The 144,179-nt window shown below is 45.7% G+C and overlaps 4 protein-coding genes and 1 long non-coding RNA gene across 10 annotated transcripts in view; 1 reads left to right on the forward strand and 4 right to left on the reverse strand.

Moving 5' to 3' along the window:
- The window catches only part of LOC149340465 (centrosomal protein of 152 kDa-like), a 38,179-nt gene extending 22,561 nt beyond the window's left edge, over positions 1–15,618 (reverse strand). The window contains exons 1-12 of one of the 2 annotated variants that reach the window (XM_089549237.1): positions 15,090–15,618; positions 13,893–14,005; positions 12,700–12,779; positions 11,986–12,052; positions 10,055–10,289; positions 9,553–9,690; positions 5,963–6,102; positions 4,987–5,187; positions 3,688–3,835; positions 2,895–2,986; positions 2,704–2,780; positions 1,650–1,830 (exon numbers count right to left, since the gene is read on the reverse strand). In XM_089549237.1, coding sequence (XP_089405363.1) covers positions 1,650–1,830; positions 2,704–2,780; positions 2,895–2,986; positions 3,688–3,835; positions 4,987–5,187; positions 5,963–6,102; positions 9,553–9,690; positions 10,055–10,289; positions 11,986–12,052; positions 12,700–12,779; positions 13,893–14,005; positions 15,090–15,390 — 1,773 coding nt within the window. In that variant the 5' untranslated portion in view covers positions 15,391–15,618. The remainder of the gene's footprint in view (positions 1–1,649; positions 1,831–2,703; positions 2,781–2,894; positions 2,987–3,687; positions 3,836–4,986; positions 5,188–5,962; positions 6,103–9,552; positions 9,691–10,054; positions 10,290–11,985; positions 12,053–12,699; positions 12,780–13,892; positions 14,006–15,089) is intronic. The other variant, XM_089549238.1, reaches the window with a different exon arrangement.
- Positions 15,619–20,492: 4,874 nt separating this feature from the next.
- On the reverse strand, positions 20,493–60,395 carry Grp170 (hypoxia up-regulated Grp170 co-chaperone protein). The gene is made up of 21 exons (XM_089549241.1): positions 60,252–60,395; positions 59,883–59,979; positions 59,250–59,314; positions 58,501–58,532; positions 58,339–58,417; positions 55,196–55,427; positions 53,846–53,974; positions 52,046–52,223; positions 51,002–51,188; positions 50,407–50,541; positions 47,777–47,995; positions 45,652–45,836; positions 41,613–41,754; positions 37,877–37,999; positions 33,432–33,524; positions 32,031–32,179; positions 31,194–31,404; positions 30,707–30,919; positions 29,075–29,255; positions 25,228–25,314; positions 20,493–21,814 (listed from the first exon to the last, which is right to left on the reverse strand). Exons 2-21 carry the CDS (start codon positions 59,956–59,958, stop codon positions 21,705–21,707), a joined length of 2,826 nt encoding a protein of 941 aa, XP_089405367.1. The 5' UTR covers positions 59,959–59,979; positions 60,252–60,395; the 3' UTR covers positions 20,493–21,704.
- A 49-nt stretch (positions 60,396–60,444) lies between these two features.
- LOC149340467 (uncharacterized) lies at positions 60,445–86,367 on the forward strand. 3 transcript variants are annotated; one of them, XM_089549244.1, is made up of 3 exons: positions 60,445–60,579; positions 81,014–81,263; positions 85,096–86,367. In XM_089549244.1, the coding sequence occupies exons 2-3, from the start codon at positions 81,032–81,034 to the stop codon at positions 85,182–85,184; spliced, it is 321 nt and encodes a 106-aa protein (XP_089405370.1). In that variant the 5' UTR covers positions 60,445–60,579; positions 81,014–81,031; the 3' UTR covers positions 85,185–86,367. The 3 variants fall into 3 exon arrangements, with proteins under 3 accessions (XP_089405370.1, XP_089405369.1, XP_089405368.1); XM_089549243.1 differs by lacking the exon at positions 60,445–60,579 and adding an exon at positions 69,529–69,737 and having other exon boundaries at positions 81,019–81,263; XM_089549242.1 differs by lacking the exon at positions 60,445–60,579 and adding an exon at positions 69,534–69,737.
- On the reverse strand, positions 75,904–76,839 carry LOC149340468 (uncharacterized). The gene is made up of 2 exons (XR_016283867.1): positions 76,630–76,839; positions 75,904–76,050 (listed from the first exon to the last, which is right to left on the reverse strand). It is a non-coding gene; the product is annotated as an uncharacterized LOC149340468 (long non-coding RNA).
- Positions 86,368–91,013: 4,646 nt separating the features above from the next.
- LOC149340469 (protein lifeguard 1-like) lies at positions 91,014–101,593 on the reverse strand. 3 transcript variants are annotated; one of them, XR_016283612.1, is made up of 13 exons: positions 100,914–101,113; positions 98,181–98,266; positions 95,413–95,491; positions 95,075–95,128; positions 94,896–94,986; positions 93,817–93,854; positions 93,364–93,409; positions 92,989–93,030; positions 92,792–92,881; positions 92,652–92,699; positions 92,035–92,197; positions 91,853–91,926; positions 91,030–91,152 (listed from the first exon to the last, which is right to left on the reverse strand). XR_016283612.1 is itself a non-coding variant. In XM_089549246.1 (12 exons), exons 2-11 carry the CDS (start codon positions 98,263–98,265, stop codon positions 92,042–92,044), a joined length of 729 nt encoding a protein of 242 aa, XP_089405372.1. In that variant the 5' UTR covers position 98,266; positions 101,439–101,593; the 3' UTR covers positions 91,014–91,152; positions 92,035–92,041. The 3 variants fall into 3 exon arrangements, 2 of the variants coding, with proteins under 2 accessions (XP_089405372.1, XP_089405371.1); XM_089549246.1 differs by lacking the exons at positions 91,853–91,926; positions 100,914–101,113 and adding an exon at positions 101,439–101,593 and having other exon boundaries at positions 91,014–91,152; XM_089549245.1 differs by lacking the exon at positions 91,853–91,926 and having other exon boundaries at positions 91,014–91,152; positions 100,914–101,101.
- Between the last annotated feature and the right edge of the window lie 42,586 nt (positions 101,594–144,179).

The following is a 144,179-nucleotide window of genomic DNA, read 5'->3' on the forward strand; positions in this document are numbered from 1 at the left end:
AAGCTGGAAACTCACCTTCCCGGCGGGAAGAAACAGTGTCGGCAGCGACTTCGGTCGAAGCTTCAGCTGCTTGACATTCATGCCTGACTATCGAACGAGCGCTGGGTTATAGTAGTAAGCGTCAGGTGCGAAGTGTCGACCGCAAACGCGGAGTCTTAGGCGTGCGTGCGACGCTGGCAGTCCGATGCGCTCCATCCAGGCTGCTCGCTCACGCACGTCTCTAGGAGTAACATGCCTCAGTTCAACACCTCGCCAGTCACTGGGTTTGCAGCCGACGACACAGCAAGGCGTATTCATCTTGGGCGGTCGAAAAAGGCACTGCTAGTGGCTCCCGAACTCGCGACAGAAAGAGGCGGCAGAGGTAAATTAAAACCATATGCGCGAAGGCAATGCCCTCGCTCGCGCTTGCCCCAGGGGGTCGCGCGGCAGCTCGAGCAGACGATTTTCACCGCTACCGGAAGTGTGCCCGTGACGTCGAAGCTGCGGCGGCTCTAGCGAATGACAGCGTGTGGTGGCCTGCCGACGTCATGGGACTAGTGACGTCTATCTTCCCGGTTTTGGTTTCAGAATTGCTCCCTACGAAGACACCAAGCGGCCCGCGAATTTTGAAAAACACGGTTTTTAAAAATTAATAATAAATTGCCGGCTGAGTTCCGAAGACTCATACTTGGTGTGAATGCTTCTGAGCATCACTTCTAACATTTGCAAGCGGCTTTTAATTCTTTTCATGGTCCCTTTAAGTGCCTCGGTGCAAAAATATTGTTCAGTAAAATATAATTTTCAATGCATGGATACATCGTCTAATGAGTAAAGAGTGCAATAATCAGACCAGTTTTTCCATTCTGGCCTTATTAATAATTTTACAGTACTTGAAATAGCAACATTCAAGGTGTGAGCAAAGCAAAATTATGCATTTCTGACGTGTGATTAAACAATTGCGGTTTAAGTATTACAAACATTGTGCCTTCAGCTTCCCCTAGCAAACAAAATGGCGTCTCTATCTGTCCTAGATGCCAAGATACTAAGCCACGTGTGCAAAATTTTTATGCCGTAAAATAATCTGCTCCTCCGCAAATTCAGACCACAGAGTAACCTAAATTAAATATTCAGGTCAAATAACGATTTCCAGAAGAAAAAAACAGAGTTGTATATTCCAAAAATGTAATTTCTAGAAAATTGATTTTTTTTTTCATTTCTTTGGTTCCTAAGACCAGTGTCCCCTCTTAGGGGAGTAATTGCTCATGACCATCTACCTGATCACAGCCATATGGCTACAGAGAAATGCTACGTTTTCTTTGGAACTTCACAGTTGAAGTAAACCTTGTCCCCTAACCACGACGAACTTTTCTTACACAGTGTAGTTTGAGAGAAAGCCCAATTGCTTTGCTCTGTAGCTGTATGGCTGCACTCAGGTGGATGCCTCATCACTCCCTCGATTGAATTCCATTCCACCCAGGTAGTCTCCCCTAAATACATGAGACTTGCATAATGTCACATGTGCAGTTTCCTTCGAAATGTCACAAAAGCAAGTGACTGACACAACACGGCACCCATGTGCAAGCAACCTAACTTTTTGCCTGCAGAGGAACTACTATGCAATCAAAGTAAGTAACATAGCGTCAGGGCAAAAGCAACAAAAAGAAACGCACCTCTGTCATCTCTAGCTTTCTCCTGAGCTCGTCAATCTCCTGATCAGCGAACGACAGCCCGTCCCTGGCCCTGAGCACCTCCGACCGCAGGTGTCCCACTTCCCGGCAACAGAGGCGCACCTTCCACATGGCATCCTCCGAGACCAACTTGCTGGATGGCCTTGCTGCTAGGCTGTCATCACTGCGAAAACACAAACACACAAAAGAAAAGCATCAAGACACTGGATACTCAGACAGAAGTAATCAGAGATGAGCAAGGCCTCATGTTATTAAGCGACATCAAGGTCAAGCCACCAAAAAGCCCTATTCTGTGCATGTAAGCTAGCACAACAAAAGTGGTGTCATATCTAAGTCAAGTTACTTCGTTATCAAAGCAAGCAGCAAGCAGCCCCCCTGCAACACTTGGTTATAACTAAGTAAACAATACTAATTCATCTAAAGTTCATCTCAGCATCTCTACCACGGTACCAGTGTTTAGTACTGATGAAGTCTAGTCAGGGTGCTGAAGCCACAATATGAACCAGTGCAGCAGTTTCTAGCAATAAGCACTCCAATGATGTAGACACACTGATTTTTTTTTTGGGGGGGGGGGGGTTTGAGGAAAGGAAATGGCGCAGCAGCAGTATCTGTCTCCAATATCTTGGTGGACATCTGAACCGCACTGTAAGGAAAGAGAGGAAGGTGGGAATGAAAGTAAAAAGAGAGAAAGAGAGGTCTCCAGAATAATTTCACTCGCCTGGGGATCTTTAACATGCACTGACATCGCACAGGGGCGTCTTTTGTGTTCCGCCTTCATCGAAACATGGCCACCGCGGTCATTCGAACCCGGGTATTCTGGCTCAGTAGACGCGCTGATGTCACCGTATTTAAATTTTTGCAGTGAAACGACTGTGCCCTACTCTATGCACCAAACCGAAATTCTGGCACCGAAAATTGCATAAAAAAAGATAATCTTACAGGTACTCACCATAACAACATATGACTTACTGTACAAAGTGCTAGAATCACACCGCTCGTTGAGCAAATTTAATTTTTGAAGTAAATCAACCCCCACCTTTTGGACAGTTCTGGGTTGCAGTGTGCCAGGTTAGTCTTGGGAAGAAGCAGCTGATGGAGGTCATCGACTCCTTCCTGAAACAATCATGCAATGTTTTGTTTGTCTGTTTTTTTGTTTGTTTGTTTTTGCCTCTGAAAGCTATGCTTAACAGGAAACAGCAGGGAACACAATCAAAGGTAGATGCTGACCTCAAGTCGCTTTAACTTCTGCCGTTCCCTGCACCGTTCTTCTTGAAGCAGCTGGAATTGCTCCAAAAGCTGTCTCGAGTCCTGCGGTGTGGCTGAAAGTAATGCCATTTATAAATGCTCAGGCCCAAGAAACATGTTTTGGCCTTTGATGAAAATGAACCATGTGGAATAAGATTTTAACTTTGCTTCATTCTCCTAAATGTCTTCTAATTTTTTCACTCCCAAGCTCATTCTGCCATTTCGAAGAATGCAAAGACAGAGCAAAGACTGTACCATACCACATTAAAATAATAATGCACTAAATAACAGTACAATAAAATATTCCTAGCTGCACAGGCCAACGTTTTCCCCAATAACAGCTTCTCCACATTTTTTTTTTCTTTTCTTGTCTGACATAATGAGATAGAAGTGAAATCAACATTGCCTACCAAATAGCAGCACCAGAAAGAAAATATGTGCAGCTGTCTTTACCAAATACTACACCCCATTTTGCACATAGGCCAGAATAAATTTTGGCAGCCTGCATTGTAGCATAGGATATTTGCAGGCCAACTAAATTATTTTGTCATACTTCAAGAACACTGCTTTGTTTTAGCAAGACCAAGCAGGATAAGGTATTTTGGGCTGTACACAATCAAATGCTGCATGGAGCATGTAGCCGGCAAAGACCAGGTCCAAAGCCCCTTTGAGTGATGCCAGCACTAGGCATCAATCAAAGCTCGATCTAGAATAATACTCAGTGCTTGATACTGAGCAATACAAGTACTTGTTACTTCAGTATTTTCAGGCTTACTGTTTTCCAAGAACTGCTGGCATTGCCTCTGGCTACTGCTCAGGGACTGGGTGAGCTGATTGATGGTGTCGGCCTTCTCCAAAAGCCTTGCTTCAAACTGCCTTTCGCGCTCCTCAAAACGGGACTTGCACAACTGCAGCTCATCCCCCTGAAAGCACGAACAACGCATGAACCCAACACCAAAAACACATTACACTGAACATGGGTGCAGACAAAACTGAGAATATACAGGACAAAATGTCTGTGAATGAGCTGCTATCAAAGCATTTAAAATTGTAAACAGTTCAAGTACACAGACCTTACAGCACTGTGTCTGCACTCCTTTACTGCATCCTGCCCCTTGTGCAGTTTTTAGTTTTAGTGATACAGGAAGGAACTTAGCTCCCAGAAGTAGCTCAATAGAGTGGCAGGCATTTAGAACAGCTTGAAGTCAGTCTCATGCTGGCAGCACCTCTGGCCTGATAAAACTGTCCATAGGCAATGCTTCCATTCTTTGTAGTCTCAACCAATATTACAAGCCATTTGGTTAATACAAGCCTAGGGGTGTACGAATATTCAAAACTTTTCTAAAAGTGAATTGAACATTCTGTTATTTGAGCCACTGAACCAATCAAATAACACACATGGGTGTAGTTTTCTTTGATGACTACTTTGAAAACAGCTTACTCTGACACCATACAGCATGCTGCTCAATAGGTCTACACAGGCAAGAAAGTTCAGCGCTGCTATGGCCCCCTCATGTGGAAGCATTCAAAATGCTCATTGATGGCCTCCAAGAATGGGTGACATAGCAAGGTTCATATAGGTTTCGTTAACCCTGCGGCAATGTTGGACCTCCGGGGCCATGGCTTCAACTCAAGCCACCCTCATCAGCTAAGATGCTGTGCTCGTTCCTTTACTGTTGTCACTGAAGTTAATTTTCCTATGTATCACATTGTGGTCACAGAGTTGATACATATATTGATTGTTTGTTGTGTCCACCAAGTGGAGATGACCACTGCATCTTTTGCAGCTATATCTCCATGAGTATCAAGCGGCGTACCGCAGAGGCGCCATTAACACTTCGCTCTTTTCACTCGCAATGCCATAAGTCGAACTGAATGCTTGTACAGATATTTTACTCGTATATGATAAGGTTTAGAAAAAGTACTACTGGTACACCCCTACAGAAGCCATTTTCAAAATCGAAACACAAAACCCGAAAAGCCAGAACAAAAACTAAAGCTATGCAATATTACAGCATACAAAACAAGGCGTTTTTCTCTCCCACAACTTTGACAGAAGGGTCTGAATGGTCACCTTTGCAGCCAGGCTTTGGCTTAATTCATTGATCTTCTGCTGCATATTGTAAAGTTCCTCTTGATGCTTTTCCCTCTGCGCTTGCAACAAGTTCTCGTAGTCCCGCTTCATCAGTATGAGGCCATCTGAGCTGTTCAGCTCTGAAATCTGCTCCTGCAGCATCTTGATGGTAGCCTCGGCCACCTTCATCTTCTCCATGTGCTGCAGGTGAAGCACAGAAGGAAACAAGAGGGACAGACGAAAAATGTAGGACTAAATAAAGAAACTATTCTAAGAAACACTAGTGTGATCAATGCAAGGAATTTCAAGATTATGGCACAACCACTACACTCATAGGCATTCCCCACAAATACCAGGCGTGACTGAGTTGCTGCTCTAGTACACTAAAATTTTGTTTGTTTCTTTGCCATGAACTTTGTGTTGTCTTTGAGCCATGCAGTTGCACACATTCACAATGCAAAGACTGTAGTGCACAGTGTGCATAACACTGTATATATAGCTCATCTCCAGTAGCACGTGTGCAAAGAAAAAACAATGCTTGAAACCCACACTCTAATCCTGCATCTTATTAAAGGATCTAAAGTGATGGAGAGCCGAAGCAAATTGTTTGCATAATGCGAACGAACCCGGCATCCACAAGCACAGACCAAATTTCACAAGCTTGATTAATCTGCTATCTGTGAGAACACCACTGCTACATAACAGGTGTACAACCTGTTTTCCCATAAATACTTTGAAGTAAACGCAACACTGTCACCCTAAGCGTGATGTTATGTGTGAAGCTAACTTGCAGACTTCCTGACAAATGCACTTCGAGTGGGATGACCCCATGCTTCATTTTACGTGAAACAATCCAAATTCTGAAGGTCACTCCTACTGTCTTAAAAATTTACCCACCTGTTTATGGGAAACTCAAACCGAGAAGTAAGTGTGGAGTGATTGAACAGGCACCTGAAAGTTATCTTAACACACCAACCTCGTCTCTGCACTTAGTCTCGATTTCCAGCTGGCTTTGAAGTGTGGCAACCTTGACGGAGAGTTCAGCATTCTCAGTGGTCTTGTCCGCAAGGGCCTGACTTGCTTGATTGTATCTTTCCAAGTAAAGCTGCGCATTAGCTGCAAATAAGGATAAGAAAAAGTGTCTCACAATGCCAACCCACTTTCAGTAAGTGCTGTCAGTGTACCAGTCCTGATTTAAGCCCGACCACACAGAGGCAACCACCAAAGAACGCGCCAAAAATATATGTAAAAAAAAATTAAAGTTAGAAGTAAAATGACAGGTAAGTTTTCATTTTGTGAGATAATAGCTCTTACTTTTACACTGCCTTACAACGCTGTCAGCTGCCAGATTTTTGAAGCAGCAACGCAAAAATTCAGTCAATAAATAGTAGTCATGGACAAGGCAACCTGGAATGATGGAGCAATATCCAAAAATTACCAGTGGCTCTATGCAACTAAATACGAGAGCATGAACCAACAATGAGATAAATAATGGCATGAGAGTGCTGCTTGCATCTCAGTTCAACTGGAATGACCGTAAGGAAATAATGCCTGTGAAGACACATTTGCAAAACTGGATGACTGCAGCAAAATGCAATAAAAAAAATCATAAGAGGGTAACAAGTGTGCAACGCAAATGTTTTAGCATTAGCTGTGGTGTGACAGCAAAGAAAGAAACCAGGTGTCAGGCCGGGGAACACTGGTACCCGTCCTTGTCCGGCGGTGGGCTTCGAGCTGACCACATTCCGCAGCTGAGGCGGACGCCCAATGCCCTTAGGCCACACCCGTCGTCTTCCGCCCACCCTCCCTCCACTCACCTAAGTACAGAGAGGGATTCCCTCTCTCCACTATTCCACCTGCCAACCGAGGAAGGTGGCGGGTCGGAAGTGGCGCTGCGGATGCCAACTCCGACGATGACGACGGCACGGAACAAGGTAACGAAACCTAACACTCTAAAACTTTTGTCATAGTAGAAAGCCCTCAGTGACAGATCGCAGAAATGGTACAATAAACTGCAGCTAGAGTGCAACCTTCGGCTCGTCTAAAACGTGATTATGCTGCTCCGAAACCCTTGCCGGCATTCTCATGCCAGTGTATACCTAGATAACGTTTTACGCTTCCACAGCTACACATAACGCCACCAGTAGTTTTGTTCGCTGCTCTTTCATTTCAGGTTAGCTTGCCATTACTGTGCCATGGTCACATAAAAACACATAAAGATGTGGTGGTAAAAGCTATTATACAAAGAAATGGCACGGTAAGTCTCACTCTAGGTGGGCATCTAAACCACACTGTGAGGGATGGTGAAAAACGATAAGTGAAAAAGGGTAGAGGGAGAAAGAGATGTTTAATAAAGCTAGCAATATAAAGAAAATTGACACTGGCAACAAAATTTTACAATACGGCTGAATTTCCCAGTAGTGCCAACAAACACTTAAAAAAAAAAAGGCACCTGTTTAGTTTCGTGCATTTGCTCCAAAATTAAATGACTAATGGGTTCATGAATTGTACATAATAATCCCCACAGGCAGACAATTCCTGTATTTAAAGCGGGAGGCGGCTTTAAAATCACAAAACTTTCGAAAAAAAATCTAACTTTATAAAAGTTCGTATCATATATAAAAGATCTTTCCAGTTATATCCCGAAAGACTTTCACTGAAAACATCCCAGAAGTGACTTCAAAAAATGTTTTTTGTAACCATAGGTAGCGAAAAATTGGCTGAAATCTCCGTGAAAGTACCAGATTTCTCAAGTGTTTTTGGCTTGGCTGCCCTGCCAGCAGAAAACATAGCATGACAATGGCCTCATGCATTTTCATGCGATTTCCTGCATTGTGTTCCTTGATGAATTTTTTATGCCGTGACGTTCCTATATTTTTTAATTACTTTCTCGCTTTTTTTTGTTCTGTCCTTAATTGGCATGACAATAATGACTGCATTATGCAAGCATGGGTACAATGTTGAGTGGAAAAAAACTCAGGTTGAAAAAAATATTTGGGAATGACACTGCACGAACTATTTATTTGGCTAAATTTTAATAGCAACTCTAGGCTCCTACCATGTGTCATTGTCATGTCGAGCTTTCTGAAAATTTCGTATAACAATGAAGCAAACAAAAATTCATAATTTCAAAACTACTAAAAGTTCAAAGAGAGGAACAGGGCATGGGTTTTGAAGCAAAGATGGTTTAACAACATCCCAGCTGAAATCAAGAAGAAATTAACATCGACAGGACATGTAGTATAACATGCAGAGCAGATAAGCAACTGCCTGCAAGGGTAACAGACTGAATTCCAAGAGAAGGTGATTGGTTTATTACTATTATTTATTTCGCGGACTGCACGCTGTGCTTTAGCTATCTGCCTGCGTCTAACTTATTATGACGAGACTTTTGTTTTCTTTTCTTATGAGTTTTTTTTTAATGTTCTGTTTTTCGCTTATTTTTTTCTTCTTCTTCTTTGGAACATTTAGTTATTTTTCATTTATTTTGAATTGGAGTTAAGCCTGGCAAAGCATTGCTGGTCCAGGCATCCTCTCTCTTTCTTTTATGTTTTTTTACCTCTTTTTTGAGAGGACCAATAAAAGGGTAAAAGGGCTTAACGTCCCAAAGCGACTCGGGCTATGAGGGACGCCGTAGTGAAGGGCTCCGCAAATTTCGACCACCTGGGGCTCTTTAACGTACACTGACATCGCACGGCACACGGGCCTCTAGAATTTCGCCTTCATCGAAATTCAGCGGCCGGGATCGAACCCACGTCTTTCGGGTCAGCAGCCGAGCGCCGTAACCACTGAGCCTCCGTGGCAGGGCCCAAGAGAAGGCGAATACAGCAGATGGGGAGCTGAGATACAGGGTGTCTGCAGCCAGCACAGGAGAGGGTGAACTATAAATCAATGGGAGAGGCCTCTGTCCTGCAGTGGACATAACTGGGCTGTAGATGATGATGATTATGCTTGACACGCTAGCCTTCTGAAAAGTTTTTAAACTGGAATGTTGCTTGTGGCTTGTTAGCTTAAGTCTTGTGCTAGCCATTTCATTTTTAACTTGGCAGTCACCAAAAATAATGGAAAGCAAAATGATGTGAAAAACAATAGCCAATGCATCTTGAATTTCAATGTGACAATAGCGGGCAATAAAGCCTTATTGGTAATGGGAAAAAAATCTTTTAAAACAGCATCTAATTAGGATGCATAAATCACGCAAGAAATAACAAGCTTTTGCGAAGCTGCCACTACCATCTTTTCAAAATTTAGTCTGCAAGTGAATTCTGTTGTCAAAGACAAATCTTGAACATCGCATCTGTGAGTAAACTATTCTGGAACGAACAAGTCTTTTCAGTGCTGCCACTGCTGAAAAAGTTTTACAATCCAGCCTCTAAGACTGAATTGTTCCAGAACAGGTTTCTTTCAGGGTTGCCACTTAAGGCTTCTTTTCACGGACCACTTTTCCCATACCTCACAATTCAATGATTTAGATCATGTAGTAACTTCATCGTCTGGTTGCTCGCCAATCACAACATTTAAAAAAGTTAATGAAAAAAGCAAAAAGCGAAATGTGTCACAACATACCTTGCAGTGCTGCCATCTGGTCTTTCAATGAGCCAATCTCTACTCTGGAAGAATTACGCAGGCCTTCCATCTCCAATCGCAACCTTTCCACTTCCCTTGTTCGGGCTTTGTACATCACTTCAAGTTGAATGACATCATCTAGAAAAGACAAGCTTGGTAAGCTAGTGCTTAAACATAGCACTGCCTGAGCACAGCAAAATAAAACAAGCACTCATTGCTCCTGCTGTAAAGATTGTAAATTTAGCGTGAAATAAAGAAACTGCGATCACAACATGCAAACACCACACACTTAAAGTGTGTGGTAAGTTGGGTTACTGGCAAATACAACAGATTGTGTTCATGTCTTGCACTGCCAGAAGCCAAACTCTTGGCAATATTTGCATTAGCATGCATGCAGCATAAAGAGAGGACTCATCTTTGAATCCAATGTGTTTTGGTTGTTCAGTAATACCGCTTATTATTACTGTTACTGTTGATATTGCTAATATATATACACACTCACCACCCTGAGAAGGATGAAGGCTGTTCAGAGGTGCAGCAGGGTTTTGGTGGGTTCCATTGTTTCCACCGTTCATGTCATCACCTACACCTTGGCCACGAAGGACAGGACCTCTGAGTTCAAGGCCATTGGTGTAGCTTTCAGCATACACATCATGTTGGGGAACGCGAGCCCCGGGCACATTCTGCTGGGCCCTCGCAGCATATCGTGGCGTAGGAAAAGGCTGCCTCATGTGGTTCTGCAACAGCCGTCGCCACAAACAGTCATACTGGTGCTGATAGCTACAGAAGCAAAGAATAAAATTAACAACAGAGCCTACAGAATGTAAAAATTACTGCATGCGACTTAATGTAACTGCCTTAAGTACTGACCGCAACAGTACTTCACATCTTTGCTTTTGCTTGGCCATACGGCCTCTGCTAGGTATTTGTGACTTTTTTTACGCTAGTCCCTCCTGGCCAGTCACAATACTTACGTAAATAAACAATTTACGTTTTGTTACTAGCCCTTCTTCCACCTACTACATGGTTCTCTGACGAAGGTGATAATTCTCGTGCAAGCGGCTTAAAAATACAGGTTTGATAACACTATGGCCAACATTCTTAGCGACCAACCAAAGGAAGCTGGTAGCATGCAACAAAGGTGCCAAATAATTATTTATTGACTGAACTTATTGAGCAGATAGCGAAACCTTCAACTTTTATTGTATAAGTTGCCATATGCAGTTTACAGGAAATTAAAGAGTTTCTGTACTAAATATAAAACCCTTGAATTAATGGCTAGCCCTGACTCCAAATTTCAATGAAATTGAAATTTATTGAAATTCAGACAAAATACAATTGTCTAGGTGAAGAGGACTAAAGGTGACACATGAGGTCACCTGACTAGGCCCTAAACACCCTGCATTCATACAACGCAGTGTGAACATGAAAGGCATTTCAACAAAATTCTGTAAGAATATCGTAAGAGTGGAAAAAAACACGTCCAAAAAAAGAAAACATTACAAAAAAATTCTACAGGAATATCGTATGATTCCACATACAACTACACTTGAAAAACACACCCTTGCTACAAGTCAAAGTAACTGAATAAAGAGAATAACCACAAATGTGTTCCCTGGACAAAACAAAGAAAGATAATCGGAATGGAGAAGATCACCTGGAACACAGCAGTATATATAATGGCACCGCTGTTTCTACAAACATAGTCGGGTTTATAGGCTAGTCAAGAAAAAATTCTTCGCCTGCTTTCGGAAAGCATGCAGAGAAGAACAGTTTCCCATGATGCTCAAAAAATCAGGACGAAGGTTCAGCAGGTTAGGAATAGGATAATTGCACGACGAAAAGCTCAAGTTGACATTACACTACTGCTGCAAGTGCCAGACTCTTCACCAACTTAGACACACCCATCAAAGAATTTCCATCGCCACTTTAGTGAAGTGACGCAAAACCATACAAGAAGCCCTCCCTCCAGTTTTCAGACATTACAACATGGTTTATTAGAGCTCATCCAAATAACAGCAACTGCTTCATTAACTGTGCTTAATCATGGTAGTGACATATGCCAAATCAACTCTTCTTCAGCATACAGTATGAGAGAGGTACTCTACTTTGACAACTCTCATCTCAGTCACGTTTGTGTCTTAGGTCCATTGGGGGGCAGTATCTAAATTTGATCCCATCAGTGCTGTTTACATGGACACCGTGAATGTAGTGCTCACTTTCTCAAGCACACCTCAACTACTTTGGCTGCATTTTGGTTTTATAGAATCAAGAGGGTCTGGGCCATGGATAACTTTATGATCGGAGATCATTTGGTGAGCAGTCAGAGATCAAGAATGCCAAGACCATTTTTTATCCCTTCCTTCATCCTCTGCACTACATAAATATGGCAAACTGCAAACTCGAAAACTAAAAAAAAAAAAAAATACACACCTGTCCTTCAGCAATTGGTGTAGAAGTTGCACCACCATACCCAAGGAGTCCAGGAGGTTTGAAGTACCTGAAAACGCAACACTTCCAGTCGGTCTCAGTGATCACACAGACACTAAAGCCGACCTCAAGTTTTTTTGTTTTTTTCTAAGTGAACTTTTCTTCTTGCTTTCCTTCGTAATTCGCAGTTACGGATAACTTGTTTCATGGATAGTTCTGCTCAGAAACCAAGGTGTTTATGTTAATGAGGCATGACTGAGTGCGGAACAGTTTCTAACTGCCTACAGGATTCAGACAGTGAACCAGTATATAAGCAAGCAAACTGTTCACGCAAGCAGCTCTGCTGCCACAGGGAAGACTGCCTAAAGTCAGTCTTACTGCCTGCTCCTTTCATAACCTATGTCAATATCCTTCTTCGATCAGTTTAAAACATAACAGTCATGTTCAAGACCGAAAAAAAAAAAAATGAATGTTTAGCATTTCTCACTTCGGTATTCCCTCAAGCTTGCAGAGTAGGACTCTGAAATTCCAAGTAACAAAACGAAAATAATAAGTGTGAGTTAGAGTCCACATGTCTTCCGAACAGAAATGTTAAAAGGTAAGTTATCAGGCCCATCTATTTCAATTTTTGAATCTTTCTGGTAATCAAAGCTTTCACTTGCATTCATTTGAACCTTATTATTTTCACTGCCAGCGAAATAAAGAAAGAAGGCTCACTGGTCTGTAGAGAGGTCCTCGTCATCATCATCAGTGAGTCCCTCCAGGTCATCAAACCCATTGGCAACTGCTTGTTGTAACTACACAGAAAAGGAAATACATTCGTAACCATACACCACCTGTGCAGACTGTAGGAAGTAAAACTGCAGTAAGATGCCAAACCTGGCTCGCAGGTCTGTGGTATCTCAAATTGGCTGCATGCACTTGTACAGTCAAAGCAACAAAGTTAGCCTCATGACATATGACTCGCATGCCAGAAGGCGCTGCCGAATAAAATTTAAATCTAATAAGAAAATAAAAAGAGCAGAAAATCTCACAGTGAAGCATGTGTACAACATAATGCAAGCTTTCGCTACCCCTTCATTTCGAAACAGCTTTGAAGATTTGTTCAACTAATCTCTGTCACGTATTATTCATTAGCACAATAGCAGCATAGTTACCAGTTGCATTGGCCAAGGTATTTACTTTGCCTGCTAAATTTTAGAACAGGCCCATGTGTCCATTTTTATTTATTTTAAGGGCATCAATAAATTGGACTCTTAAAGTTTTTAACCTGTAACTGCCAAACATACAGCGCTACGACCAATCAGCAAAAGAAAAAGTACCTTATAGACATTTCTTTACCTACACAAGCGCATTTCGTGCAGACGGCTGCAAGAATTTAACAACTTTTACATTATCGCCAGCATTTTACACATGGCTCTGCTCACGGATAGAAACTAAAATAACACACACAAAAAAAAAAAATCAAGAATGCAGAGTAAGCTTTCACAGTACAAACCATTTAAAGAATGCACCGCGCAACAAATCAAAATGACAGCTGAAGGCATGGACACCACTTATCAATAAGAAAGCTGCGTGATCCTGTCATTGTGAACTGCAATCCTTACATGCCTATACGAGCTATTGTAGGTCTTTTGCACAAGTACAGAAATGCCACTGCTCTGTAAAACCTAGCAACAACCTCTTGGCAAGCCAAGTACATTTCATATGTTCCAAATCATGTATGGTTACAAAGACGGCCAGCAGCATGATGTGAACAGCACCTGCTGCTTCGTGGCCTCAGGGGAGTGAAAAATGCCAATGTTTATTTGAAAGGAACTGTTTGTGCAATTACAGCAGAATGTAGTAGATTAATGTGATCTAAAATGAATTATGGAGTGCTGTAACACTCTCTGAGATATAGCACACACCTCTTCAGCCTTTTTTCGCACTTCCGCTGAAGCTTCATCCTCTTCATCGTGATTGTGGGCAATGTCAAACTTCAAGTCTCCAGCAGCACCAAGCAAGCTCATGTCCGGCTCCACTGAAAATTATTAAAAGACGTGACTGGGGTGCTCAATAGAAGCCAAGTTACTTCGGCAGAATACAGTAAATTAGGAAAAATAAGATATTACATTATGACACACCACACAAAACTGATTCCCTCATGCAAATAAAAAATAATGCGCTTGAAAACACAACTTCGATGCTGACCAATACTAATACTTAACCGTCTGCTGGCTTATCTGTATCCAAATGCAAAGGTGAATTGCTGCTGTATTTACTGCTTGTGGATATGCAGTTTAACTATCGCGAGTATCTCGCTGCCTCTCATATCCGTTTCAGAGGATAGAAAAATATACCGGGATGAACGTATTCGGATACATCTCTGCACAGTGTGTTTTAAACTGCGCAGAAGCTTCAGTATCCGATTGCTTTCGCATTTCGCCTTCAGCAAAATGTGGCTGTCATGACCGGGAACCGAACCCGCGACCTGATGCTCGATAATAGAGGGCCGTACCTGCTTAGCCACCGCAGCGAGCGACCGAGATCTCGCGTACAATTCGACGCTAGTGACTGAACACAAGTTGGCTACTCGCGATCCCTATGCAGAAACTGCAACACATCAAAGTTCCATTGAAAGCCAGCTATATATATCACAGTTCGTATAAAAATTTCTGAATCTTCAAGGTATCACGCAATATACGTTGACAGACGCACAGTGTGAGCTGCGTAGATCGCTGCGAATGCAACGAGACAGGCTGTACACAACACGCAGTTCAACACGGCCATAAAATTCCCCCCAGCACTGTCTCTTCCCCGCACGGCAGCTTGAATCCCGTATGTTTGCGACTCTTTCTTTTGCATTCTAAACAAGTCTACAACGACCTCAACTGCGCCAATCGCAGCAAAAGCACTCCAAAAGCGCCCCGGAACAAAACAAAAAAAGCGACCAATCAATAGTTCAATCACACCTGTGCAGACGCTTACCGTGCAAGCGCCCATGTTTCGGAGAAATTCGTACCGCTCAGTGTGCTTTTCGGTTGGATTGTCACAACAGTATGCAAAGTAGTTCGTCGATTGTCGTTAGCATTCACACAACGTCTTCTAAGTGCAAACACACTTACCAAAACAACCGGTTACAACGTAATGCGCGCTTACTTGTGGCAGCCGGTGAACCCGATGCCGGGAAGAAAGCTTTTTAAAGTGCAGGTGTGCAGATTCGAAGAACTCCTGCCATCTGTAAGGAGCACAAACGGGGACAGCCTGGCGAGAGCAAAATGTAATCACATCGAGGAGCAAGCTGCGCGGCAACCGCGATTGCTCAGTAAACAAAAATCTGAACCAGACCGCTCGCACTCGTACACAAGAAGCACGCACAGCCGCGGGATCATCACCGCTTATGAGAGCGTTGCGTAAACGTCGCATTCTTAAACTTATTCATTAATTTTTAAGTTCACAACTTTTTAATCACAATTAAGCGTGAATTATGCGCTTCTGAGCTTTCAAAACGGTCCAAAGCCCTGAACGCACAGCGTTTGCACAAATCATGTTAATTTTCATCGATGTTATATTCACGGTATCAGAAGCGTGGCTGCATATTTTGACGTCGAAAAAGCGCGCGTCTTTTGGGACGTTTTGTTTTGCAGCTTTTGCAGCACCCATGGAGGAAGGAAACCATGGCAGCACCGAATTCATCGACACATCATCATCGTCAGCCTGACTACGCTTTAACTACGCCCTGTCCTTTGCAAGATGCGACCGCCGTATCCCCGCAAACTTCTTAAAGGGGCCCTAAAAGGGGCTCTAATAAAGTTGCCGCTTCGTGAATATTGTCCAGCAAGAATTTTTCTAATGCGCTTTGCAGAAGCCGATCTGCACTCAAAATTTGAATTCCAGCGTCTTCGCGTCTTTCCCTGTCCTCTCGTCACTTTCTGCACGCTAGAAGGTCGGCGCTCCTCCGCCGGCCCCACCTCCGGGAGGGGGCGAACCTTTAGTGCGAAGCGCCAGGCCTCGGGCATGGATACCGGGTTGTGTAATTGATGTGGAGGCGGGTCAGTAGGCGGCTACCCGCCCGTGTTTTGCTTAACCGCAAGTATCGATTGCTGAGACGAGCCTCGCGCAGCTCCCCAAAGGTGTTCGTCATCCCCAGGACGAGGAGACATGACAAAAAATGCCCATGATGGCCGTCGCCTCGCGCGAGCGGAAGCCATTTCCAAGCAATATGGTGCTCGACCAGGGGTATTTTACACGGACGCGGCCGGTCCACACCACGGGGGTTGGTACACGGCTGCCGTTGTCCATCAAAACAACCCAGTTCAGGGCCTCACCTTCCGTGCCCCCAACATTACATTCGCGGAGGAAGTTGATCGCACTTGCAGCTGCGGATCCAGCGTCCCGAGTCATTATCACCGACTCAAGGGAAGCTTGCCGCAATTTTGAACAGGGTCAAATTATAGATCGTGCCTTCCAATTTTACACAGATGTGAACACCGGGATTTCCCGACCCGGCGCACCATCATCTGGGCCCCAGCACATGCGGGGATAGAGGGAAATAAGGTAGCGGACACTACCGCCCGCGCGCTTAACCACCGGGCATCGCCTTCTCGCCGCCTGATCCGGCTACTGATTTTAATCCGGCTGTTACTTTTCGGGAGATCTCTCTCCTGCATCAAAACGCTCACGGCCGATATACCCACCCCCCTGTAAAGGCCTCAAGAAGGCAGAGGAGCGTTGGCTTCTTCGCCTCTACATCAACACGGTACTGTGCCCGGCAGTGCTCAAACATTTCAATTCGGCCTTTTCGGGCGAGTGTCCACACTGTGGGGAAGTGTTCGCGGACACATATCACATGGTGTGGTGTGGACATGCCCTGCCAATCCTGCTTTCCCACCCCAGTCAAAAAAAACCATTGGAACCAATTGGACATTCCAGTTGGAACTAAGTGGACATTCCCATTGCTTCCAATTGGATTTCCCAATTGGAACCATTTGGTTCCGGTTGTGTTTTTAGCCCCCGACCAATTGGTTCCAACTGGACTAGCCAATTGAACCCATTAGGCCATGCAGTTATTTCATCCAGAAAATATTCACAAAATATGTTTCGTTCATTGAGAAAGGTAGTTGAATGTTTGAATAATATGCTCTAGGATCTTGGATAAATATTTGTACAGCTTAACACATTGTAATATGCAAAAAGAAAACTGATTTATGAGGACTGCAGGGAGACACTCTGCCTAATGCCAATCAACATTTTTCTACAGAATTGAAATTAACATGCTTTTATGGAAATCAAAGCCAACAGACACACATGCATCACACACAAGCAACACTGCACATTCAGGCACTAGTAGCATACATTAGCTCAATATGTACATCAAGAGAACACACTTCTGCTCCAACTTATATACCCAATTTATTAGGCTCTCATGCTGGGGCCAGTGGCGCTTGCCCACTGAGCGCAGTTATTTAATTTAATTTCAGCTCTAGAGGTGGTGTAGGTGATGAGTACAATTTATTAGGCTAAGCTGCTGATAGCTCTTATTGTAAGTACCATATTAGTTCTACCTTTTAAGTCAAACATGCAAACATTCATTGGATAAATTGGGTGCAGTTGGGCGGACCAATTGGATGCAATGGGTAAGACCAATTGGGCTCACCAATTGGAAACCCAAATGGTCCAATTGGTTAGTCCATTTGGACCAACCAATTGGAACACCATTCCAATTGGAAACTAAACTCGTCCAATTGGTACCAATTGGAACCCATTGGAAATCCAATTGGTTCCAATGGTTTTTTTTACTGGGACCCCACCCCACCCCCACCCCACCCGAGAGGACTGGGAGGCTGCCCTGCTCGGCTGCTCAACTCTCCAGGACCAACGAGCCCTGGTGACAAGAGCCCGGGCCGCCGCGGAGGCCACAGGGGTCCCGGACTAGGGATCCCTCCTATTGATTGTGAGGGCCGGGCCCTTCAGGCACGGTCCAAGCAATATCTCTCTTGTATATAGTATAAATAAATGTTTTACACCACCACCACCCAGTACCTCCGGGAGCTGAGATTCCTGACCCGCCGGAGCTACGCGGCTTATTGGCCACGGCCATGGCAGCTGCCTGATGTCTGAAAGAATCTAACCAATAGCCACCTCTCAACTTTTATACGTAGTTGCGAGCGACGCGTAGGAGCCCAGCAAACCAAAAACCTCTCAGAGACATCTAGCTAGACGTTTCTGAAAGGTTTTTGGTTTGCTGGGAGGGTGCGAGCATGCAAAAGTCGCCGGGAAGGGATCGCCACCTTTCGCGCGTGATTGTGGGTCCTCGGCTACGTGTATAAGTGTATTATTTGCTCAGGTTTTCATGACAACACAGTGCAGTGATTGAGCGAGTTGATCTGCTCTCCTCAGAGTCGAATGGCATTCGAGACTTGGAATGGCATTTGGACTCTGTGGACTCCAGCAGTGCTACACGACACTTTCCAAACTCATTCGAAAGCCTCAGCTCGTTTTCAGTGTGCAGCAACGACGACAGCAACGGTCACTGCGGTCACACTAGTCTGACAATGACACTATCATGGTCAGCAGCAGCATGTGATTACAGTGAACTATCTAGTTCACTGTAATGTGGCTATAGTGAGAAGTTTTTTAGGGCCGACACCGACAAGTCCGATCAGTGGATGGTCAGCCTTCGTGCACATCCTCGGCTGAGTGAAAACATGCTGATGAGGCGACAGTGTGAATATATTTGCGCTTCTGCATTATCAAAATTGGAAATAAGTGAAACTAACATCTATATATTTCACATGCGCACACTTGAACACTCGCCAGCAATAAGTGCTCACTAAATTAATCTGTCCTTCCCGTCCGTGACAACTAGGCCTAGCGAGTCTGCAGGGTTCGGTCTGTGATTGCAGCGGTTGTGAAGAGCGAATTCGCTAGATTTAGTAAATGCAAACGTCCGAAGAGTGTAGTTTTGATAACAGTGACCTGAAATCAACTACTGCTTACATTGCAGGGCGCGCAAACAGGAAGTGCCGGTGGGAACCAGACTGCCGAGCAGAGCTTTACGGCAAGCAGCAGTCATCGCCGTTGCTAGCTTGTGGATAACAAGTTAGGCCGTTTCAGTTAACGCGAATGGTCGCCAAACATACTTCTGGAGAGAGTAGTTTAAAATAAAGTACTGGTCACGTCGGAGGGAGCCGAGACAATTACTGAGAAGCGCCGGTCCTATGCGATGTCAAAAACCCGGCTGTCAAATGTTCTCAGGCGAGCGATTGCATTGGCGCTTCGCACAGATTGTCGCACTGCGTAAACAAGAACGGGTACAACTGGTACAAAAGAGAAGAGATTATTTAATAGAACTAAAGCACAAATTGCTTTTATGTCATGAAAGCAAGCACTAGCTGTTCGTACGCAGCGATGTAAACAACAGTATTGAGTGCAGTCGTCCTCATCAGTGCACTCGTGGGGAAATTTCACGCTCAAGTGGTAAATGTTCATTGGTTTACTATTATCTTCAAGCACTCACTTAGACAGAACATGAGCTATTTGTTAAACAAACTGCAGAAAAAAGCAAGCAGCAGGTATCGAAACGAACAGCACAGAGCTGAAAGCAGTCGCGTGGCTGTGGGCGGGGAGAAGTGACGGCAGCGACTATTGATCGGTTCAGGCTGTGTTTGCATTTCAAAGGCATTCCAAAATCTGGAATACCTCCGCAGAGCTCCGTCGACTTGAATGTCATCTGAACCGAATGTCGTTGAAAAACTGTGCAGCAGCACAAGTTCGGCAATCGAGCCGAAAGACATTCGGTTGGAAGGCGTTCGAAACGCCCGTGTAGCAGGGGTGGAACTTTCTGTCGCCCCCTCCCACGCTCGCCTTCTCTTGGAATCCACTCCGTTACCTTTAACGGCAGTTATTTTGCCTTCGCAATACATGCCCTGCCCAAGCCCATTTCTTCCTCGATTTCGACCAGGATGTCATTAACACGGGTTTGTTCCCTCACCCGCTCTCGTACAGCTACACCTATCACTCTTCTTTCCATAGCTCGCTGCGTTGTCCTTAAGCTGAACCCTTTTCGTTAGCCTCCACGTTTCTGCCCCACAGGTACCATTAAGATACATCTGTTGTACAAGTTTCTCTTGAGGGATATTAGCAAGCTGCCATTCATGATCTGAGAGAACCTGTCATATGCACTCCACCCCATTCTTATTCCTAGAGTTATTTCCCTCTCATGATTTGGATCAGCGGCCACTACCCGCAAGCAGTTTTGTGCAGCCACGAATGTAGCGATTACATTGCTGTAATGGTAGTGTAATGAGTTTGGAGTGATGACCATTATATTGCATAGCTGTTACGGTAACCAGGAGCTAGCATATTTTTAGTCACTTCGAAAAAAAATATATATAACCTAACCTAATTATTACATGTCATAAAAGCAAAACCTTGCGTCACATATATCAGAGAAATGACAGCTTCACAAAAATGCAGTGAAGCATAAATTTCTTACAGCAAAAAGCGAAAAAAGAGAACACAACAAGTAGGGGTGACCACAAGACCACAACTTTTATTTGCAAATGGGACATTTATCTGGCAGTATGTACATGGTGTAGAGAACCAACATGCAAAAAATACACTGCAATAAGCACTCTGAATCTGGCCGTCATTCACTCGGAACAGTCTTACAGTCAACTTGCACACACTTGTGGGGGCCTGTGAAAGACCAGCACATGGCAACGTGCTGATGGAATTCCAGAAAGCTCTTTGTACATGCACTCGTGATAGGTAACACATCTCTAATATCTGCCACTATGCATTCTGCGTTTCACGTTATACAAGTGGCATGGTCAGATATCACACATCATGGCTGCCAAATTTAATAACCTGATCCTAACAAAGTTACTGTAAAGGAATTGGAACAGTAGCCACCAGCATGAGCACAAAAGTGGAAACGCTGAAGTGTGTGAGACGAGTTTTCAAGGACAGAACACCGGAATGAGGAAAAATGTGCATATAAAAATTAAACAAGAGCCATTTCAGTCACATTCCTAGAATGTTTGGCAAAGCCTGCCACGTGGACGAGTTTAGTGCATGTACAACATACAAAGACCTCAAAAACTTCAGATTACTCAAGCATCACTAATTATACATCATCAAATGATATACTAGTTCATCACCTTCTACTATATTACATACTTTTTATAAAACAGCGGCCACCGGCATATCAAGTTTTTCTGGAACCCTGCTGGCCAACTTCTTCTTGGGTCCCTGGCCCAGAGAACCATGGTGCTGCCTAACAATTCAACCAGCATGTTCCCTTACAGTTTGATTGATGCAGCCAATGAAGCGACTTCCAGCAAATTCAATGCTACACCTATTACAATGGACATCTTTTTGCTGGTGGCAACTGTCACTAACACCATCAACAACGCAAAAAAAAAACTTAACAGAGCTCCACATCCTCATAGCTGATGTTCTGACACACCAAACAAGAAGCACTTAAGAGCAAACAGGAACCAGGACGCAGACTGTTTCATGGAAACACTCTGCTAATGCACCCTTCTGTGTGTATATAGCCAGTCCTACACCCCATATTCATTAAATAAAAAGGATAGCTTGGGCCTTATATGTACAAAACAATGTGGCTCCTGCAAAGGGGAAAATAACACCCTTCCCAATAGTCTCTTCCAGACTGCTTTTTGTGCCCTGAACAGTGAGTGACAAGTCCATAAATAAGGAAATGCTGTGATCAATTAGAGTTCAGTGTGTTCGCCTTCCTCGGTTTGCTCAGGTGTTGGCTGCACAGGTTCCGCAGGCTCCACAGGCTCCATAATCGGCTCCAAGGGGATGGTACCTTCAGCTTCTGCAAAAGCAACAAACCAAAAATAAATTCACTGCCTATGCAACAAAAATAATCTTATCTATTGAAAACAGGAAGAATACTTCCATGAAACACAGAGCCCTTGCATAATCATTTATGTTAAATTGTAAACAATTAAATCATTTGCAATTAAGATATCGAATTATTCAACACAAGAAAAGGAACCATTTTTCTTACCAGGGCTAAAGAGGAAATGCAACAGTGTCACACACGCAGTGCACAAGCACTGCGCATTTGAGCAATGTGGACTGATGTCACAAATGGATCAAATTGGTTGGTGACTGTATTAAAAATGCTGGCACTGGCGCTCAGATTAAACTGGTTGATACCTTTATTATTCATTGCGGCGTTCATATTAGATATGTACACTGACAGTATGGCACTTGGAATGAATGCTGAACCGCACCGATTAAATTGGCTCATTCCATGACTATTTTAACTGGCACGTGATTTAAATTGAGTGGGAAAACCTGCAACTCGCCAATCGTTCATCAGGTTTATGTTCAATGAGTGGGAAAACCTGCAACTCGCCAATCGTTCATCAGGTTTATGTTCAGTAGTAAATTTACAAATTATATAGTGCATAAATACAGCTGACTGTATGTACACTGAACTTTATTAATGGTATGACGTAAAGAAGACGACACGTGAATATATTACCAAACGATGCTGTTTGGCAGAGCTATAGGACAAAAGACCCAGCTATGGAATTCAATTTTAAAAAAAAAAGCCTAATGGAGTTGCCCTCATAGCATTTTTCGGGTTAGAGCTGTAGCGAGTCCTGACACTCATGGAAGTACCGGGTATGCTCTTGACTCCTCTGGGTGGCACAGAACTAATCCTGTGACCTTTGATAGTTCTGTGCATTATATCAGGTGCCTCTTGCTAGGCCCCATGGTACAGCCTGCTGCATGACAGCGCTTCCAGAGGCCCCGTTACTGAAGCTACACCACATGCCAGCACTTCACAGGTGGCTCTTCAGAGCTTAAAGGTAATGGACAGCTTTCGTGGTGACAGTTTTGAAGATACGGAAGACTGGCTAGACCAGTCCAGCCAATTGTCAAGTTCACCCAATCCTCAAGTCCAACTGTTTCTCAAGTCCAACTGTTTCTGAAGTTCAACCAGTGGAGCAGAGGCTATAAGCTCCTGTACATGCACTATGCTCTTCAAGACAGTGCCTGAACGTGGTTTCAAAGCCACCAGGCCACCTTAACAATATACAGCAGTTTTTTGTGAAAGCCTCTGGACATATTCATGAACATCGTGAGACAGAACTGGGCAAAGTTCCGGCTTGAAATACATAATCAGAAGCCTAACTAAGGGCCACATTTGGTGAGATCACTTGCCCCTTCCAACATACATATCCCAATATGACCTAAACAAAGAAACAATGGTACAGTAAAGCCTCATTAATTCAGGAATTCCGACAATTCGGACCGCCACCGGAGTCCCACCAAATGCCCATGCAAGTCTATGAAGTCAGAAGCTTGTTTATTCGGACACTGCGGGGCTCACATCGGTTAATTAAGACGGGCCCCCAGAGGGGCGCCATGTCGAGTGAGATATGACATGTTCAAGAGACGATCGTCCACACATTCGTCCATAGGCCTGAACAGCATATTACATCATTACATTGTCTCCCACGCCCCTCAGATGTGCGTGCAAAGGCGGGTGTGTTGACAGTTGGCAGGTTCCCATCAATGGGCTGAAAGAGAGTCCAGCCGTGTAGTTTCGTTCCTGAAACTGCACCGCTAGCTCGCAGCAACAATGGCTAGCTGCAGTGCATATCAGCTAGTCAGCCAAGCCACACACCATTTGGTACGACAACTTTGTTGCTGACTTTTTTTTGCTTGTTTTTCAAAGTCTTCTTGCCGCTCTGGTGCCAATGCATGCTTCCCTTGCTTCCATCCTAGTCATATTTTCGTTCTTAGAGAGCGGCGAAACTCCGCGCTTGTTATCTGCTGTTCGCCGCCTGTGCAATGAGGCCTCCTCACCTGCAACTCCATATGTGAAGAAGCTCCAGTGCTATAGTTTCGGACACCGAAAGTAGCCGCAGGGACCCTTATAGCTATGGAGCAGTTCTGCTTCTGCCACCCCTGATAGCACGCGCAATTAAAACATTTGACGGAACTGCGAGAAATCGCTGTTGTCCAGCAGTTTTCGTGTTAAAATGAGATAACAATTGCCCAGGTTCCCATCAAATAAATATATTACTTTCACGCAAATGGTTTTTGGCAGTTTTGAGGGGCCATTCGATAATTCGACATTCAGATGATTCGGACGCTTTTTACACTCTCTTGAAGTCCGAATTAACGAGGTTTTCCTATATCTGATGTACAGCTTCAAAGAGAAGCTGTTCATTGGCCTGGTGCGCGGAAGTTAACTAATTCTTCGAGGACGTCACAGCAATCAAACAAGCTCTAAGGAAGCAGTGACGTCAGCAGTCAGTACGACCACCAGACCAGTAGTGCTCCAATGAATGTGGCAGTTGCCTCAACCAACAACAGCTCTTGCAAAGTAAGGTGGAGTCAGCAGAATTGATGCAGAAAGAAATCGAACACACTCTATCAACTCCCTGAACATTGGCACTGCGACTGCTGCAATGCCAAGACAGGCACACAGTGTCCCCAGCAAAATCTGCCAGGCAATGAGAGCTCCACGCACTCCATGTGTGGCACACTGCTAATCACCAATTGCTACTGGTGGCAATGGTTATTGGTGGTACTACAAATACATGCAAGCATCTCCATCCTCTGCTCCTCACTTTCATTTTCAAGGGCAGGCTAGCGTTAAGCAGGGCACGAGCTTGCTACACTGAATCAATTTCCTTTCTTAAGAATTCTTCTGGCCAGAACTTAGGAGTCACAACAATACCCTACGCAGTGAGGAAACTAACCCCTTTTTCTAACTTAATGTAATTTTTTTTGCACCAATCAGTGAGTCAATAAACTGTCCTTGCACCCTTTGTACACCGCAAAGGGGAGAACTCCATGTTTCTGCATAACCTCAGCCAGCTGGGTGCAGGCCCAAGTAGCCAATCAGCCAACAAGTTTCAAGTTCTTCACTAGAAACAAGTAGTAAACTATACAATAGGCATACCAGTTTTGCCAGTGTAGCCAGTAGAGTATGAAATGAGATGTGTATAGCTTAACCCATAACGAAAAAAACAACAAAAAAAACTGCATATCAGTACATCTATAATACCAGGCACATCTATGACCAGTACATATATGATATAGCAGACATCTGGGAGTTAAACTATTTAGTTGAAGGTGAATGGATAACACACTCTCTTCCCAAAGCTTTCCTCTAAAAGCTAGAGAGATGTTAAGCCCCCAACCCCTGCAAAAAGAATTTATGGTTGTGTTGCTGCAAGCAAACGATAAAAGACTGACCTGTTACTGGCGGTTCCACAGGTACAGGTCCTTCGGGTATGTCAACATCCGGCACAACCTCTTCATCTGCTGCCTCTTTACTGGTGTCTGGAAGAGACCAAGACAAAAGAAATCATTAAAATTCGTTATCAACAAAATCATGCGGAGAGATACATTACAGTTTCGCTTCAGAGAGCAGGCAGCACCTTTTTATACTTGTTTCACCCCTGAATAACTGAGCACTAGACTGGGGAACCCTTAATTTATGAAAACACTAACCAGTGGATTGCCAACAGCACCTTGATTCAAACCTTGTACTTCCTACATACAGAGTAGGTTTTCTCCCATTATGGAACTACTATTGTATCTAGAAAGGCCACCATGCATGACAGACTTCAGTATGTAAGGAGCAAGACATATCACTTGCACACTGATGAAAGAGTTTTGCCTGAGAAGCTGTGAGGTGGAGACACTAGGCAAGAGCGTTCGTAATAAACAGATGAATAACATTAAGTATAAAGATTCTCAGAGCAAACCCAATATGGTCTTCTCCGCTCCCTCATAAGGAGTGTGATGGTTGAAGTGTAGCTGGATTTAAAATATATGCATGACATATATCATTTCGATAGCCTGGTTAGTGATATTGAAGGGGCGGAGGCACCAAATTTTTCATTGCATATTCTTTCTTTGGAATGATGGGCAAGACATTAGTAAACATGGATCACAGCATAAAATTCACCCACGCCCAACAAATCATTCATGACCAAATTTCTTCTCCTGTGCAGTTTCAATTCCCGTTTCAGTAGGTGACAGGTTTCCGTGACGTCACAAGTAGGTTTGAGATCATGCGAGGCATGCAATAACTTCAATGCAGTCACAGCTTAACCATTTCAATTCGCTTAAACTCTTATGCCAGCCTGCCCCAGAAACAGGGACAGTAGCGAGTCGACAAACAGCCACTTACATTGCAGCCCTTGTATGTCTTGCATAATCTCAAACTACGAGGGAGAAGAAACTTATGGGGGGACACTGGTCTTAGACCTATTTTCCTTATTTTTAGTCCAATCCTAATGAAACTGTACCACCTTGCTCAGTCTTTTATACTGATTTCAACAATGAAATTACCTTTCTCATTAATTAGTCTGTTCCCAAGATAATTAATCTTACTTAGCCATTCATTAGTACCTCAGTGCAAAAAAAACTGCTCAATAAAAAATCATTTTTAATCCATGGCTACATAGTATGATGATTAAAGAGTGCAATAATCAAAAACCATTTTTCCATTTTACCCTCATTAGTAATTTTACAGCACTTGGAATATCAATCATCATGGCGTGAATTTAATGCATCGATAAACTTCACGAAATTATAGATTTTTGAAGTGCGATTGAACAAATCTGCTTCGGTTATTGCACACACTCTGCCTTCAGCTTCCCTTAGCAAAGAGTATGACATCTCTATCTGTCCTAGATGTTGAGATATCGACATACTAAGACAGCCAGATGTCCAAAATTTTTCATGCCATTAAATTATCTGCTCCTGCATAAATTCAGCTCACGCGATGATCTGAATTTAACATTGTGGTCAAAGTGCTTATTTTTTGAAACAAAAAATTGGTATAGTTGGAAAATAGTAGCTGGAGATTCCACAAATGTCACTTTTTGAAAACAGATTTTTTGGTCATTTTTTGGTCTCAAAGACCAGTGTCCCCCCTTAAGTTATTTACCTGGCATGAGAGAATTCAAAGTGGTGATGCATGTTCATTAATGCCTTCAGCATTATTTTAAAGAAAAAAACTTGACGAAAAATATGGAGAGAGAATGATTAGAATTCCCCTGCATGAGTTGGATGTGTCAGGGCTCAAGCAGCAGCCTTCAAGTAGTAGATTTTTTTCTGCTGTTCTGCTGAGTCCATCCCTCTGTCAGACAGATTTCTGTAGTACGCTTTTTTTTTTTTTAAGGGCTTTCTTGTGTTCACTAGAAAAACTGGCAGCATTCAAGCCCAATAACTTTTGCACACAAGGCACACGCCCTCCCACAGTCTGCAATAAGCAACCTTTAAAGCGCCCAAGTTGTAAAGAAAAGCAGCTGTCAGCGCCTCCATTCCAGCAGACCTTCAAACTCAATAAATGTAATTTTCCCACATTCTCATATAAAAGTCATCCTGCCTCGAAAAGACCTGTCACAATGTCAAGAAAAATGAATAATCTGTCATTCTGGGAATAGTGCAGTGCACAGTGCTACAAACACATACAGTAAAACACTCAAAACCGCGGGCATTGAAAATGTTCCATAGAGTTACACTATTTTTCTCCCCGTTAATATGTTCCCAGAAAACACCATTTCCCGGCCGCTAAGTTTAGCATTTCGATAAATTCTGTTCGTATAATACGTTTAGCAACCAACCGCACATGTACAAACATAAAGTGGGCCAAACATGAGGGGACGGGACATGATAAGCTGAAATGCAACAGCAATCACCCACCGTGGTGGCTTCTCTGCGTGCCTAAGTGCAAGGGGGTGAAGCACACACACACACAAAAAAAAATGCAACGGTGAGCTAACGTACCACAGTCGTTTCGACAGGGACACAACACCAAGCTAACGTACAACAGTCGTTTCGGCAGGGACACAACACCAAGAGGAGAAACATAGCGGTTTCTTCGCAGTGCCCAAGGTTACAAGGGGCGAAGCATTTCAGAACTACAGCGATGCACTTACATACAAGCGGGCCAGGTCTGGGAAACTCAGCATAAAAAACTAGAATGCTGTGACAGTAAGCAGACGCGGCAGCTTGTCTGCCATGCTTAGATGTGAGGGGTGAAGCATCCGAAAATGACGAAAAAGATTTTGCCTACTTCTGCCATTGCCGTTGACAGACCGAATGTGTTACGAAATTCATTTCGCACTAAGACAGCGCAAACGTGCACTGAATTACATGAGCACTAGAAAAGGAACTGTTCAGACCCTGTGCCAAGGAATGGTAATCAACATTTTTATAGAGTGAAACTGTCAATAAATGCCCTGGCACCTCATTCAACAGTTACATTTTCAAACTTGGGCGAATTGTACCCTAAGTTTTGCCGATAATTTTCTTCTCTGCAATATTATTTTTAACCGTATCAACTAGGTTTCACTGCACTGGCCACAAACATGAAAAGGGTTGAATGAGCACCTGAGTAACAAAAATTGGAGGGGACACTCAAGATCCGCCTTAAGGGCATGACGCGATATCGTTAATGGGTTAATGCCCATATAAGCAGTTATTCTCTACTTAAAAATCACAGATCCCTGGGAGTCCTCATGCCACTCCTGGCAAAGTCGTGAGGCGGTTAAGCGATGCGCCACTGCCCTGCGATGGCAGGTGCTGCCACCGCTGAGTATAGCGAGAGCCAGGTTGCTCTCGCTGAGCAACGTCTAGCAACCAATTATTAATTTAACTACCACCTGCCATGGTGGGCAGTTTGCTCAAGGTCACGTGACCTAGGTGGCCCACCTGCCTCCTACGTTGCTTCTACGAGGGTTTTTCTTGGATTTTGTGCTCACGGTCAGCGCCGCCGGACTCTCCGAGACATGCGCTCCTTAACGCCATAGCCTTAAAGAATCTCTTGAGAGAGTAATTCATCACAGGTGCCAATAGCAATGCAAAGAGAAAAAAAGCATGGTGGATAAAGGATCATCTCTGACAAATTTCCGTCCTTTTTTGTTTGACAGGATCTGACTGAGAGTCTAGCAGGGTATTTCCCAGGTCGTAGTCAACATGATGTACAGAGCGCATAAGCTAAATGTTTGAAACAGCAATCTTTACCACTCTTCAATTAGGTGAGCAGAGGCCAAAAGTTCACGGTCGCCAATAACTAATGCCTTACCAGGCGTTTCGGGCTTCTTGGTTGTGGGCTTTGGAGGTGGAGCACGCTGGGCCTTATTGAGTAGGTACTTGGTCTCGCGATCCAAGAGCTGGATCTTGTCAAAGATCATCCGTAGGGTTAACTTGGGTGTCTCGTGCAGCGGTGTCTGCTCTTGCAGTGCCACTTGCTCAGCTTGCCAATCCTGTGCACAGAAGAAAAGTCAGGCCAAACAGCACCCTACCACATGACACCATGCGAGAAAACATGCGCGCATTCTCTGCTGAGAACACTTTGTGCTTCAATACAGCAAGAGGCTCGGCCAAGTTCTTCGCATGCTATCATATGCAATTCGTGTTCGCGATCAACAACTCTGCAGCCTCCAGTGTCTTAAGCTTGAAGTATTTCAGAGGGAGCATTATTTCTCAAATTCTGAGTGGCAAAGTTAACCAAACTAAACCAAGCTTCACAGAAAACCTCAATTGATCAGCACTTCTCTGCACATAGTGCAGCAACATGTTCTGCCTGGTTTAGGGTCCAGCTACCAGGGGAATAGGGATAGGGACTAGATCTGCAATGTGGTTCAACTGTAAAGGAGCAGAAGCACTGGTGTGCTGCTCTAATAAATGTGCACTGATGACATCACATACAGCTTGCCTAAGTTCGTTCGCATAGCATTACACTACAAAGACTTCCGTACTTGCTGTCACCAACACAAAAGACCGGAGATTTTCCACCCACTAGTAAAGAGTCACAGGAGAGTGAAAAAGAGTGCAGAAAGCATGGATTTAATAAAGGTAAAAGGGTGGTGTGGCAACAACCAAACAAGAAATTTTAAGTCGGAAAACCATGCTAAACACTTTTTTTTTTTTGGCGAAACAAAAAGTCCAAGAAATACTATTTATGGTTCAAATGGTAACCCCCTCCACCTCCAAGAGAGGCCCATAAATCTGCATCGTGGTGGAGCAGCGCAAAGGACGGGACACAAGAAACAAGGAAAGACGTACACAGCGCCTGTGTACGTCTTTCCTTGTTTCTTGTGTCCCGTCCTTTGCGCTGCTCCACCACGATGCAACAGCACCAACTAGCCCAGCAGCGCCTGTGTACGTCTTTCCTTGTTTCTTGTGTCCCGTCCTTTGCGCTGCTCCACCACGATGCAACAGCACCAACTAGCCCAGCAACTTGCTCTTCTAAACTCCATAAATCTGCCCTTGGCAGAAGGTCAAGTCAAGTCACAGCAAAGCTGAAGCAAATACAGCAGATCAGTGAAAGACATCCAGTGTTCCAAAAAAAAAAAGAGTCTTACTTCTATCTTACTTTATCTTACTTCAGGCATTGTATAAAAACAATATTAACCTTGTTTAGTTACACAATTAAGTGCAGAATCCCAACTTCTGACTACATGAACTGATAGCAACGATATGGCTCCATGCTGACCATGGCACCTTGCGGACCACGGCTCACACTGACCACGGCTCACACTGACCACGGCTCACACTGACCACGGCTCACACTGACCACGGCTCACACTGACCACGGCTCACACTGACCACGGCTCACACTGACCACGGCTCACACTGACCACGGCTCACACTGACCACAGCTCACACTGACCACGGCTCACACTGACCACGGCTCACACTGACCACAGCTCACCTTGGTCTCATTGATGATCCTTGACAGTGTTTCTATCTCCACGGCTGTAAAGACCTGGTCCTGCAGGCCAGTGATGGCAGACAGGTAAACCTCGCTGGCATTCACCATGTTGTTCAGAGCAACCAGGGCACCTGGTCGCTCACGGTGTTCCTGCACTCGGTCAAACAGGTCCTTGACGAGCCTCGTCAGATTGGACAGCTTCTCCTTGAAGATCTAGAAAGAGCGAGACGTGCACACCATATTAACACAAACCCAGGAGTCCCATTATACCGAGCAAGACCCCCCGCTCTTTTATCTTTTGAAAAAGGTTAAGCATAGATGAAAAATATTAAACTTTCCAGCCCAATGCCCCCCCCCCAAAAAGAAAACCTACAGATCTCTCTGGCTTTCCACAACCAACACCTCACTTTATAACTGTTACAATGCCCTTGACAATGCATGCATGCACACCAACGATTAAGTTTCCACAGAGTAAATAGGTTCTTGCCTTGGTCTCTGCATTGTCCGACTCATATTCAAGCCAGTCAGAGCTCTCAGTCAGCACGGCGAGAATGTTCTGTCGATGTTCTTCGGTGGAGGCCTTCTCGTATTCTTCACTATACATCTTATCCTTGGTCTCATGCAGGAATGACTCCAAGGCATTCCTGGCATGATCCCTGGCAAGCTTCGCCCTGTCCTTGCTGTCCAAGTCAGAAAGCCTGTGCAGAAGTGAAAATTCAATGAAACTCCATAACTATTTCATCTCTTGCTGATGATTATATGTATTCAACTAATAGAAACATATATGTTTCACAAGGGCTTAGCACGGTGTGACCCCTATGCCATTTTAACCAAAACTTACCAGTGGTACCCTACTAGCGCTGTTCTAAGTGCTTTTCCTGAATGTTCAGTTCAAAAGCACCAGGTAAAAACAACACAAAAAATAATCTAATGACCTTTTAACGCACGCACCAGTCCTGGTGGCAATAAAAACACAGGTGCAACTGACACAGATATTGAATATGTAAAAAAATAAAAATCAAGTGAGCCCTGAATAACAAAGGAGAAAATACTGAGCATACAAGGTTCACTTCACGAGATTTCATGCTTGAAAAGTTGCCGCTATTACAGGAGGGTGTAAACCAGCTTTGTCCAGTCACAAAAACATCCCCTCCCTTACAGTCACGATTACATTGCAACTATGTATACTAGCAAATGCAGTCTGATGAATGATTACGATGTCATCACTCTCCAACTGTAAACAAGCTCAGGTCCTGTTTCACCATATGTTCCCTTCAGCATGACTTAACGGGAAGAAATATCAGTGTTCAACTCGTGCACTTACTTCTTGATGGATTCAGCGATCTGCTCGGCACTGAACTCCACTCGGTCCACCAGAGTCAAGCGTATGGTCACCGGCTCCTTCAACGTGACCAGCTTTGTTGTCTTGGTTTCATTTGCAGCAGCCTCGCCCTCCGATCTTCTCTGTTCAGCCTGAACATGCAAGCATGATATTGTACACTGTGATCAACTGAATGGTACATGCACAAGCTACAGCACAGTTAAAAATAAGCACTATGTCACATATACAGAAGACAGTAACCCAGCAATAGTTCGCACTTCATGTTTTTTTTTTTTCAACCTATACAAAGAAGTCTTATATATATACATGTGGACATGGACTATACAAAGACTGTCCTTGAGAAAATGTCACAGATGTTTATTATCCCTGACTCCCTACCATTTTGCACTCCCCTACCTCCAGAAAACAGTAATTTTCAAACCAAGTGCTCTCTCCTTACCCTTCTGTCCATCTTAGCGCATATTGCTGCATTTTGCTCCAATGCCAAGCACTTGTTCATTCGCAACACTACAGTGACAACAGTATTAGCCTATGTCCATCGGTTTCGCAGTGTCGTTGTCATTGGTGTAGTCCAATCCACATGCCCTCTTCCATAGTAAGAAGATGCACCCACTCGGGAAGCAGGGGGGGGGGGATCTCCACACTCCAGAGAAGGCCAACTAGGGCAACCAAATTCGAACCAGAGAACTAAATCCACAACGTGATGCAGAGTTCACTTCCCTCAGCCACGAATCTGACCAATCACCACTCACAGGCCTATTTGTGTATGTTCAGCGCACGGTGAAAGAATAGATGAAAGAATAGGTATTCTTCCACCACAGTTCAGTGCCACTACAGTGGCAGTGGCAATCACGCATGGTGTCGTACACCAACCAACATGCCGTTGTGAGCCACCTAGAGCTGATTACTCGTTATACACTTAAGGCTTTATACTAGCTGTAATTTTTGTAGAGAGTACAAGTTTTCAGACATTCGGACGTGAAGGGGGACTGCAATGTATTAACTGCAGAAGCAGAAAAACCACACGCATGGTGAACACATGAGTAGAGAGATTTGTGACCATACAACATACTCCCAGATCATATTCACTCAAGACAAGCAAGGATATATTCTCAAGGCTCTGCAAAGGCAGCTGAAAGGCAAAGCAGCGACATCATACCAAATAAAGTGAGTTTACAGCTTTTTTTTTTCCTCTTTGCATGCATCCCAAATATTAACCACCATTGAGACAACATCTCAGTGTCACATTTTTAGAGAAAATGAAACTACCCTCCAGAGGCATCAAAATCATGAGTTAAACCACCTCCTCCTATATTAACCAGGATGGTATAACAGAAGGCTACTGCGAATGCCACAGTTTTTTAAAAGAGCAAGTTTCCTCACCTGTGTTTTGTTCTCACCGGCCTGCTTGGTATCAGTGGTGTTCTGCGCCTGTGCGCTGGCATTGTCTGCCCTGGCCTCTGGGGCAGCCTCGTCCTGCAGTGAAAGTTCAGGCCAAGTTTTCATGCACAGACACAGGGCAATTTGCTGAATGCATGGTTTCAGAAGATGGGTGCACTTGCACGACACCATTACTCTCTTCTTAGCTGACGCAAGTGGAGAGTGAAAATGACAACCTTGAGATCAGATTCTCCAGGCACATCAAATGGCAAGAGAAAAAAAAGCTAATGGGCCGCTTTTTAATCATAAATGCTCCAAAGAAAACAGAGGCTGACTGGTTTCTGTGATTGGTTCCTGGAAGCCAGCTGATGCAAGTGCCAAATTTGAGTTCTGGCATCAACTACCAGCGGCACCAAGCAACTCTGGGAGCTGGGAGAATGTTTCATGCAATCCAACAAACTAAGTAAACTAGGCTCTAATCATCATGGAAATGAATAGGTGAGGCTAGCCAATGTAACGCATTCTCCACTCTTATGACTCTAAAATTTTTCCAAGTAGATTAAAGATTCTCTCCAGAAAATTTGTGTAGCATTCTGCAGAGCATCTTCCATAATTCTTAAAAAAAAACGTTGAACAGGAATGATAGAAGCAACAAATGAGGCAGCACAATATATGAGCAAGGTACCGTTGACTGCATGAATAACTGCACTAGAAAAAACACTTGTGACTGCAACTTCACTACCAAGTGAATGCCTTGCTTACAGGCATTTTCAGCATAATCAAGTACACCAAGACAAGTTGTTTACAAAAAAAAAAAAAAAAACAATGCCCACGTGTCATACTTTAAAGCTGAGCAATTTGTTTACAGTATGGGTGTGCTACTACTAAAATATTAGAATACGAATTGAATTTCAATACTGATGAAAAAATGCATTTGAATATTGAATCGAATATCTCGTCAGCACGAAAAAAATTTCAGAGAAAGATGTATCAGCACTGTTTGTCCTTGTGTATTTCCAAAATAGTGCATCATCTTTGCAACTAAAATTAAACACAACTAGATTGACCCAGCAGGATGCAAAAAAAAACTTTCAAAGAAATGTACACTGCTTCATATGACAGCATATACAAACTGAGTGCGAAATGAAATTTATGCATGATTGGCTCCTATATATGACTGATTAATGACAGCTATATAAGAACTCATTAATTTAAATTTCAGGGGACAGGCAGAAATTCCCAAATTATCAAAGGTCAAGTTATCAAATGCTGCCAAAAATGCGGTGAAGCCTTGCGGAAAGCTCCATCACACAGTTTTTAGAATACTGTTAGTCCTGCCGGTAACGCGTCAACAACACGGCAAAACGTGATGGCGGAGCTCACTAGAAGGGGAGAGGTTTTTATCACTTGAACTCATCCACACTGCGCTATAAGCATGCACAGCGTTGCTATAGGGACGGAGAGGCTTAGGCGTGTCTTCAGCTTCCCACAGTGCCTCAGCCTCGAAAGCGTTGACATTACTAGTGTGCGCTGCAATTTCAAGTCACGTGCTTGAGCATTCTACTTGAGCAATGTTGGGGAAGAAAGCTGAGAGACTGGAGTCGCCTGCTGCAATGGCAGTGTTGACTGAATATGCACGTAGGTGATGAGCACTGCCGGATTGCATGGATGGTTTTGCAAACATAACAGCAGTGACGAAAACCTATGCAAAGTCCTCCACACTTCTCAGTGCCTGGGTGCACGCATTTGTGCTGTTTCAATTTGAATTTGTTTGAGAAGAGCAAGCACTCCGCCACTCCCCTTGCACCACGTACTGCATAACAGAAACATTAGAGAATAATCAGTACTTCTTTGTAGGTGCTGTTAGAGTACTGGAAGCAGCTGTGTCGCACACACTCTTAGCAGCCACGTTTCGATGCAGGCAAAACACAAAATGCACCCATGTGCGAACTGATGATTGGTGTTGACTATCAATATGCTTTGGCTGTCGCTAAGCTAATCGGCAAAGTGGTGCTAGGAACAACAGACCAGCGGTTCGAGGCTATGCTGATTGTGCTGCAAGCCATGCGCTCCATGCTGGCATTTCTTTTCACCGAAATAGTATCCTTGTTTCACAGTCAGATGACACCATCAAAGCCACTAGTGGTGCATGCAATGTCCTTATTTTAGCATGTGCTTTAGAAATTGACTCAACGACAAAAGCACCATGCCATGAGACATGCAGCCTTGATAATTCACCTGCATGAACACTTCAAACTGTAAGAGCGCTCAGTTCAGAAAGTTATGTGTACGGAGGAGAGGCCCCATTGGAGGTCCACATATGCCTCCCGAGATGGTACATATCCTGTCCAGATGTCTCCTGGCTTCTTTAAATCCATTAAATGTCTTCAAAGAATTTCTTCAGATCCGTTGACACGATACCCACCACTGCAAGGAGCAGTGCTGATAGCGAACAAAAGCTTGCTACACTATAGCAGAGTCCTTGAATACCTTTCTCAGGCTATAGCTGCATCACCGCCCCCCGCAAATTTGGTGCAAATCCTCAAGTAAAACCGTCCACAAATTTGACATGAACACTCAAGCACGTGACTTGTACCGTAAAAACCCGCGTATAATACGAACCCAAATATAATATGGGGCTACGTTTTAGAGACGCGAAATGGGAAAAAAAGTTTCACCCGCATATAATACGAGTAACACAAGCTCATAGAAGACATTTATTCAAATCGCATCCCGCACTTCACTTCAATTACTTTGTTCTTCAGTAGCGCTTTCTTCGGACATTTCTTTGTCCGACAAATCATCCCAAATGTACTACTCATCTTCCGTGCCATCGAGGGCGTTCGAGATGCCGCACTTCTTAAGCCCGCTTCAGCCGCCCGGTTGGCGTCACTGCAGGCTCACCTGAGTGCATCCACTCTGCGTAGCACCGCCTGACTGCGTCCTTGAACGGTTTGTTTACACAACCATCAAACGGCCGCGAAAGCTTTGTCGCGTTCCGCTGCATGCGAAAAGGGCTTCTTTCTGTTGTGGCCATCCACGAATGCTTCCTTCGACGACACCAAACTGCCTCCCGGCCGCACCGTTGCCGATGTTCTCCGCAGCCAAAATTACTTGAAAGTAGCCGAGTACTATTTTCGAGACCGTGACATCGTGCTCTCTAAAACAATATCCACTTCACAAAGCGTGCCTTACATGCGAGCACGTGCGTTGTCAACAGGCGCACGGCACACCGCGACCCCCCGGCGCCCCCAACGGATCAACAAAGAAACGACGTCGTGACGTCGTTTGTCGAGAGTAACGAAGCCATGCCGTAGCCACGCGCCAATAGCGAAGCCAAGCCGTAGCCACGCCTCAAAAACGAAACCAAAACTTCGAGCAACTTCGAAAATTTTTGTTCGGATCCGCAAATAGTACGAGGCGGAAATTTAGGACGCTAATTATGGGAAAAAAACCTTGTATTATACGCGGGTTTTTACGGTACTTGCAGCACACACTAGCGTCGCGAATGGCTTTAGGACCACAGTCCGTGTCTACATCACTGTAGCAATGCTGCGCATGTACAGACAGCAGTGGGGGTGAGATCACAGGAAAAAAAAAAAAAAAAAAACCCCTCCCCCATAAAAGTCCTGAAGGCGACAGGACAAGTGGCATGGGTGCTGGCGTAATGCAATGCATTATGGAGGGATCAGACAAAAAGCCATACGCCTTCGCATTGTGATCGCTTGAAGTGGGTATAGTCAGCCACCTTGTTCTCAGCACATGTGATATGTGGAAAATCCCATTTCCAGAATTTCACATCAGGTCCAAACCTAGGGAGCATCCGTATGCAAGCGGTCCACATGATAAACGAAGTAGAAGAAAGTGACAAAGTCACCCTAGTACTGTTTTCCTGACACTCGACCTTTGCACAATTTGCCCAGATATTGTGGTTTTGCCACATTCGAATTTATGAAAGTAGGTGGTATTCAATCCCTGCCAAATATTCAGAAATTTCCAAATACCCACTCTTCAAATCAAATATGAACCAAATAAGAAATATTTTCTATTATTTGACTCGCACACCCCTAGTTTATATGGAAGTAGCTTTGCAGCTGTCGCATAGACGTATGCGACCTCTCATTATTGGGGCAACCACATCAACTGAGAGCTTCCCTGATGAGAGCGCATGTTAACAAAGTCATCATTAACTTTTTCACAAAAGGGGACAGAAAAATAACAATTCTCCCCCACATTGCCACCATAATGTTTAACCACGGTTCACTGTATGTTAAAATTCTTTGAAATCATGAGCCAACAATCGCAAATAAGCAAACAGACAGGTGCAAAGCATGGCAGCAGTACTCAGCAAAAAAGTGCACTTTGATCGCGACAATGAGGAGGACTTATTCTTAGCAGCACACACAAAACAAGTGGCAATCTTTCAACAAAACTGTCAGAGTGTTCACCTTAGCAGGCTCGTCTCCGCCACCAGAAAACAGCTTCCCCAAGGTGCTCCCCAGCCTGGACAGTGTCGACTCTTCAGCTGCTGGGACAACTTCCTCCACAGTTTTCTCGAAGGTCGCCTCTGCCTGTTGCCAACACAGCCGATTTCAGTAAAAGTGCAGTGAAACAACATTCTCACACTGACGGCACTTCCAAAGCCCCATGCATCCAAGAAACTAATTCCAAAATCACACTGTGAGACAGCCATGATTAGGTCACTATGCAGGTTTGCAACTGCATCTGCCTTCTCCAACCACTAGGCTACAGTATCAGCCCTACTGCAACATAGCAGCACCATGCATTTGAATTAAAGAAAACTGGCTATAACACATAAAAGCAGTCAACAGGGCAAAAATGTTTTTGCATTGCTACACATTTACCAGCACACTACAATGTGCTACGAAAACCCACAGCAAATTGCGGTTAAATGCAAGACACTGACATGTAGACAGTTAAGAGAGTAATTATACTTCTCGGTGCCACAGACATTATGTGCCAGGTCAGCTTGAAAAGGACTCAACCTTGAAAAGGACTGCCCAAAAGACTTGGATGGGGTGGGGAATAAGTAGTACAGTTGAAAGTCAGACATCAAACACCCATGAGTCTCCTGTTCCCAATATCGAAGAAAAAGTGCAAAAAATAATATTCCACAATTTCATGTAAAGTGCTAAAGCTTCAGCACCAACAAATCAATGAAATCAGCCCCAGAACTGCCAGCTGCCAAGGGCCGAGACAAAAACCAGATGTGAACAGCATTTTGCAAAGCAACAGGCAGACCACATGCAACCACCCCAGGAAGGCATCAAGCATGACAGATATCGCACAAATTAAAATACAGTCAATCCCGGATATATAGAACCCGGATATATCGAATTATTGCCTATATCGAACAGATGTAGAATCCCCTTGGGAATCTCATGCAAAAGTATAGGAAATTTGTTTACGTTTATCGAACTCCTGTGCACCCTATATTTGATATATCGAACTCCGTGCCATGCCGAGCCCCCGCAAGTGCGCTTCTCCCAGTCTTCGCCACCCTGGAAGTGGGCTTCTTCCACTAGCGCGCGCTCCTGCAAATGGGCTTCTCCTAATAAGAGTTCACGTGGCGCTGACCTTGGACAGCTGCGCTCTTAGTCACTGATGGGAACTTTGTGGGGGGTGTGAAAGGAAATGGGAATGGCCATAAGGAGCTGGGAACAGGGAAACCCTGCTGGCCGCAGACACCTAATTTCTGATGCTCACATCGTGGCTGACATCATCGATACCGAGGAAGCGGACCCGAGCAGTGACGAAGATTGTGCGAAGAGGCCCAGCCGCCATGCACTGCGGCTGTACTTGCATCCGCATTCAGCGTCATTCGTCGCTGTTGTGGCGCAATGGAGGGCACTGGACTTTCTCATTTGGATACTATCAACAAGCTTGAGGACAGCTTAATGAACTGCATGGTGCAGAGGAAGAGGCAAGCAAAGCTCACTGACTTTTTTCTTGCGAAATAAAGCGCGCTGATCGTGGAGTTGTGCTTTCGTTTTTGTGGACTTGAGAGGAGTAAATCGGTAAGTTCCCACTTGCTACGATCCCGGGAAATTGTCCGAGATTTGCGCAGTTTTAAAATAAGCGTCTAATAGGCATATTTTATATTTCGAATTATTGATATATCGAACTTTTTCGCGATCCCCTTCGAGTTCGATATATCCGGGATCGACTGTAATGCGTTATATAATAGTGCAGCCACTAAGCCATGCAACTTGCCTCAACATCTGTGTACTTAATGTCGTACGAGAAATTGAGTCCAAGGGTAACAAGAAAAGTAATTTACCCGTGACAGCACCTTGTCCTTTGTAAAACAAAAGCAGTCAAGGCTAATGAGCCACAGCAAGATTTTGAGGAGAAGCTGTGGTTACTAAAGGCACAGAACCAAACGAATGTTGTTTAACATAAGTAGTCACCACTGGTTGCTTTATCATGTTCAACCTGGGCTACTAATGAATGAACTCTTCAAATACTGCATCATTTTTATTTGCTCTATTCCCTTTCTCACTCCCTTAAAGTTATTTTGTATTTGCCTTCATCCCAAGATCTATTATAATTGCATACTTAGGTGTCACTACATTACACCTGCATCGCATACATCCACACACACTGACCATCGTTAGAAGGTAAACATACCATCACGCTACACAGTCAAACACTTTTCTCCATTCTTTCCAAGAACTTGTCAAAAGTGGAACCACCTGCTTTTCACATTAGTCAGAGCCACAGACATCGATCATATTCACAAAGCACTAGTAATATAACACAAAACACTAACTACACGTCTCCTCCTAAGCAAACTTCCTTCTTAGTACTATACGGTTTCTTTAGCTGCTGCTGATTGTTCTGTCTCGATGCTCACATTATCGTTAATTGCAGCAGTATTTTTGCTTCGTATTTTTTCGGGGCTCTTCAGCCTCTTCCCACTAATGCTTTCTATTAGCCTTGAGAGTACAAATGCTTAAATAAATCCCATGGTCCATGACAGACCGCACTGGCTGCTGTGCCTGTGGGAGGCAGGTGTGCACCTGCAGTGGCTGCTGCCCTTTCACACACGCACACGCAAGTAATTTACCGGCTTGGGAACAGGCGGGTCTCTCTTAACAACCTTTGGCTTCACTCCAGGAATTGAAACCTTCTTTTCAAAAAGGTAACTGACCTGTACGTGAAAGAATGGCGAAAGCGTGAGAAGAAGGCCAGTGCACTTCTGTTGTGGCATGCCTTCTATGTGTCCCTATCAAGCTCGTCCCAGTTTATCATCCCAGTCACCTTTGGCGTTGCCAATTTGTGCCACAAAAAACAGTCACTCTTACGGGTATCCAGCATGCAGTATGCTTGAGGAAACATAAAAGGCAAGCCAAGAATAAATGCAAGATCAGTGCAGCAAGCAGGGTAGAATAGGCATCAGAACAGCACAAGCAAGCAAGTGAAGGTGATCAAGATTAAATGCACAGTGTTGCATGCAAGGCAGGACGAGTAGCTAAACATGACAGCAAGCAAAAACGTTACCCACACCAAACATGCGTGTCTGAAAAAAAAAGGGCCAGAAACAATCGTGCTTCTGCGATCCAGGGCTCTCCAATCAGGCATAAGCAAAGAAAGAAAAGGAAAAATCTGAGCAAAATTGCCGAAACCTCCAGCAGCCTGCATTTCAAATCAGTGGACAATGACCCACCCGTCACAAGTAAGCTAACATTTATAACCTCAACACACCATACTGAACCAATCGCTAGTATATGCAAAAACTGGAAAGAGCCTCAGCAGCACATAGATCCGCTGACACTAGTAATTAGTACCCCTGGTGTGAAAAGCTTACAGAGAGTTCTATGAGGAAATATAATTTTTTTGATAGCCTGGCCACGTAGCAGTTAGACACACACTGCAGTTCTCTACCAACGAGTGCAGGTAGCATATATCCATTTTCAGTGAGCACGTTTCTATTCAAGCAAAAAAAATTAAAAAATGCTGTTCATTTACAATTCAAAAAGCCTGTAAAGTTCTGACTCCAACTGTACACAGTTTTTGATAATGTACAAAATATCAAGGCCTGGAAATAACGCAACACTTTGCTTGGAAGGAACTGCTGAGCAAGCCTTGCTACTGGGTCGAGCTTTTTCCCCCGAGCTCCAGAGCAGGCGCGGTTCTGAACCGGAGCCACAAAGCACTCACTGCATCCAAGTGCAGCAGGCCACTCTCGTCCAGCCTGAAGTGGGCCTTGATGCCCCTGGGCTCGGCATGCTCCGCATGCTTCTGTATGGCAGCGGCCACTCCCGTCAGTGACACTGTGCTGATGTTGAATGAGCCAAAGTTGCTGCACAAAGGAAGAAGCAGTGTAAGCAAGGAGGATCGCAGGTCAAGCATCGTGCACACACCAAGGCTGGAGATTACTAGGTAAATACGTGACACAACACACTGGTGACAAACAATATGCCACTATTGGCTACGACCTCTCGGCAAAAGCACAACTAGACACTGTGTGTGCTTCAAACATTAGATCGCAGCTCAAGCCCCTTCCCCATCAAAAATATGCATGGGAAGTAACACCTTATGCTTAGCAATCAAAAGCTTTGTGTGTCTTGCAGCCCAGTTTCCTGTTGTACTCAATTTAAAACGCTAAGATGCAAAGCCAATAATGTGCATTCGGTTCAAGCCACAATTATCGCTCTACCTTCCTGCAACTTGCCCCATACATTCAAGCCCACAAGTATTTAATGCGGCCAGTCAGTACTTGAATTCAAAAGAAAGGTGAACTGCAGCAGATTATTTGAAAAGAAAAAAAGAAAGCACTGCAGAAAGATGAAGCGCGAGCAGACAAGCAGGCAAAGGCAGGAGCTGAGTTAGGGATGGAGTTCTATTTGCTGAAAACTGCACCTCGAATACGTGCAACTCAAGCGAAATAAAAAGCAGGAACAATAAACACTTGTGCACAACTACATACAGGGTGTCCCAGCTAACTTGGACCAAGGTTTACAAAAAAACTAAGCGTTCTTCAGAACTGAAATCGCGTGGATGTTTTTAGGGTTTATCTAAAGTTACAGCACAATTTTTTCGCTCCTCCAATTTGAATAATAGGTCGAGATAAATAAATTAACTTTTTAAATATAGGTTGAAACGTTCAGGCGTCAATAGGAAAGTTGTGGAGCTCCATAAATATTGTCCAACCCAGGCACTTCCAACGAGATTGACTTAGTGTGGCCGTTTTTATTCGGGAAAAACGAAAGCCCGCAGATTCTAAAAAACACCACGTGACAGCACGCTCCGTGCGCCCGGATGCGCCGCGATTACAGCGCTCTCATCCGTGCTTTGTAAAAAACATCACCCGCTTGGCGCCTTTCGTGCTGCCCAAGACAGGGCTTCGCGTTGTGCTTGGTTCCAAGATAAGCACCAGTGGGTTCGGGCGGCAGTTGGAAAGAGCTGCTCCCGTTTCTGTGGCAATAATTGTGCTCTCACGTTAGCAGAATGCATGTGGAGGAACGATGACAATCTCATGAGTTTGAATTTGGGAGCAAGATCCCAACAAGAAAAGACGCATATAACAAGCCTGATAACGTTGTGTGAATTACGCTGCAAAACAAGAGCCGCGCTTTCTTTCGATTGCCGCCCGAACCCACTGGCGCTTATCTTGGAACCAAGCACAACGCAAAGCTCTGTCTTGGGCAGCACGAAAGGCGCCAAGCGGGTGATGTTTTTCACAAAGCACGGATGAGAGCGCTGTAATCGAGGCGCATCCGGGCGCACAGAGCGCGCTGTCACGTGGTATTTTTTAAACTCCGCGGGCTTTCGTTTTTCCCGAATAAAAATGGCCACGCTAAGTCAATCTCGTTGGAAGTGCCTGGGTTGGACAATATTTGTGGAGCTCCGCAACTTTTCTATTGACGCCTGAACGTTTCAAGCTATATTTAAAAAGTTAATTTATTTATCTCGACGAATTATTCAAATAGGAGGAGGAAAAAAATGGTACTGTAACTTTAGATAAACCCTAACAACATCCACGCGAAATCAGTTCTGAAGAATGCTTTGTTTTTTTATAAACCTTGGTCCAAGTTAGTTGGGACACGCTGTATACTTCAGACAGCTCCTACACAAACAGATAACATTTGACCACTACTGAGGTGCACCACTAATTTAGAGGTGTTGCTTTCCGCAATGAGACCCCAACTGTGCGCTAGTATTTATCCTGTCTTCTTACATCCAAACTTATCCAAACTTTTAGCAGTTTTTTTTACTTTTTTTTTCTCCTTTTCAGGATTCAACCATACAAAACGACCCGGACTTCCACCTTACTGCAGAACCTTCAAGAGACTGCTATGAAACAGGAAATCGCTTACAAGTCAATCTGTTTATTTTCAAAATCACACTCTCCAAGCTCTATGGTTAACCAATACTATACGAATCATGGGCAAGACAAGGAACGAAACTGGCTGCTGCACAGAAAAGAGAGAACAGCACCAACAATCCCCACGTTTGCAGCCCGCTTTCCACACTTTACTACAGAAACATCTCTTATCAACACATTCAGCTCATGCCATACATAAGGTTGCCTTAATCTCACCTTCTGTTCCCCGCTATGACAGCAAACAGTCATACTGTTACTTATCTGGAATATCTTTTTCTGTTATTTTTTTTTGCCTTCGCTTCTGTTTTACATCATCTGTATTTATGCATTGCCCATTGTTATCTGATGTCTTTTGTGTTCTTTCTGATGCTCTTATGCTTTGCTGTTTCATGCCTTTTTTTTTTGTTAAAATATGCCCACTAACTATTGTATAACTTATTCTTTGCCGCAAATTATACTGACAGGTTTTAACTTGATTCTATACTTTTGTTTTAGCTCCTCTGCCAAACTTGTGCACTTTACTTATGTATACCTGATGGGAGGTCCCCAGACTGTTTTACTTTGAGACCTCCTACTGCACTAACTTTTTTATGAAATTTATAACTCATTTGTCTTTCGTTTTAATAAACCTTGAAACCTTAAATTAACTCCTAAAAAAAAATGTTACTGCGGAAAGCCTTGCCCAACGGCTGCCTTCTGAGTTTTCATGAAGTATTGCAGTTGCTACCACTGTAGCACCGAAAGGGTATTGCACACCCCTCCGTTATCAAGACAGCCGCACAAAAGATTCGCAGATAAGGCCGATAGGAAAATAAGCTCGGAACTCAGTCACGCCATCACTGCAACGACTATGCCTTCATTGCGAAAGCAAAACTTCTCCCAGTCACTCAGCAGTGCGGCAAGTCACGTCTGCTGAACTTGAGCAAATGTTCTCGGCAGCTTTTAAGTGAGCCATCATCATGCGTGTGACGGTGTCAAAAAACTGAGCAGCAGCAGCACACAAGTTCAACATCACTAAAAAGAGAGGCAGATATCGAAGAAAGCAACAAGAGCAATTTTTCTAGCACTTAGCAGTGCCAGCTTTCCGTGCACCAATGAAGGAATACTGCCCTTAATGTATGCTACTGGTGACACTGCAGAAATTAAGAGTGTCTGCTTAACTTGAATACAATGAAATGAAGGTGTGTATGTCTGGTGTGCTTTACTGCACATTCCTCAAGATGAAGTGTCCAATTCCAGTGACCACTTTCTCATAGTGCCACCACTGCAGCTCCTATGTGATGTGCTGTGCCGATCACCTTAGTTAAATGTCGGTGGCTCGGAGCCTCCATTGGTCGACCTGTACAACATCCCAGCTTTTTAGAGCAAGAGCTGTACTTCATGACCAAAGCTGCAAAAGCAGATTCATCGCTAAAGCCTTGACCCTGACCCTGTATAAATAAATTTTGCCGAGAGTGGCATTCAAACCTGTGGCAGTGCAAAGAGATAGCTTCGCTGGCCACTGCTCGAGAGCACTATGCTATCGCCGCAGCCAATCACGCCTCGTGTTAAGCTGCAACACACTCTCGAGTTGTGCATTGCCCACAGTCGTCTTCATCAACTTCCATATGCGGCACTAACAGATCAGATCAGCTTAGCCTCAATCAGAGCTTAACCTGAGTCTAATATAGTCGCCAGATGTGCCGACAACCCAGCAAAGAAAACTCATGAGCCAATCAGGATAAACACATGCTTTCGCATGCCTACTTGGTTTAACTATGTTAAAACCCTACCATTTTTTTTTCTTATTTCCGGTTCCTGAAGTTGGGGTCGGCCTAAAAAACGTATTAACCAATATGCAAGTAAGCACAGTAACAAACAAGTGACAGTCACCTGAGCTCATCCTTGGGCAGAAAGCTGAGGTCTCCATAGTTGACGGCAAAGTCAAAGTCCGTGGTGTATCGCGAGAAGGTCATCACTTTCTTCTGTGGGTAGAGGTTGTTCCTGCTGAACAGCAACCGACGCACCACCTTCGTGCTCTTGACGCCGTCTGTGTCTACGTCCCGGCTGAAGTCAACCTGAGTCGTTGAGGATGCAAGGAAGATGGAGGCCCAGGTCATTACCTGCTCCCAAGTGTTGCTTGAATGAGGCACTCAAAAAGCAAGCACCATCCATCAGTGATGCTCCTTTGTAATACCGGACTACATAGCAAGGAATACAAAGAACGGACACTTCCCGGTGATGCAAATATGGGCAGAAAACCAGATAATGTATCTTAGTAAAAAAAAACAGTTATATAAATCAGCCACTTCCAATATGAGTAAACAGTTGCAAGTAGCGCCTGGCCTGCTGTTCTCTCGTCAACACATGTGCCATTTTATGGCTCTTTGTCTATACTAAACCAGATAATGTCACATGAAGAAAAAGGCAGTAATGAAAGTGCGCGCACTGACAGCACACGGTAGCGTGAGAAAGCTTCTCATGCTGCACTTTTACACTGTGGCAACAGCAAAACAGGCTACGAGGCAAGCTTCAGGTTACTATGCACGCCTGGAGTCAATTAAATACTTTTATGTGCACCCTTTGGTGTCAGTCCCTCTCTTCATTAAATGCTTCAAGGTAAAAAAAATAAAACACAGTGAGAGTTGTATCATACAGTAAAAGCTCGTTAATTTGACGCCCGTCAATTCAGCAATCCAGTTAATTTGAACTGCCGGCTTGGTCATAGCCAATGGCCATGTTAAGTCTATGGTGACATACACTCGTATTGATACGGACGCTATGAGTCTTGAACGAATAAATCTAACAGGCCTCAGAAGGGAGATTGCATCCAGGTATGACCGGCATTGCAATAGATAGTCAACACAGCCCTAATCAAAATCAGAATTCTATGCTGCGGAGTCAATCGCGCTTCATGTACCTCAGACAATCGCGTGCAACGGCAGACGTGATGACGAACAGACAACCCTATTTCCGAGAACAGTCCAACTGTCAGTTTCGGTTTCACTTTTCTGAGCTTCACACAAGCCCGCAATGACAGCGGCTCAACCATACAGTGTCAGCCAGCGAACAGACTTCCTCGCCCCGCCCCTTCTTTTTCTACTCCCAGCTCCGGAGTCGATAAGCATTTCCTTCCTCTCCACCTAAGTGATTCTATTCTTCCAGTGTGCCGAAACTGTGCGCTCGTCACGTGCCGTCTGCTTTCTAGCAATGAAGCCTCCTCACATGCGAATGTGCTGCTTGTGAGGGATGTGACGCAGTAGCAAGGGAGATATAATGCATTTATGGAAACATGAAAGATAATCACTGTTGCATCGTTGTTATCTCAAAAGCAGGCACCCATTGCCCAGTCTTCCAACAACCAAATTTACCATGATGCAAGCAGTTCTTGACAGTATTTTTTGGATCATTTGATAATTCAAGCATTTTTTTCCAGTCCCTGGAAGTTTGAATTAACAAGCTTTTATTGTAGTCTAGGGTCTTTGACAAATCAAGCTTTTACTGTATAAGAAAAAAATGGCAGTCAAACACCAAATGCTGCCAGCAAGCAACTGCTCTCTCTACAACATCCAGACACGATGATGCTCATGCTTAGGCCTTAAAAATGCCTTCAAGTAACTCCCAGAAAGCAGTTAAGCTCCCTGTCCTTTTATTCCCGCTAGCCACAGCTTAGGTGCTTCAGGTTTCGATGGCAGATGCTGCGGCTAGCAATATCTGTTCCTTCCATTTTTATTTTTATTACTAAATGGCCCCTAACAACAACAACAAATCACAGCCATGCACTGCAATTCCATCATTTGCTCCTAAAACTGAAAAAAAAAAAAAAAAAATGGCAGCTTCCCACAAACCAGTTCACAATGCCCTGGAGCAGAACAGCCACATAAAGCCTGCTAAAGTCAGCTCTCGTCTTTCTGCCCCGTCCCTGTTGCGCTAAAATTTTAAATGCACAGAACTGGCTTGCCCAGCAACATGCTTTACTCTAAAGCCATGGTACCTCACTTCTGTGCAGACGGCTCACCTGAATGGGGAAGAGGCAGGCTTCCTTGACGTGGAACACCTTGACCTTGAAGCCCTTGCTGAGATAGGCTGCCTGGTAGGCTGCTCCCAGGGCAGCTGCCTCGTCCGCATTGATGCTCTTGCCCAGCTCTCGGCTGTTGCCCAGCACAGCATGCAGCTCCTGCTGCACACGCGGGATGCGGGTGCTGCCCCCCACCACGATCACCTGGTCGATTTCACCCTGCAGTCACAGGAGCACCACGAGGAGCAAGTAAGGCACAGCAATTCACAGCGGACACTGTCCTAAAGCAGTCTATCCCTTATTGCTCAAGTGGTCAGTGCACAATTTTTTGGTTTAGGAACGCAGTAAAATCTCGTTAATACAACTCCCGTAAATTCAAAAATTCGAATAATTCAGACTGTCAACAAGGTCCTGGCCAACATCTATGCAAGTCTATGGCATCTGGGGGTCATTAATTCAGACGCAGCTTGGCTCATACTAGTTAGTTCAGGCAGCATCTTGACAGGGAGCTGTGTCGAGGTACGACTAGCACGGCTAGCGATCGTCTTTCACTACACTGCATCAGCTGTCCAGCACAGAGTATCTCGGGCATAACGGCCTGTCGGCAAATGCAAATATGCCTACTTACTGTATCAGACAGGCAACGTGTTTGAAAACTCTTGAAAACTCCTAAAATTTAGATGGACCCTTTAACTCTTTCGCTACCGTGCCATAGGCCATCGTTCGCATATGATAGATTCAAATCGCCCGCGCAAAAAAGCTCATTTTGGAGCGTCGTGGACGTGCTACGCCATCTAGTTAGCAAGCTCAATAAGTGCTCTTTCGATTGCAGCGTTGGTTTCAGTGTTTTGACATGAGGGGGCGCCGTGAAAAATAAAACTTTGAACGGCCGCAGCAGCGTCAGCCGGAGAAAATGGCGTCTGCGTCGCTGCGCGCTCCTCGAAAGCGAAAGCTGATACCGAGGACGTCAGCCGGTTTCGGTTTCGTTTTTTTGTGACGAAAGCAGCGGTTATTAGTCGGGCAACAATGTACAAACGTCAGATTTCGGTTTCGACAGCGAGACTTCGCCTCGGGAGCCTGGAACGTCAGCGCGTACTTGCATGTAATTTCTGTTTTCGTTCGCTGTGTGTTTTCTGCGGTGCATACGGTTTGTAATTGACGACAGTGGTTTATTTTTGTGCTTCAGGGTCTTGACAACGTATGGTGAAGACAGTTTGCCAAATTCTCAAGGTCGCGTCGCGTTTTTCAACCAAGACGACAGCTAGGTGGCCATATCGGCACATCGCTGCGGACCGGCACTCGGAGATTAGCTCGACTTCTCGACTTTTTTTTTATGCTCTTCACGGCGGAAATGATGAAGACCATGTGTGGAAACACTAATAAGTATGCATGGATGAAGATGTTCAGCAAATTCGGCGTGACGGCTCATGGGAAGACGTGAATTTGTTGGATATTCTGATATCCATTGGAATCATCATATACATTGGAATTGTTGACCTGCCACGACTGTATCTCTACTGAAATACCAGAATAATCTATTCTGGCCCTCTACCATCAAAAATCATTTCTCAAAATTGGTTTTTCGCTTTTTTTGTTTGTCTTTTTTTGCACGTAAAGGACCCGGATGATTCAGTGGTGGCAGCTTCTATTGGCAAGACTCGGAAAGTGTCCAGGCTTTTGAACCACATCGATAAAACTTATTTCATCGATCCTGATGTTTTAGAGCTTGCCTAAAATGCCAAATTTTATCAGCTGGCTTTCAGGGAGCAGCTCATTCAAGAAATCTTCGGGTATGATGAGGGAAAAGAAGTCCACGCCCCCAATCCTCCCATAGAATCCATTCAACACCAACCGAAAAGATTGAAAAAAAGAAGAAACTGCAAGCTCGGCTATCAGAGAAAAAGGGAGGAACAAAGATAAAACAAAGATTATGTGAAGCACTTGTCAGTCTAGCTCTGCTTCACATCTTCACCCCTGATTGCTCTTCACAGTGGCACCACAGTCATGATCCCTGACTTGACAAGCCATGGAAAGTGCAGTAAATTTTTCTCATAGCTGAAACTGTGAATAATGACAGCTATAAACATGTGCAACAGTTTGTATATTCCAGTTATCCTCTAATCAAGTTCGGGCTTAGCGCAGCCGGTAATTTTTGTTTTTGCTATATACTTTTTTTTGTGTTTTTAGCAAATTTCACAAATAAATGTTCATTTTCTTTTGCACACACAACTCTGCTGTTTGTTTCATTCAGAAGTGTAACTAATAAGCTACAATTTCATGCATTGCAATATGTGCTGGGTGTATTAGTTCTTGTGAAAAAAATTTTTCTTTCAGTACACTCCAAATTGTGCATTTTTCCGCGGTAGCGAAAGAGTTAAACAGAGGTAAAACTATTAAATGACAAAAACTATAATGAGTCACAATGCATTATCACTGCACGAAGGACAAGGACAAATGGCGCTACCTTTTTCCACCTGACACCAGCTTTCACAGCTTTCAACAGTGAACCTTCACTGCAATGTCAGCCCTCCGAATGTCATACACCATGTGCCTAGCACAACGCGCCGCATGCTCCAGTCAATGCTTCTAGAAGAAAAACAGCAGTGGTACTGGAAATGTCGGAAGCTCACCAAGGTCATGCCAGCGGATGAAAGAGCCATGTGGATTGGTGCAGCGACACGCTTGAATAAGTCATCACAAATCTCCTCAAACTCAGCCCTGGTGATTGGGTGCTTGAAGTCCACATCCTCCATGACGTTCTCAACCTGCAACGAAAAAGAACACGAACCTTCTTTGAAATATGTCTGTGTGTTAAAGGCAATGAATGCACAAAAATAATAATTTTTATCAAAGCACCCAGACAAACTGCACCCAGTGCTAACTTTTACATATGACACTATTTCCTGTCAGCCAGTCATTACTCCCCACTACTCCCGGCCCACTCCATTTGCAACCTGCAGAAAAGGTTGCCCCCAAGCATCTTGCACAGAAAGAAGGTATCCAAGCTCTTGCACTGCAGACAGCCTCAGTATTGTCAACATCTGAACGATGTCTAAACATTGCCAACAACCACAGGATTTTAAATTATGCAGCATGAGGCATTTAGAGGGATCATTCCACAAGCCCTAAAGACACCTAATTTAACCGATTTTTAATACATTTTTCATTTCTTTTCTGCTTTCAGAGCAGTGCAAGAAAGAGAAGGAAAGGCTCATTAGGTCTGACCTGAGCCACATGTTCAGTGTTGGCACTCAGAACTTTCTTGACTCGATCGGCCTCCTTGAAGAGCTTGGCCAGGCCCCGCTTGTTGTCAAAAACGTCTTGCTTCGTCTTCTTGAGCGCACTGAACTCCTTGGCAAAGCGTTCGCCCAGACGCAGCTTGAACTCCAGGCCGCCCAGGAAACGGTCATACCTGGTTGAGATGCAAGGGAAGCTCTTCAGTGAAAAATGCCTTTAGTCATCATCTATCCATGTGCTTGCTAGCCATCCTGAATGCAAAAATGTTCCACTACAAGGCAAAATGACATGCGCATAACTCAGATAATTGGTGCTGCAAAACCTTCCGTAGTAGCATGTGGCCAACAACACCGCCACTCTCTTTTCACACTACCACCACAACACATTTCAATAATATTTCTTATCATACATAAATACCTTCTTCCACTATGGACACCACATAGCATATCTGGCTTTGTAATGAGCAGGTGGGCACACATTCTTGATGTAATAGCTTGATAAAAAATAGTCAACAAAGCCATCATAAAGAAGCTCGGCTGAGTGAACAAATAACATATAAAATGAAAAATAAATAAGAAGCCAGATAAAAAAAGGGATGATGCTGAGAAGCAATCAAAGAAAAACGAAATATGAAGAAATTTTTTCATCATACAAATTTGATCCATAAGAATAGCACCTATGTTGCTAGTTATTTCTAGAGTAATCGTGCAGACAAGTTGTACAAGGCATGAAAGAAATGTTAGCTTGTGCACTGAAACAACAAACAGCACTGAAAAGTCAATGGAGCAAGCTAGCAGTCTGCTTATTTACCATATCAATTAGTAACCAAAAGGAAATATCTATACACCTTGTTCAAATTAATGCTAAATACATTTTTTTTTTTTTTTTTCAGTTGAATTCTCCATTACAGTTTTCTCAATGGCACGTTGTGGCTATGGACTCAACAGACTAATAAACCTCAAATAATATCATCCGTTTCCACAAGTGTTTGTTTGCAGCTAACTGTAGCCAGGTGAAGAAGGCAGTCCTCACCCAACGCCCTTGATGGAAAGCTGGGGCACGTGCTCTGCCAGGATCTTGTCTTTGGTTTTGACGGTCTGGTATGACACAACGGTGGCTGTGGTGCTGCCAGTGCCCATGTCATAGAACAGGATGTGCACAGGCGTGTCATTGAACTCCTTGCGACGGAACACACCATAGTTGAGCGCAGCTGCACAGGAGGGAATCAACAGAGTAGTAACAGGCAGGTTAGTGAAGCTGCATTTTAAACTGGTGCTGTTACCCTTAATTCCTGCTTCACATTTTTGAATTGGAAATTCATAGTGTGTTCTGCCTTTTACAGCGACAGCGGTATCTGCAGAGTTCCCAAGACAAGCACGAAAGGTGTTCTGTCACCCAGACAGGACCTGCAGGGAGTTAGTTGAGGCGTTTTTGATAAGCCAGGAGACTGAAACATGTGTCGCCTCGCCTTCCATTAATCTCGTAGAAAAAGAGATTCGCGCTCTAGGGGAATGTGTGGCGACAGGGTAATTGCAGGGGCTTGTCATGTGCCAAGATGCTGAATGGCTTTGTTGGGATGAGGCGGTTTTCGCAGTCCGCTACATGCGCATACGGGTTTGTGAGGGCTATCACGATGTGTCTGTGTTTTATTGTTGTGTTTGGTGCGTATATAACTAACCCTTCTAGGAATAAAACTCAGTTGTTAGATTGCGCTCGTGCCGTCTCTTGTTTCTTTCTCTCGTCCTGTGTATCGCGCTGCTTTAAGATGAATGCAATCACCCCCTGCACGTGCCTTGTGCTACCTTAGCCATGTATGGCTGCACACTTTCACTCGTCATCACGTGACCACCCCCTGCACACACCTCGACCCCCGCACTTCGTACAGCCTTCGTCGTTATCAGGTGGAAGGCACGACTGTAAAATGGAACCAGATGCTTTGAAACGCTTCTCAGACTTTGCACGTAGCCAGGAAGTTAGAGCCCGCTGACATGCAGCAAGTTGCATACAGGGAGCACGCGCTAGGGGTGCTGCCTGCAAGCACGCAACCAAAAAACGTCTGCTGCATGTCTGTGCCCAAATATTTTATAGACAAAAATTGACATTTACGTCAGGCTGAGTAATGTGGGAAACTGTGAGATGGCAGTATCACGAGCCTGTACTGCTGACGCTTTACATTTTATTCATAACATAGCTGGAGGCATAAGCGTCCCCTGCCAAAGCCACAAAGAATGCGCGGCTGTACACGGGTTATGATTAGTTATAAAGGTGCAGAAGCAGTTTTACAGTGGGTGGATACCTGGACTATGCTGTGACAGAAGAAGGAAAGGGGTGAAAGAAGCAGAGATTTAAGAAACTGACAACATTTACAGCAGCACTATTTCCACAACAGGCATGTAGAATTTTTTATCCAACTTGTGTGTGCTTATCAGTTGCATTTCCAAACCAACCAAAACATCTGTCACTGTTTAAGAAGAAGTCAAATAAAACTAATGTATACGTAGAAATCATTGACAGAGCCTAGCAATTGCAACAGCATAAGGCAAGAGTAGCAAAGCTTCTTGTTCTTCAGCAGAAAAAGTTAATCAACTTAAGCTCATCTAGAAAGAAAAGGGGGGAGGTCAAGGAGACACACAAAGCATTACAAAGAAGAGCGCTAGCTTATGACCAGAATGCCCTTACAAACAGAAATGAAACTGTACCTTGATAGCACTTTTGTGCACAATCACAAGCGATGTGGAGTAACAGAAGTAGACCTCCACAAATGCAAGCTCTATAGCATGAAATCTGTGCGATCCTGAGCACATAAAAAATTAGCAGGGGCAGAAGTCCTACCGGCAGTGTTGGCTCCAATGAGCTGGAGAACCTTAATGCCAGCGAGGTTAGCAGCCTGTGTTACAGCCCTTCTCTCTGCTTGATTGAAAAACGCAGGCACTGTGATTACTGCATCCTTAATTGGCTGTTCTGAAAGAAAAAAGAAAAAAAAAGAACTTGAAGAACAGTTGCATCACTGTCAATACCAAATGACTTACACCTCTACTAAAGCAACAGGTATAGTCAAACCTCAACTGAACACAGTTACAACAAATTATTGGCAACATCGAACTCGTCCAAATTTTTTGACAAAGGCATGCAATTTTCACTTTCTGTACCGAATGATACAAACTGATATATTGGACTCCTCAGTGCTAAGTGGTGCCCACTCTGAAAGCAGATGGCAAGCTTTGCCGCACTACACAGGTAGCTGATGGCGGCACGGCAAGCGTTTGCGCCTCTCACATCAGTGGATAGCACCCCAAAAGCAGCAACATGAGTGGCTGTCACCTTGCTGCAAGCATTATGCAGTGCGGCCATCCATCTCAAGTTGACTGCCATGGCAGTGGTGAAAACGGCAATAGCTTTTGTTGTCAACTGCTGTTTTCTACACGACACTGTGGTAAAATGGGAAATCCAGCATCGCTGTCGACTGGCCTGCCATCACTATGTGCCATGGTCCTGTGGTGATGTTTAGGGAAGCAAACTTAGCTAATGTTTGGCACTCTGTTTATCGTGGCCCACTGGATTCATTGCGAGCACATTAAAAAAGTGCTAAAAATTCGAAAAATGTCTCTCCCTGTTCTCCAGCAATGGTCAGTTGAGGAACTGCCTATTCTCTCACTAAAGTGCACGGCTCTTTCGTGCATTGTTGATAAAATTTAATATTACAAAGTTTGGCTATATCTAAAGTATTTTAGGATTTTTTACCAGCTCGCTCTAACAAGGTTTGAATGCAGTAAAATCTGAAGAGCGAACAGCGAGGTGTATTAACAAGGATGCTACACACACCATCAGCCACGTTAACGTAAACTTCAGCAACACTGCCTTCTTTTGAGAGACGCTTATATACAAGCACACACACACAAAAAAAAAAATGCACAGTGCTAAAATTCCTGCAAGATGGTGTCTGCAGCTCTCCGTGCACTGCTGTCAATGTCACAAGTTTCAAGCATCAACTCAGTGCTAAAATTTCACGTTTGTCTTGACGAGAGTAAAGATTAGTGAGCAAAGCTGTTTCAGCCTAATTAAAGTGCTATAATTCATATCCCAGTGTACTGCCATCACCAAACAGTTGAAACAAAGTTTGGAAAGTCATCAATTAGCCAAAGATCAGAGACAGTAATTAAAATACTGCTATGTGGTGCTCACCAGCAGCATTGGTTGCCAGCTCTCTTGCATATGCCAGTACCATGCCTAGCAGTTCCTCAGGGCTGAAGGTCATGCCCTCTGGATGCTTGAACAGAACACCACCTGTCTTGGGATCAGCCTCCAGCTTGTAGTAAGGGAAGCGACGCTCAAACTCTTTCACCACCGGGCTGTTCCTCTCTTTGCCCAGCAAGTCAAGGAAGTGAGAGTAGCTCTTGTCTGGAAACCTGACTCCCTGCACAAGAAAGGCAGAAGGTAAGCAGAGCTCTCAGTACAGGCATCACAGCGTTCAGAAAAATCTCGGGAGAAAGCGCTACCCAAAACACATTCTAAACAGCATATGCTCATTGTGAGCCACTCTGTATGAGGCAACGTGCATATACAATTGATGACACACAGAGCTTTGCTCACATTTAGCCTAAAGGGGCCCTAGAGAACTTCTCTGCTCATAAGTACAAAAGTTTTGAATCCAATAATATGCCTCATATATGATGTTGGCCCCAAAATAACTTCTCATAAAGAAGCAACAAAAGCGGACAAATTACAGTTATAATCCTCAGGCTTTGCCATTTCCCTCAGCTTGAGTTCTCCCCTCAGTTTCTCCTCAGCCTGTGCCTTAGAGAGCTTTGCCCCACTTACCACAGTCCAGCCACTGCTGGCAGTGGTACCCATTCTCACTGTTACATTTAGAAACAGCCAAGCTGCCGCCTCCTCTGTAACGGCACAATGATACCCATAGAGCACAATGTGAAAAGAAGGAGACCTTGCTTTTGTGTCCGTTTGTAGTCATAACCTGCCGCATATGACTGTGTAATCAGGCTGCATGATGCGTTCAAGGCACCATACAAGCATTAAATTGTCATTCCCAAAATGTGGTTCAGGATACTTTTAAGAACTGCAAGACCACATGAACATACCAGGCAAGCTTTACATGAGCACATGAAGCATTTTGCAAACAGGCGACTTTCTTAAACCTCAACAGCATAATAAAGTACAGAGCAGGCAACAACAGTTTTTTTTTTCAATTTTTTAATTGAATGCTTTAAAGACTTAGCAACATTAGTACTATGACAGTTGTCATTTAAAAATATCAATTATTTCCATGTTGTTATATCTCAAAGTTAGTGTCACAAACAATATTTCACATTCACTCATCCAATGCTGCACAGTTCTGGATGCCCAAGATGCAGCCTAAACAAACTACAGTGCAAAAAGGCACCTTAATGAATTTCTGCGAGAAAAATCGGGCAAACAAGTGAGTGAAAGCTTTGTGGTGAACTCCCGTTTTCTTTTAGTCAACAGAAAAATTCCCCTGATATCGACTTGTTCAGTAGTGATCTGTACTGTTCTTTGGTATGACAATGCACTAAAGCATCAAATGAGATGTGAATGGTAAGCAGAAAGTGCTTCCAGCAAAATGAGAACATCTCAACTGAGGCAGAATAACTGTTCTCGACACAGCGAAATGCCCAGGCTCTTCACCTTTACTTGGTCATCTTGTACACCCCCAGCTGATAGCATGGAGTACAATAGATATGTGCTCCAACAAAAGGGCAACTGATAAAATAAGCAAATCTATTGGGTTTGTGGCACCTGCTGCTAGAGTGTACGCCAAATTACAAGCTGAGCAGGCATACACCAGCAACGGTTGTGACTTTACTGTCTTCATGGCCTTATCACTAATTTCAAAGGCAATGGCACGGTTAACAGTCTATCATCACAACCATAACAAAGTGTTTCCTCTCTAAACAGCAGTTACACCAGAAGTTACGATATGCAAAAGTAATCAGCTGTATGCAAAGGTAGCTACATGCTAAGTAGTTATGTACAAACTGCTTGCATCACCTGTGATTGCCAGTTCGCTGGGTGCACAATATACAAACATACTTATTTGTTTAGTGTCAAGCTGTACTCCTAGCGCTACTTTTTTCTGCCTGTTTCTCTGAAGTACTAAGTATGCTACCCCTTGTTCAGGCATACTTGTTTATTCCTATACAGAACTGTTAGCACCGTTTTCTTCTCTTGCCTGTTTCATTCAAAAGCTAAGCATGCTAGCCTACCTTCTAGTCTTGAATTCACTACATACTGATTGCACATTTCAAAAGCAAAGCCTAAACCACATAAGTGCAACTATGATAAGCAGAGCAGCCTTTCGAAGGTTGCAACTAGGAAAAAGTGTTGTCATTAGAGCATTCTTGATTAAAGCCCTACAGGCAGCTTTGCTTTGCCCACAAAGTGTAAAGCTGCAAAAGTCAGCCAGTCTTCTTTGAACGTTTGAATGACTGAATCCTACTGCCTGAAGACACAAGTTACCCATTTAGAGAAAAATTTTGCCACTTGTGACCGGTTTTTACTTTACCTGCAACACAGCTACAAATAAATTTCTACTGCGATTTCACTAAACATTCTTTGCCGTTAGTTTAAGATATGAACAGATTAAGGGTAAAATGCTTTTTTTTTTTTTTTTTTCAGCATAATAGACACTGAAATCGGGCTAAAGGAGGCCAAGGGAAGGAAACTTTCACAAAGAGACATTTTTGCGACAGCTTTGGTTTGGTTTGGTTTATGGGCGTTTAACATCCCAAGGCAACTCAGGCTATGAGGGACGCCGTGGGGAAGGGCTCCGGAAATTTCGATCACCTGGAGTTCTTTAACGTGCACTGACATCGCACAGTATGCAACAGCTTTGTAACATGCACCAACGAATACAGCTTCAAGAATGACAGCAGCAAGAAAACCGCAATACTTTTGGATTTGATAATCAACAGCTTCATCACCTCATCCAAAAAAGTCTACAGCATGTACACAACAACACTAGATGCCATTTTGGTCCAGCCTGCATTTTTCCTGGCAAATGCATGGGGGCACTTCCCACTTCACAAGATAGCACAGCTGGACAGATTACTCCCCACTTTGAAGAAACAGTCAACCTGTCCTTTAGCAAAATTAATGATGATCATCAGCAACTATGCCAGTCAAATATACTTAATGCTTATTAAATAAGTTCATAGAATAACAAAATTTGGTCTTTCTGCTAGTCAACCTTAATATTATGCTTTCATCAATGCAGCCACAACTTGCCTGCAAAAGCTATAAAAGAGCTTGCAAACACTGGCTCCAGAAGCTCAGCTCAAAAGAGAACTTACAGTTGAAACTGCTTGTTCTCCAAAGTGCCGTTCTCCATCTCTAAAGGCAATAGCAACTGGTGTCTTTCTCTGCGAATCCCTAGAATATGGGCAAACAAATCAAAGTCATGAGATCAGATCACATACTGGCATGTTTAACACACATGGGAAAGGAAAACTTACTTGTTCAATGCAATTTCCATAGGAACTCCAGGCTGAAAAAGCAAAATAGAGACTTCAGTAAATCTTGTAGTGTAATCCTATAATTATCAGGCATGTTACGCAAGCCTCATTTAGTAAGCATTGCATGTATCAAACAAAATCATATCACCCGAGTTGATTACACCACAATTAGAAACTACGCAGCAGATGGCGGTAACTACAATACTCGCATGCTACATTTAAACCAAATGGATACAAAACTATGAGGCCAAAGACAAGAGCAACAACATGCTATGCTACAACCAACTGCAGTCTAGTGAAAGTGTAAACAGTCATTATGAAAAAGAAAACGCATGATTATGAAAGCTCTTTGCTTTGAGAACATTCTGGCCAGGATGACACTGACGTATATTGGGAAGTTTTCAAGAACATGTGTGTGCCATACACTTTCTCACGCCTTTTATTAGTCTTTATATTAAACCATATTTTAGAAAACAAGAATTCTCCAGCACACTCTCACACAACACCAAATATATGTGCTTAAGAGTGCACACTCAAATTACTATTAATCCATTGATCACAAACGCCCAATAAAAAACCTTCGCCCTCATTAAATGCACACTTCAACTCAACCCTAACCCACATGCCTTAAGCACTCTATCTGATACATTTTTGGACACGTTGCACTAGCCCTCCAAGTGCACAAAAGTTGCATCATGCTGATAGTCAGAACGCCAGGTACAAAGTAGCCACGTTTATGTTCAACTCACGGAGACAATAGCAACTTTCATCCATTCAATACCAAGGTCCACAGACATGACTGCAATGCATTCAACTGAAAAAAAAAAAAAAAAAGAAGTTGCAGTACTTATTCATCGCGCACGCGAACATTACTCTGCAATGAGGGTAACAATTTTAGGCAGGTGTCTAACAGGTTTCCAATGCAGTCCAAACACTATAACAGCTATCAGGGCGAAACAAAAATGAAGCAACCCCTCTCTGTGCTATACTCACGGACTAAAATTGTTTTCAACAAGGAAATCTGATTGTACGTTCTTGATATCACGGATGAGAAGGGGAACGAGTGCCTTATGCAGAGCGTGATATGGCAACGTGGGTGACAGATGTGAGCGAATACTGAAGCTTATGACGACATATTTGAGACAGCGCAGTGCCTAAACATACAAGCTTAAGTACTAGTACAAGGCGAGCATGCGAGTCTCAGCAGTTTTTTTTACACGCGAAAGATCCTGAACATATGAGTAAACATAACTTGAGCCGCGCTGCCAGCCGCGAGGCAAGTCCATACAGCTGCCAGAAACTGCGAACAGCACTGCCACAAAAATACCTTCACGAGAGAAAAACACTACAACGATAGAGAGGTAACAGCTGGTCGTACTCACCTTTGTTAATGCTAATTATACACAATGCGACGACGCACCATGAGAGGTGCAGTCGCGAGAGCGACGAAAAGGCCATTGCTATTGATTAGAGAGGAACCTGAAACGAGTTCAAGAAGGAAATCGTGACAATAAATCAGGCTCCGAGCTGCAGAGCTCATAAGCGTTGCAACGCTTCAAAAAAGACAATAATTCTGAGGTGTTTAAGACTCTGGACAACTATAGACGACGTTAGGAAACCATCAGCTGCAGCCAGCATGAAGCTTCCATTCATTGGTAAGAGACCGGCACCGCAAACTGACCCTCTTTCACTGTAAACTCGAGCCAGCGAGCTTCGCTCGAGACGCGGAAGACGTGCGATAAAACACTCACCTAATTACACTATGTCCACAGCTAAAATTAAAAGGTAGAATTCATCGCGATGCACATGTCCCAAAGCGCCGGCGAACGTATTTCGGAGTTTTTTAATGACGGCCGGGGAATGTGGCGATGGGTGATTGGGCTCTCGCAACCGGATATCCGGTGGAATGACACGTGGACGCGAAGTTTGAGAACTGTTCGGCTGTACGGGGTTCGTGCGTCAACGCCAACCGTACTGACGGCTACAAGCAATTTTTTAAACTACCTGTCAAAGGTTCAGTTAGAAAACTTCGTTTGGTTTGTTCTTTTGAGCCATCTGAAGCCTTCAAGAAATGAAAATGTAAGCAAAGCAATGCCGTACATGGGGACGTTTGACGGGACTAGCCGGCTGTGTCCTATGCCCTTTAATATTTGGGACATACAAAATAATGTTCATCGAAATCATTCCGTACGTGCCCAGCAAATCACTAGACTGTACAGCGTACTGCGCGCGTTGCTATGCAGCATTCTGTATGCTTGTCAAAGCCATCGGGAGCTTCGGTTCTCGCGCGGGAGTTTTGAACTTGCAAATTCGTGAGAGTAGATTTTTTTTCTTTTTGCTCTGCGTTGCTTCGGATGTCGATGGCGTAGCCTTGCATTTCGTCGAAAGTAAGCTCTAAGTTACTTGATAATGTCAAACGAAGACCTATGCAGCGTTATCAAACGCTTACGGCTGCGCCATCGCAAGTTGGGAGGTCCCGCTCTCGTCTCCGGACCCAACATCGCAGCTCGCTCCGGTGACTCGTGCTGCCGACGTCATGAACAGTAGGGACATTAAGGTTACCGCGCGGTGGAGTAAAGTTTCGCTGGCTGTCGAAAGTTGCATGAGGGGCTCAAATGGCATCGTAGCACGTGGTAAGAAAACTCGCGCGTTCACCGACTGTAGCCGGGAAAGGGGATATTTGGCCCAGAGAATCGGCGCTTTCGAAAATATTATCTGTGGTTATGTAGTCTTGAAGCGCTTGGCAATGGGTTACTCATACTTGCTTCTACTTGTAGCTGCATTGCATGTAGCGGACAAAAACAAGTTCGGGGTTCGTATGACTGCATACAAAGGGTACGTGAATGTGACGACAGCGACTACCTCTCACTCGTCTGTGTTGGAACCTTGCATGCGGCTGTTGGAGGTGCATGTGGCTGCCGGTTGTAACTGCCGTCAAGTCTAGCACGACATAGCGACATTGTAACCCGGTCGGACACATTTTTTCAGCGAATTAAATGTACCACAGCCCGCGCAACTTCCTGCAAGTAGCGCGACGAACATTCATGCATTCTCCAAGGAGAGAGAATACCTAACACGAAACTGCTGAGCGCCTTCGAATAAATTTTGGTAACCATTATAGGCGCCCACAGGTATCAACTAAGTAACATCGCATGTTCGTAGATAGCTGGGCTTCGTGAGTACAGTTTCCAGAGGATGCAGAGCAACCGTACTGAGGATCCTTATACAAGGGCGTCCGCAGGATTTTTTGCAGGGGGGGGCCCCGTTGGTGCCCCGGGGGGGGGTATGTTCGTAGCAAAAAGGCGCTATTTGCGGAGTAAGTTTATTTATTTATATATAAATAAAAATTAAACAAAATGCACACATGAAAGAAAAATTACAAACAGCAAATTAAAGCGCGGCTAGGAGAGGTACATTGGAGTTTATCAACGAAGAAACAACTAAAATTAATAAAAAATGCAAAAAGATGCTATATCACTTCGTGGAGAAGAGTGCTCAGTCTTCCTGCATACGGGTTCTCGACTCACCCGGATTTATGACCAGCACACAGCACAATATGTTCGCAAACACGCAACTACAGTCACTCAGTCAGTCTTCCTTGAACAGCAACTGTAGGCGCCTCGGATTTTTCTGGGCGAATTGCGTAATTACACGTGTGATAAATTCACTTCTGTGCTTCATTACACGCTCTCGGTGCACACTCATCATACACATTGATTGGAAAAACTGTTGGACGCGTACGTTGAAAACAAAAGATGACTATATATACAACGAAAACTTATTTACAAGATAAATGCACGCTCGCAGCTTCATACACCTCGCTCCATCTTGCTTGCGCATCCGCACAGTCGAGCAACCCCACACACACTGCTCGCCGCTCGTCGTTTTCTCGTCCGCTGTCTTGGTTGTTCTCAGCTTCGCTGACAACCGGCCACTAAAAACACCCAAGCACAAACACAGAGGCGCGCACACGTGCGAGGGCTTACTTGCCGCAATATCCCCGAATGCGCACTTTGGGGGTGAAAGGAACGCCGCGCAACTTCCGAGGGGAAGGGACACTCGCCACTCCGGTCGGAAAATTTGTTTTTGTGTTTTTATGGGGTTCAGAGCCCCAAAACGACTCAGGCTATGAGGGATGGAGTAGTACAGAGTTCCGGGTAATGTCGACCACCTGGGTCTCTTTACCATGCACTGACACGCACAGTACATGGGCGCTGTTGTGATTTGAGGCCCAGCCAGAGGTGACAGGCGAGCCAGGCAGGCGCCATCGGGCTGCGTTGACCAAAGGCGCTGGTTTTCGCAGAAGACGCAAAGAACGCTGGTGTGGGGGCGCCTCGGGAGACTGCGTCGCCGTGAACAAAAGCAGCTAATCCCCTTTGCCGGAGATTCTGAAAGCGGCGCTTCTACCGAACTGCGCTACCCGTGGATCGGAGGAGACAGCGAGCGGCGGCGGCGCCAACTCATCGCCCGCTTGCCCCTGAGCAGCCCGACAAAGCGGGGGTGGACACGGCTGATTTGTCCTTCCCTCCTTAAGAATTCATAGGTGACCGGCGTAACGATAGGCGAAAACAAGATGCCCCGTGCACTGTCTGCCTCCGTGTCGCTATCTCTCTAGAGATCAAAGAAACAGACACCCATCTCAAGGCGGCTCGAAACACATGCTCGCCGGTGCCGCTGTATGTCTGGAACAGGTCGCCCTTCAGTAGAGCTAACGATGGCGTGGTTTGAAAACGGCGGAACGACGCACGCCCGGACGCGGCATTTCGCAGATGTGACCATGCGGGGCTGCTTTTACCCTTTTGACTGAGCGCACCACCGCCCCTGGCGTGCGGCCATCACTCACGGTTCGAGTGAGTGATTTTCCAGGGGGGTGCAACCGCCCCCCCTTGCCCCCCCCCCCTCCGGACGCCCATGTCCTTATAATTCGCCAGTGACGTACTGTTCTCCAGTGGGGGAACCTTGTCAGGCTGTTACTGTCTGCTGTACCGGACTCAACCACCACAGATTCGATTTGCTGCGTTGCCATGCACAGTCCGTATACTTGCCACTTCCGTCCTACATCGGATCGTCAGCGTTCCCCGCGTTGCTGTGTATGCCCCGACAGGTTGTCTCCATTCCATATATTTGGCATCACGGAGCATTGTAACCGGCACAGATTTCTCCTCAGAGCGGTTGGCTTTTGACGCTCGTTAGGTTAAGTTGAATAACGTGCTAGGTCGCGGACTTTCTGGCGTTTGTTTTTGGAAAAAATTGGATGATTTCATTTTGCTAGTTGTACGACATAACGCTATACGTGGAAATTATTGATGAAAAAATTATCAAAGCCTACAAAAGAGGAAGCAAATGGCACTAAAGTTTTATTGACATCATCGCTGTATACAAACGCTATTTAAAGTTGGTTATAGTAGACAGATGCATACTTAAAGTATCATCAGCCATAGCTGTGCGCTCCTTTGTGTTCACAGCGCGCAATTTCGAAAACGTTCGTTATGTATAGTCTACAAAACGATGGAGGGTCGACCACACTGACCGCGATACTGGCGCTATTGACTGAATGATGAAGGCTTTATTGATGGCATGCAGTTGTGGAAGTTCGCTTTCCCTCGCCCGCCGGAGGCGGTTCTCTGAGACCCCACACAATTAAAGCAGGGAGGATAGTGAATCAGGCGGCCAGGAGCCCTTGAGTCCCTGTACCCAGGCTGCCTCCGCGGCATAGCCCAGCAAACCTAGACGTCTCTGAGAGGTTTTTGGTTTGCTGGGAGGTCACTGCCGCCGCTTGAACGGCAGGACTAGAGCTGCGCATCAGTGCCTCTTATATACTGTTCCATGGTGCGGACATTACTGCGTGGTGTCGATATCCGCGGACATACCCACAGTGTGTCTGTTAAGTTTGCGGGTTCGTTGCAAAGGTTACACGCATTGGTGTAGCGGTCGGGGTAGATGTGGGCGTACAGAGTGGGGCGTGGGTATGTGTTGGTCTGCAAGGTCTACGCAAGAGGCGCCAGGCATGCTCCTGGGCCATGGACAGCATCGTGTGTCCCGCCGTAGGTACGTGCGGCGGCCCAATCGGTATGCATGTGTTATTCCCGGTATACGCTGTCTATAGCGTATCCTTGTGAGCGCCCTCGGCATATACCTCCTGTCTCTTCCCGGTAATTCGCGGGCGGTGTTGTGGGCGGAAGTGTTCCCGGGTAGGGGGTTCGAGTGAGCCGGGACCCATATGAGATAACGGAATTGGAAGTTTGGCTGTGCATTAGGATGCGCTGCGCAGGGGTATGCAGATCCGGCCGCTGGCGCAGTTTTGGACGGCGCGTTTCTATATAGTCGCTTATAATGGTGGTGGTGAAGGTGGTGTAGTGTAGGCCTGCGCGATGGCAGAGAAAGCTCCAGACAAGGACGGTAAGTAGGGTGGGTTTATTGAACAATATTTACATTCTAGATAACGACGGCCGCTGTCGAGATAAATTGATGACAGCCCCTCTGAAGCCGCTCTGTACCACGTAACATGGTCGGTCGAAGCCGGCAGGCGCTACGGCACAACGTGCTTTCTCCTGGCAAGCGGGATGAGGTCGGGGCTCTTCCCTCCGCTGTTCGCACGCGGGGCAAGAGAGCGAAGACAGGTGCATGTCGCGCAGGCGACGCAGCCCGGCGCGTGACGTCACCTGTCCAAAATGGCTGCCCACGGCGGCCGCATTGGTGCGACTCGGCTATATCCCCGTGCGAACAAAGAAACAGGGGTCTAAGGATCCCCATAATGCTGATACAAACGTTATGTTCACAAGTAGTTCTTGCGAAGTTAACTGTGTTAATGTGGATACTCGGGCAAGTTAGTACATTTTAAAGAAGGAAAACAACGCAGAAACACAGGATGAAGAAAAAATGCAGGTTTCCCTAGCTCCATGCCCATGGCGATGCAGACCCCGTTGAAAGAAGTGCAGAATGTGAAGGAGGCTCCGAACGTGCACGAACTGTCACATCGGATCAAGAAATGGGCGGTACGCGCTGGTATTCGAGTGGTTCTTTCTGCACCGAACAAGCTCAATGCCTTGTGCCGGCGTGTCAACAATGACGACCACTACGAAGCCCATGAGACACGAACCATAAAAATCGCTATATGTCAGCGCGGTGTGTCGAACGATGTGCCACTATCGTAGGAAAGCGCATGTCGGGCAGACGGACCGTTGTCTGAACACTAGACAAAGCGAGCACGCCCTAAAAACAGGCACAGACAGCAATCTATAGTCGGATTGCAAGGAATGCCCTTCAAAAAACTGCACCCCTTTCCTGGACAGCACGAGCGTCCTAAAGAAATGAAGAAAGCAAGGGAAATCTTCGAGGCACTAATCATTCAGCGGAGAGGCCAGAGTAGCGTCAGCAAGCCATCTGACTGGTTGACAAAGAAATAATTCATCTGTCCTTTTGACTTGTGCAAAGCACCTGCAATGATTGCACCTTCTGCATCGGGGTTGTTTACAATGTTTTGTGTTTTTGCTGTTTAGATGTTTTTCAAGCTATATATTTCGCTTCTGGTGGAATAAAAACGAGTTGGCAATCAGCGCGTTGTGCCGTCGTGTTCTTTCTTCGCCCTGTATTTCTGCGCTGTTTTTCCGTCTTTTTCTTGCGAAGACTCAGGAGCTGATAAAAGCGTTTTGGGCTCATTGCTTGTTTTTCCGACTGCGTTATTGCTCTTGAGAAAAGACACAATTGAGCGCAAATACTTCAGGACCTCAGCGAAAGCCTCATAAGAAGAAAACCACCTCGAGGGGCTCACTACGGAGAGACACTTTTGTTCAAGATCCTAGGAATGACACAGAGCGCTGAATTAACGCCATAGTTCTCGGCAGTTGTTCATGAGAGCCGAAAGGCGCATGATGAAGTCTCGCACAACCGGAACTCATTCAGCTTCATTCCTAGCTTCGCTGAGTAAAATGTTCAGCAGGTGGCAACAGTCTTTGAAGTCAGTGTGCGACATCTGAAGGTTTGCGTGCAGCTTTTGCATGTATATGATACCAAGCCTGAGCATATAGACGCAGATATCGTAGAAATCATTAACGATTCCCAGAACATCTTACACGAGCACGTCACCAGCAACAACATACAGTGCTGAAGCACTTGCAGATCTTTCATAGAGGTCTTCCGTTGGAGTGCCTCAGGACCGAAGAAGGTCATCGGTGGTGGTAAGCGTTGGCCGGCTACGCAGCTCTGGTCGACAGTCGGAGAAACGGGACGATCTTTGTATATGCAGTTCCCAAAGTGCAGACAGATTTTTGGCGAATACCCGATGTATTCGCCAAAGATAAAAGACAAACCAGGGGCTATGGGCTGGTCAAAGCTGCCAGCGGGCAGCTTTTCTTCCCGCCGCCTTCCCATCGCATATGTACTACAATGGCAAATAGGCATTATTATTATTATTATTATTATTATTATTATTATTATTATTATTATTATTATTATTATTATTATTATTATTATTATTATTATTATTATTATTATTATTATTAAGTACCTGTGGTACATCAGGCTAGCAGGCGGCATCGTGCGGGACGCGGGGCACAAGCTGCGGAACAGCTCTCCAAGAGGTCTATCAGTCTTCTTCCTGAGCGGGATGCCGGTCTTGCTGAGAGCTCTGCAGAATCTATGTACTTTGCCGCTGGCATCATTCTTATTCTGTGAGACAAGTGTGATGCATTATTCCATGGAACTCTGGTACATTGCTTATATACGAAGTTCCGGAGGAAAGAAATTGCTTTAATAGTTTATGCAAGCTTGCAAAGTAGACAGAAGTGCTTGCTAAAAATATTGTGCATATCTCGCTCTTGTATTCTCGAGATAGAAAGAAGTAGCGGTTAAACGAATATACTGGCATAAGTCATGATGAGGCCTCTAGCTGGACGTGACGCTTTGATGAGATGAGCTCGGTGACGAGTCCCTTTTCCATCTTTAATGCTGGCTCTTATGCGGCAATACTCACAGGCGATAAATGACAAGTTCAAACAGGTGTATAATGTAGGCATTCCTTAATGCAATCACTTAGAGTTTTCCCCTTAGTGGCTCAGCGGTTAGGGCACTCGGCTACTGAGCCCGAGGACACGCGTTGTATCTCATAATGATGATGACGGATTTTTACGCAAGGGCATCCGCGGCCAAAGAGCTCCACGGCACAAGGTGGGCCAAAGACCCATTCCCAAGATTTTCACCCTAAACGAGCCGAGCACCAGACCAGAGGAAAGCTTGTACCCATTGTATCACCATTGGGTACCCGGCGGCACTGGGGATTGAACCCCGAACCTCTCGCATCCCGTTCGTTCTCCGTCGTTTATCTCAGTCGCGGCGGCAACGTTTCGATGGAGGCGAAACGCAAAAGTTCTGTGCGGTGTCAGTACACGTTAATTATCTCCAGGCGGTCGAAATTATTCCGGAGCCCTCCTCTGCGGCACCTTTTGCTTTCACTCCATCCCCTTTCCCTCATGAAGTTGTTGAGGTGTCCACGTGAGGCAGTAACTGCCCTCTTCGTTTCCTCAAAACCAATTTTCATTTTTTTATCTTGATGATATTCTCATTCGTATAAGTATTGATTATTGATTGATTGATTGATTGAAAACATCTTTATTTACTAAATATTCGTAGAACATGTGGCTGGGCCGATTAGTCCGGTAGTCCACTGGTTATTGCTGCTGCGCTGGCCCTCCCAACCAGCCAGTGCTGAAGGTCAGGATCATCGCAAAGCAGAACAGCCTCCCACTGCTTATCTGAGGGATTTGGAATGGGGTGAACTAAGGGAATAAATTGGCATGCCCACACCATATGGTAGAGGTTAGCTACCTCTCCACAGTGTGGACACTGCGGAGAGTTTAGTGTAGGGTACCACATGGTGTAACTTAGCTGGCGTTGGGTATGTGTTGGTTTGTAGTCCCCTAAGGATGTTCTCCTCTAACTTATTAAGGGATTTATGTGGTGTTGGGTACTCCTTTCTGTATGGCGCGAGACTGTCAGCATACACTGCTAAACCTCAGCACCCTTCATGTTCATCAGGGGGAGCAGCCCGGTATAGAAGAGCTCGGGCATGCCTGTGAGCGGCTTCGTTTCCTCTTGGTAGTTCCAGGTGACCGCGGAAACCAGATGATTGAGGCTTGGCCGGGCTGATGCTTAATCAGCAAAGACAAACCCTGACCTGTGCATTAATCCGCTACCAGGGGCCGAATTACGGAACGGTCGCCAAGCCCCACTCCTTTTAAAGTCTGAGGGGATTTAGCTCCTCTTGGTCAGCAGCGCGGACTGGCGCGGACTGGCGTGGTGGTGGTGGTGAAAACTTATTTCAAACAGGGGAGTCTGGGATACGCAGGTCGTCGTATTCCTTTCTCGTCCTTGTCTTGTCGGCGCTGTTTTGTCACGAGGTTTATGGACCAACAGGAGCGAGGCTAATATATCCGTTTTTGACAGGTTTTTAATTTGATTGTTCTGCAATTCGGCCATAGAGACGGCCAGCAAGCAGCAGAGACCAAACTCCGGATACGGATATTACTTACGGGGGGCTACACGCCTCTCAGTAATTAAGGAGCTTAACAGTAATAGCTCAAAATTTAACTATTTCAATATCAGCTATAGCAAGCCTACTGTTAGCACGTCTTTGCTGTATTCTGATCTACTACACCGCTGACAATTCTGTGCAGAAAAAAACGCTCTTCTAGCTCGAAAAGCCTATTTTTAAAATCTGTGGAAAGTCTTAGGTGAAACAAATGTGCACATGCGAAAGCGCATGTACCAACCAACCAGCGCGCTTGTGCACACACTGCCTATATATATCCCGGGCCCATCATGCTTTCCTCGAGCGTGGTCGCCCACTCATTGCGCTCTTTTCCACTGACGAGTTCACAGCAGCACCCGCGTCTGCCCTTCTTCCGAGTAAAGCAAACAGGAGAGATTGTCAAACACGAGAAGCCTTGTCTCTGAGGAAACAGGAGAGCCTACATGAGATGCGGCGTGTGACGCATGCGCTGATCGGCGCGCTCAAGCGACTCGACGGAAGCGAACCCGAAACTTCGTCCTTGGCGCAGGCGCTCTCTCACGTGGGACAACGGGCGACTCGGTGAAGCGTGCGAAGCCGTTTTGTAAACGAGCGTATATAAGGGCGTCCGACAATCCCGTCGTGTATACACGCCGCTAGCGATCCAGGCCTGCACCATTGCTCTCGCGATTCGAAAGCAGCATCAGCAGCCGCCGCCGCTCCCGATCCCCAGGTGAGTTGCGGCGCCGGTATACTCTTTATACAGGGTGTTGCAGCTAAATAGGACCACGCTTTATAAAAAAAAAAAATTATCATGCAACCATGAAATGTCTGCGAATTTCACCACTAAACAGTCGCTTAACCCCGCTTGCCCGTGATGAGTCAGGGGTTAAGCGTACACCTAAGACTGAAATTCGTTGCATCTTTGAGCTGATCGAACAAGCTAAGCCTATAGTTCAACTGACACTCAAACACCTGAGTGACACCACATCGTAGTTCGCCTGTCTATTGCGTCCGGCGGCTTCGCGAATGCTCATTTCTTGACCGTGGCACCGTTGTTTCATCTCGGCATGGCTATAGTTGCCACCAGGATCCTCGCGTCATTGACGCTTTCGCTCCGCTTCAGGGGCCTGCGACTCTGGATAAATTCACCAGTCATCACCTGCGCTCGAGTTCACCACGGTGTTTGCGAAGGTCTTCTAGGTACTGCTTCGGGTGACCGATCTTCTCTGATTCGAAGCGACTGAGTAACAACGCGCTCACCACACAGTCATGCACCGAGCGCCTCCAGCATGCATGCACATGCCCCGCATGCCTAAGATGCTGACGTGATGAAAGTCCACGGCTGTACACTCATCCACACACCTAGCTCTAAAGGTGCACCGAGGAGTACAATGACGTCATTTACAAGTGGCCAAGGGCTTTAAACGAGACCTTGTCATGCAAGCGCATTCCCATGGACCATGTTTAACTGCTCACGACTCTTGAAGACATATCGCACCCGCCAGGCAGCGGCGACAGTCATAAATGCGCAGCACAGCGGGCCGTTCGAACGCTCTTGACAGGTGTGTGGACAACTGTACACGACGACGCGAATCAGCCGAATGTTCCAGCAACAGTCAGCGCTGTATAAGAACACGCTCTACGAAGATTCAACTAGTGCAGGGCTGCTGGGTCGCTTTTATCAGGTCAGCATAGTTTTTAAGCGAAGGTCAGCATTGAAAGTTTTGAGCTCTTGAAAATAAAATAGTTACGTATACTTTGTTAATCAGCAAACTGAGCGCGAAAAAGAACAGTCTGGTCTGGTCAAGACGACTCTACACCGCATTGCGACCAGCCACGGTGGTTCAGTGACTTTTGCGTTCGGTTGCTGATCTCAAGGTCGCGGGTTCGATCCCGGTCGCGGCGACCGTATATCGATGGAGGCGAAATAGAAAAACGCCCTTGTTCTGTACCAGTCAGTGCACGTTGAAGAACCCCAGGTGGTCCAAATGAATCCGGAGCCCTACACTACGGCGTCCCTTATTCGAAATGTCCTTAGGGGCATAACACCCCACAACTTAGTTTACATTTTTGCACAACCTTGCCCTAGTTGGCCCTTTATACAAAGTGCGCTGTTTCTTATTTAAACCTCAGGCGTATACTCAGCTATTACGGCCACTCTGTCGCCTTTTCTGAACGCGCAGCGGCGGCTCCGTCGACGTCTGGGCACGGCCAAGGGGCCAGCTGGTCCCTGGCCCAAGCCCTCAAAGGAAGGTGGTAGACTTTCCCTGCGCCTCGGCATCAAGGAGGTACCTCTAGCTCCGTCTAGTCTAGTAAACTATAATCTGGACAAGCGCCTCTATCCATCCCCTCATCTCTCACTAACCGTGCCGGAGGCTCTCCTTCTCCGGCACATCCAAATGAACGCACTCATCACCTGCTCACTCCTGTCTGGTCAACCTCATTGTCTTTCGACTGCTCAGTCGGGTTTCCATCGCACCTTCCTCCTTTCCCTTTCCATCACCACCTAGATCGACTGACTTGGCGCTGAAGGGACGGCATCGACTGGTCGCCCAGGCGGACCACATGCCCGGCCTGTGATTCTTGGACCAAAAAAAGTCCTTTACTGTTGCTGCTACCACTCTAAACAGAAAGGGGTAGAAAGGAGTAAAGTTGTCCTTTAGTGCACACCCTTTAATAAAAGGCACTGTGCTAGAGGACAGCTTACTCCATTTTACTCCCATAAAGGTGTATTTGTGTCTAGAGTACACTACTACTACTACTGCTACTACTGCTACAGTTGCTACTGCTACTACTACTACCGCTACTACTGCTGCTACTACTGCTACTACTGCTACTACTGCTACTACTGCTACTACTGCTACTACTGCTACTACTGCTACTACTGCTGCTACTGCTGCTAATACGATATGCGCGTTCATCTGGCGAAGACGCTTTTACCGAGAAGCGTTCCGCCTCATTTACGGCTGGATTTTTTCGTTGCCGACACTTCTCACGTTCACGAGTACACCACACATCTGCGGTTGAGTGCGGCCAATCTGACAGTTCTACGGCTGCGGTGGCGCCCCGTGCGACCTCCGTTCTGAGCCGCAGAGACGACAAAGCGGCCGCGGGCGCGTAAGGAGCACTCGAGCGCATGTAAAGGTAAAGGTGGTTCGTGATTCACTTTGTGAGAGTTTCACGAATTCGCTCTATACGGTAGTTGAGCAGACGAGAGCCTTAACCGTCGAAGCGAGTTTTCAGAGTTCGCCGCGCAATTCTTTACGGGTCAACGAAGCCCACTGCGGTTGAGCTTCATATAAACAGCTTTGCAGCAAAAACGGTTGAAATGTGACCGAGAGTCCGCAGCGCAATCTTTGAGATAAGCGGCATAGAAACCACTCCACTGCTGAGGTCGACGACACCACTGGCGAGGAGGGATGTACAGCAGCCTCCGATGGGCTTCGTCTGGCGAGTCGACCAGTATAGGTTGATTATAAAAGTGTTAATGTGCAACGCAGAAGCAGCTGTAGGCATGTGTTGTTCATAGATTAGGCCCCCGCCATATATAACCTTGGAAGACAACTTTGGGCGGATCGTACAGGGCCTCTAATATTTTGCTAAATGCCGTATGATTCTTTATTAAAAAAATTGTCACGTCGATGCTGCCTTCACGGATTGTGTGTTGGGCTTGGCAGCCACAAGATAAGATAGTGGTCACAGTTATGCGACTAATTAGCCCAAATTTGTTTATAATTAACTTAATTACTCACTTAATTGTTGCAATCGCAATCTGTAAGACTGTATTGATTCGGAACCAACGTATGCAGAAATATTAAACTACCACAGAGGGCGGAGATTCAAATACCCACCACCCCACACATCATTAACACAGCACGAGGCGGTCTGCTGGCGGAGACTGCAAGCAGGGACTTTCCACAATTTATACATACTACACAAGATGTTCCCTACACAATACAGGGACACATGTCCGTGTTGCGGAGCAACCCCCACGCTATATCACATCACATGAACGTAACAGAGCATTTCACAAGCTAAATGACCCGAGTGCGGAACAATGGGAGGGCCTGCTGACCAGCAGCGAGCTCACGGCCCAAAGAGCACTGGTGCAGCACGCCTGCGAAGCAGCAAGACTCAGCGGTGCCCTGGAATAGGGGCGCCGACCTTATGAAGAGGCCGAAGACATGAAGACATCGGCCCATTGCTAAAACCTGATTTTTTGAGCAATAAATGTTTTTCACTCACTCGAAACTAATCCAATTTACAGAGCTGAGAGCTTGCAAAAGTGCAATCGATCTGTTTTTTCACAGGCTGCGCCCACTTCCAGCGCAAGCCGAGCGTCCAGTTTCAGAATGAGGTGCGCAATACATATCGCAATTTTGCAAGTTCTGTAAATTGGATTAGTCTCCAATCATTTCATTATTGCGATCAGATCATGCCACATAAATTAAAAGTTAACTAACGCATTCCGGCTACTTAATAGCATAACCGTGACTGTTAATCTCGTTATCTTGTGTCCGCAGTGTATTCACGTGACCACCAGTGTCATTTTTTATAAAGCTGTAATTATTATAAAAAATTACCCAGTACGGGGCAAAGCAAAAATGCTTGTCATTTTGAGGCTCAAATTGTACGGAAGGCACCTACAGGCCCTAAAAGCAGCGATGCCTTGCACGTCCGCCTTGCACGTCGGACAATTAGGTGATGCACCCGCCGATTTACAACTCCGGCGTTATAGCTTTCCCACGGAAAATGAGCATGCTGCGACCGAGTGAATACGTCTATATTCTTTACGCGCAACGATAGTGTCCTTGTTTATCAACGTATATCTCTCTCTCCGTCGAGCATGCTCCGATTTTCCCGTTTTGCGCTCTCCTTTGTTCGGTGTCTCCGCAGCACACGTGCTCATACCGTGGTGGGCAAGACTGTTCAACGTCGGCGAGCGATTGCACTTTCGCGAGTCTTTGCCCTGAAAGTGCACATGTCTGTATCGGCCCGTTGGTCTTTCTATCGTCCTATCGGAGATTAATTACTCCAGCCGGTTGCTGCTCCAAGCGGTTGCGTTTAGTTCCGACCCTCCGTTTTCTTTCTCCCTCTACTTTCTTTAATTTATTACGCCTCTATGACACAAGGCTTATCTGCGCCGCCGAATTTTTTTGAGATTCGTGCTGCACCGGTCTGTTCATAGCTAAACAAAATAGTGCAATCTCCGTTTTAGTCCAGTTCATTTGTACGCATATGTGAGGATTCAGAGGTTTTTTTGTTTGACTATCGGTTACTTTTAATGACATCAGTCACTGACTTGTATGTGGAGTAAGGGCGCAAGTCACGGCGGCTGGCTGACCTTTCCGGTCAAGACTATCTGTCGCAGCACTGTGAGCAAACATACAAAACTACATGAGCTCCAGCTTCACCTCTCTTTGCGAAGCTAAATGAGCTCTGAGAGGAGTTCTCAATAAAGTTGTGGTTTGTCTGAGATGCTAAAAGAACGCCGCTTGAGGAATATCTTCGAATTTTTTAAAATGTGTTCTGTAGAAGCCGCATTCAAATTTGGCTTATCACTTTTTGCATGCTGAAATGTCGGCGCTCCTCCGCCGGCCCCACGTACCAACTCGGCATCACCGCCGACTGTTGACGCGCGCAGGAATTCCTCGGTGGGCGAGCCTGCCGACAAGCCGGAGTGACCCGGCTACACTAACCCGGATGAGTGCTACATGAAGCGTTGCGCGGCATTTACGCTGGGTGGCCTGTACTCTACATAATACAAGTATTTTTTAGCCAATCTCAAATACCCTTTTCAAGGACACACTCCTCTGTGGTGATTTCTATAGCACAGTCATCAGAAACAGCGCCAAAGATTTCTAAATTGGCGTGCAAAGTATGTCGAGAAAATGTGGTTTAATAATGGCGCATGGTTCAGCATACCAAGACAACTGCATGCGCATGTCGTGCACGTGGTTTCAAGCCTAACAACCGCTCCAGGAAGGTCTTATCGAGTCCCAGTGTCATCCGAATTGAGAAACTGGCACGACGGACCTCGACGGCATATGGAAATCCTGCGTTGCGCGAATTAAGCGGGTGCTCCTGTGTCGATGCATAGAACTGCCCTTGACATCCTAAGCCGTGCGCCAGTGTAGTCACGGTCTAATTACGGAGCTTCGCGGGATGCGCACCAAATAATTGTCTGTCGATGCCGACCTGCAAAACATCCGTCGCGCGGGAGAAGCGGACGGGTCGGCCTGGGAGACAGCGGGGAGTCTGTGCCGGAAATCGAGAGACGATTGCTGCAGCTGCTTTCACCTTGGCCGCTGCCTTCGTCCTGTCTCTGGCTGCGTCGCGGCTTTGCTGCCCTTGACAGCGGCTCACTGTGGTGTCGCGCGTAGCTATATATACATTTATGCTTCGGTATATCTCGTGAAGGGATTTCAAATGCATGCATGAAGACCAGTGCTGCGTTGTACTTCAGTGCAGTCTACCATTGAAATTACGGTAGGAACAGCACGTGACGACCGAATTTGTATTCTTTTCAATTACATTTTTGATTGCAAGAGAAGAACAGGCCTGTTTTCTGTACTGCACACATTTAACGAATCAACGAACATAGGGCCGCATATTTTTCCTGCATAAACGTGAAATTCTGTCACATGCACCCAAGCAACCACCGATATCCTTCGGACGGCCGACAGAGGTCTGTTTCGGATGTTCTGTACGTCCGCTGAACATCCGCAAACAGCCGGTAGACGTCCGTCGGCCGTCCGAAAGGTGGCCAAAGGTATACGGTTCGCCCGACGACGGACGTCCAGTTGAGTACGTCCATTGGCGGATCTTTCTCGAATATTCGCATATATGGTGCATGCGTGCTTTATTCACTCCGCGCGATGCAATAAAACCAAAAACAATTTGATGCATAGCACGCATATTTTATTGTGGTTGATGATACATCAGCAGAGCAATGGGTTATATTCGGAAAATTTCTTAAATGTGACTCTTCAAATGTGGCAAGCTTGGGACACACATCCGTAATCTTCCCACCCACAGGATTTCTGAAATAAAAAAGAACGCGGCAAACATCAGTCATGTGAAACAAATGGCACAATGCAGCAGCCCAAGTTAAAAACATTGGAACCAATAGAAGTGCTGCAAGTATAACAGACAATGCACTTTAACAAACACCTCAATAAGTATAAGGCAATAACAGCTCTCACTTTTCCACACCACATTTAACAATGCATCTGCTCTTTATTTATTCTCATGGGCCTGAGGGCACTAACCTGCGCAGCAGTGTATACGCAACTGCGCACAGAAAGCCGCAAAGCTTCCGTTGCGAACCACTGCGAACTACACGTGCTTCCTATGGTCTGCCTTTCGCGCGTTCTCACTCTTACAGGCACAGTGAAACTAGCGATGCCTTAAAAATTAACAAGATGCGATAATACTCCGTCCCGCGCGAGCTGAAGGCTCCCGCAGCTGTGTGATGTAGGCTCCCGAAAGTGTGAGGACAGCACACACTTGTGAAAGCCATCTCCTCGCGCTTACTGCTCCCACTGTCCTTTGAACGAATGTTATATGAGCATGCTGCATTGTCCTAGAAGCAAGTTCCAAGAAGTGTACTGGATACATACCTTCGTAGGCAATCACATGTGCACTAAGCCTTCTTTAAACCAAGGTCGACGCAGTACGGGATTCCGGTGTTCCAGAAGACCTTCAGGCGCTCCTCGTATCTTTCGAATTAATTAAGTTACATACTACTTTCGTCCACAGACCGAACAAAGCCACACATTATAATAACAGAGCTATAAAGCTCTGCGCGACAACACTACGCGACAAATAAACAACAGTGCTACGGAGCCGTACTGATGGATTGGATTGGACTGACCGCGAACTGACATCTATGATGATGGTGATAGCAGAATGCACGGGATTTTGATTCTTACGAATGGTTTCAATGGCAAGTTTAGCTGTCTTACAACTCCACTAATTTGGAGAAGTTTTACAAATATAAAACTAGTCACTGAGTTCTTGCAAAATTCTGCAACACCTCCTTCTCCTCTTAGATAAATTTAGCTCGTTGGCGGCTCTTGCACTGCAGGTAGGAGTGGAATCGCACCAATTTACAAACATCTTCGCGTCAAACTCTCCAACTGATGCAAATAAAACAGTATACATACACGAAAGACGCGAATTTTCTGTGAAATAAAAAACGCCCATACTCATGGCCTGGGAAAATACTCGGCCTTACATCCTTGGGACGTACACCTCGTCTCTCATGCGGATATACAAAAGTGGACAATGTCCGTACGTCCGGCGGATGTACGAATACGGATATCCGAAATCGGATTGTGTTCGTACGTCCGATGGACGTCCGATCTCGGCAAAGGACGTTCGGATCTAGCTCGTACGTCCGACGGATATCTGTGGTTGCTTGGGCATTTATAATACTGCACGCGTCCATCGCGAAAGCGCCAGAAGAGCTAACATGACCAGGATGGTCAAGGTGGCCTCTCGCAGAAGCTAGGAGCGATGTCGCTGAAGAGCACGCTGCTTTCTACCTTCACCTTTTAACTACGACAGGCTAATCAGCGTTTCAGCTAAGCTTCAGAAGCTTCAGCAGTACCTTGATGTCCTCGCAGGGTCACGCAAAGTCTCGCAAATCCTCTTGACGTCTCATCCAGTCGTATCAATTACTAGGCATATATGGTGTAATTGCCTGCAGTCCGACAGCTATCACCAGAACACAATGTTGAGGACAGGGGACCAGACCATCGACCTTATATTCAAAGACCGACTCGTGTGTGTGGAGGAGTTGACACTGCTAAAGTCGAGTTAACGTGGGTGATTGATGTTGAAGAATGAAGAAAAAATTCCCTCATCGAAGTGAGAAAACAACATCAGTAACAAACATGGAACTGCATGAGTGAATGACTCATTCATTACATTCCAACCATTCCGGCAGTAAAATAGGATGCGATTTGACAAATGACAATAAGAAATTGATTCAGCATGAAAAGCATTCTTCATTGGAGTACCTATATTCGCCCATCCCACATGCGACGGTACGGCTTGGGTACCTTTTTTCTCCCAATTATGCAGGTCGTTCCTGAGTTAACGTTTCGTGTCCTCTAAGATCCACACCATCACACCGTTTCGCTTTTTGACGGTCATTGCCGTACATGTACGGCAGCAATCGTGTGTTCGAAGTGTTGCCCCACATTGAAAGTAGGCAGTTAGAGGTGCCTCATTGGCCTTCTCTTAAGAATGGGAAAAAAAAAATATTTTGTGATTCTGTCTTGCAGAAGAAAAAATACTAATATTTAACTTGTTCAGCGCTTCGCGTGGTTTACGATATGGCCCTCACCTAGTGTTAGTTTCTCCGCATGTGGACTACAGTTGTGTATGTTTACAAGAAAAATTTTTATATTGGTTGACACTTTGCTTGGTTCGTTGCCGGCATTCACACTGTTGTTGTTGTCCACTTGATTTGCTAATAAGTTTACTTCGAGGTTTTCAGTTGCGCATTGTTTCGTTATGGCCACATGCACCTTCTCTTCTGGTGATGACAATGATTTTTTTTCCTTCTTGGAGTACTTACCAAGAATCGAGTCTGAATCAGAGGAAGACAGCTCATCTTCGGACGAAGATCTACACACTATTAGTTCCAACTTCAAGCCCAACAAACACGCAAGGCTGCGGAAGCAGGCGCAACGCGACGATGCTCAATGGGACTGAAATACCACCCACCCTAATTTTTTGTCATTTCTGTATTGAATTTAGTTATTTTTATCATTCTGATGTGCCGATAAAAAAATTGACCAAGGAGGCACGTTTTCTGAGAAAAAATGTCAACCGTCGAAGGGTTAAAGAGTGAAAGTTCGCAGTAGAAAGTCAGTAGGTTTGGTGAACTGTGTGTTGGATGCATCAACTATATATGTTGAATGCCTGGTTCACTGGATGTTTCCTTTCTTTTCAACTAGACCTTCCAGAGAGCAATTTCCTGCCTCCGAGTACCTTTGCAAACCTTTGCAATGATAGATGAGAGCGAAATAACTATTGCCTGGGTACCAATAGACCACAATGCGCACACTCGAGGGGCATTCGTAAACGTGTCTCCCCTCCATCAAAGCTACAACTATAAATATAGAGCTCCTCTTAACAGCTAAGTTCGAAAGTTACGTTAAGGCGAGGTGGATATGAATAACAAATATACATAATCAGTATCACTGCAAGCATGGGTGCTTTCATTCTTTGTTTCAAACCACAACAAGTAAGGGCCTTGCATGACTTCACATGAGTCTTGCATCATGCTTTATTTCACAGCTGCTCCATGTCATCCCAAAGCAGTTGCTGCAACACAGCCATCATAGCCACGAGCTAAACGTTTCTTGTAGGGTGCCATCGCAAGGTTTCGACACTGACTTCCTAAAATAGTGGAGAAGTTACACGAGAGCCTCCACACTGTTGGTGCGTCTAGTCTATGTAAAGCCTTTTCGCCGGGAGGTTGCTGATGCACCTCACTGCCTCTCATGACGCTGCAATTGTGTTCAGTTTACACAGTACATGGCATGTGCCAGCACCACTCCGGCAACTGGATGGCATACGAGTACCACACAATGACGCGTTTACCATGAGAGCTAAGAGGAAAAATCGAGTCTTCGAAGACAGCTTTAGAAGAGCAGCAAATGCTCAGATAGCACGAGGCAGATGCCACGGAACTGTCCTTCTCACCCATTCCAGAGCTTAGGAATTCCACGGCTGCTGCAGGTACCCTACTATGTGACTGACTAGAAAACCCGGCAGCCTGTGTATTTTATGCAAAGGCTGTAAATCGTAACTCGGAGCAGGAAACTGTTCCCGAGTTTTAAGCACAGCTTCAGTGTTTAATATAGTAAGCACATGGCGCTGGTACTTTCGACTTCTTTGATCGGCCTACTTCCGAAAGCAGTGTTCGTTCACAAACTTTGCAATGAATGAAGTCTTTATATTTACTCGAAATATCCTGAGTTCGTTGTGTGCACTCGTGCTTAGCCTGGACAAAGGCTGAAGCTCTTGGAAGCTCTTGCAATATATCTGTCAGCAATCCTCTCTAGTTCAGACTAGCAGTTTAGGTGCTAAATAACAGATTTTTTCCCTCTTTGAACACGGTCGATAATAAAGTTTCTTTCTCTCTCTCTCTCTCTTGAACGCAGTCCAAGTTAACAGTAGGATCAACCAATCTCGTATTAACGAAATTCCTGTTGCAAAATGAGCGTGAAACGAATGCTCAGAAAAATAAAAAGCTCAAGGCAACCAGCACTAACGTTCAGCTGTTTGTTCAAACACGGCCGGTCTCGAGGGGGGAGAGTGCGCGCCCCCCTCGAGACCGGCCGTGGTTCAAACAAACAAACAAGCAAACAAATAAACACCAACCCTGTGCATGCACTCTTCAGTAGTATACCACAGTGTGCGAGCCAAGTCCACAATAAAAACAAAAAGAGGCAAAATTTGCCACTCTAACACTGTAATCACTAGCCATCAATAAAAGAAGCGAAAGTCGACTGTGCAGGCTCATATGAACCTTAGTTTATTTTTTTCCCCCAGAACTTGGTGCTGTGTATCTGTAGGTTGATATATCACCAAAAGTGAAGTTGGCAAGACGCAGTGGTTGAATAACGGTGGTAATTTTCCTTCATAACAGTTAAGACAGACACAACAAGGAGAGCTGTAACGTACACTCGGCCAGTTCTTTCACAATATCACCCGAGTGTCGAACTAACGGCAGTACAGTGGCCCAAATATGTGCAAAGTGCTTGCTCCGCTTCCTCACAGAGTGCTGTATATGGCCATTTGTTTGACACTTGGGTGGCACTGTGAAAGAATTGGCTAGGTGTACAAGTATGTAGCAGTTACAGGCATATAGTTAAAAGGAGCACAAATTGCACTTTCTGCATTGAATGCTGCTAGATCGACCTTGCAAGTGCTTGATGTGCCAGTATTGCAACCTATAAGCTGAAGAGGGCCCCTCCTTTGTAGTGCAGCCAGAAGGAAGCCATGGCACGTTACGAGCACAGCAGGTTCTGCGCACTGGCTATGCTGCTCCTGTTGGCCGTGTTCGCTACCACTGTTCATGCCAGGAGCCCGGCGCGCCAGGATCAGCTCGTCGGCGGCATAGCCGATGGCCGCTTCTGGCAGGGAGTCCTAAACAGGACCTTGGAAGGCAACGTGCAACAGGCCTTCAACATGGTCTTCGGCAGAGTTTCCGACGACATCGCGAATGCCATGAGTGAGTGTACTATATCCTATTCAGTCTTTCGTCTGGTTGTAGAACTTGTATACTAAAGGCGTAAAATCACAGTCGCTTGCCAAGCACGAAGTTAAAATGACATTAGATCTATGCGTCCCTTTACTGACTTTTGGTGAGCAAGATTCTGTCAGCTGATGACTTGAAGCCCTTTCTGTGCCGCGAACTATACGACGGGGGATCAAAAAGTATACCACGTCTGTTATTCCTTTCTATTTCTGTGATTTCTACATGTTGGGCTTCCAAGCGCAGAAGTTTTCTCTTCAGATTGAGGGCCCCTTAACCTTTAAAGCTAAGACAAAAGACTGGGCGGGACTTAAAAAATCCATTATACCAACCGAAAACCTTACTAATCTGCGGAAGCGAGCACCAGTAGAGTATGCAACCTTCGGCAGAGGTGCTTCAGGAGGGAGAAGCCGTATTGTCGTCAGCACCAGTCACTGATGAGAGCCACGACCGGTGACCTACGCACCAGCGTGCATTCGCAGATAGCTCGGCCAGCTCCGAGCCGGATGCAACCGTCGCCACCCTTGCCATGTTGGAGGTGACCCACAGCGATTTCTCCAATGTAACCTCAACGTGAGAAATGCCTAGTTAGCCTAATGGACATCTACATTCGATGTATACTCCAACCTAACAGGCGGTCAGTCGATTCGAGATATCACAAGGCGGCGTTATTCTCAGCACTTTACTTTTTGTTTGGTTTGGCGCAACATAATAAAAGTCAACACAACTAAGTTGCTGCACTTCAACACACAGCTTCACCAGAACCATGCGCATCACTATATTGCCCAAATTATACAAGTCATTCGTGGTGCGCCATCCATCTGATTTCACACTTCACCACATACAGGGCATTTCACGTAACTTGAACCAAGGATTAAAAAAAAGTGGTGCCCCAGAGGTTGTTGAAACCAAATGCACATTGTTTATCATGTCGCGCTCCTCAGAGTATTTTTTAAATTCTGCTTAATTAGTTAATTAGCTAAGATTAGTTGCACAAAATATTGAATATTCACTTTAGGGTCGCGTGCATTTCATTGGGCTCTAGAGGGGGTTACGAAACAACTGATCCAGTTCTTTGTAGCAACATATCTTTTATGTGGTCCTTTTTTCCAGCATTTAAAGAAAGCCCGCGAAATATGAAAAAAAAAACGCGTGACTGTGCTCTTGTGCTATCGTATTGTAGCGCTGCCAAGCACGTCCTGAGTGAACGAAGCGTGCGTGCTCACCGTCTCTAAGTGAGCAGCCGACGGCGCTTTCAGCATAGTCTTCAAAGTGCGTCAGCACATTCTTCCTGAACATGGAAAGCGTACGCTGTGATCAGTGTTAAGTGATAAAAAGGCCATCGACAGCCAATTCAGACGGAGCTTCTATTGAACCATCCTATAGGCAAAACAAAAAAGGAAGGGAAAGCAGTGGGGTCGAGTATTTCAAGGGAGCCTTCGTTTTTTTTTTTATTTTTATCCGTTTGCAGCCTGTCGAACTGGGCGGCGGCCGCTCACTTGGGCACGGTCAGCGCGCGCATTTAGTTCATTCAGAACACGGTTGGGAGCGCTGGAATATGGTAGCACATGAGCTCAGTCACGTGGTTTTTTTTTTTTTTCATATTTCGCGGGCTTTCTTTAAATGCCGTTAAAAAGGACCATGTAGGAGATACGATGCTGCAAAAAACTGGATCGGTTCTTTCTTAACCCCCTCTACAACTTAAGGGAAGGCCCATGACCCAAAGTGAACAATAGCAAATCTGCATAATTAATCTTACCTAATGAATGAATTAAGCGGAATTTAAAAAATACTCTAAGGAGCGCCACACGACACACCCCAAAGTGAACAATAGCAAATCTGCATAATTAATCTTAGCTAATGAATTAATTAAGCAGAATTTAAAAAATACTCTAAGGAGCGCCACACGACGGGAAACAATATGTCGTTGGTTTCGCCATGAAGGAATGAACTTCCTCCAAGGGTTTCGCTCAGCTCCAGTGCGCCACTTTTTTTTAAATCTTTGGTTCATGTTACGTGAGACACCCTGTATGTTTGAACTGAAGAAGGGCATTCTATTGGGTTTTATGTGTAGCGACGTCGTTGAGCTAAAGAAGATGTTACGGAACAGGATGGCAAGCTCTAGAATCTTTTAAAACTCCGTTCAGCGCTATTGACATTGCTTTGAACATGCGACTGCATTGAACACTGCCCAGATTAATCTTGCATGTCCGTGGTTTTGCGTTTTTCAGCATACACAAGGAATATGAAATTAAGCAAACGGAAATTATGCAAATATGGAATAACAGCCACACAGCTGCGAGCTTGAGCCAGTAAAGCACCTGCTGAAGAGTTAATCATTTCAAAAGAGGTTGTTTTAAAGTGAAACGAAAAAAAAAAAGTGCGCCTGCTTTCCAAAGCCGCTGCTCAAATGTGTGCGATAGCGAGCCTTGTGCAAACGGGTGCCAGGCACGATGCCAGTGAAGGCCACGATCAAGGACAACGAGGGTTCCTCCCTTACTCAAGTATCCCAGCGGACGCTGTCAAGGCTACTTCGTCTCGCCGTGTTTGGACTAGAGAAAGCTCTAGGAACGAAAGCTGTCGCATGAGAGAGGCAGCAGCGCGAGGCCTTAGAAGAAAATAAACAGCCCAAGGGGTTTGGTTCTGTGCCATGCAGAAAGGCTCCCTAGCATCCCGGAAGCTTGGGAGGAATGATAAGAGTTCCTTTCACAAGCTTCCAGAGATTCAGAACAAGTGCAAAACGAGCCACACCACATATCACTCGGAAGTGAACCCGAATGGGCTGTATATTTTTGACAAAGGCTGTACATAGTGATTAACTGTGAGTTTATAATTGAAGGCAAAGGCTTTGCAGCTGGCTGTTTCATCACCTCTAATAGACCCTAATCACTTCAAAGACTTGTTTCAGACATTTAAAAGGAACATTTAGTCTTTCAGCCCAATGTAATGTTTTAGCACTGCTCCGACATCGAAAAGAATAGCTCGTCTGTGCCCGCCGTCTTGTTTCGTGCTTGTTTTGTACACTATGAACCGCTACCGATTTGGCCAGACTTTCATCCTACGTCAAGAATAACAATACTCTCAGAGGATTAACTCGATGTGTGCAACAATTCATCGCAGTGCTGCTCAGGCAAATGCTGCAAGTAGTGAACGTTAATCGAGAACGCAACTTTGCTTGGTCATCAAAAAAACTTTGTTACCTTTTACAATTATTCGGCTTCTGGCTTAATGTCTACGCTTCTGGTATCCTTTTTTGTGCTTTTTGGGAGGGGGCTTTATGAAAAAAAGAAATGGCAGTAATCTACAGCCTGCTACAAGCATGCGAAATTGGTCCTCGTTTATAACTTCGAATCTGCGAGCCTCTGTATCATGTAGTGCATCATACTGTTTCTCTTCACATAGCAGTGGAATCCGACAGAGTAGTTTGCTGTTCCTTACAAGGTGGCAAGACAGTGCCATTAAGTCCGACGTTAACATGCTTCATCGCAAGCTCACGGCAGCCAACATTTGGAAGGGAGTAATCTATACTGACACGAGATTACCATTTTGCGTATCGATGTTGATGAGACCTGACGGGGACTACCTCAACGACTCACCACTAATCTGCAGTCAATTTTTACAATAGCCCTATGCTAGAACAGCCTGTCGTAAATTTACTTACGGCAAGGCAGTAAGGTACCAGATAACTATTTTACAAGCAGCGGAAATCGGCGTTCTGTGAGCTAATCTGCCATTCCGCAGTTCTTTTAACGTGCTGCATTGCAAGAATGCACACTTGCTGACCTGCGATATGTGGTGCCATTTTCAGATCGAGTATCCAACTTCCTGGACGGGGTCAGGCGAAACGTGACATCAGCAATACAGAACCGTGCGAGGACAATGCCTACAACTCGTTAATGGGTATGCATCAGCAACGATTGCAAGAAGGCGCCGGCAGCACTGATCAGTGATCACAGTGTTTCATATATTTATCCGAAACAACAGCAATTGCATCCATGGCAAGTTTGCCGTTATTTAACGTCATGGTACACACAGGCTAACTTTTCCATGTCTGCGAGGTTACATAATGGCAGACCACCAAACTTTTCCCGAATAAATTACGGAGTAGCAGCAAATATGAGTTGACACTGTTAGGCATGCAGGACATCAAATTAATTATTTGAAATTCTCAGTCTCATCTGACATTTCTTGTGCATAATTCAGGAAAGCAGTCAAAGGTCTGCCCGATTACTTTGCTGCATCGAGGTTACATACAAACAGTTGCTAGACGTTCATCAACCAACTGAGCATGTTCTGGCAATTTATTCACTACCAGAGCAAAGCCCTTCTTCTTAGTGAAGTGCCCAATCGCGGAGCAACAGTGAGGTTCCGAGTGCATGATCGTCGACAATTCTGCCTGGAAGCTCAAGGTCACTCGCTCTGTGGTACACAATGGATGATGAGTTCTGCAGCACTCTTCTCCTTTAAACACGTACTGCTTTTCAAGAAAAAAAAAAAAAAAGCAGCCTTCAGCCGCCTCTTTAAGCGCACCCATCTTGGCACAAAAATTGAAATGGATAGTGACAAAGATAGAGTTTCGAGCTGATGGGGTAAGCTGCACTGCAAACCAAATTGTAGCCGAAGATTTACTGTCAGCACAGCTGGAAAGGTCATGCATTTCAGTCTTTCACGAGTTCCTTTCTTCAGAACATAGCCTTCTCAATTTGAAGTGCTCTACAGATAGAAATCTCTACCTCACCTCACTAACAATGTGACAAAAATGCAAACCACATATAATTTTAGGAACATGCTAAAGTGACACCTTCTGTACGTTAAAACTTGATTTAGTGCATATGATTTTCATAATTATATCCCAGACGGCTGCATCTCTGTTATATGTGATCTGTTATGCTTGGTTTGTACTGTATTTTGTTCCTATTGCTGTGGGCTCGCTGTGTCTTTTTTTATTTCACTAGATCCGGATTATCATTCTACTTTTCACTTAAATTCCAAAACTAGACACCGGCTGTTGAGTCCAACAGTCTGCTGTGTACATTCTTGTATAACATTTATAAGCAGGAATAAAAACAATGAGTGCAAATTGTGTTGCCTGTGCTGACTGTTCCCTGTATGAAATGGATCTTCCTGTTTTACTGCACTCTTTGCACCTTTATCAGGGGATGTGACATGTAAGAGCCAGGATTTTTTTCCTTGGTAGGGGGTGGGTTGAGGTGGTGCATGCCCAACAAGACACCCTAACTGCGGCACGCCCTATATATGAAGGGCATTTAGCGCTGTTGGTCAGTCCATGCCGTAGTTCTAGCTTTGAAGAAGCGCTCCTGCATGACTCCCGGGTCAACATGTACCACTCCACCAGCCATGGACCTGCGGAGCAGCATGCACCAGTCTTCAAGAGGGCACCATCGTGATCCTCCGGTCGTCAGACTATTGCAGACTGTTGCAATTGGGGAAACACCTTTACACGTGTTCTTAGCCATTCGTTCTTCACTGACTTAAGAGTGGGGAATCTGAGCGAGTGGTCTCGTTGGGCGTGCCCAATGATGTTGGCTGAAAAGGACAAGACAGAGTGCAGTCCTGTCTTTATTTTTTTTTTGTCCTGGCACTGCAACGTGCAAGAGTTGAGAGGGGAGAAGAGCATTGTCTTTAACCATTAATATCTTAAATGTTAATCAAGCTAGCTTAAAAAATTTGAGATGCAGTGATGACTCCCAAGTGATGGAGCACCACTCACTCATGCGCTTTTCCTAAGCCCTGTAAATATCGTTTAATGGTTCGTTTAACCACCCGAAGGTGCACAAGAGCTATTGGAGACATCGGAAAGGTGGACCCTGAATTAATTTTGACCATATGGAGTTCTTTAAAGACATCACAGAGCATACTGCAAGTTAACATACTATCTTGACATCTACCGTATTTTCCGGTGTATAAGACGCACCCGCCATATATGCAGGCTGTCATTGAAAAAGTTGGTATATAAGACGCACCCGTGGATAAGACGCACCCCAATTTACCCAGTAAAGCTAGTGAGGCTTAATTAAACATGCTTATGCGACCATCGCAAAATCCACCGTACGTGTGAGAAGTTCTTTAGCAACGCTACATGATCGAAAAAAGCAACACTCACGCCATACCCGCCCACGTTTTAGCACAAAAGAAAAAAAGGCGAAATAACCCTCTTTATATCCATAACATTTTATTTTTACATAAAACCTTCAAAGTCTTCATCTTCGGATGCGCTATTGAAAAGGCAACGCGCTGAAGCATTCTCTTCGCACTATACGTACTTGCAAAGGGTGACTAAAAAAAAGGTCGGCTTCTCTAGGCTTGTCTTGACAATGGCGAGAAGCGCGACTGTCACCATCTTTTGGCATTTCACATTGCCTTTGCTTGGGGCCTCCGAAACGGCCGCGTGGTTAACCCAGCCGTTTCATGATAAAGTTCACCTAAAAAAGTTGTGCACGGCGGTCGCCGTATTGAAGTATTAAACATGTTACAATCGCGTTATTGGCAGTAATATTTTTTCGGTGAAAAAAGCTTGAACATGAACCTGAGTAACTCGCAAAAAAAAACCCGGAAAATTCGCTTATAAGACGCACTCTTGTATTGGACGCAGGAGCAACATTTTTGAAAAAAAACCGCGTCTTATACACCGGAAAATACGGTAATGTAAAAATCTACAACTTCATGCTATATAAATGGATAAGGAAGCAATTTTTTGACAATTTCAGGCAGCATTTGAGTCCTTAGGCTCAACTGTGGGCAGAAACATCAAGAACCAGCACTGATGAATAAATAAAACAATATGAAAGCAGGCACTGAATATTCGGTCTAAGGAAATGAAAAAGGCAATTGCTTCTCACAACCATTACAGAGCTGATCAGATGAATGATTTCATCTTTCGAGTTGATACAACTTTAGCCTCAAATTGTGACAAATCGCTTACTAAACCATGAAGACAAAGCCTGTGCAGTAACAGTTAAAGTAGAATCTTTATTTGCAGTAACACAATACACCTACTGGACTACAGCTGTGTACAATGAAGCTGCTGTCACACACAGTTAGTGCACGGAATGTGCCAATCTACCAGCTTCCAGCACAAACAGGTCTGCACATATACATTACTATGGAAAGATATGTACAAAGAAGAGGGAGGAGGACAGGCCAAAGATGTAAACTTAATTAAATCTGGTCTGCAGTGAACCAACTTGTATTTCTTCAGCTTGACCAAGTGTTTGAATGCGAGACACCCTACTAGACAGCTGCTCAGTCTATTACAAGAGGAAAACAAGCACCATAAGTAGGTATATATGCACAAGAACACATGCACCACAGATTCCGCTTCCTTCCCACATGGCAAAAATGCGCAACTCTTGCAACAAGCAACTGTGGCCTGTTCCTGGTACAGCACTAGGAAATGCATGGTTAACAGGAATAGAGTAAACATGTAATCTTATGGCGGTCCTAATAAAATGCCACCCCATATGCACAGAAGAACAAGTGACTAGAAAATTATAAACCTGACGACTTTTTCATTAGCCTCACTGCGATAGGATAAGAAAGTTAGAACTACAAAAGGAAACAAAGGTGCTCATGCTCATTGTTCTTTGTGCAAGACCGAAGCGTGAGAAGAAACACGTTACCAAACTTCTGGCTAAGGCTGTGTATGCACCAAGAAAGAGAAGTACACAATCGCACATGGCCAACTAGCACTTGCTCGTTTCCACATAAAACACTAGCAGTCCACAAGAAATATGTTCATCTGTAAGTCAATACAAAGGTTGAAAGTAAACTCTTGAAACTGCTGTGCTGTATTTTTATTGCTGACTTATAGCCATGGGGTGCGTCGAGCAATGTAGAAACCAGAGCACTTCACCTCACAATGAAGACCAAGTAGCTGCCTGCAGCTTAACGACTGTGCCTCACAAAGCAATTAAGTTTGATCGATTGAATGGCGGGTTTTGAGGGAGGCCACTATGGAACAGGCCAGGGCTCTCTTGCCATATGTGGCACAGACAAGCACAATGCAAGAATGCACGACAACTTGGAACACACTGCTACAACCTTGGGTGAATCCATGAAAGAACTGTGATAAGCCTGTTCACAATCAGTCATCTTGGTGCTTCATCACAAGTCTAATAAATCTGGCACAACATTCCACATAATGCATGATGCTGTACAGACACCCACAATTCAACATAACGTTGCTAGGGCCAAAAGAGCTGTGCATACAGTATTTCTTGCCAGCTGCCCTGGTGCAAGTCTTAAACTATGCGCCACCCTGCGTAAAAGCTGGCACCATTGTGACTTGTTTCTTCAAAAGACACCAGGTTATCACATTGTGCCCCTGAGATCGTTCAACTCCAGCAGAAATATTAAAGGTGCACTGAAGAGGAATCTGAACTTGTCTTTTTGCAGCGGGAACTCGATCTACACGTTCCGAGCTTTCTTAGAAACTTCGATTTATTGCCCTGTGTGGCTGATTTTCCTAATTAAATCGAATTAACGTCTGGCTCTCGCCATTTTTTTTAATTCTCCCTCGTACGGTGGGCGGAGTCGACCAACGCGTGGAGTGCCTTGCAGCCAGCTCCGTAGGGGCTTTGCTTTCGCTTTATTTTGTTTTTTAGGTTTCCGTGAATAAATAGTTTCATTCGCAGATAATATAGCCGCAAAATAAGCCCGCAGAAATAAAAATGCGCGCGGACTATTTGCTTCTACGGACTACTACGTATTACTGCGCTGATGGCAGAGCGGCAAGCCGCCGCGGGACTGACTGCAAGGCACTCCACGCGTTGGTCGACTCCGCCCACCGTACGACGGAGAATTAAAAAAAAAAAAGGCGGGAGCCGGACGTTAATTCGATTCATTTAGGAAAATCAGCCACACAGGGCAATAAATCGAAGTTTCTAAGAATGCTCAGAACGTGTAGGCTCACACACAGTCAAAGCAAAAAAACAAGCTTACGGCACAAATTTTTCAAAAAATCAAGGAAAGAGCCATACAGAAGAAGCAGTAGACTTTGAAAAATAACTTACAGCTGAACAGAAGCAAGGAGCAAGCGAAATTTGAATTACAAACGTGGGCTGATCTGGAGAGTTCAAATGCCAATCAGGAGGCACAACTGTACAGAGCTTAGCTTTACGCAGGGTCGTAAACTCTGGAGAAGTACCTCAAAGCGAGTTAAAGTAAACGCAACCCAGAGAGACTAATTTCATTCGATATAACTACTTGAGAGCATACAAACAGTCATCAAACAATAGTTCACTAGTGTAAATGATGCAACTAATGTGCCAGCAAAACCACATCTATTTCCAAGTCAATTTTTTTTGGCGATCTAACTCCGTCAAAGATCCAAGTTTGAACATGGGCTTTAATAGTTGAAGAAAAGCAACTACAAAGTTACATTCACAAGCATTTTTGATTTTTGTTAAACACTGAATCTCTGCACTGTTCATCATGCAACCAGTAGGACGCATGAGTAGCAGGACAAAGAGACGGTTAACAGATGAAAAAAAAAAAAAACAGAAAGGGAAGAAGTGCCTTGTCACGAAAAATTCGTGAATACAAGTAAGCAAAGGAAAAGGCCTTTGCAGAGTGCAGTTTTGCAATGTGAAAAGTTACAGCCACTCACTCAGCATAGGAATGTAACAGAGAAAGCCCAACAAGGAGTGTGCCAACGAAGACTGTGTCAAACATAGCTTGATGAAGACCGCCTGTCGCCGCTGACACGGCTCACGATTTCCAGGATGTAGAGGAAAAGTGTGATGACGTCCATGTACAGTGTCAGGGCTGCAAAGATGTACTCCTCGGGCGTGATGGCAAACTTGTGCCGTCCCCCAATCATCAGCTGCGTGTCGAAGATGAGGTACTGCAGGCATACGGAGTGGAAAAAAATAGGTTAATGACCCATTCAGTAAAATTAAAGTGACTAAATAAGACTGCATTACCCACAAGCCGGGGAATCTAGACAACTGGATATGGTCTCTTCTTTGCTTAATGATGCTGGCACTCCCGATGGACGCATTTACTTGAAGAGACAATGTAGACTAATTTAGTGCCAGACTATGAAATGCTTCAATGCAAGCCTCCTAGTGGTGGAGCAAGTGAATGGGCATTCAGACTTCTCTTCTTGCCCAAAGGTTTACAAGTAAAGTTACAGAGCCCTTCTTCACATCTCACTGCACCAAAGCAGGTGCCGGCTGTTGCTAACAAATGGTTAACTGCACAGTATAAATGGCAGCAACCAAAGGTCAGTGGACAGACCATGTTTACAAGACAAAGTGGGGACAGTGACCAAGCTCGTGAAGCAGACCGTCTTGCATCACTACTGCATGGAAGGTGAAAACGAACACAGCCATTAGTAAATGTCTCACATAAAAATACTGATCAAGAATAGAATCTGAAGAAAAGAAGAGAGAGCCAGGACAAAATGATGAAACAAAACAGGAGCAGAAATAACGTGCCACACAAGCAAAGAAGGAAGGGGATAGGAGAAGACAGCAAAAGAAGAGAGCGATGCAGCATGCCAGCAAAAATCCGAGCCAAAAAGATGCCTGCTAGCTACACACCAGTGATGTTAAGAGTGGCAGATCGTCAAGAGCTCCAGCAACAGAGGAAAACAATAGGATATGAAGAATGGGTGCTGCAAAGACAAAGCATCAAGCATGATCATGCAGCAAAGGTGGAAAGCTGGACCATGTAGGAAACTGCAAGGCCACGGAAAAGGCCACCATAGCCACGGAAAACTAACCAGGGGCTCAGTCTCTGTTGGCATAACCAACGATCTGCAGGATCATGAGGAACAGGTTGATGATGTCCACGTAGAGACTCAGTGCCGCAAAGATGTACTCCTCGGGCGACACGGCGTACTTGTGGTTGCCACCAAGCATCAGCTGAGTGTCAAACACTAGGTACTAAGGGGGTGGCCACAACAAATGGACAAAAAAGGGGAGAGGGATTGGAAAGGGAGAAAAAAAGAAAGCTGATTGCTTGCTCAACACATGACATCTGAACAGAACATAGTCTTTCCTAACACACACTTAAAAGCTGATGAAGTCTTTAGTTATAACAAATCTTAATCTATCTTTACCAAGATGCCTGTGACACATAACATATTACCAGTTTCTGTGAGAGAATAACTACAGTTCTGCATATATGTATCAGTCTACACTGCTCAAGTTTTGTGATCCACAGCAACAAAAGACCTCAACAGAAACTGCTGCATTACTTTTTTATTTTAAATAAAAATCAATAAACTACAGATGACTACAGCCATTTTTAAGCATTTCTTCCAGAAAGAACACAAAGAACCAGGGCCTATGTCCACAAAAAAAGAAGGCATCACTTTGAACACAGCCACCCACTTACCACAGAGAAAAGGAGTGCTCCAATGCAGGCATACACAAGGCGAACAATCTACCGGAAGAAAACAAGACAGTGGGGTCAGTACATGGTTGGTGGAATGGAGCACCTGCTTCAGAAAACACCATCATCTAGACGGTACTCACGTCTCCTTTGATGAAGATCAGAGCAAATCCAAAGCACATGAAGACCAGGGCAGCGACAAAGAGAATGCCAGACATCGCAGTGAAATCCCACTGGAAGTTCAAAAATTACCCCAGTAAAAAACTGAGCGTTCAGCACACACACATTAAATAAGAAGTGCTCAAACAGTAATTCATATATTTATAGTCAAGAGGTATACCTTTGTTTGGAAAGCAAAGAGGGTCAGCCCAAGGCATACAACCTGTTCAAGAAAGAAGACATTGCTTTTGAGAAGAAAGAGTATAAGCACATTACAGCATTCCTATGCAGAGGTATTCTACATGTGTTTACAATGCTGCAACAGCCATATATCTGACTGGGTGCTAAATGGAGTCAAGAGAACAAGGTGGTCCAGATTATGCTACGCAGTGCAATTTTTTTAGCAAAGAAATGAAACGTGTCACGACAGGTTGAACAAAACAGCACCAATATCATCAACAACACGCAAAAATAAAAGCTGCTGCAAAGTACAAGAAACAGCAAATCCTCATTAATAAAATTTACAATGCGACCAGTATATTATAGGCCAACTTACCGTGCAAATGCCCACAGCGATCATGACTTCCTTCACTTCGTAGAAACTGCAAAGAGGAAATTAAAACAAAAGTATGTCAGCATACTTCTCAACCTCATGACAGCTGAGAAAACAATGCCACAAGGCTCACAGCCAATTCTAACGAACAAATTTTCATTCGGGCTGAAAACAAATCAGGTAAGGCTGAACCTCCAAGTTCCAGAAATCTTTTGCAGACTCCCGTCACCTTAATCCACATTTTCTGTAACCATTCCATTATCTTTAGTGTCAGTTTTGCAGAAGTAATCCTATAGGGTGGCAAGTCAGTACATTCACTAAACAAACTTTGTGCATAGCAGAAAATACAATGCTATGCCAAAACACAACTTAGCACTGCAGTTGGTGATGTGGTTTTCTGGATTAGAAGATTATGGCAGCATGCGAACTGTTGCCCAATAGCAGCAGAGGACTTACCTTGATACTGTGCCAAGTAGAACACCTTCACACACAGTCTACAAGGGAAAAAAAAAAGTGAACACACTATGTACACACAGCTGCATTAACAACTACACAGCTGGATCACTTAATGAGCCTGTTAAAATTGCTGCATGCTTTATAACTGCTTGCTTTTTGACTTATGTGGATGGCCCACATAACGTCTCTGTCCCAGCAATACATGCATTCATGATATGGCATTGTTTACACACCACATGCTCGCGGCTTTTCCCCACTCTTGTCCAAATAACTTCTGAATGGCCTCGATGGCAGATGCATAAGCTGGCTAAATTTCACAACCAATCTGCATTAACGTGCACAGCTGCACTCTGCAGCTTCACTGCTGCTGCTTGGCGGGCAAAGGCTCACAGAGAAAGAGTTTTCAAATTTGGTGTGCTTGAACTAATAACTTAGTGCAATCTCCCTGTAACAATATCTTAATGAAACCAAACCAGGAGAATACAGATACGCGATGCATTATACAATAGCAATTGTGATAAACATCCCCATTAATAAGCAGGGATGCTGAGTGTTTCACTGCTTTCCTCTAATGTTTCAGTCACTCTAATACCACAACCAACCATGCAGCCAGCAACCACCACTGTCCCCCCCTACCTCAACCTTACTGCCCCCTCTACGTCAACCCTGCTCACAACATTGCGGCAATCTGAAATGCTAGCTCTTAGTGAACTATGAAAATCAATAATATTTTCTAGCAATGAGCTTAGACATGCAAAAGAGCAAATAAATATTTCTAGTATCAAAACATGGTGAAATGCTTTGCGCCATATCTTGGCTCTTGAGAATGAACCCTTGCTCCAATCAAAAAACAACCGCTGCAGTGAACCAATGACATGCACCAGAAGCCACATGGTGCATCAGAGCTGGCACGAAATCCCCAGGACTACTGTGACAACACAATGGGTCTAAAAGGTGAAAACAAGAGGCTGGTGCTCCATAATATCTTTGCAGGGAACAATCCTGACATAACAAGTATGGACAGCGAAATTAATTTGGCCTGCTAACCAGGCAGAGACAGTGCAATGGGCCGTACTCACAAACAGCATCAGGAGAATAAGGTTGACAGGGAAGGAGCGACGAACACTCTCGCAGCAGGCAAGCACGAGCATGAGCACAAACGTTATGACCCTGCACAGCAATAGTCACAACAACCTTAAAGCCCACTGAAAAGGAAGAAAACAAAATGATGCCCGACACGGGCCTTTCTAGCACTTACATGGCTGATATGTAGAGTCCTGGGTGCATCCGAGAGTACTTGACCACATTTGGCCTGAACACAACAAAATAAAAAAATTTCACAGTGATGTACTACTTCAATAGCCAAGTTTTACTTGAGAAGGAATTCTTACGTGACAAATTAACTATAATTACAAATTTATGCTGCATTTATTTCACCACTACAGCCCACATTTACAGGCACAAAAACCAATATTGTGGCATGACCACAACCTCAACAAACATGAGCTCAAAATGGTTGTTGTCAAGCTGAATGGGAACTATCTACGAGCTTAAAATGATATCAAGGCAGCATTGAAGCCATGCTGGAGCACATACTCGAAAATGAAGAGTGCGATGAATGCTGCCGTGATGGCCAGCTGCACCATGAGGATCCCATACACTTTACGGATGAACCCTGTAACAGGAAACAGTGTTGAGAGATCAGCAAGAAGCATCAATTGGGATGTGCACGCCATTTTTTTTTTTTCTGAACGGCGCCTTCACACAAAATCAAATCACACAAAATCAAAATGATCAAGTTCAGCTTTCACTTTAAGCACTGATGAACAAATAGAGAAAAGCATTGTTGACTGGACTCCCATTTCATTCAGAAAGCAAGACACTTTGGATTCCCTGTAAGGTCCCATCAAATATATGTGCTATTCTATGGCACGAAACTCATTAATACGGAGAAATTTTGCTCCGTTCCCATAATTCAGACATGTGAAGGAGCTGGAATGTACACAGGATGCTAGCGATGGGGTGGCGAAGTTGAGAGCAGGACTCACAAGTCTGGCCACTGTCTCCATTAATGGAGCTGGTATCCACATGAAATGTAAAGGCATCGTGCTCATCCCTATGATCGCCAGTTCAAAAGGTACCCCAGGATTTTAGTTCTGTGCAGTGCTCCACTAATTCCTTCTTTGTTTTCGTCATGTTTTCATCATGTTGTCTGCATGTATGCAGGGTGTGTGTGACGATTCCCCAAAACAGTGGACGAGACAGACCACGTGAATACCTTTGGCACCCAGCTGGGCAGGGAAGAAACAGGAAAGGAAAAAAGGCAATAAAAAAGGCAACCCCTTCAGATATGCCCAGTGACCTTTATAGGGCCACCCAGACCTTTCGCAGCTCAAGGCAAAGCCTCTCAGGTATGTGCTTGCACAAAATACATGATACGCCATTCCTCTATATAGCCTTAATGGTTAAAAACAACAGAGAGAGCCAAGTGAAAAAGTGTGAGCGGATGTGTGCAATATATACCGACAGAATGGGCCTACAAAAGCAGAATAAAGACTTTTTACCACATCATGCCACTAAATACAATAATCTAAACGTCCAAAAGCTCCTTCTATGGAAGAACAAGCATTACAGACCGGACTTTGGTCATGTAAAAGTATAAAAAAATGCAAAATAATAAAAAGGTTTGGTTTATGGTTTATGGGGGTTTAACATCCCAAGGCAACTCGGGCTATAAGGGGAGCCTTAGTGAATGGCTGCGGAAATACTGACCACCTGGAGTTCTTTAACATGCACTGACATCGCACAGTACGGGCCTCCAGCCTTCCGCCTCACTCAAAATGCGAGCACATGAACAGGTAGTACGGTCGTCATGTATTCCCAACTGAAGAGCAAAACACCTAGACCACTTGAATTGTCACTAGACTAACGGTGCACAGTGCATGGCATAAGTCAACAGTGTGCTTGTCAGCCAAACCTTCTTCGGTGACCTTGTAGCTAAGAAAGCATCAGTGTTCATTACACTCACAATGAAAGTTGATGAGAAATCATTGTACACACTAATGACAGGTCCAAACACATTATGATAAACTTGGCAGTGATACCATGATAAGAATATGAAGAGTTGGGATATTATGCATGGCAAATTTCCGACTAGCTTTCATTCGTTACTGTTTGCTGCTCTTTTTAAAAAAGAGCGCAGCTCGTAAGTGCCCATTCATGGGTTCAGCAGTGTCACAGCCAGCGGTGTAAATGAGCAAAACCATAAATAAGTAAGCAAATAAATAAATTATCAGAAATGAACATTGCAGCAACTGGGATTCGATCCTCCGGCACCGAAAACAGATCAGCTTCGCTGGTTACTGCACGAGAGCACTAGTCTCTTGCCGCAGCCGATCATACCTCGTGTTAAACATTGTCGCCAGACAGGCCGATGACAGGGCACAGGGCAAAGCAAAACAATGTGCCTACAGAACCCGAGAAACCAACAGAGCTGTGCTCAAAATTGCTTGGAATCGTCGTTGGAATTTTTATGCAGTGATATGGCAATTCTTCCTCTCAAGTTCCGCTGAAATCCATCTGCTGCTGATCTATGCTTTAGTCCCCACTACATTCATGGCTTTAAAAGAAACTGGCTATGGTTGACCGATAGATAAACCCAGGTTTCAGGCTTCTCTTGGGCTGACTTTTTCTGATAGCACACCACGTCATTTTAAATGAAACCAGTATAAACATAGTTGTCAACAAAACAAGCAATAGATAACAAGAAAATGACAAGAAGAATACTTTAATATAACATAACGTGCACAACTAAATAAAAGAAAACAAAATGCATTCCTGTGAATTCTGACAACCTGATTCGACTTGTGTGTGTGTGTGTAGTAATGTGCACAATGCAGCTCCCCCTTTTCCTTAAAAAATCTGAAATATCACACAGTTTGGAAGCAATGCCTGTTGATGCGTTGACTGGTCCAGGTGAGTTAAAACATAGATATATTAGATTACACAAAATGTATACATTTACCAGTTGTACTAGAAAGAGCGATGCACTCTTGGCTAAACGTCTGAAGTCAGCCCTGAATGGTTCTAATTTCTTTAACAGCCTGTGCAGCTGTAACTTAGTGAAAATGAAAACAAAGCCATCACAGCGCTAAGTGCATGCTGAAAAGGAATAAGAAGAACAAGTAACAGAGGTGAACTTTCGAAAGGTATCCCACTACTGTGCAAATTTATGTGCACAAGTAGTTAGTTGAAAGTGCACGAAATATAAGAATGCACTTCTGAAAATTTTACTTCAGGAGTAAACACCGCCACCACAGTAGATTATCTGTGCAAAAAGTACAAAGAGCCAAAAGAACACTTACCATGGCGGATCGCTTTTTCTGAGAAGGCTGACGCTCCACCATATGAGCTGCCAAGCCCCCCCATTTCTGCATCATAGTAACTCATCCTAAAGAAAGACGAAAACAGGACTCAAATCATCACTCAAACTCTTCACCTGTAATCAGGACCACCAAATACACAACCAAATACATAAACGTTTACAAGGTGAACATGCCTCCTCTCCTTTATTCAGGCAAACCATGATTTCTTTTTCTCACTGAGGTTAAACATTCACAAAAACCTGGTCATTATGGCCTGCACAGTAAATGATGAAAAACAGATAAGCTCTAGGCTGGCATAAGAGAACACCGAATTATAAACACCCCAACACCCAGTCGTATTCAGCCCCAAGCATATAGTAGTATGCTCTTCATCCAGCAAATTATTGTCCGATCTTTACAGAGCGGGCTATCACTAATTCAGTGCCGCTAAATACTACCACCACACACAAAAAAAACTCTCAAGACGGCACCCAACAGAAAAAAAAAAGTGCGTAAACTGGTGAAGAACCTCACTTTCATCAAAGTTCTGCACCAGATGGAAAAAATATTTATTCCAGTACCAATACAAAAGCTTTCTCCGATCTCAGATAAATGTTGTAGGACCACTAGAAAAGCTTTGCTTTCACGTTTTAAATACCCAGCAATCACTACAGTACTGTCATGGCTGTGCCGACGACATGGACAATAGACGGGCAGGCTGGATTAACACTGAAACTCTTTACTGGGCAAACTTGTGAAAACAAAGAACACAACAACTTAGTGCTGGTGATAGCAGCAATGCACTAGGGGCTTGTTGAAGATAATTCAGAATGGCTGCTGTTCTCGGCCAAACACTAAGTTTAATGATGGCTGCCACCTGTCAAAACGCGTCAGAAACCTTGACATGCAACAACCTTGAACACCAGAGAAAACGCTACGCATGATCGTGGTCGTTCCATAGGGCTCTGGTTGCATCACTTAGCAAATAAAGTGATAAGGCCACGTGCCTGAGCTGATAGATAACGTGACAAAATAAAAGCTTTGCAGCAATGTACTAAGGCCAAATTTAATTATACCTGGCATGCATTACAAGGATGATGGAACATTAAACTGCCTAATGTAGGTGGACACGTCATTACAGCCAGCATTTTGCTGATATAAGTAACTGGCTTCCCGCTTTGCACTTCAAGAGCGCCACCAACGCTGAAAGGGTTAATAAAGCATAAATACACTGAATATGTTCAGACCCCAGAAGAAGTGCCCATAATTCGATATGTCCATATTAACAGGGGGCCGTAATAATGAGCTCGACTATATTTGATGCAGGAACAATATTTTGTGTACGGATAAGTCTAGAACATTCCCTAGAGTTCAGCAAGAGAAAGTAAGGAACTAGCAAAACAATCATCAAACTATTGAAGAAAGCATGTGATAAGGTCTGCAAGCTGGCATGCACTGCAACATGTAAAGGCCTCCAAGGACAGCAAAAGAAGGAAATAACTAGAAGTTCCTAGCAATAGTAGAGCTGCCACAACAGCTAATATGACAGGCCAGGAACTATTAACATGCGACTCGTTACACGTGACTCGTAAAAAGCACCAAGATGACTAAACTATATATCGAAAAATCTTGCAATAACAACACTCCAAAATGTGGTTAAACAGGAACTGTCATAACAAAAAAAGAAAATGTTAAACAAGGCATGCATATATTACACAGCTACAGAATAAAAGCGGGAAAAAAAATTCAGATGCAGCGTGAGCTCCATGTGACGAACAGTTTTCTACAGGACTGTTCAGCATGCTGGAGCAAAATAAATACACGAAGGCTCGCCAATTAGTACATTCTCGAAGGAAAGAAAACTGATGTAGGCACAGCGCAAAATGTACATATATGTTCTTTCTTACTGAGCATTCCCTTCAGTTTTACCACTGTTTCAATAAATCATGCTAGGCAGTGAGATGCACAATTTCTATTTCTTAACATTACCGCAAATTACCCCCTTTAAAATTAAGGCACAAGCTGACTTTTCCATAACGCGAATACGTCATTCACGAACAGAACGATATATTCATTGTTCTCACACAACAAACAATGGCGCAAGGACTTCGTATTAATCCAGCAGACATCTGTATCATAGTATCATATATAGCGTACTACAAAGACAGCCCTTATCGATTTTACTGTTGTGCATATTGGACAGCCACTAATTGCCTGCCTTTTACTGAAAGTGTCCAACTGCAACCCATAAGCAATGTTCTTGGCACGCATGAATGAGTTGCGATGAATGATGCAAGACGGAGCAAAAGGTGTATGAGCTAGCACTTCCTGTTTGGGCCAGTGAGCTACGAATTAGTCAAAGCAGAAACGGGACAAGGGAAAAGAGTGGGATGAATACAAGAAAAGCATCAGGCTGACGTCACCTCGAAAATAATGCGTTGGTTCATGGGAACGAATAACCAGGAGGTAAAGGTACGGCGCCCAAACAAAAAGCGCTTCACTGCATTCGCAGCCGTCCTGCTGCTGCTGCGCTGACGGCACAGTGCCGGTGACCGTACCAACCGCATAGCTAAAATAACAGCTGGTGAAGCAATCACTACCGACAAACCACTGCACTGTTAGGAGGCGATCAAATGAATGGTTGACTCATTTGACGAAGGACCTCACGGCACTCACAATTGCACAATTTTTTTTTTTTTCACATGCATGAGCAGTAATGTTAATCGCAATTACCTGCAGTGTGATGAGAAAGCCTCTATTCGAAGCTGACAGCGCTGACGATCGCTCTCTCGAACCGTAGAAAGATCGAGAAGTATCTGGGTCGCCTCGAAGCGGAAACTAGGGGAAACCCAGTGTCGAGCAGGCCAAGCAACTGTAGCACTACTATCAGCATGCTTCGCGCTCGCTCTTATAACCTTAGATTTCAAACGACGGAAACGGAATGAAGCAGATAACCAAAAAAGCGAAATGATAAGACCCGTCCCCCAATATGGCGAACACCGCTCATATTCAAGCAGGGAACAGAACGCAGCATCAGCAACAATAATTTCACGTTCCTTACAATCGAAACTAAGAACTGATAATATAGCCAACATGCAGTAATATTTTGCAAATGACCCGCTTTTAGACAATAAAGCGATCAAAATAGGGCGTTGTTATGCAAAAGAGGCTGCGAATGTGAATGACAACATTTTTGCTTGAGCCTCATTGAAAGCCAAGTTGCCTTTCTAGGACACGAATAAAATCCTTATAGCATACCTTGTGACGACTATGGAGCTCTAAGGATGACTCAGTGCTTTGTGGCTTTGGAAGAACCACTGTTTTTCGCTGGTTTAGGATCAACTTTTGCTCTCCAGCTACGCCGATAACGGAAGACCAGAAAGCAACAAAGATGACGTTAACGACACACAGTGGCCATCTTGCAATCAGTATTCGCCAAATTTAGCCGCTACGCGTACAAATAAAACGACAATGCTTTTGGAAAGATGTTCGCGAGATGGCGCTTGCTTTGTAACCGAAAGTCACCCCAAAGTAGGCACGAGAGAACGTGGTAGAAAACCGAGAATAGACAAGATTAGGAGAGATATGCACGCAGTATGAGTGCTTGCGTCGGCTAAATGCTGGCAGGGAATATTAAGACCACTGCAGATGTAGTGTTTTAATTCAAAATGGCGCAATAATAAAGCCGACCAGCCAACCTGGACACATTCCTGACGCATTCCTAACACATTCCTGATGACGTCAGGTTCTCCGGCAAGCTGCCGGCAAGCACTGGTTGTTTCTGTGAGCTGCTGTGTTAGGTCAAATGCATCTTTATGTCGCTCGATGAGGGTAAAAATGACCAACAGCTCCTCGCATGCTCAACATCACATTATATTATGTTCTATTCAACGCCTACGAATGAAACTTCCATACCATGAAAACTCTTTCCATACCAAGGAAAAAAATCTAAATGAAGTTAAATAAATGCACTATTCGATAGCATGCATTTCAAGTGGAAATATTAGGCCGTATTGTGAAATTTTATTTGTCCAGTACAAACTTCGGTGAAAATTATGATAGATATTTACGGCATTAGACTTGTAACGCGCGAAAAGACGGATATTCCAGAAATTCTGATACACAAGAAACGTTGCTTGGTTTATAGCATAAACAGCTGTAAGGTCTTGATCCTTCAACTGCTACAAAAAAAGTGTTGGCTGCCTCACACAAAGTAACTTTTTTTTTTTTTTTTGGGGGGGGGGGGGGGGTTACAACAGCTGTTTTTTTTTCTCCACATATTTAGATTAAAAACGCTGGACGGTACCAGCCCATTTACCAACATCAACTTTCTTCTAAATGACAGACATTAAAAAGGGTGAATGGGAAACTGTAATCCAAATAAAAACGGTAAAATGGAAAAATTAGTGAAGATGACAGCGATGCGGATATCACGAAAGAAAAATTGGTGTATGCACTTTGTGCACAACGATGTTTCGAATTAAAGTGCCTATAAACGTTACGCAGGTGAGCCACCTAGGGCAGGCTGCCCATAACTATGTGGGCAGGGACCTCACATATACGAGGTGTAAGTGGCGGAATGGAACATCTAGTGCAAACGCACTGAAAGAGAGTTGCACCTCGATAATATTTTCAGCTACAAAACAAAACATTCCCTCGCCAAGGCTCGCATGTCACTGCGTAAAACAGCTCCTCAACTTTGCAAGACGCGTACAGACATCCAACAGAAGAGCAGATATAAAATGCCTCGAGGACATCTACTGGAAAAAAAAAAAAAGACTAGAAAAGAAGCTCGCTTTACTCACGAAGATATGTAACCAGAGGAGCTCGACGACGTTCTTGGAAATGACCAAGGCACTGGACGACGCGCCGCTGCGATTGAGGCCTTTTTATGGGGTATCGGATTTATTTCAAGGTTGTTTGCTCAGGATTAGCATCCACGAATAATTATTCGTGTCAACTGAAATCTTATTGCTGCTGCTGAGAAAAAGATCACGAGACTAACATTTCATCTCGTCACGTGTGTGCTTCATCGCATGGGTGCTATTGCATGGCTTCACTGCATAGCGCCATGCGGGGTGCAGGTCCTCTTTTCGGGCAGAACGGCCGTGTCCGTGGAGATGGCGGTACAAAATATCGGCCACATCATGTAGACAGACGGCCCATAGCGGCCATAGTACTACGAATACCCCTATTACATCGCGGGTAGCACAAAAAATTACCACAGCGATAGCGGGTAGAAAACAATGGTACCCGGCGGATAGCAGCTGATGTTTTGGGCTTTGTTTTTGTTTTTTTGCTTTTTCAAATCTAGAAACAGACTTTTTGACATCATCCTGGGGTCACTGCTACTACCAGCATTCGAAAAAAAAAAAAATGAACGCGACAGCCAAAAGAAAAACAAAAAATAAAACCGATGTAGTCTGCAAGACCATCCGGATATTGTGGAGTTTTCGATGCTAAGAGAAGTTACGCACCGCGGTTTTTAGAGAGGCACCAAAATTCACCGCTTCGTAGCAGAGTTACAGATTACTTACAAACTGGAAGTTGACTTCTTGTACCACATATCTGATAGTGTAAAAAGTAAGAGAGGTCATTGTAAGCATTGCAAAAGCACGCAATATCTATCGGTACCCGGTGACTGATGCTTAATGAGCATTGTACGGAAATACCTAGTTAAATATTGTTTAGGTAAGCATTCAGCCACTTAGACTGGACCCCTGCCATCCCATCGGGCGAGCCTCGGAATCCGAAGCCGTAAATATGCCTGTGCATTTAGCGCAAAGAATACGGTTTATTTATTGCCACTAAAGCCGTACATCTGCAATGTGAGAGTATGGATAAAACTATTATTATTTTTTTTACCGGTTTCGCTTAGCCTGTTTCCACAGAAGATGAAATCCGAACAGAGAAGGCCCAGTGGTAGGCCGTGGTAGGGTGGATATCAACGCAGGGTGGCCACCATACGGTCAACCTGGGGCACAGGATTTTGCTCGGCCTCGCGCAACCCGCTATGGTCGAGATCTGCCGGTCATGTGACCTTGTCGCGTCAGGTCACGCGACCTGTGGCGTCATCACAACCTGCCCACCATGGCAGGTGACTGCTGCGTGGCGACAACTGACCCGTATAATAATTGCAGCTGGATAGCGAATAAGCCGAGTACGGATATATCGAACTTAATATTTCGAATTATTGCTATATCAAACACACGCTTATCCCTTCAAATGTATGTGCAACAACAATTTCGCCGGTCGTTCGAATATCGAACTCGCCTCTGCAAGTGGCTCATCCCCTGGGCGCATCAGGGCTCAGAACGTGCCCATTTTAATGTACGCCGATATGGACACGGTCCCCTTAGTATACAACTTCCCGAATACGGGCACCGGTGAAACCACTAATTCGGTCAGCTGTCCCTTCAGATCTCGTAAACAGCTGTTCCAAACGCACGCTCGACACACACACACACTGTTTCCGTGAGCTCGCCTATACGAAAGCCCCACATTCGTGTCAAGGCCGGTATACAGCACTGCAGTCATACCACCGTATACTGTTCTTGGAAATGGTTTCACATACAGGAACGTTTCGTGTTGCGGGAATCCGGATACGGGAGAAATAAAGAAGAAAAAGAGAAAGATAAGCAAAGAAAGGAAAGGAAGTGACAGCAGAGAGAGTCTATAGTAGAACACACCGTTTCGTCGAGGCACGAAACAGCGCGGGTCTCGTGAAAAGATACAAACAGCCGCTGCCGCTGTACCCGCAGAGGACAACGCCTGACGGAGAGGACCGCGGGCGTCCACTGCGTGATAAATTTCCCCTCCCTGAGACGGCAGGCGCTGTTCGCCTCCTACCTTGGGCGGCGAAGCCTTCCATTAGGGCCGGAGACGCGAGCAGTCCGCGCCGTAAGTGGGCAATCCAGACGCTGTTCCAGCGCTCGGGAGGACCTCCTCGGTCCGGAAGACGGATGCACTGTTCGTCTCTCGCCGCATATGGGAAAAGGAGGAGGAGAGAGGACAGAAAGGCAGCCAAATGGATTCTTCGAGGACAGCGGAATCGAAAATGCGGACTCTTCCATTTCAAGCGCAGCGAGATGGCGTCGGATTGCGTATATATATATATATATATATATATATATAATATAGTTCATGGCGAGCGCAGGTCCTAACCAAAGTGAGCACCGAAATGCGCCCGCGTTTCTCGGCACGCAGCAAGGAAATATTGAAATAGTGACCCGCACCCAAGCACGTTCCTGATGGCTGATCAAACTGAGCATACAGGGGCCACCATTTGTGACTCACCATGCACGCATAGCTATTTCGGTCGTGGTTTTGCGAGGTTCGTCACAGAGGACGATGCGTGCGGAGTCATGGGTCCTTCAAGGCTGCACTCTAAACAGAAGCACGAAAAATAGGGGAGTGAAAATGGAGTAAGCCGTCCTCTAGCGCACTCCCTTTTATAAAAGAGTATTATTTACTCCTTTCTGCTTAGAGTGTATCCATTATCATATAAAAGCGAGTTCGGATGCTTTTATTTTTATTTGTTATCTTTCTAGGCCCACGATATTCCCAGCAAAGGGGCACGAAATGGGTGGATGAAGACTCGAAAGAAGAGAAAGTGAACGCTGTGGAGAGCAAGCGATCTCTAGCAATTTTAAATGCCACAATCAAAGCTGACACGAAACTATAATAATAAAATGAAGATCGCGAGTGGGAGGCATGCACATTGCGTCTTGTTGTCCATAAAAACTCTCGCACTTTTTGGTGGGTACTTTAAACCTAGTACGACCAAAGACACCAGCGCTTCTCAAGTGGCAATAATAGTGACACGCTACTCACATACTTGCTATAAATATGACATTCTGCGGAGTTGTTCAGTAAGTCTGTGTCCTTGACTCTAACTTTTTTTTTAAAACAATGAAGCTGAAATATCATTGCATTCCAATGCAAGTTTGGAATATCGTATTTTTCAGGAGCGCGTCACTTTTTGACAGTCTCCACCAGTGGCGATGCATTTCAGCCTCCACCATCGACAATATATTAAAAAAAAAAAAACTGACATGCGGTGATGCAAAGCAATGTGGTATTTCTGTATCAGCAGTATAATTTGAATTTTCGTCTTTTCCAATTCTCGCATTCGCCTTTTAACTACGTCTGTCAGATTTCGCGCCCCGCTACAGGGGCGCTATTGCTGTGCGCCTCCTCCTCTCACTCTCACTTTTCCCTCTCCCAATCCTTCGCTCCACACAACACAACGCCCACAATAGATTTTGAGGAATCGAGGGTCCTATTGTTAAAGCAGTAAAAGTGATACGCTCGTCCTGGCAAGGAGGACATTCCAATTTTCGCTTGGATGTAGCATCATTCAGTTGCACTGATTAATAACGGCAATAGTCCAGAAGACAAAGCTTACTGGAACTCGTAAGACAAGAAGGCTGCGTGCCACACTGTGAATGAGGAGGCGATCGCAGAATACTCGCAGAAGGAGGCGATCGAACAAAGCGGATTGCCTGTCTGACTTTCGATGGGTTGTGTGCGTGCAGTCATGGTCAGAAGTATTCAGTCTGTAAGGTTGCTTTTGAGTAGCTTAAGTGAGCAGCTTCGGCACACCCGAAGAAAATCTCTAGAAGGCTAAGGAATAACCTTGTGTCATCACTCCCGAAGAGTCTTCGAGCTTCGAGAGTTCCATAACTGCCCGTATACGAGGTCTGTTAGAAAAGTATCCGACTTTATTTTTTTTTGCGAACACCTGATGGATATGAAACAAGCGCGCTTACAGCAGCCGACCTTGAACCCTCGTGCGCATGGACGAATTTTTTCCCGCCTGCCGATAGCGTCAGTGGCTGGGAAGCAGCGTTTGAGTGAGGCTGCAGTGCGCAGTGCTCTCGTCGGTTTTTTGTTGCAAGGAAAATGGCGGAGCGAGAGGAGCAGCGCTACTACCTCAAATTTTGCCAGAAACTTGGCGATAGCCAAGTGCAAACCATTCGAAATGTTCAGACGGCTTTCGGTGATGATGCTATGAGCAGCACACAGATTAAGCAGTGGTGCAACTGGTTTAAAGACAGCCGCACATCGGTGGAGAGCGAGCCACGCTCCGGGCGGCCATCAACATGCCGAAATGACCAGGTAATTGCCGAAGTGAACGCTGTGGTGATGCGGGACTGTTGTGTGACTATCCGAGAAATTGCGGGAGAGGTGGACATCAGCAATTTTTCTGCACATTCCATTATCACGGTAGATTTGGCCATGGAGAGATTGGCAGCGAAATTCGAGCCGAAGCTGCTGACGGTGGAGAAAAAGCAGCTTCGTGTTGAAGTCTCACAGGAGAAGATGGATTCCACAAACAGTTACCCTGACTTCACCGACGCCGTAATCACTAGTGACGAGTCTTGGGTGTACGGGTACGACCCGGAAACCCACAGAGGACGCATTCCACGTCACCAAGACCAAAGAAGGCCCGCCAAGTGCGCAGCAATGTCAAAGTGATGCTGACTGCTTTTTTGACTCCCTCTGTGTGGCACACCACGAGTACGCACCCCACAGGGTCAAAGAATGACTAAATAGTACTACAGGGGTGTCCTCCATCGCATACGTGGTGCTGTGCGGCGCAAGAGACCGGAATTGAGGTCAACAAGAAATTGACGCATCCCTCGCGGCATTGCTCCTGCACATTCCTCGCATTTGATTCAGACTTTTCTGGCGAAAAACCAGACTCCTGTAGTTCAACAGGCTCCTTACTCTCCTGATATGTCCCCCTACGACTTCTGGCTGTTTCCTAAAATGAAGAGGCCATTGAAAGGAGCGCCATTTCAGAAAAGAAACGACATTATGGCTGCAACGACAGCAGAGCTAAATTCCATTCCGAAAAGGGCCTTTTCGAAATACTTCCAACAATGGCAGCACCGCTGGGAGATGTATATGGAGCCCCAAGGAGACTACTTTGAAGGTTATTAGGTTTCTAACGCTCCAGTTATGCCAGTTTTTTTTTCTTCGGCCAAAGGTCGGATACTTTTCTAACAGACCTCGTATACAGCTTAAAGGTAAACGTTCTGTCCTAAAGACTTTTCACCGAGGATGCATGTAGCACAAGTCTCTAGTACGAGTCCACAGTACGTTAAGATGGACGGAGGTGTTCCACAAACAAAACACACATTGCTTTCAGGTCACGATGCTGGAGAAATGTCCTCAATGCGCGCACAACAGAGGACAATTTATTGGGAAAACATAATCTGCCGGTAGCAGCCGAAACGACAGACCAGCGTCCTGTACACACCGTAAGTGTAAACTGCAACAGAAATGCAACCACATCAACTACGCGAGGGTTAAGTACACGTAAAACCTGCTGGGAACACAACGGAACGAACAGGGTGCGGGAATTTAACAAGGTATTGGTGGAGTCGTTGCAGCGTGGAAACACTGCACTGCCTGTTTATCCTTTCACTTCCTCCATGTGTCCCCGTGCTTTCCGTACTGGTGCACAGGATGCCTAGGTAGAAGTGTAACCTCTGAGATAAGGTCTAAATCTGCACAGCGTCGCCCGTGCTCACTGTGCTCACTTTATCAGCAGGCCGTTATACCATTTATTACGCGCAAGACGACAGAGCGAACGGCTCTCAGGGGCGTCTGTTCTTCCCACCATGACTTTATTGCCCGGCCTCTGGTTTGCCTCATGTTAGGCAACTCTGAGCGCGGTGCACAACAAGAGCATGAACGAGAATGTATCGCTTCGAAGCACCCTATAAAAGTATGAGCCAGAATTTCCAATTTCTTGTGCACTAGGAGCTTTAATAAAGTCTCTCTCTATCACTCTGCTGTTCATGTACCGAGGAGTAGGCTGCGAAAGTCACCCTATCACTTCTTGTAGAAGGAAGGCGAATTGGGCGATACATTGTTCCGCAAAAAGGCGATAAAGACGGAGACAAGAAAATGGTAGAGACAGGACGGCCGCTCCACCCTCTTTCTATTGTCGCCGCTTGAACAATGGGCCCATTATTGTCTCCCGTAGACCTTCAAGGACTTCGTTTCGGTTCCTGGTTTCAGCTACCGATGAGAGGCCGGTGGTGTCAAGCTCCTCCACCCAGCGATATTTCTCCGCTCCGGTGACGTAATTGATGACGTCACTGCCCGCCAGCCGATCAAGATTTTTCTATGCAAAAAGCCGCTGCCGGCTTTTTCGGTGCTTCGGTGAGGCTTCTATGCTATCGTATAATACGCGTATATGCCAATCAGATGGCATTTTTTACTGTGTAATGACTTTCCTGGGAGCTCTGATATGCAAATCAGTTCAATGAAGAGCCGGTAGGCATGACTGACATGCATGCTTCTTCCGCTGGAACAAATACCAGCTGACTGGGTCGCGAGGCGACGCAGCGATAGTAGCACTTCCGCACACCGGCCTCCCGCAAAATTTTGTCCCTCTCTGTGCACCGTGTTTCTCCGGCACATTAAGAAACTCGGCATTTGAACCCGAGTCGAATTCAACCTTCTCTGCGACGTTTGTTTAAAACAAATGAGCTCTCTTGAACAAGCATGCCGGCGTACATGTCTCCTTTGTTGCCGTTCCATGCCTTTTACACAGTGCAATGTTTCAGAACCATCAACTCATCACACCGCCAGAAAAAAAAAAAAGTTTATAAAGAGAGGCATTAGAGTCCGCCGTTGGCTCTCAAAAGAGCTCGAAAACTGCCCTGTGCAATCCGACTAACGTTCCTCTAAACGCGGCGTCTCCTCATAAGAGTGATGAGGGCGCATACGCACCTATCTTCTTGTCCGTCCGCAGTTCTCGCACCGGGAGCTGAGCGAGATGAAACGAGAAAAAATGCATCCCCGGACAGAGAGTGATAAATCGCGCCTATTCTTTCCTCTTTCGAAATCACGGCACGGCACGGATACCCCGCAAAACACCGCGAAATAGCGCTCTTAACGCTGCTGCGCGCTGACGGCGTTGCGACTGTGAACAGACGTTGAAACACGAACAGGCGGCTTCGCGGAAGGAAGCGGCAGCGAAGGAGCGAGAGAAGAAAGAAAGAAAGAAAGAAAGAAAGAAAGAAAGAAAGAAAGAAAGAAAGAAGTGGCGAGCAGAGAGAGACGACCGTGAAAAAGGGAAGAAACACACAGCACCCCGAGAGAGCGAAGAAATAAGCAGCGAGCCGGAGATTGAGTAGGCGCAAAAGAGGAGCGGCGAAAAGTTTCTCAAATCTCCTTTTCCGCATTCAGAGAGCGGAAAGAGCGGCTCGTCGTTGTTAGCGCGAACAAAGCGATGAGCAATGGTGGCCTACCGGGCGAGCCGCCCGCCGTCTTGTGACACCGGCGTAAACCCGCGCTGGCATCGACATCAATAACGCTGCTGTCAGCGCGCCACACGGCGCACAGAACGGAATCAAGCCCCGTGTAAGCGGGTGCTCAGGAAAGAGAGGAGGGGGAGCGCTGGGATGCGTGTGGCACACCACTCCGCGCTGTGGGGGGCTTTATAATACGCTTATAGTGAGTGGGGCTCCGAGCACCCACTCGGTCTGCTATGCCCCTCGCAGCCCGCGCGGGGCATAATACGGCGCGGCGCCTCATGGAGTGGCAGTGAGACCACTCGCCACTGCTCGGCTGAATACATGGATGCCGGCATCGCGGACTTGGTTCTGCCTGCTCGATTGCTCGATGCCGTTCTTCTCTTCTCCACTTTCATAGCTAACTTGTTACGCACGCATGCACACTAGCCTCAATGGTTTTGCTTCCTTCGCGATCACTTGGTACTGCAATTCTGTAAAGCTAGAAATTCACAATTCACAACCTGTTTCTAATGCATAATATGCACTGTATGTCAACACTCTCTTATCCAGTCGATGAATCAGATGGCATCAATAGAAAACATCGGTGTCGGTATAGTAATGCTGGATAATGGATAATGCTGGACCCACCTGGATAATTATTCTGGTCCAAGTTCACGCACGGAGCACGTGTGTAATGCAGTATAATACCCATGAGGTAATGGTTGGAGCTGGAAACAGCCATGCATTTATGGGCGTTCACAGCATACACAGGCACGTACAGCGCATGCATACTGCAAACTCGGCCTCGTATGCAAGGATGCTAGGTGAGCACTGATCAATGTCAGTCCAGTCAGCTTTGGAAAAGAGCATGCGTGAAGAAAAGGAGGGAGTAGTAGACGAAGATAGCCTCGAAGAATATACGGGCACCTGTGGGATCTCCCTAACTGCAACGGAAAGAAAGGAAACGGTACCCTGCTGCACAAAGGAATACTTAACTGAATTCTGTGAGTAAGGAACGCATATGCATTATGGATTAACCTGCAAACATTTAATATATAGCAGTTTGGTATGATATACGTGCTTGCGTTGTTATATATTTTGTTTACTCAGCTGCGTTCACAGTGCAAGAGTCGGAGGAGGTGTTGCAACTTCTTTACACAATCGTAAGAAGACATGTTTTGACGTTTGGATGACGTCGAAAGCAAGTGAAACGCGGTTATGACATCACAGCTCACTGACGCGCAACCTTGCTGAAATAAAAGTCAATTGGTGCCTTATAGTAAATTCTAACTCATCTCCAACCAAAATCTTTAATTTTGAAACCCAACGTGTCGGAGCGAGCTCGGCTTCTTCTTCAGAAGTGACTTGGGGCAGTAGCTGGCGTCGTTAAGTATGCATGGAGTTAAGTATGCATATCCCCCCGCACATAGCTCTCTCACCAAACCCCAAGAGGTTGTGTGGAGACAACGCCAGACGAACCCCAACCCCGCGGTTATGCCCGCATATACCCTGGAATTTGGCAAAGCCAATTTGAAGAGCTTTCAGAAGCGTTTTTTTCCCCGTTTGATACCGCGAACAACGATGATGGTTCTGAAATTAAAATAATAATAATAATAATAAACTGGACTCGTTTTCAATTTGGACAGCCTTCAACTTTGTAGTTCATTCATGTGTCCGAAAACCAAAATTAAGGAAGTCGATAAGATAATTTTAGTCATTTAATCGTCTTTTTATTGCATTCTACCAAGCAAATAACGTCCAACCTACTGTAAAATGGTAAAATGAACCTGCAGAGATTGCACTGAAGTGTTTTTCACGGCTTTTAAAAGCCGCGAAAGAAGAAAAAAACTGTACTGAATAATTTGAAGCATCCGGTAGAACCGAAATTCCGTTGTATAGATTTTAGTCCCAAAACCAGTGAAAGTCACGGAATTTCTTCTTTTTTTATATATATCTATACAAACGAGCGCTACAGCAGGATACTCTTTCAAATTTAGCCCGGGCGCCGTACAATGGCCCTTCCACCCATAAAAGGTCAATCGGCGCTGCTAGGCAGCGTTTGCCATGCACACTTTTGTGAATAAAGTTTGTCGTGCAACGAATACCTCGCTTTTCGTAAAATCTTCTTCACACGCAAACAGAAAGAAGACACGCCCGAATTATAAGACTACGTGCAAGACCCCCCCCCCCCCCCCCCCCCGTTTTTCCCCCACGGCGGAGAAGTTCGAGACACCGGGAAGACGATCGTTGTGCAGCGCCTACCGCTCCCTCATATATAAGACCATATGGATCACATCCACAATTGACAGCACGGAGATGAACACTGGAGCTTTCTCTTTCAATACACTTCTCCTGCGACAGCTACGACATCATAATGCCCAGCAAAAAGGCCCTGACCCTGCTATCGCTATAAAAAGCGTCTTAACCGTGTTCGCGAAATTGCCAAGCACGTAAGCGGTGTGGTCGTAATCCACACAACCTCCCAACAGCGCACAAGTGAGGAGAACCGAAAAATACCTCGCGTTTAAAGCAAAAAGCGCGACCCCGAGTGCCTTCGTACACACCTCCATCTCCTCCCAGCTTCACGTGTGGCAAGCGCGGCCAACATTCAGCGGTAGGCCGCGCCAGCCGGTGTGGTTCGCAGGTGGTGCGTCCGCGTGGCGTCAGAGGTCGCTAATAGCCTCCGCGCTCTCCCCGGGCGCGAAATAAAGAGCGCGGATGGGGATGGATGGGCCTAATGACCGCCTCCGGGAGCTCACCCCCGCTGCCGCTATATGCCGAAGCGCTGACCGCGTTCGCAGTGCCGATTGATTTAGCGTGGGAGGTCTTCTCCGCGCAGCAGTGGAGAGATCAATGAGGCGAGCTCCTCTCTCCGTGGTCGGGACGCGGAGGAGCTGTCTGTACGTTCGCAGCTTGTGCGCACAGCGCGGGGCGAGTGGACGCGTGTTTAATGATGTCGGTGATTGCGTGGCGCGGAGTGATATCTGAGTGGAAATACGGCGGGCAGCCAGCGAGGCGTATGAAAGCGAAGAGCACAAGCGAGATGTGTCTAACGGAAATAGCGAAGTGTTTTGCAACGATGGTTGCGCTATGTCTCCTTCCACACTTATCGCCAAGACAGAAAAATAAAGTTAATAAAACGGCTTTGAAGGACGAAACAGCCTGCGACCAAGCAGGTGTGCTTAAGCCACATCCACCCTGCAGTTTGTTCAGTGTGGCCGCTAATGCTCCTTCCGTGCCTACGAATGTGAAAGTGCGAATATCAGTGCTTGTCTTGGTTCTACTGTACACAGGTATGGGCTGACATCCCGAGTACTGGTAAAACTGTTTTCTTAACTTTTTCCCCTTCTCTACAGTGAGGCAATGAACGCATTCGCTAGGCCTGAGATGCTGAACTCACCACCAGCGGGTCAGCTTTTTAGTTTCCCATCAGAGTGTTACTCTGGCAGTTCTGTGTTGAGCGCCAACCTATTTAGCAGGTTACGCGTAACGCCTTCAAGATATATCTCTCAGGCGCGATGATGAAAGCGCCGTGTTCATGCACACGCTCGCGCGCGAACACACACACACACACACACACACACACACACACACACACACACACACACACACACACACACACACACACACACACACACACACACACACACACACACACACACACACACACACACACACACACACACACACACACACACACACACACACACACACACACACACACACACACACACACACAAACACACACACACAAACACACACACACAAACACACGCACACGCACACACGCACACACGCACACACGCGCACACACACACACACACACACACGCACGCACGCACGCACACACGCACACACACACACACACGCACGCACGCACACACGCACACGCACGCGCGCGCGCGACCAGCGAGTATGTACACGGAGGTTCTCGTTCAGCCGACGAGGGCGCATCACATCGATGCCAATCCCTTATATGTAGTCTAATCCCATTTCAACGGCTTACGGTAAGGGTGTTGTTCGCTTCGCTGACAAGCACAACACAAGGGGTGCCACATACGTCGTCAACATGGCACCGCCAGCACAGCTTATGTCGACAGCGTGTCGCCAACATATGGCGAGCCAACCCCGGAATTGGCGTTGGTATACAGTTTGCTTACGGCCAATTAAAACTTGGAATAATGTGCCACAAGAAATTAAGACCAGTACATCCATACGCTCATTATAAACTCCCTTTGATACATCGTGATGGCAACGATTGTTATTGCATCCCTACATTGACTGTTCCTTACTCGGACATTGATTCCGTTTCAGTCTTGGTCAGTTTTTTTTTGCTGCAGGCTTATTACACTCTTGTAGTTAAGCGATATTCTTCTGCCGAGTCACACTCGTGCTTTACCGCTCAACTGCTAACTACAAGAGGCCCATCAACAGTTATCAATAACCAAGTGACTTATTTCTGTAGACTTTCGTCTAAATTCGCTACCGTTTATGCCCGATAATAAAACTTAAAACAGTCCGAACTTCTGCCACCGCTCATAGAATAACACCTGCACATCGGCGAAAGGTTTCCCACGTATTGCAGTATAAAAGTTAGAAAGCAGCGCAGAGAAGAAATTTTTTTGGAACTGCCTTTATAGCTCTCTTCAACTTTTCAGGCTTTATACTCCCTTTCCAACTAGGGAAGATGACCCGATAAAGCCCGTACATTCGAGAGCAATATAAGAGAGAACATAGTTTGAATAGTCATTTATTGATTATTTCATAATCATGTTGACTATTTTCAAACTAGTTTTCCTCTTGGCGCATGTCGAAAAGTAATTGTCAAATTCAATAGAGAAATAATCAGAAAATTCGCACTTTTGTGAGAAAAGTTTGCTCCGTCTCAATCTCACGACTGTAAATTTTGTGAGATTCAAATTACCTCTCCCCCCCCCCCCCCCAAAAAAAAAAAAAAAAAATCTCGGCTCAAAAAAGCCCTCTTTCGTTGGCGAACTGGCTCATTCCACCAGCTTTTACGCGTTTGCAAGGGAGCTTTGGTTTTCCTAAAATCGAACCTGGCGTTTCATTCAAAACGTTTTGCCTTTCTTTTCCTTCGCGACGGATATATTCTGCCTTGACATAAATTGGTGCTCAGTCAAAGACTATAGCGGATCTTTATCTGGCTTTTCCCACATTCCTCTCTTTTAGCTCTTTCATTTCCCGCTGTAGATAGACCCCATCCTATCCCTAAAAAAGAACAAGTAGAGGAAATAATTTAACTGTCAGAAAAGGAGACAGCGTCTTTATGCCAGTTAAACGTAAAAGTATTAGTGATACTTGCTATTTCTCGGAGAGAGAATGAAACATTTTTTTTTTTTCGTTTCTTCAACCACTTGGCCTGTAGCACCTAGCTATAAATTTTCCTTCATGTACGTGCCTGTTTACAACACAGTACTGCCCCTCAAGCTTTATGAATAAATGCATGAACGTAAAAAGAAAGGAACACTGATACTAACGGCAAAAGAGTAAACAACGCCACCATCGTCACCTTCGTTGAGAAATTTCCAACTCCATTCTTTAGCGCGAGCTTTGTTGCACAACACACCTTAGTGAGAAGAAGCACGCTTTACAGGCAATACAGCTGGAAGAGGCGAGGAAAGCGACGGAGCGAAAAGCCTTAAACCTAGGATTATTACCTGGGATGCAGATTCATTTGCGTTTATTTACGTTTTCATACATATAATTCACATTAAATTTGAAACTAATTTATATAAATAATTTATTCTACGTGCCAATGCTGCGGCTTGGCTGTAGGTAGGCCGTAGTTGAGGTATCCGGATTACCTAATTTCGTCCAGCAAGTGTTTTTTTACCTGCTCAGAAAACTAAGTAGACTGGCGTGCTTGCAATTCGGTCACACCGTCCACGAATTGTACGCACTACCTGGTGCTGAAGAGCAGAACGTCGTAGCCACTGATTTTCGGTCAACTTTGCACGCCTACTTGCGCGGCTTAAACGAGACTGTCCGCACACGGCTGCTTGCATGTGCTAGCCTTACCAACAGTGCCTAGGCTCACATGGATTTTTTAAAAGCCATTCTTGCAAGTCGGGCCAGGCTTACTGCCTCTTTCATCGACAACTCCGTGAATCTTTATCGTTTACGTTTTCTTTCTTTAGAACAGCTCAATGAAGGCTTCGTTATATTTAACGGGATGCGCCGTCGGCAGAGAACATTTGAATGCCCTTCGACTGTCAATGGCCGCCATAGTTTGACAGACTACGCTGTTTCATTTATCTTGTTTCGTATTCTTCTTTGGTCCAAGCGGTAATCCTATTTAATTAAGAACTCTAGTTTAGACACTAGGTAAAGGGTTGTCTTCATGCCTCGCAGTATGCTTCCGATTCCCCCGGCTTTATTAAGCAGAGCTACAAAAGGCCCGTGCCTAGCGCTGCAGCCGACCTCGGCGCTCGATAAAACACTCTCCCTCTCTCTCTGCGTCGCGCCCGTGAGAGCAAAGCGCAGCAATCGCTCGACGTCGCCGTGTCGCGATCAGCTCGCGTGCGCGGAGCCAGGAGCTCCGCGTATCCCGTAGCTGCTCTGTCGCGATCGCTGCCTCCGGAGCGGCGGCGCCCCGAATGGCCCGAGGAAGAGGAGAAGGGCTCCAGAAGAGGAAGGGAGAGCTCCGCTCGACCGAAGCGTCACCGCGGGGCGGAGCAATTTGGGGACGACCGTTTATTGGCTGGTCGGGAAACGAGCGCCGCCAAGAGCCGGAGACAAAGGAAGCGCCACTAAATTAGGGAGAAAGGGGACCGGGAAGGGGGTGGAATGAACGGCGATAAAACGTCCAGATGCGCGCCCGGCGAAAATCAACGGACGGAGAACCCGGATTGCGATGAAGCAGGTCTTTTTACCGGCGGACTGTCTTTACGATTATTTTTTTTTTTACTTTTCGTCACGCTCCCGATTAACAAATGTGAAGGAGCGACTCTCTGGCGTTTCATACTGTGGGTGGAAACGAACCTGTCACCTCACTTCTAAACCGGCGAAGTTCGGCACGTCGTTGAATTCATTGCTGATAGATTGGCAATGTCGCGTTTTTCTGCCATGAGTACAGGAGGCATCCCTCCCACAGTAGCTGTCCTTCATTCCCTAAAGGGAGCACAGCGATGCGTTAGCTGACAAAAACGCACAGTATTTTCTGCTCAATAATTCGCTTAATTTCATATCTCCCACTAATCAAACTGCCTTTTTCTCTAAAAGGCTGAAAGATAAGTCAATCCTTTTTATGTGTCGCACTTTCTGAAATGATTCGGACTATGATTCAGCATTCATAAATTTTTCTCTCTTCATTCGCGTCGCCGATGCGTATTGCCCAGTTAAAATACTCGAAATAATTAGGGATTTTCGCGTAAATCATTTACATGCGACTTAAATAGGGTTCAAGCGTGAATACAAGATATTGGTGAGAGAAAATTCAGCGTGCCTGAATTTTTAGACCGCACTCTTACCTTCAAGAGCTGCTAATACAAGTCACATCGTTCGATAAGACACACGGGCAAAATTCTTAGCTTGTATAACAAACAATACAGCACATTCAACGCGCGAAAAGAAAGAATAAAAACAAGAGATTAGAGATAGGATCTGATGAAGAACAATTTGTGCAGGAGGGACACTCTACCGTTTTATTTTCCAGACGCACTGCGCAGTTAACATTCACTACTAAACGCTCGCCTACGCGCCTCGTTTGGCGATCGATTGGATATGAATTATGGAAGTTTAACGTCCCGAAGCGACTCAGGCTATAGGGATGTTGTAGTGCTTCGGCCACCTGAGGTTCTTTAACGTGAACTGACATCGCACAGTACGCGGGCCTCTAGAATTTCGCCTCCATCGAAATGCGACCGCTACGGCCGGGATCGAACCCGCGTATTTTGGGTCAGCAGCCGAGCGCCATAACCACTGCTTCACAGAGGCGGTTCGAATGGTGATTGAAAAGCAACGGGTTGTTATATAGCCTTACTACGCTCTATGTATATGAGTGTCACCTGTAGTTACTGTATTTATTTCTCAGTGTCGTTAGTTGTGCGGTGCCTCTAGCAGCTTAGTTAACACACCTATTATCATCATTATCGCCAACCTTGTACCAGTTACGTGAGTGGTGTTAAATGTAGGGGTGCGTCTAGACAAGCAGAACCCTGCACGCATTTATCCTGCTCTGACGTCCATGAAACTCGTGGCATGCAGCCGCGCTGCCACTGAATAGAACCGGAGGTGCGCTCGGTACAGCTCCGGCACCAGTACGCCTCTCTATCGCGGCACCACGCGGTGGTTCACTGACGCCTTTCGTACCATGCAGAGAGATAGGGCTCCTGTGGTTTCTCATTAGGCGCCACTCTACTGCCTGAGGTCGTCATGCTCACGCGATAAGTTGTGATGGCGTCGCATTTTTCTCGCGTCCATCATTAGGTACTTCGAACCTCTGTTTACCATACTCCTTTTATCCGCTCTAGTCCCTCCTTCCTAGTGGAACAACTAATCCCAATTCTCCTCTGGTTAACCTTTCCGCCTTTCCTCTCTATTTTTGCTGCGGATTTTGTTCTGTACTTCACTTTATTCGGATCCGATTGTTTTACTACTCATGCGGGGATTATGTTTATTATCAATCCCGAGGCTATTATCAGACTACCGTGAATCTCGCAGAAGGTGGCTTCAACATAGCCTGCACAGTACGTCGAGGCCTTCTGACGAACGTTTCGAATGAAAAAAAAAAATAAAGGCAGAATGCGCTTTGCCTTGTTTGTCTAGATTTCAAAGAAAGACAAATACGTGATGGGCACCCCATTGTTCTTTAAGAATATCTGAGTGAGGCCTTACTGCGCAGTAGTACCTGGCACTAAAAAAATCTTAAACCTCTCTAACCTGAACATCTCATCACCTTATAAACTAGTTTGCTCGGTTAGACTGCCGTTTACTGGGGCTGAAGAGGTAATATAAGGAACTCTACTGCGAACGCGGTGTTCTCAAATGCACAGAAGTTCTAATGAAACGGAAATAAAATATGAACCAAGCGGCGAAAATTCGCGCTCATACATACAGTCAACTGGTCATACAGCGGCTTCAGCCCGGTTCTATGGGTTTGCCTTACTTGAAAACTACTCGGTGCCCATCTCATTCGCTTCGAATTCCCGTTCGTTCTGCGAATCCACTTCTGCACGCCGCCGCTGCGTTCGAAGTAACTACCGCTTCCGCAGTGTTTATATGGCCCGTCATAAGGCTCGTAACAATTTTCCTCGTACCACTGGCCACCCGAGCACGTCCCTTTAGTTTAAAGAGAAATCCATTAGCGCGAGCATTTCGCCGAGAATCAGCGCAAGCGGAGAAGAAAGAGCGAACAAGCGAGCGAGATTTTTCTCCACCGAAACACGGGAGGAGCTGAACAAGACGCGCAAAGACAGGGACAGCAGTGCCGTTCGGGGGCCATTACCTTTTGTTTCAGCAATCACAGAGCCGAACTTTATTGTTCCATAAGGCGTCCCAGGAGAGCGAAACAAACGATCCAGGGCTTCAAGTCCGCAAATTGCCCGCGGCTGCGCGCCCCGCGGGGTTTTTCGCGGACGCCTCGTAACGGCGGTGCTCAGGAAAGGAAGGGGGGATGAGTGCCTGAAGGGGGGGGGGGGGGGGGGGGGGCAGCAGGAAGCTTTATTCCCCGGAACAACTCGCAGGCTGCGAGAGGCACTAGTTGGCGCCACTGAGCGAGAGAGAGAGCCCTCTACCGGCCAGCGCCGTCGTGTTCGTGGTCGTCGGAAACCGCAATGGGCCTCAAATGGCCCTTTCACCAAGTAATCAAACCGCGCCGAAGCAGCGGCTCGCTGGTCTTTCTCTACCTTTATACCTTTCCCACCACCACCCTTCCTCCTCGTCTTTCTGCCCCCTGCCAAACCAGAGTTACGGCTGGTCAGAATGACCTCCTCCCCTCCTCTACGTTTTCACTCTTTCCCTCGAACCTTTTCTGCCCTTCTTTTCACTTTCACTTCGTCCACCGTTTTGCCGACCACTTTTTATCGTTCCTGTCAGGCGCTCTCCGTTCTCGTTGTCGTTGCCTGCGCGATCAGGGATGAGTTTAAAAGAAGGGAAGCTGTGCTTCTTTTATCTACGTAAGCTCGGAGTTATTTGCCATGGTTGTTTAGCTCGGACCAAGGGCACTGCGCTTACTCAGCGGGCTATATTGTTGGACTGTAAGCTGTAACATGATGCCTCTAATCGGTGCCCGTGCGGTAGCTAACTACCATTAAATAAATGTCAGAGCTCCGTCGCGCGCATAGGAACGAGGTGTCAGAGAGAACATGCATTCAGACTGCATAGAAAAGAAAAGCGAAGAACTCCGAAGAAATCGAACCAAGTGCATGTTGCTAGAGGTCATATCAATTATTGATTAGAATTTCTTTAAAAAAAAATGCCTAGTGAACCCGATGAGAATATATTAACGGTGTACTTGTCAGGTACCGCTTTCAGCACTTTGATGTCAGCGAGAAAGATTCAGGGCGTCGTGAGAAATGTTCATTCAATATGGATGTGTCCGCTTACACGTGCTAACTTTCCCCATTCCCTGGGAAGGAAAATATACAAAAAGCACGCGAAATATGAAAAGTACGCGACACCGCGGCTCACTCGAAACCTTTGTGATTATGGCGCCCTCCTGCACAATGTGATGACAAGAAGTCCTTAATAACTGCAAACATCTGTAGGCTGGCTCACTACACATCAGGCACGCAGCCAAAGGGGGAGTGGGAGTAAGCGCTTGCGGTGTTATAGGAAAGCAGAATACTGTCGTCGATTTTTTTTGCAAATATATTGGCGCTGCCGTTAGAAGGACCTCGGAGTAAACTAGCGGTTTAATTTTCATGGCCCACACTAAATAATTTCAGAAGTTATTGCTCGTACAATATTCGTAAGCATTTCTATGGACCCTCATAACTGCCTTATTTATGACCATCAGAGACTTTCGATGAGTGAAAATTTTTGTTCGCTGCATAGTGTCGTGGCTAAGTCTCGTGGTTACTAGAGACATCAGTATTGAGTACATTGCTTCCACTTGCAGCATTGAAATAATTGCTGTAGTTTGAAGTGTCTTAGATCACAGTGGATAACGAAACATGCGATCTAGACTACCTGATTGCTCACTGAATTGTCACGATGCCGCACGAGTAGCATAAACACTAACTTTAGTATGGTATACGATGGATTACGAAAGTAAAACATTTGAACGCTCGGGAAAGCTGCTTTTAGCAAGGATCGCACATAGAAGTAATTTGAGGCGCCGATGCAAGGGGAATTTCTCCTACCCTAATCATGAAAAAAAAATCGACTGATAATAAGGCAAAACAAGTGACGTTAACGAAGCTTAGGCTATCGCATTTCCTTATTGATTACTCGTAGCTGTCATGCGCACACTCGTTCCTTCACGCTCGAATACTTACTCTTCGAGTTCCTCTGTCACCAGGAACAAAATAAACTGGAACACCTATTTATATTACGCATTGGCAGTGCGACAGCATGAGAAGCTGTTGATGTATAAAACGGAAGTGACGGCACTTCCGGTTTTGTGACCTCACTTCCCTTACAAAAATCAGATAACTTTATTACCAACAACACCGTGACATTTTTCTTGATGATGCTTCTAACGCTATCGTACTAAAACCACACACCGCGACCCGAAGCGTGCCGGACCCTCTTTTTTTTCGTCCCGAAGTGCTGAGTTCAGGCCTAAAAGGCGAGGCGCAGACCAACGCGGGCGGCGTTGCAATGTCGGGATTCATGTCGCTACTCGACAGAAGTAACGGACAGCACATTACCAAGATTTCCCAGCGTTTTGGGCGTTCGCTTCGTACCCCTACCTAAAGTACCCCTACCGAACATGAAGCGACACCATACGGTAGGTTGAAGAATCAGAGTATGAACTTTCGCATACTGGCACTTTGTTTTTTTTTGGGGAGCTAATTTTCAGGGCTGCTGAACTTGGTTTCGTTACCAATTTGCTATCACCGGTGTTTAATTATAGTGTGCGTTTCATTAGGGTCAGTGCTTCTTTGTAGTGGCGTTTTATAGTAGCCGGTGTTTCGTTCTAGCCAGTGCTATAGCAGTCGACGAGTGAAGCGGTGGCTCAGGTGTAGTGCGGAAGCTCCCCCTAAACTCCCCCTGCCACGTGCCACGGTTGGCAGGTGTAGGCTTCACACAGACGCCGGACAGTTTTCGCCGTCGTGGTCCTCTTAATGTTCTCGCATTAAAAAGAACAAAAAGCAAAAGAAGAAAACGCATCACTCGCCTAGCACAACCTCCCACTGAAAGAAACGTCGCCCGTTTTTTCTTCTTTTTTCTTCTTCTCTTCTCTCGATGTTCTAAGCGCGCTTAAAAGCATTTCCCTCAAGTGGCAGCCAGAAGCGAGAGCAGTTGGACGCTCATAGGAGCGGATTGGTACCATTTTCGTTCCCAAAAAGCCCCGCGCGCGCGTGTCGCTGTATAAACGTTGAGCATGACTACATTATGCGCCCGTTTCGCTTCTCTTCACGGCTGTGCAGAGCTGGGAAACACGCCAGCAAATCGTTGAGCAGCGTTTGCACCACTGCCACGCGTCCTCAACGTCGATCGAAATCACATATATGCATGAGCCCATCCGTGAAACCAAAAAGCGTTTTTTCCCTTTAAATGGTTCGTTCGCTGCGACGTTCGCTCGTGGCTCGTATACGCGTAGTGAGACACTGGAAGCACAGGTCTACCACCGGAAACGATCCGACGCACATCCTGTGTATAGCGCGCAAACAGTGTACACGCGCGCTACAGCGGTTATAGAGGTTTGAGTGCTTATACAGCTCGTATACTGCGATGCTTCTATTACGCTTTTATATGTCGGTAATGGTGGGGAATGGCGAATCGTATAAATGCATGATGCACTTTAGCATGCCATTTCCATGCATGCATTGATACACACTCCGACGGACGGAAAAGTGGCACGGTCCGCGGTGAAATCGTACGTCACTGCCAGAATGTGTATAGAGGAATAAATTTTGCGGTTTAAAGGTGTAAGATGTGTTCGACTATACGCACAAAATTAAATCTGTCGGAAATGATGGACTCTTAGTTCCGCGTGGCTTCACCAATCAACTTATCAGTGCGCTTCGCCGAATTTGCTTCTGTTAGATTGTGTGACAAGGCTACTCAATATTACACGTGATGAACCAGATTTTTGTATAGTGTTAGGGCTAAATTAGCCAAAACTTAAAAATGACCCGCTTTGAGTACACGAACTGCTGCCGACACTCCCTGCAGCAAGTGAATGGACGGACACTGCTTACGTGAATTGTATCTTCTAGCCAGCCTACCTGAAAGGGTGACACTGGTGGCTTCTTCCATCATCTCCATCAGCATCATTAGCATCAGCATCATCAGGATTACATCCACTGCGGTACAAAGGTCGGCGATAACTTGGACTTACCAGGAGAATACAAATGAAGGGAAAAGAGGTGCTCAATATGACATTCATGACGGAAGCCAACGGAAGCTGTTGGCTTATGTCATGCAGATAGCAGCGATGTACGCTTAACCTGACATGTTTACGTAAAAGCGTACTGGCGCTAAAAAACGGAGACAACACACACAACAAGACAGGACTGGCGCCAACTTCCAACTGAGTTTATTCACGGAAAAACCACTTAATAACCACACGGCATGCAAACAGATAAAGGCAAACCAGATACAAGGGGCGATTTAATAAAGACACACGTGCCAAAAAGACCAAAACAATGATTATAACGCTGACAAAGACCCACTAAGAAAACTAATCTCCTCATCTGACAGCGACACAGATGGCTTGCTTATGCAGATATTGCCCCTCTGCTTTATGTAATATGCTTCTATTACTTCACGCTCTTATCTGTCTTTAGACCTTGCAGTGAATCTAGTGTTTTGAAAACCGGGACGGCATTTGCAGCTTTTGCAGTGAGTGGCCATGTGGCTGCCATTGCCATTTTTTACAGCAATCTTGTGCTGCCTCACTCTTTCATTGTAGCACTGACCTGTCTGGCCAATATATTCCTTACCGCAGCTTAGAGGAACAACATACACAACATCAGCCGTGCATTCAGTGGCGCGGATTTGGTGTTTCTTTTTGCACTGCCTAACCATTCTTGCTTTGTTCAAGGTGCAAACCCGCGACAGCATGCAGGGAGCAGAAAGCACCACATTGATCTTATACCTGCTGGCCACTTTCTTCAAGTTGTGCGAAAGCCGATGAATATAGGGAATCACCACTGTCGGTTGTTTTTCTTTATCCTTGTTTTTTTTTTACCCTGTTCACCCTTCAACGTCCGCTTGCGCTTCTTGACCAGGTCCTCACTAATACTAGTGATGAAGTGTTCTGGATACCCGGCTTGATGAATGCGTTCAATATAAACTCAGTTGGAAGTTGGCGCCAGTCCTGCCTTGTTGTGTGTGTTGTCTCCGTTTTTTAGCGCCAGTACGCTTTTTGCGTAAACATGTCATGCTACAACCAACCAGCTCTTATCAAAGTATGCTTAACCGTCTGTCTTATGGCTCCGATGGACACTGCGGTCGCGTCGAAGCCTCCAACAGCTGAGTTCGCGTTTTAAAGGCCCCTACGCGAAGCTTCGCGGAAAAACTCAGGGGACACTTTGGCTCTCTAAAGTGCTGCAAGGCGAAGGCGTTTCCTGGCGCACTGTTTGTTTTTATTTATTTATTATTTTCTAATCTTTTTTTGCTCTTTTTCTTAGTTTTATTGTTTTTATTTTCATTTATTATTATTATTTTGTTTTTATTTCTTGTTTATTTTCTTATTTTATTTTTATTTTCCCTTTTCTTGACTTTTTGCCTTTTATTTTATTTATGAAACCCATGCATTCACTAGATGCGCCTTTATTCATGCTCGAACGTTGAGCCTTCGTGGCGGAGTGGTAGTGTATCCGCTTCAAATGCCAAAGGATCTAGTTCGATTCCCATCCTCGGCGCAGTTTCTTTTCAAGCAGTGACGCCGAAAGGCGGACAAATCTGCCGACGCGTCTGCCGGTCGACACGGCTGCCGACAGCGTCTGCTAACGATAGTATGAGGCATTAAAGGCTTTCGCCTTAATGTCTCTTTGCTTCACCGTATACTCGCATACACTCACTTACGCATACACAGTCCGCCTCGGGCAGCGATATCGCTCAGGGTCCGCGGGATGCGCGTCCCATTCGCCGAATCGGTTTGTTTTACTGTTCGCGTCGGCTCCCGTAGCCTAAAAGCTCCGGTCCATTACTCCGTACCGCCGTCGGGGGAGCGCTGTTTCGCATGAAAGGAAACAAGAGACTGTGCGTTTCGCGATTTGCCTTCCTGAATGATACTCACCATGTTTGCAGCCGCGCTGAAGAAGTGGCGGCAGCGCCGTTCCTAAAACAGTGTAGGACACCCGTTAGCCACCATTTTTCCTCTGTTTTTTTTTTCTTTTTGCGCGCCCATAGAACAGTTTTCTTTTTGTTGTTGTTGATGGTGTCAGAATCCAGCGATGCGTATAGCTGGCACTATAGTGTCTTTATCGTCTTATTCCGTTTTTCAGCCCATCAAGTACGACTTTGTCATCCGACACGCCAAGCCTGAAAGAGAGAACCCCTTGCAATATATACTCGATATGTCCAAAGTTGCAGCTTGTGTTGCGCGAAGGCTTTCAGGAAGACTGCGGTTATGTGAGCGATTTATTTTTATTTGCACAGCGTTGACCCAGAAAAACTGCGGATTGAGGATTGAGCCCACCTGATTGCCACGTGTAGCTAAAGCACACGAGGAAAACAGCACCCAGTCCGTTTGGAGATGGCATATATGTCGCTACCGATCCAGTGCGCTTTGTTGGAGAACTGAGAGCAGTGGGAGAAGGAAGTGCAATTTATTATTTTATCGTATTTCGCTTGGTAGTTTAGTAGTTAGAATGGTTATCTTTAGGTGCTACCTCTCTCTCTCTCTCTACTCACACACACACACGCACGCACACGCGCACACACACGCACGCACGCACGCACACACACACACACACACACACACACACACACACACACACACGCACACACACACACACACGCACACGCACACACACACACACGCACGCACACACGCACGTACACTCACACACACACACACACGCGCACACACACACGCACACGTACACGTACACGCACACGCACGCACGCACACGCACGCACGCACGCACGCACACACAACGTAGGTACTCGATTTTCTCGTAATGGGACTAGTAATTCTTTCTCAATAAAACTTTCTGTTCGCCAAGTCTGAGAGAGAAGGAGACACAGCGCGCGTGCACCTGCGTCGCCCGGTGAGCGATCCAGCGGCCAACAGTTGCGCGCACCGACGCGAGCAATCACGCGCTGGTCAGCGAGATGCGCCACGAAGCGTTACTAAAGCGACAAACCACCGATAGAAGCGCGAAAGCCACGAAGCCGCAGGACGCGTGCGGACCGGCACTTCGGTGAAGGTCTGTCCGTCCATTAGTACAGCCGGCCGCGTGCAACCAGTCACGTGCAATGGCGCACGCGACGCCGGTTGAGGCCACGCGTCAGCGTGACGGCCACGTAGATTATCCGCTCGGAAGCCACGATTTCAGACTGTATATACGTGCTGAGCGAAAGGCGAATGGCGTCCGCAGAGGCCACTTCATTTTGAGCTGCATGAAGACTTTGGATGACATCCTCTGCAGTGGGCGAATTTTTATGAACGCAGAATGCAACAAATGTCCGTGTTCCGAAACTTTAGAGTAGGCTGAAAAGCGGGAAGTAGTCGAAAACGGTACGGAACAATCCACAACGGAATGTGGACTTCTGAGCTCGATCCGACCTCCTACCTTCCACAATGCACACTATATTATGCGATAGAATAGGAGCCTCGTCGGAGCAAAAACCCGCCGTCTGCCGGCGTAGTCGCACCCTGTAGAATCGGTCGCGAGCGGGATTCGAACACACGGCGGTGCGAACAGATCAACTTCGCCGGCCGTTGCATTATATCATTACTCAATCGCCACGTACCATCACGCGTGTTAAACAGTTGGTCGCTTGCGCTGTTCTTTGGACGTCATCGTCTTTAACCAGTTTCATTCGCTTCCAAACGCAATATGCAATAGAGGCGCAATAAAGTGCCATCTGATATGCATGAAGCGGAACGGCATGGCAGGAGATTTGAACCACCGCAAGAAGGTTGCATAAAACAGTAAGAAGCGCTCCGCTCGAGGCACAAATTGCATGCTATCACATTCTGCCGCTTCGCGGTTACATTGATCGTCCCACTAATTTTTTTTTCACAGATGTGCACTTAATTGGACCACGTACGAGGACAGCAAGTGTGTTACGTTGATGCAGAGTGGCGTCGCAAGCGTGAAGATCCCTAATCGCAGAGGACAGAACACGTCGTGCGCAACCGCGCAGCCCACCGTGAGAAACGTGACCGAAGCCGGCAGCAGCCCAGCTTTCGAGACACCGAGCAGCGTGAAAAGGGAGGGGGGCTACGGCAAAAGTGGGGTGGAGGGGGCACGTGTGCGGATAACCGCGACGCGCACGCGATGCACACAAGGGCTGACCGCTCTTGGCCAGCGGCTTACCCTGCAGCAGCCCGCGGCACGGGTTTAGCGCAGAAGCAGCGCTTTCATACCCCCTCAAAGCGCTCGGCCGGGAGGGAGGATTTTTAGCAGAGCTGCACGAACATATGCTTTACGCGCACACGTGTCCGGCTAGTGCACGCGAAAGCAGTCGGCTTTGACTGTATTTATTCGCGCGCATTAACTTCATGAGAGCTGAAGCTTCGACGAGTTGTTGGTATTGTGATCATTCGTACAACTGCAGCCAGTGTTTCTCCCTTCTTTCTTTGGCACGGTTCCTGACAGAGTAGATGAACACTTATGGTTCTACGATTCCCAAGCACCGCACAAGCGGTTTCGGTGAATGCTTTAGCGACGAATGAAAGACATTCGTAGCCGCGCAGTGGTCCAGTGGTTACGATGCTCGGCTGCCGACTCGAAAGACGCGGGTTCGATCCCGGCCGCGGCGGTTGAATTTCGATGGAGGAGAAGTGCTCGAGGTCCGTGTACTGTGCGATGTCAGAGCACGTTAAAGAACCTCAGGTGGTCTAAATTTCCGGAGCCCTTCACTACGGCGTCCCTCATAGCCTGAGTCGCTCTGGGAAGTTAAGCTCACATAAACCATAAAACACAGACATTCGTGTACTTGTGACTTTTCCTCTCTTTCTGTCCAACATATCGCTTCTATGCGAGAACTGCGTCGTAGTAGCATTGTAAGGTATGATAAGTATCTTACTGTCGTCTAGGAAAACGATGCTCGTCAAAGGCAAAACAAAGCATGCTTCGTGCTCTAATGCGTTTAAATGTAATGCGAATATATAGCACATGCAGGTTTGCATTCATATTGTTACGTATTAAACAACGGGTTGAACCCACCTACTCCCGCTTGTAACTTAAGCAGTTACGTTAATCCCATGTGCCTTTCCTCTCTTACATCCCTTTCAACCCTTCTCTCACGGCGAAGTTCAGGTCAGCGAGACAGTGTGCTTTGATTTGCCACACAACGCTAGAGTTTCAGCCACGGTTCTATCTTGTACACTCTAAAGACGAATACGCCTACATGGGAGTAAAAAGGGAGTCAGATGTTGTTTAGCGCACTTCCCTCTTGAAAAGAGTTCGCTAGAGGACAGCTTATTTCTTTTTCACTCCTGTCTGCATTGAGTGTAGCACCTTGGTCTCAGTGTCTGTGGCGCACTACAGGGAACGAAAGTCGGACGCACGACTAGTGATACGCTCGAATTACAGAGACGTTTGTAAATAATCGTCTTACTTTACTAGCGCGCAATAGACAAACCAAGTATAATTTTCACCTCCAAAATTGCGGTTTCGATCTAGCCGGCAATAACAAAGCTACGCACTTTGGTTGCCGCTCCCGCGTCCTGCAGTCTTCTGTCCCAGATAATACATGCTGCTGAGCTCGACATGGTGGGCTGGACTTCCAGAGGCATTACAGCCCATGCGAAATGAAAATAGGCTATGTCATGAGACTCTGATGCACACACAGACAAAATTAACGATTAAACTCAGTGCCTACATTAACCTATACCATGACAAGACAACGTCTCAGATGTGCTATGCCTACAGAACATGCTCCACTTTGTGAGGGTGCTGTGCTTGCGACACTCCCGCACGCTCTGTGAAGTTAAGTTACGCAGAAATAAAAGGCGCATTATCTGTACATTTATTTACGCCAAAAACTTCCAGACTTCCTTCCACTAAACACTAATTCTTGATAGCACGAAGACTTCCCAGACACCATCGGCAGATACAGAGAGCACTAGCGGGACGTCATTTTTCCTGCACGACACCCGCACAAAGTCAGGTTCTTTCAGTCGCAGCTCAGCTCCGCCCTAACAGCGCGAGCGGGTCGCGGTGAGGAACGCCGCGTGAGAGAGCTCCTGCCGCGATCATCCCATGAAGCGCTGTTCAAGACGCGCGAAGCGAGCGAGCGCGGTGGGGCGCAACCATCGACGCCCGCACGCACGCGTACCTCGGACGTGCTCACGCAAACTGACCGCGCACGGCCACGCGCCGAGCTTCACTTATTGCATTTTTTTCTCTCTGTCTCTCTTTTGCCTATAGTTGATGTTATGAACACTTCAGTTACTTCCGCAGAAGCTCGCGAGCCACGGACACACGCAGTCCGCATCGCCAAGCAAGCACGCACGCACAGTTTCGGCATCTGGAAGAATTCTCGTATCAGTTTCAAGGCGCAAAGGGTTTTTAGCGGGCGCTTTCCGGGCCGGTCGGCCGGACCCCACTCCGCCCACACACACGAGAGACTGCGAGCGCGCAAGCCGGCAGCCTCCCGCGCTGCTCGAAGTACGTAAGGAGTGAGGCGTGTAAGGAACTGCGTTTGGCGGCCGTTCGGCGGATGGTCACGCCAGCGGCGCCGATCTGCAGTTGTGCACGCGGCCAAACCGTCAGACGCCCGTACTCTCTCCCCATCATCCCTCTACCTTTCTTTCCCTCGTTTTCTTTTACGTTCTTCGGCTTCTGAGCGGAGCTGGCGACGTTGTCTGAAGCGCGGCGAGAGGCACCTCCGTGTTTCTAATCAGGGTAGGCGATAATTAATGACGGCAAAACGGGCAAATTGCGTGGCGCGCGCTCTGCGGAGTGTGTGCACTATGCTGACTGCCCCTCCGCGTGTGGGAACCGGCGCGCACTCGCTTCGGGGCGGCAGCTGACCGCCACTCGGCCGAATCAACAACGAGCGCGCCGCCCACCGCGCGTTTGCGGATCGTGCGTGCATTGCGCCATCAGGGGGCGTGCGGAGCGGTGGATCTCCAGGCGGTACAAACTCTTCAGACTGTATGTGCGACTCCTCGGGGTAATTCGCGTGCCGCCGAATGAACCCGCGGTAGGGATACTGTCGGCCGAATATGTTCGTGTGAAGAGGAGACTCAGAAACCTGCCAGTCGATCATTTACGAGCCGTCCGGTGCCTAACGTGGCAGGAATAGCTTGTAACGCTGGGTTCTCGGAGACTTTAGAAACTATAGTTTTTAGAGAAGAGAAGCCGAATCGTGAGAAAAGTGTGAACTCGCCGTCCTGGCAAGCAGACCTTTGGTTTTCTTTTCTGTTCTAGCGCAATGTGTTAAACACCTGTGTACACGTCTACTGAATCACTTTTGGATTTGGTTCCTGACACGACTGGAGTTACAAGTCCGACCCGTTATTCTAGATTTTTTTCTTTTCTTTGAGAGACTGGACAAACACATCAACGACTCAAAACCGCATCGTATACACAAAAAGGAATAATGGCCAAAAGAAACTCCGAAATTAAAGTCAATGAACCTCTTCCTCATGTACAGCAATAAATCGGTGCATTCAGGTGGCCTGATATAAAAGCAGATATGGATTGTAAATAAAACTTTTCTGAAAAAAAAAAACTTCAATAAAGTTTAGTTAGTTAGCTTATAGGGGTTTAACGTCCCAAAGCGACTAAGGCTACAGGGGAAGCCGTAGTGAAGGGCTCCGGAAATATCGACCACCTGAGGTTCGAAATTTCCGGAGCCCTTCACTACGGCATCCCTCAAAGCCAATAGAGACTGGCCAGTTTTTGTTCACTCAGTTGGCCTTAAGCACGGCGATAAAATTACGCAGAAAAAAAAGAGTAACGGTTTTATTTTTTCGGGCCCCCTGCATTGTAATGGTGAAAATTAAACAAGCGTGTGCCAAGTCTGCGACTACACTGTGCTTTCCCTCCACGTGGTCATGTGGTTATCACGCGTAGAAACCGGTCTACAGGAAAGATAAGAAAGCGGCAAATGCACGAAAACAAGACAAAGTTAATTCTGCGATCATCGAACGTTCGTGCTATAGCATACTTTACGCTTGATTTACCCCTTAATTGAACCGCGTCACCGCTGCATCCTTAACGCTCTTCAGTTAAAACTATTTACGACAAGCAGCATCAAGTACAGAGCTCAGCCTCTGACAGGCACAGCGGTAGTTTTGTGACGCCGTTGGGGGTTAGAAGTCGGGTTGGTGGGCTGAGAAATGTTACAAAGGAGTTATTACGGTCCCACCATCAGCTGCGGTGTATTGTCTTCGCTTCTCCCATATCTGGCAGCATCTAGGCTTCCTATAACAGCGTACATTCACCTGATTCCACACAAGCGAACAGCTTTTGGAATATGAAGTGCCGCGGTTGATGTTGGCCAGGGCTATTACGGCCTTTGTCAAAAGTTCGATGCCCACCGCGACAGGAGCGACCGCGCTCCTCCTGCTCCGGCAAAGTGCGCGCGGTGGGCACCGAACTTATGACAAAGGCTGAGCCTTAAAGGTGCACTGAAGAGGAATCTGAACTTGTCTTTTTGCCCCGGGAACTCGATCTACACGTTCCGAGCTTTCTTAGAAACTGCGATTTATTGCCCTGTGTGGCCGATTTCCCCAATTAAATCGAATTAACGTCCGGCTCCCGCCTTTTTTTTTTTTTTTTGAATTCTGCCTCGTACGGTGGGCGGAGTCGACCAACGCGTGGAGCGCCTTTCACCCAGTCCCGTGGCGGCTTGCCGCTCTGCCATCGGCGGAGTGATACGTAGTAGTCCGTAGTAGCAAATAGTCCGCGCGTATTTTTATTTCTTCGGGCTTATTTTGCGGCTATATTATCTGCGAATGAAACTATTTATTCATGGAAACCTAAAAAACAAAATAAAGCGAAAGCAAAGCCTCCACGGGACTGGGGGAAAGGCGCTCCACGCGTTGGTCGACTCCGCCCACCGTACGAGGCAGAATTAAAAAAAAAAGGCGGGAGCCGGGCGTTAATTCGTTTTAATTGGGGAAATCGGCCACACAGGGCAATAAGTCACTGTTTCTAAGAATACTAGGAACGTGTGGATCGAGTTCCCGCGGCAAAAAGACAAGTTCAGAATCCTCTTCAGTGCACCTTTAATGGGAGAAGCTTTTGTCCCAGCTGACGATGATAATGACGGTAAAGATGACGATGATTAATAGCAGGTAAAAACTTCAAGCCAACCTCGACGCCGCCGGAAGAGATGAACAACTAGTGAGTGACGTGGATTGGATTGGTTGAGGAAAGGGTTAGTGACCATTCAAAATGGGCAGTTCGCCAACCTCGGAGTGGGGGCGCTCGCGGGCTGCCCTTAACAGATAGCATCCTCTGTCATTTCGAAACTCCACTGCTCACCAACTAGCGCAGAAAGACTGGCACGATACAACAAACAAGCATCGGAGCCCCGTACGAACGCCACTAAATAAGTGAATATAGTTGGTTCTCGAGAGACGGCGCAGCGAGGACGCTTGAGCGTAAACCGAGAAAGCGGTGCGCGGCTCCGCTGAGTTTGATAAGCGGCACACGCGCTCGCCGATGAATTTCAATCAGGCGGCGAGCTATCAACTCGGCAAACAACGACTGCATTTCGAGAGCAAGACGCAATGATTCGTCTTGCTTCGCCCGGGAAAGCCGCTCTCTCCCTCCTTCCTTCCTTCCCCTCGTTCTCTCGTGCACTGCTTCAAGCAGGCGCAGGTAATTGCGAAGCCGGCGGCAGCGGCCTCACAACCGAATCCGAGTTCCATTTATGAACTCATTTATCGGGCGGAATTCACCGCTTGCAGGAGCGAAAGACCGGCTCCCGAGCACTTACCGTGTGCGTCTGTCCCGCGGGACGGGCGATTAAGAAAGTTAAACAAATTTAGTAAAGATTAATGGATTCGACGAGGCCTGGGAGAGAGTCTATGCGCGCACTATTCGGAGGAAAATTTCTCCCTCTCCACCTTCGAATACACAAGCCTGGATGAAAAGGAGGAGGCTCTCGGAAATAAGCTACGCAAAGCGGACCGTTTTACTCGCTATTCATGCTTCTCTTCTCTGAGTGAGCGTTTTCCTTTCCCCGTTTTATTTTTCAGTCGAAAGAAAAAAGCCTCCCGAGGCGAGCGTTTGCTTTCCTTATTTAGGGTACAATGCAAGCAACTAGAACGAACGCGATAGTACAGCGCATTTGCTTTTCAATATGCGATCTCAGCTCGCCCGTCGAGGATGAGGAGTGCAGGCTTAATCAAGCAGCACGACTAACTCGTATGGAAAAGGCAGTTCGAAGTTTGATCAGAGAGATGGGGCCTGGGAATCGTAAAGCTCGGTTGACAGAGGAGGTAGAGGGTACAGAAGCCAATGATGAAAAGAGCGGAAAAAAGCTCGGTCTTAGCTATATATAGTCTTCGGCCAGTATACTCAGTGGTTGGACTGTGAAAGGTGTATCCAAAGCGAACTCAACACAGAAGCTGGCAGTTAAACGTTTCGCACAAATGCACAACACTGCCTCGCAACCACCATCTCTCCTATTTTGGACTGATATATCCAACCGAGTACTGTGTGCAGTAATCAAGCACTGCAGCTGCAATGCTCACCATCGTGAGTAGCGTAAAAGGATGTTAATGGGCATAAACCTTACTCTATGGATGGATGGATATATTTAACTGACACCTCCTTTGAATCGAGGCAACAGCAAGCACCACCTTGCGTAGTAAATTTCAGTGGCTGCTTTAATTAATCCGTCCTTTTTTTTTTAATTTTACCTGTAGTCCTGTTCTGATCCTTTGTCATTCTAAGCTCTTTCTTTCTATATTCAAAGATTCATTATTTTAATTTTTGTCATGGATCTTGCAAATTTTTACTCTGCTTTTACGCCACCATGCTCTCGTCATCTCTTGCTCGTCTCTACTACAGATGCGTTAATTTTGTTTTCGCTATCCCAGAAATCCTGAGCTTCTGAAAAGCAGACAATGCCGTCCTCGATGCCTGAATGTATACCTATACAGTATATAAGCAAAAGCTTAGTGTTTTCTTCGCTGTTTTCTACCTTCCAAGTGAAAAACCTAGCGGTGTATTTGAAAACAAGCTTCGTACCTGAAATACGTATTGAAAAATCTTGTATACAGCTTATGCACTGGAACAAGGAGAGGGTCGAAACCTCCAGTTCGCTGACGTTTCAACCAGAGGGCTCGAGATCATCTACGCGACAAGCCGTTTTGTCTAAACATCTGTCAGCGGACGAAAGCTACAATAACAACCCTCCGTGATCAGCCGCTTTTCTAAGGTGGACGGCGTGCTTGGCTTTCTTTGCCACTTTAGTGTTTTGCGTGCAACCGCGTTGAGACGCTTCGCCTTTTTGAGATTTGCAGGGCATTAAGCTTTCCTTCTTGCTTTTGCTGTTCGACAAGATAAAGCCCTCGCCCACTCTTTTCGGCCCTAAAGACGCGCTAGGCTGTCTTCAAGGGCAGCCTACGTAGCCGTGCAAGAAGGTGAAAAGGCCGCCTTGGCTGCCTTCTTACCTTTTTGCGCGGCTTTTCTACCTCTTGACACATCCGACGCCTTGTACAGCCATGGCGGAAGTGCTACTGGCGCGGAACGTTCGGAAGAGGTCGAGCCGGGACATGTACGTAGTGCGAGATGGTACACTTCGAATATATTGCCTGGAGCCTGCATGGGCGGTGGCCAAATGGTTTAGGACACCGGGAAATCAAACTGTTGTATTTACACCACCACTGATTCGAATCCCACTCGGGGCAATAGTATGACGAAGATTTTTTTTCTACTGGATGCCATTCAGACGGAGAGATTCAGGAATGTTCGGCTTTGTGGTCAGTTTCAGGTTCGTCACCATGTTCGTCTTCGTATTCGGTCTCAGGTTCACAGTAGTTTTCCGACAATATTTGCCGAGAATGGGATCTAAAAGCATTTCATGGTTTTAAAAGAACATGGCTACACTGCATTCACGTCTTGGTGCAACATTTGTGGCCGGAACAATTCCGCGCAGTAACCTGCAGGTGTTTTCATTACCGAAGTGGGCTAAGAGACACCGAATTTTAGCTATAGTTTACACAAGCCTTCTTGGAAACAGCATACTCTTCACAAAAGAGGCATACAAAGTTCTCAATCTTCTACAGCGCGGCTTGAATTCCGTCACACCACGATTTTCTTCCTGTAAAATTCTTTAAAACGATTTTTCGTGTGAACATGCACATCTTGAAAACATCGAATAACGATTGCTCTATTGGCTTTTGTGCGGACCAAGTAATTTACGCCGGAGTGAAAAAAGCCTACAGATGCGATAGCACTGCTGTTAGGGAAGAATAAACCGTTATGACGCGCAAGAGAGTGTGAAAAAAAAGAAAAAATTGGCCCTTAGGACGGTCTGAAATCCGAGTCCAAAATGTTGCTTCAGCGTTAGGGGTTTTCACACGGTACTGGAAAGTTGCACAACAGAACCCCCGAACAAACCTCGCGTCCTTGTGCAAGCGTATAATAAGCTTCAAACTTCCGTACAAACCTCACTTACTTGCCCCATTCGTTTACAGCAAAAACAAACAAAAAAATGTTACAAAAAAAAAAACAAAGCTTCTCAATCGCGTGCTCAAAAATTGAAAAATGTTTCCGTAGGTGGGCCCACTACCCAAAACGCTAAAATAGGATCCAACTCATAGTAGTGCGGAGAAAATATCGCGTGCGCGTACTATGAGAATGTTTACAGTTACCCCATCAAATTAAGCGTCGTTAGCGTTCCAAATTGTTTTTTTTTTCCCCCTATGTGCGCAAGCAATACTACAGCACGCAGATTCATAGAGCAAGAAAAAAAAGAAACGGGGGAATTTTTTAAGGCATTCGTCCTCAGCATTTTGGGGGTCGTATACGAAATTAAGTGCGGAGAAAAAAGCAGAAAGAACTGAGCCACAGTCGTTCTACCCGGCGGACGCCGAGGAGGACACGTAATCGCCGGCCAGTTTATTCGGCGTTTTAAGGAAATGTGCGCCTGCTTTAAAAAGCAAATATCTACGCGGGTTTTCTTCATCTCTGCGTGCTTCTGTTGTGCTCCTATCCCCCTTCCTCTTCCTATTTCTCGTTTTGCAGAAATTATTGGGTCGTGCGGACACCAACAATTTTACCAGTAACAACAAAAAAAAAAGTAGAGAGGAGAAGTGGGCTCCTTTATTTCTTTTTTTTTTTTAGCGAATTCTTCCCAACCCGCCTTTTAAATTCCTCTTCCAGTTTAATTGAAAGCGTAGCATAGCATATTCTTGTTGTTGCTTTTGTTAGTTTTTCTTTTCTATATGTATAGTTGTGCCTTCCCCGCGCCGGGTGTTGGAGGAAACGAACGTGGCAACCGCGGTGGCTTGCGTTTCGTATATGTGCGCCTCCGAGGATGTCCCGCTTTGCAATTCGCGGGCGCTTAATATAAGGAACAAAAAATAGAAGAGACACAGGGCGAGAGATGAATTTAAGCAAAATGAATCAGTTGAAAAAGGAGGAGAGAAAAATGGGAACGTGGTCATATAGGGTGAGATTGTCTTCCCTCCTCCCCCTTCCCGAAGCCTGCAACGGCCCATCAATTATGCATGCGTCTGGGACACGCTGCGCGGCATGTAATTGGATGTAAAACAACCCTTCGACATAAATTTGCATCGGCCCAGAATATATATAGCCGCGCGCCGGTCGAGCGACTGTCGCGAAGAGCGAGCTTTGAATGAATGGATTGCTGCTGCTATATCTCTACTTGTTTCGTTGTTTTATTTGTTTTACTTTCCATATCTTCGCTCTCGATGGACGGGTGTTCCTGCGCGTTTTCATGGAATCCGTTGCCGCGCAAAACGGCGTTGTCGTTAACATGCGCGCGGTAAGAACGACGGTGGCAACGACGGAAGCGTTATACTGGCGAACTGTCCTTTTCGCGACAGTATAGCAAGGGCGCGGTGGTGTTATGAGCATTTCTCGCGCGACGTGCTCGGGGGCGAAGGACATCTTCGTGCGTTTCCGCGTCCTCTTCCGGGCCCGTCTGATCCAGCAGGTGCTGCCCCCTGCTTTTGAACTGTATCCATAGCGCTGAGTGGGTGTTTGCTTCCGTCATCATGCGTTGGTTGTCCTTAGAAGAAAGCCTTCCGCTCGTAGGTATATTTATTCGCCGTCATTAAAGAGACTGTACAGGCTAGCATTGCGAAAGCACTATTCCGTTGGGCAAACTCCGAGCAAGGTCTTGCGATATTTGTACGCTTGCGGTGTTTGTGGGTTTGTGCTAAGTGAAATAAATAAATCAATCAAATAAATATCCGCGACTGGGATTCGAACCAGCGATGGCACGAACTGATCAGCTTCGCTGACCATTACGTGAGAGCGCTAGGCTATCGCCGAATTTTTTTTTCACCATGGTATTTATTACACGCATTTATATGCAGGAAAGAGCTATATACATTATTTACAAAGCTGAACCGAAACGCAACACCACACAACTAAAACGCACGTCTTAACACAACTTAACTAAAACGGTGGCAAGGAAAAGATAAGACATCAATAACAGGAACCAGTCCGGTTGATAGTCACTCTCTTCGCAAGTGTCTCCTAGCTGGCGCATCATCTGGCCGAATTGTGTGCTGGAGGAGACGACAGGAAAAGCACCGAAGTTTGGGCCAGTTGGTATTGATCCATCTTGAAAACGTAGCAGCACGAAAAAACGAGGACAAAATAGACACAGGTACGACTTTTTCGTGCTGCTACGTTTTCAAGATGGATCAATACCAACTGGCCCAAACTTCGGTGCTTTTGCATAGTATTTCTTCTACGTCGTACCTGTGTCTATTTTGTCCTCGTTTTTTCGTGCTGCTACGTTTTCAAGAGACGACAGGATCAGCGTGCCTGTCCAACATGCGCGTTTTTCGTGGTCATGTTGGGTGGCCATTAGGCAACGCACACTGTGAGAATTAAAAAAAATAAAAAAAGTCTTCCTTCAGTGTCCTTTGTGCAATGTCCCAAAATAATATCGCGTCTTTGCAGCTGCTAAAGCAGTGTTTGAGGGTTTCCGGTGCATCACACAGGCGACAACAGGCTATCAACGCAGCCGAACACGTCTCGTGTTAAACCGCAACACACACTCACGCTCTGCATTGCACATCGTCATCTCCATCAACTAATACTACTATCAAACTAATATTCGCGCTTTCAGCTATGCGGCGGTAGTTACATGGGAGATGTGCGTTGCATGCATTAGCGTGGACAACGCTGTGGCAGAAGCACGGCACTAAAGAAATATGCGTTGGCGGTGACGACATTGCTACAGAAACGCGGCACTGGAGCATATGCAGCCGGCGTTCATTGGGTAAATTGGTATTGACAAAGAAAAAGTTGAAGACGCGCGTATCCCTGCGTCAGTGGACACTTCAATCGCGCTTTCAGGTGCTAAGCGGTATAGTGTTCGCCTGAAAAAAACTGTGCTTCCGCACAATATTTCGTGCTTAGCAATGCCAAACCACCAGGCATTTTCTTTTTTCGATCAAAAACTGTTAGGAATAGGCAAAAATAGGAGTTTTAAGTTAGGACATTCGTGGAAATTACAAGCTGGTTAGCAGAAACCAATGCTTACATATTTTTATAACTATAGCAGGCAGATTAGTATAGACCTCAAGAACGCAGAAGCTAATTACGGTCGAAGGAGGCACTTCAAAAAATGGTGTCTGCCTATTGCCATAAAGTCTTGTTAGTGTGGCATGCCATGACGTCTTGTTTGCGTCAATCAGATTTAAGACGACTGACGGCGACGTCATGACAATATGACGCAATTGATTGGAATATTTCCTTCGAGGGGCATTTGTCGCTGCATTCCGGTGTCCGGTTACAGACGCCTGTCTATAGCTATGGATTTGTAGCTGCCCGTTTGTAATTGCCATATCATTTTCTTAGATTTCGAAAGAGCGAGTCTCGTCGGCTTAGAAGAGCAAGTAATTCTGACTATCTGGGCGCTGAAAACCGAAACAGATTGGCCGATGCGCACGCCACACGGTGGTGAACGTGTCATCTGTACTTTTCCCGCTAGCAGCTTCTGAGATAAATATTCCACAAAATAAGAATATTGCCCACTCTGGTTTACCCTGCAGCATGCAACCGCGAGTGCATTGCAAGGAAACCTTACTTTAGAGAAACCGGATAGAAGGCATCCTTTGTCCAGAGTGTACAAACACGACCGAAACTCGCTTTAATGTACGTTTGAACCGGATAGCATTTATGCGCAATGTTGTCTGTCCTATCTAGTCAAATTTTGCTGAGAAGCCATCTTCAAAAGCAGGTTCTCACTGAGAGAGGGCGAAAGAAGAAGGAGAGGACGAATCTAGAAAGAGGGAAAGAGCGGCAATTCTCGTTCAGTGCCCACAGCTCAGCTTCCTCGTGAATGAAGGAATGAAGGGAGTGAAAGCGTGGGAAGAAAGGAGGAAGGAAGAATGCCGTCGTCAGGGCAAGAAAGGAAAACAGCAGCAGTTACTAGATGCTACGAGACATCGTGCTGCTGCCAACATACAGACAATGGCAGCTGTGATCTCTTCTCTCAGCGATGTCTGAGAACAGGCATTTTCGTGTTGCACAGAGTTCGTCCTTTGAAGCGAAAGTGGTGTGCTGCTCCGCCTCTCTGTGTGGAGAGTGGGAAGTCGGAGGATCATAGCTCAGGCCAACGTTTCTGCTTTCTCCTAATGCAAATTTCTTTCTTTTTGTCACTCTCTCTGCAGAGGTGCTGACTTGGTTTTTTGGACCAGGAGGTGCTCGTCCGGTTCAGCTGTTCAGCTCCGAGCCAGCAGCTTTTCATCTGCCCTCTGCCTTCAGCCAGCACCACCTACCCGAGTGGCACGCTCGGATTTCTCTGCGCTCTCAGGCCCACGCTGGTCTAACGCATTCGGGAATGTGTCGCACTTTCCTGGGCAACGCCTTCTCGATTTCAATGCCAGTCACATCGCTCACCTCACCATAGTACCTCTTCGAACACTAGCGCTTGTTTATCTGTCGCCATGTGACGCCACATATGCTCTTGTACGAAGAAAAACGGAAAAAAAATTTCCTCTCCCACGAAGGCTAGCGAGTGGCAGGCGGAAGAAAGGTTAGTATAGGCTTGATTTACCGAAACCCTCTGATCTGGCTGGCATGGAAATTAAGGACGCGTTGGTTGGCCCTGTAGCACGTAGCGCCTTATTTGGAAGTCAAAAATCTTCTTTTCCTCCCTCTTCTTTCCGATTTAGTGCCGTCTCTGCAGCTCGCAACAGTCCCTTGTACGACAGAGGAGATAAACAAAAAGGAACGCATTTCACGTTCGTCGATGTTTTCGGCAGGTCGAAGATGCGACACTGCTGTAGGATAATATTTGCGAAGAACTGGACACGTGCCGAGCACAGCCTATGTCGTCGTCTTCCGGCTAAGCCTCGAGCAGAGTGCATCTCAGATGCGGATCCCGCGATGGTGAAAGCAAGAGTGGCACGAACCACGCCCCTTCCATTTGCGATAGCCTTCCAACGCCATCACTGATTCAGGTGGAGGCCGTCTAATGTAACCGGAGGGATAGGTAGTACATCGCCGACTAAGCAAGCGCGAGAGAATTCATGTAGGTGTCAGGTCCCAAGAAAAGCTCGCAATAGTTTTGGCACACTACCAGCCTTCTCGTATGGTTAAGGTAAAACTAGGTGCCGTGTGCTGACTGCGCAGTGTTGAGTACGACACTTACATGCCGCTCTTAAGCGCACTTTAGCCCCCTGTGCAAAAAAATATTTTCTTTCAAGACTTATATCAGATTATATAATGTGCAGTTATGTTTTATGCTTTTGCAGAGTAGCACTTAAAGGAAAACATATGGGCCATTGAAGAAATCTGTACAGTTACTAATATACCTCCCTTTATCAACATTTTTTTGGCCCCTCTCAGATTATTTTCGAAGCCTAATTACAACTTGAACGACACACACGAGAAGCTGCCCTAAATGAGCTGCACATGGACGCTCTGCGAGAAAGTGCTGATTTAATTTAATATTTTTGTTTTCCTCTATAGATGCGTAGTGAACACGAAAAGAAGAGCCGACAATAACCAACGCGATGACCGCATGCGAAAACGGGTTGCGTGGTCGTGCACCCGACACGTTTCGCTCTAAAGACAGTTCACGCCTCCGCTCCAACAAAAACAATCTTCCAACTCCTACCCCTCCAGCCGTCCCCTTCCAACGCCTTCCATAACTATGGGCGCCGAAAATCAGAAAAAGAGACCAAAAAGCCCGAAGGCTGCAATGTAGCTCCACCGCGGTTGCAGAGAGCTCCGCTCAGCTGTGCGTTTCCCACGGTCGGGGAACCCGGAGTGAGAGAAAAGAGGAGGAGGGGTGCAGTAGGGGGCTTCCTTCAGAGAAGCCACGTCTAATACCGCGGACAGCGCGGATGGACATGCTCGCCCAGCCGAGTAGGCGACGATCTAGCGGCGCGAGCCACGAAGGGCGAAAGAAGCGGCATCGACTGGCTTAATGCACTCGCTCTCGCGCCGAAAGGAGTCGCGACAAGCAGATATCAATCTGAGACATGTTACTACGCTGGGAGTCCAACTCTTCTATTCGCGTTTGCGTTCGTATGAGGTCGACGCACCAGACAGCCGCCCCAAGGCATATGTAGTGACTAGAGGTACAGATGTGTTACAGGTACTAACAGACGACAAGAACTAAGCTTCGATTGCATGCTCAGGGGGAAATGCAAAAGGAGAAAAACGATGCTTTCTGATCGAGACTTTTGCGTTTCATATAGTCGCGTGCTGGTCTAAACTGATTTAGAGTCGTCAGCCACACGTTCTGGAGATGATGTTATGCTGATGAAAGAAGCCGTGTTATCTTTGCTGTCCGGCAGACCGGTGTGCTGGGCGCGTAATTTAGCCTTGTTTGTGTTATGAGTTGATAAAAATAAATCGGGGGGTGGTTATGTACGCTCCGGCTGGTGAAAGTCGCTGCTGGGAAGATGCGCCTTCAAGACATGCAAAAGCAGGTAGATAAGAGACAGCAGAAGCTGTGATCGCGACGGGCCGCAAAACCGCCGTCTCCCGGTGTCGCAAATATTCAAAGCAGTTGCATGGCTTCGATGGGCTCGATTATGGCCTTACTGAGCGACTCAATAAGACCATCGCCGATATGCTCTCAATGTACGTCGACGAAGACTATAAGAACTGGGACCAGGTACTACCGTATGCAACATTTGCGTATAATACCGCAGTCCAGGAAACGACCCGCTCCACACCGTTTCGTTAGGCGTGACGATAATGGTCGGAGGCCAGTAAACCCGCTGAGTGCCCCTGTGGACTATGACGAATTAGTTGGACAGAACATTGAGTGCACGAAACGATAATAAAGCGCAAAACATGTAACTGCATTTCATTTAGGTTGAATGCGTACGTTAGCCTAAAGAGAAAGGCGATAAAGTTTTTCATGGCTACGCAAGCCCTGATGCACATCAAAATTCCCCATTACGCGCAGCCATTCTAAAAAAAAAAAAAAAAATGATGGATGATTTAGCGTGGTTAGGCCAGATGAGAATTTTGATTTTTATTCTCTCGTTGGTCATTCTCTACCTCACATTATAGATTCACGGGAGTCATCATACCACTCTTGGCGCAGTGGTGAAACGGTTAAAGGGATGCTGAAAGGTTTCCCAGAAAAACTGAATGAAGAGATGCACTTTACAGTTTTACACCCTCGGAATTCGAATTTCTCGTCAAAATTAGGTAAAGGAAAGCGCAAACCTATTTTATTTTGGCGAAAGGTGCAGCAGCAGCATCGGGCCAGCTCACGCGCCTCGTTGCCGCCTGTGATTGGTTGGGCGCTTCGTGACGTCAACAATGGCGCTGGCTCGGTCGGCACATGAAGCGCGGCGCTCGGTGGTTCGAGGCTGTTGGTTTGCTTCTTATACGACGACGGAACACATCGAAGATTGCCCGGAGTATCTTGGCGTCATCCCCTACATGTTAGAACCGATTGCAAAGAGCAAACCTCCCCAAGAAAGAAACGATGCTGGCGCAAGCCGTGATTTTGACTCGAACGAAAGCGAAGTGTCAGCATCGCCACGTGTTGGAAATGACTTTAGTAAGTATACTTTTCTTGCCAAACTATATTCAGAGATGCAATGGATGAATTTTGAGGCGAGCAAATGCAGTATTGCACTGCTCCACGTAATTTTCCTGATACAATGTAAGCGGGATGCGATCGTCGGCATTTCTGTCTTACCGCTTGTCGGTGCTGCCGCAAATCTGCTTGTAATCCACACAGATCACTGGCATGCGCAAGAAGTTATCAGGCTCTTTTTTGCGCGCAAATTTTATGCTTGCACTATTTCATGGTCGCTGCATGCCTGCTCGGTTCA

The sequence above is a fragment of the Amblyomma mixtum genome, chromosome 6 (assembly GCF_055824585.1).
Source record: "Amblyomma mixtum isolate Tamu chromosome 6, ASM5582458v1, whole genome shotgun sequence".
Taxonomy (NCBI): domain Eukaryota; kingdom Metazoa; phylum Arthropoda; class Arachnida; order Ixodida; family Ixodidae; genus Amblyomma; species Amblyomma mixtum.

Bases quoted from the DNA above. Each gene is read 5' to 3' on its own strand.
- Grp170 (XM_089549241.1), bottom strand. From the start codon at position 59,958: ATGGCCTTTTCGTCGCTCTCGCGACTGCACCTCTCATGGTGCGTCGTC. The intron at 30,920-31,193 runs GCAAGAACCTAT...CGCTCTTTCTAG, and splicing joins CGGACAATGCAGAGACCAAG to ATCTTCAAGGAGAAGCTGTC. The intron at 21,815-25,227 runs GTCAGTCTTTTA...TTGCTTTTGCAG, and splicing joins TGTGGAACCGCCAGTAACAG to AAGCTGAAGGTACCATCCCC.
- LOC149340467 (XM_089549244.1), top strand. From the start codon at position 81,032: ATGGCACGTTACGAGCACAGCAGGTTCTGCGCACTGGCTATGCTGCTC. The intron at 81,264-85,095 runs GTGAGTGTACTA...TGCCATTTTCAG, and splicing joins CGACATCGCGAATGCCATGA to ATCGAGTATCCAACTTCCTG.
- LOC149340469 (XM_089549246.1), bottom strand. From the start codon at position 98,265: ATGAGTTACTATGATGCAGAAATGGGGGGGCTTGGCAGCTCATATGGT. The intron at 95,129-95,412 runs GTATGTGCTCCA...TGTTGTGTTCAG, and splicing joins ATCGCACTCTTCATTTTCGA to GCCAAATGTGGTCAAGTACT. The intron at 92,700-92,791 runs GTGAGTACCGTC...TTCTTCCGGTAG, and splicing joins TGATCTTCATCAAAGGAGAC to ATTGTTCGCCTTGTGTATGC.